This window comes from Trichomycterus rosablanca, chromosome 18 (genome assembly GCF_030014385.1).
Source record: "Trichomycterus rosablanca isolate fTriRos1 chromosome 18, fTriRos1.hap1, whole genome shotgun sequence".
Classification (NCBI taxonomy): domain Eukaryota; kingdom Metazoa; phylum Chordata; class Actinopteri; order Siluriformes; family Trichomycteridae; genus Trichomycterus; species Trichomycterus rosablanca.
Genome location: NC_086005.1, coordinates 7,174,046 through 7,312,273, shown reverse-complemented (window position 1 = coordinate 7,312,273; position 138,228 = coordinate 7,174,046). Strand labels below are relative to the sequence as shown.

At 39.5% G+C, this 138,228-nt stretch overlaps 1 protein-coding gene across 2 annotated transcripts; it reads left to right on the top strand.

The window, feature by feature from the left end:
• Nucleotides 1-33,432: 33,432 nt before the first annotated feature.
• LOC134332527 (ephrin type-A receptor 5) lies at nucleotides 33,433-105,648 on the top strand. 2 transcript variants are annotated; one of them, XM_063014209.1, is made up of 17 exons: nucleotides 33,433-33,492; nucleotides 44,468-45,131; nucleotides 65,030-65,185; nucleotides 67,453-67,788; nucleotides 81,237-81,361; nucleotides 83,269-83,428; nucleotides 83,477-83,479; nucleotides 83,849-83,951; nucleotides 88,360-88,427; nucleotides 90,119-90,244; nucleotides 90,703-90,888; nucleotides 92,907-92,968; nucleotides 94,293-94,502; nucleotides 97,259-97,408; nucleotides 102,740-102,933; nucleotides 104,389-104,544; nucleotides 105,543-105,648. In XM_063014209.1, exons 1-17 carry the CDS (start codon nucleotides 33,454-33,456, stop codon nucleotides 105,646-105,648), a joined length of 2,844 nt encoding a protein of 947 aa, XP_062870279.1. In that variant the 5' UTR covers nucleotides 33,433-33,453. The 2 variants fall into 2 exon arrangements, with proteins under 2 accessions (XP_062870279.1, XP_062870278.1); XM_063014208.1 differs by lacking the exon at nucleotides 83,477-83,479.
• The last annotated feature ends 32,580 nt before the right edge of the window (nucleotides 105,649-138,228 follow it).

Sequence of the window (138,228 nt, the reverse complement as noted above, 5' to 3'; positions counted from 1 at the left end):
CTCAGCACTTTTATCTGTGTTGATTGAATTGTTAGAGAAGAAGGTAAATTTGATTGTGGTTTGTAATCCAGACTGGCAGCCAGACTGGGCCTGAAGCGAGCTGTGAGCTGGTTGGTGTTAGTGTGTGGGAAGTATATATCCAGGGATGCTGTTCATGTTTCATGCAAATTGTAGCATCTCGGATGAGGTGACACTCATTGCAGTAAACGTGGATTAGTATTCTGAGCACTGAATGTTTGTGATGTATGTCAGGTGCAGCGCTTCTCTGATTCAGCGTTCATCTTTTGTTATTTTATAACCTGCAAGCTGCCAGGTTTACAAGAGGTTTAACAGATGCATGCCGAGCTTTGCTTTGGAGATGGAGAGTTGTGGACGGACTGCTAATGTTTGTGCTAGATTTACTATTTGTTGATCCGATAAAATAGAGGCATGGTGGCACATCTGGTTGAGTGGGTGCAGTTACATGGTTTCTGGAGACATGGATCTCTTCTGGAGGTATGATATGGATTGGTACCCTCTCCAGAGAGTATGTCTACCTTATACCCAAGGTTTTTAGATGGTGCCAGACCCACTGTGACCCCGACCAGAAAAAAAATAATTGAATCATTTAGATTAATTGTTCCCCCACCATCAGGGTAACAAATGCACCAGTTATACAAATTTCTGCACCACTCTTAAACCCGTTAGCACCGTAGGGACATGTTTTTGGTTCTGGCTTTGGTTATTGTCTGTGTGAAGTTTGGCATGTTCAGTCCAGGCCAATTACAGTTTCCTTTAAGAAAGTTTTATCCTATATCTCCCCCCAAAATGTCAGTAGGTAAAACGGCTATACTTAAGTTGCCCCTAGTGTTAATTAGTCAATGGATAAGTGGTGCCCTGAGATAGACTGTCAACATGTTTGTTGTTTATTGTGGTCTAGTACCAAAAGAATACTTAACGTGTTACCCAAATAGGCTGTATAGGGAGATGTGTCTTTCTCTGTCTTGGTATTTTTGTATTTTCTCAGTTATGTGCATCTGAGATGTGCAGTCCATAATTAATGTATGTGTTGGTGTCTATAAACCTGGGCTATAAGCTATGAACACAATGGCAACATTTGCTGAAATTCAGCTGAGTTAAAATATACATACAGGGCCCAGGAGGCGCGGCGGGATTTTCCGCTAGCACACCAGCGCAGAGATTCTGAACTCCTCGGTTCAAAACTCGGCCTTGCCACCGGTCAGCTGGGCACCATCTAGCGGGCATAATTGGCAGTGCCTGCAGCAGACACGTCTCTGCTAGGGTGGGATGACCGGATTATCTGGGTGGGGTCTTCTAACCCTGTGTAAGGATCCTGATTGGCAGATAGAGAGGCGCCTGTGCAGAGTGCATAAGTGAAAAAGGGTTCTGCTAAGGGCTGTGCAAGGGTCGGAGGAGGCGTGAGCAGCAATATACCCACCTTGACTTCCCCAGCAGCGGAAGACAAATTGACTACACTAAATTGGGTAAATGGGAGAAAATGCATAAATAAAAAAATAGAAAATATACATACAGCAGTTTCTACTATTAATTAACAGGAATAGAACATTTTGAAAGGGTTTTGTCAAGGGCTGTTTTTTATTATCTTGGCTTAACATTTGGGAAAAAAAAGCCACTGAACATCAGCATTTAAAAATGCTAGAGTACTGGCCTCTTCACGTTGTAATACACTGGCACATGGATTTTTCACATGTTTCAGAACAGCCCACAATAATTACACCAAAATCACACTCGAGTACACATGCTCTTTCCATGTCACATTTCTTTTGGGAAATTAGCGCCAGTCCCTTTTTTTTCACCTATCACATACCCTTCCTGTGCCCCACTCAAGCACCTCTCGTGAGTAATTGTGTCTTAGTGGAGTCCACTTTTTGCAAAAGAGCTTGGTGATCATATTTGCCTCAGCCGGAGCTATTTCCCCTCTAAAGCCAGCAGTGTGTGTAATAGGTGGCAGTTAGTAGTGGGAGGCCTATTTGCTTGATGGTCACGTCCAGTTTGCTCGCTGTGAAGTGTCTCTCCTCCCCTCGGCCTTCAGCTGCCGCCACAATTGGATCCCCCTGCCTAGTACTGTCAGTCAAGTGCCACGGCCAGATGGTGAGGACGGACCCGAAAGAGAGGGAGAGAGAGCAGCCAGTCTGTCCTCTGTTCAGACTTACTGACCCCTGATACCACACGTACTGCCCACACAGAGCAAACTCTCCTATACACACACAGTGATAACTGGGAGTGTTTTGATTTATTAATTCACTCATTTTCACTAATCATTTTATCCTGTTCAGCATAGTGATGGGTCTGGCACCACTCAAAAACACTGGATCCAAGGCTGGAATACAGGAGCGCCAATCCATTTCTGAGCAACCCACACTCACACGTTCACTCCCCTACCCACATATCTGCAACTTTCAATTGTTTACTTTCCCTAATTGTGTAATTCATTTACAAAAACATGGAGAGAACATTAAAACTTAACGCTCAGGTGGTGCAGCGGTAAAAACACGCTGGAACCAGAGCTGGGATCTCGAAAACATCGTATCGAATCTCAGCTCTGCCTGCCGGCTAAGTCTGAGCTGCCACATGAACAATGATTGGCCTGTTGTTCAGATATGGGCGGGACTAAGCCGGATGGGATCTCTCTCTCATGACTGGTGCAATTACGACTTCTGCTGGCTGATTGATGGCACCTGCACAGAGATGAGAAAAGAGTGCTCTCAGGGTGTGTCTCTCTGTACACAACACTGAGCTGCACTGCACTCGTCAAAGTGTAGGTGATAAGATGCATACGGCATCTTGGGTTAGCTTCGTTCTCCTCAATCAGAGCAGGGATCGGCATTGGTGGAGAGGAAGCATGACGCAATCGGGCAATTGGACACACTAAAAAGGGAAGAAAATGCATAGAGAAAATATATATTTTAAAAAAAGACAGTGATGGGAGGCAAGAGCTGAACCCACGCCAACTTATTTCCTTTGATGGATGGAGTGGGGAAAGAGGGTGGGTAACAGAATGTACCCAAAAAGTTCATCGATATGGTAGGTGTAGCAGGTGTAGCTCCTAAATAACAGGGTCAAGGATTGTAGATTCAGGATAGATGAACCTAATGGTTAAAAAATCTATTAAATACTTATTAAAATTGTTTTGACTTGCTGTCTTCTAATTGACCGGTAAGTTAGTCAGCTCAAAGTGCATTTTATCAGAGTAAAGAGGAACAGGATGAATTTATGAAGTCAATTCTTTATCATTTAATGAAGTCGTTGGATTAATTCTGACAAGTGTCGGTCAGGCTTCCTGTAAAGCAGAGTTTTTTTCAAGTGGCCCACATTTCGTCCTTGATTTTTACCATGACCCAGGCCACACAAACAGGGTTAGGGTCATGGGGGGGGAGGGTATCCCAGCTTTTCAGTGGGCGCAAGGCACACTGTAACACCCAGGATGTGGTGCCAGTCCATCGCAGGGCAGACACACATACACACCCATTCACCTATAGCACAATTCAGTGACTCAGATTAACCTGATTGCATGTTTTGGACTGTGGGAGGAAACCGGAGCTCCAGGAGGAAACCCACGCAGACATGAGAAGAACATGCAAACTCCGCACAAATAGGACCCGGACCGCCCAGCCTGGGAATCAAACCCAGGACCTTCTTGCTGTGAGGCGACCCACCGAGCCACCGTGCCGCCCGCCACACATACAATATATTGTTAATTAATAAAAATGGTAGCAATCTGGTCACACTGTGGTTTACAAGATGTAATGTAAAGCCTCCCCAAGGGGTGTTCGTGTACAAGTTCATTTTGATTTTATATGCCTGTTAAATTTTGTTTATTTAATTATTATTATGATTTCCCTCTTTGACCCTTTTTTTGGCTCACGACCCACTCAAGGGTCCAAGCATCAGGGCTTATCCAAGCTCATAACTTTTTATTGAGGAATCACACATCAAAATAGTTACATTTTAGGCATTTAGCAGATGCTTTTACCCAAAGTGACTTACATTACAGTTACAGTCTGAGCAATTGAGGGTTAAGGGCCTTGCTCAGGGGTCCAAAAGTGGCAACCTGGCAGATGTGTACCATAACCATTGCCCTAGTTACATTCCGTCGATTTGTTATTTGGTCATATGGATATTTTTATTCTGTCACTTTGCTGTCATGTGAAACGTTTGAAGTGACTGACTGTCTCCTGGAGGATGTTTACTATTTACACATCAAATCAAGTGAGAATAAAATGACTCTGACTCTTTCAGTACTTAAAAAAGTTTGCAGATTTGATTTTGATTACAGAGAGCTGTCCCTAGCTACACTTGCTACCAAGTTGAAAGCATATAAAAGTAATAAACATTGCTATAATTTTTTGCCCAACCAAATATCCCAATCACTCAAACCAAGTGTAAAAACATTTTTGTCATAACATCCTGCAGAAAATTGGTCAAACAAGCTTAAAAAAGACAAAAGGAAAGATAAAATACAGCAGGTCTGCAGGATTGTGAAGCTGTCATCCTGTCACCACTGATGGTACTTCCCCAAACCTCTTGTTTTACTGTTGAAGAATCCTATCACTTTAAACAACACAATGTTATCTTCATCTGATCCACACTGAGCTGCAGTAGATGTACAAGCTTGCACAGTAATTAGCATAAAATCAGCATTCACTGTTGTTAACTTTATTAAGACGTTTTATGCAAAGATAAAAATCAGGACCAGCTCAGCGCAAATTTCTTCCCTATTGTTTTTGGACAATCCCATTGATTTCCATCCTTTAGACCTGTAGTTATCTGCAGACTGCCATGTCTGGGTGTGAAGGCCCACATATTGTGCACTGAGGTAAAACCTACTGCTAACAAGTGACAAAATAGACATTTGCAAAAATAAGAAGGTTATTGTAAATACTTTAAAATAATCAGGATACTTTACAATATTTACATGAAAGAGGAACAGTCACATTTGGCTATTTTAATATTTAAATAGGCCAAAGCTGCTGCTCAGGCGGCGCAGTGGTAAAAACACATGCTGGAACCAGAGCTGGGGTCTCAAATACATCATATCAAGTCTCAGCTCTGTCTGCCAGCTGGGCTGAGCAGCCACATGAACAACGATTGGCCTGTTGTTCAGACAGGGGTGGGATAGTAAAAAGCCGGATAGGGACTCTCTCATAACTTCTGCAATTACGACCTCTGCTGGCTGATTGATGGCGCCTGCACAGAGATGGGAAAAGAGTGCTGTCAGGGTGTGTCTCCCAGTACACAGTGCTGATCCGCATTGCACTCGTCAAAGTGAGGTGACAAAATGCATACGACTGCTGCCCACGTGTCGGGGGGGCGTGGGTTAGCTTCACTCTCCTCAGTCGGAGCGGGGATCGGCATTGGTGGAGAGGAAGCATGATGTAATTGGGCAATTGGACGCGCTAAAAGGAAGAAAAGGGGAGAAAATGCATAAACAACATTTTTAAAAACAAAGGCCAAAGCCGTTTTATTAATGTTATTTGTCTTAAAACCTTGAGAATACAGACCAATGACATCACAGTTTTTGTATCAAACAGTAAGGACTTTTTTCCTTTACCTGCCTTTGCAGGAAGGAGGATAATGCCTTGGTGACAGCTGGTAGAGTAGGAGCAACATCTTTCTCAACAACTCTCTCTTCTTTCTACGGCACCAAAAAATTAGGTGAATGAATTGGTGCTCTATCCAAAATGTAAACCTGTCTGGCATCCAGTGTTTCCAAGTTGTGCAACACTTATTAGGATGAAGCAATTAAAAATTTATTGAGTGAATACTTTAATGAATGAACACTGTTTAACAGTCGGAACAGTAGCAGATATCTGTAGCAGAAAGTTACAGATGCAGTAAACAGTGTTAGTTCTGATTTAAGAATTACTGCTGCAGCACAGTGGTGGACTAAGTGTCTCATAACCACATGAGCCATGAGGTTCTGGGTTTTCATCCACTTTCTAAAAACATGCAGAAGGTGGACTGGCTACTTCAGTTACATTTACATTACATTTATGACATTTAGCGAATACTTTATCCAAAGCATCTTACATTTGTGACCTAAAACAATTGAGCTATTAAGGATTAAGGACCTTGGTTATGGGTCCAACAGTAGAAACTGTTGGCATTGGTGGGGTGTAAACAAGAGGTCCTGAGGACCTGGGTTTGACCTTTGCCTTTAATCCAAGGCTGTGAGGAGTGTCACATGTTTTTATTTGTCAGACAGGTAGTCCTCTGGTCTCCTTCCACTGCCTAAAATATGCAGAAGGTACTGACTGCTAAGGATTGCTCCGCTGGTGTGATTGACTATATTTACATTTACATTTTCATCATTTAGCAGATACTTTTATCCAAAGTGACTTGCATGACTGTGTCGGTATAGTCTAAGCAATTGAGGGTTAAGGGCCTTGCTCAAGGGCCCAGCAGTGGAATCCTGGCAGTGGTGGGGCTTGAACCAGCAACCTTTGGATTACTAGTCCAGTACCTTAACTGCTATGCTACAACTGAGTGTAAGTGTAAGTGTGATCCTGTGCAACTGAGTGTAAGTGTGATCCTGTGCGATGGTTTTGTGCCCTGTCCAGGGTGTATTGTTGTCTTGCGGCCAGTATTCCAGGCTTTGCCAGACACTCTGTGACCCTGACAACAATAAATCTAATAATGAATAATTATTTAAATCACATTTATGATAATTAAATGCAGAATTTTAAACATAATCTTGCTATTACCTTTAAAGTATATAGTTATAAGTCCAGCAAATCTGCTGTCCAACAAACTTTAATTAACACATTCGGGCAATTAACTTTGTGTGAGTAAACACGGTTTGTAACTTACACTTCAGTTCCATGATGGATCAATAATTCATCGACAGCGATGATTCTTTTATGAGACCCACCGCACATTATTCATGCCGCACCATGAAAAGTAGGACACATATCGGGCTAACAGAGCTAGGAATGACACACAAAATGCCTGGAAATTGAGATATTAATAGAGATATAGAGTGATGTGGAAAGGGGTAATCTGACAGACGTCTGATTTTGAATGATGACATGCAAACACTGATTTCGACCGTCTGGAGGTGTGACGATGGACCAAATTCAGGAATGCACTCCAGAGAAGTTTCAGCCTGGAAATAAAGACATTTAGCCCTAAATGTGTTCAGCCAGTGTTTTCCTGGCTGTGTTTTTTAGCTCAAGGGCAGAGCATGGTAACAGCTCGCACAATGTGCTGCGCCAAGCAAATCTTAGGAGAGTTTAGCCGAGCGAGAGAGGAAGTGAGGAAGATGCCTTCAGACTTTAACAAGTGTCAGAAACCATCTGCAGGCACGGTTCAGGGTGAGCCCATGGAAATGTGCGCCCCGGAAAGAATCCTAATTAAGAACACGGACCAAGGATGACCATGGCAGGGTCTCCAGACTTGGTGACATGGTATACGCTTTACAAAACAGACTTAATTCTATTGACATTCAGCAGGGGGTTATCGCACAGCGTGCATGTAAATGCGCCCTCGAGGCTGTGGACTGAATTCTAAACACCTAATCGCAGTAGCATTGTTTACAACCACACCGGTTCTGAAAAAGAGAAAAAAAGAAAAGTCTCTTGTCAGAGTGGGCATCTATGTGATCTTAAGGGGAAAGAGGTGAAATAATTGCCTGCCAAGTTTTGACAGTGACATAGTACAGTAGCCCACGTTGTGTATGATCAACAGCTAGCCTTGCGACAAGCCACTGATTCCAGGGGCAGGAATTAATGGAGAACTTGATCGTTTGTTCTACTGGGAAAGTCTAGGAGACACGGTCCAGTGCTCCATCTCAGTCCTGTTCTCCAGCATGGACCAGCAGAAAATAATCCAATTCAAACATAACTCCTATTTATTCCTATTTTAGACCACTGACATACATACTAGATGTTAATGCATATCAATTCAAGGGGAGGGGGAAGGCACACAGTAAAGACATTTTGTAACTTCACAATACAGGAAGACTAGGCAAAGAGAAACATTAGTGGTCATTTGTAGGCAGTTGTAGCCTAGTGGTTAAGGTACTGGACAAGTAATGACAAGGTTGCTGGTTCAAGCCTCACCACTGCCAGGCTGCCCTTAATTGCTTCGACAATACACTGTCACAGTACTGTAAGTCGCTTTGGATAAAGGCGTCTGCTAAATGCCGAAAATGTAAAATGTAAATGGTCATCTGCCACTTGTAAAACAATGACCACTGGTCCATTTAATGATGGTGGCAAAGGGTGACTGAAACAGAATCAAGGAAGCCAAAAGAACTGCCATACCAAACTGTATGACTTATGACAAGAACAAAAAAGAAATAAAGGTTTAACCACCACATTATACTTCATACTTACGGAGGCATCGATTGGATTTACAAATTTTAAAGGTTGTCCTGCCCTTATAGAACTTTATTAAACATTATTTCTGCCAACCTTTACCCAAAATCTCTCAAAAATGGTTTGTCCTTTCTGTTAAGGGCTGGCTTTGCATGATTAGCCACTAGAAACACACAGTTATCTGCTATAAATCTTCTATGGTCAGTAGAAATCATGAAAATATTATTTCTCTGAACTGATGCCTCAGTGCATTTAGCCATTAACACGATTAGAAGTGTCTTGTTTATGAAACAACGTTTTAACATTGTCATAGTGCAAAATCTGAGTGTAGCATAATGCCATGTAGAAGCACTTACTATACCCAACAGAGCGTGATGCAGTCTCAGGAAGAGCATTGAGTTACCGTCAGCGATGATGCAGGCTGATAGTAATCGTCTAATATTGGCCTGCACTCAGACAGTCTGATGGCTCCAGAGTGTGTTGATGTGATGAAGCAATAGCAAACAATTTTCCTTGCATGTTTGTAAACTAATTACAAGCTTTAAATGGATGTTCGTGCAGGACTATTGCATCCACCCAATCGACTGTGATTGTTCGTGTATGCACTAAAAGCAAGAGTTCATATGAAGCTACATGTATAATAGAGGTTCATACTGTATTTCGTTTACCACTTTTTGATGCTTTGTCATTCCTCTTTAACTCTTACTAAAGTATAGGTTGCTTTACAGGTTCAAGGTTACCTACTGAAGCACCATTTATCATGAGCTTCCGCTGCTTGGAAACTTGAGAGGTCTGGAAGTCCTTGAAAATAACACACCCTTGCTTTTTTAAGCTGATATGTGATGAGGTAAGGCTTAGCTCAAGGCCAAAAGGTAAATTCCATTCTTAGATCACAGATCAGTCTGACCAGGAAAGGAGTTCCTGAGGCCGGTAGGACAATAATAAGGGCATACTGTATATAGACAAAATGTTTGAATGGTTTACAATACTGCATCAATTCATGTTTGATTCCAAGCATGCATTTACCTCAGAATTGTGTATTAGGGTATGGTGAATATGACTGTTTTTTGGGAGGGCTGAGGAGCCAAAGTACCTGGAGAAAACCCATGCAGACAGACCAGAGGAAACATGCCATTTCACAGACAGTCACCTTAGACAAAGGTCAAACCCAGGTCCTTGAAACCATGTTGCATTGCCGCAGTGCCACCTGACTGAGCTGTTGCGTCCATAGTGAATGAAATCTCACTATTCTCTGGACATGTCTGGACATGTGGGCAATGGTAGCTCAGTAGTTACTGGTACTAGTAATCAGAAGGTTGCTGGTTCAAGCCCTGTCATTGCCAAGTGTCCACCGTTGTGCCCCTGAGCAAGGCCCTTACCCCTCAATTCCTTGCATTGAATTGAGTAACAATTGTAAGTCGCTTTGGATAAGAACATCTGCTAAATGCCTTAATGTAAATGTAAGAGCATCTTTGTTCCATGTTCAGCTGATTTGAGATGGACAGCTGTGCTGCTTAGCTTGCTGCTGCACTTCCTTAAGTGGGCTGAACCGTGTACTGTGTTGGGCTAGTGATTTTTGTGCTTGCTGCTGCGCTCCAAGTTTACCTGATTGAACTTTGATCCAGTTTCTCGTGACCTTTTCTAAGCACCTCCAATGAGATGAACTGTTTGATATGACATAGTAAAAGCGACTCAGGCAGAACTAACCACTCTTAACGTGACTTATTGTATTAAAACAACAACCAAGGAATTCAGTTAGTAAAGAGAACATATGATCAGTGATAATTAAGAAAAGTTTAGTGTTTCTGTGTCGTTCTGTTAGTACATTAAACCATGTTACGCTGTATTTTTTAACGATAAGCGTTTTAGACTCTCTTGGAAAAGCTGATTCTCACAATTTCTCAGCACCCTGAGGTATAACACAAGTTTAAAAGTGAAACAGTGAGGAAAATCCAGCTAAACACAGATGTATGTGGATGCTTTTAGAGTGGATTTGACAGTTATTTCACACACATGCATATTCGTGTTGTGGTGCAGTATGATGACGTTTTACCGCACTGCTCAAGCCAAACGCTAAGCAAAGTGGCAGTTTGTGCCAAGGTTTACGGTTTTGCTGCTTCTCATTTAATGCGCCCTTACAGTCAAGGTCACTGGAGTTTCTTTACACCAAATTCACCAAATCATGTCTTTGTACACAGGGAGGCAGTCATGCTGGAACAGAAACTGTTGGTTCAGTTTATTTTAAAGAATTGATTTTATACAAGCGTTAGCAATGGATGGGAATGAAATGCCTGTGCCCACAAACTTTTGACCATATGCTGCACATCATAGTAAAAAATCATTAGACAAGATATTATCAACGAGCTTCACTGGTCGATGAGTGATGTTACTCAGAGGTCTGACATGAGAGAGGATTCTTTGTGGTGAGTGTTGTAATACATGATTCAATGAACATTAAGGAGTCATTACACCACAACTGAGGCACGATCAGATCAAACGACGTGGATTTCCCTTTAAACGAGGTCTCCTGCAAAGTACAGTGTTATTTAATACACATCAGATCCTGATCTCTGACAAATGAAAACGAATGGCACTTCAGGGAACAAGCCTTCTGGCAAAATGTCACGTTATAATGGATGGATGGAATAATTAAGCGTTCTAAGCTCTCTTTGTATTTTTCATAGGTTCGAAATCGATCATCTTTTCACATAACAGCATAGCTTGAGAATTATAGATCGAATATAGATGTGCTATAGTGGGATGGATTGGCACCCAAAAATAGGTAAAACACATTTACAAATTCATTCACCCACCTACCTACTGGCATGCTTTGGGGGGCTGGAAGGGAACCAAAGAACTCTGAAGAACTCCACTCGAACACAGGGAAAGCTTGCCAAACAGCACCATAAGGCGAGGATCAAACTTAGATCTCCAGAACCCTGGAGCTGTGCACCCTCTACTTTACTCTTCTATTTTACTGGTATATTTTAGGAACTGCTTTTAGCACTCACTCACCCATTAATGTACCCACTCACTAAATTGCTGAGATTCCACCATGCGACACCCTCTCTTAGGTCTAGAAAGGAAGATCATAATTAATTCTTATAGTACAAATAATACTATTTTACATTTTAAAGCTACATTTACCCCCACAATCAGGACAAAGGGGATTATGAACATGTGGATGGAAATTTGTAAGAATAAGGATGTGAACCAGACAAAGCTGTTTTGGCCCAGCTCTTAAACAGATGTGACAGGCTTGTCAGAAAAGAAAGCATAATTCACCCTCCCAAATGCTGTTTGGACCTTTGAAGTTTTAATTGTCCATGCTGGAGGAAAGTGGACATAGTATAGTTCCTTTGCTGGGTCATAAAATTGCCAATTAGACATGGTACATACAGGATTCAGCTCACTCAGACCAAGCATTGAATTTTAAATATGAAAAGTATATACAGTGTCTAGAGGTTTATAAACAACAGAGAGCTGGACCCTTGATGTCAGGGTACTGTTGTCGAGCAGAATAAAACATTTAGATGAATAAAACTAGATTGCCTTTGTACTGATACATCATGCACAGCTGATATAATGAATATATTAATTACTGCATTGATTACTCATGTAGGGGGCTCACTAACCTTATGTACACTGATCAGCCATAACATTAAAACCGCCTCCTTGTTTCCACACACATTGTCCATTTTATCGGCTTCACGTACCATATAGAAGCACTTTGTAGTTCTACAATTACTGACTGTAGTCCATCTGTTTCTTTGCATGCTTTGTTAGCCTCCTTTCATGCTGTTCTTCAATGGTCAGGACCCCCACAGAGCAGGTATTATTTAGGTGGTGGATGATTCTTAGCACTGCAGTGACACTGACATGGTGGTGGTGTGTTAGTGTATGTTGTGCTGGTATGAGTGGATCAGACACAGCAGCGTTGCTGGAGTTTTAAAATACCGTGTCCACTCACTGTCCACTCTATTAGACACTCCTACCTAGTTGGTTCACCTTGTAGATGTAAAGTCAGAGACGGTCGCTCATCTATTGCTGCTGTTTGAGTTGGTCATCTTCTAGACCTTCATCAGTGGTCACAGGATGCTGCCCACGGGGTGCTGTTGGCTCGATATTTTAGGTTGGTGGACTATTCTCAGTTCAGCAGTGACAGTGAGGTGTTTAAAAACTCCAGCAGCACTGCTGTGTCTTATCCACTCATACCAGCACAACACACACTAACACACCACCACCACCATGTCAGTGTCACTGCAGTGCTGAGAATGATCCACCACCCAAATAATACCTGCTCTGTAGTGGTCCTGTGGGGGTCCTGACCATTGAAGAACAGCATGAAAGGGGGCTAACAAAGCATGCAGAGAAACAGATGGTCTACAGTCAGTAATTGTAGAACTACAAAGTGCTTCTATATGGTAAGTGAAGCTGATGGACTCACAATGGACAGTGAGTGTAGAAACAAGGAGGTGGTTTTAATGCTATGGCTGATCGGTGTGTATATATACTGTATATATACTGTATATATATATATATATATATATATATATATATATATATATATATATATATATATATATATATTTCCTCCACAGTCATCATACTTAAAACACTAAATTCGATAAATAATTGTATTTATTTTTGAAGTACATTTTTAAAAGAACCCTATTTTTTAAGTATGCAACCCCTGCCCAGACCTTGATGCCAGCCTTTTATGGCTGAAGGTTATGTTTTATTTCGGTTGATCACCCAGCTGCTTGGTTTGACTGCACCCATCAAGACAATGTGCTGGGTGAAACATGAAATTAACTCCTGCTGAAAGCCGCACCTCCGTGCCCTCTGCTCACCTCGAATGAAATGATGCTTACTGTATATTGCATCAGATTGTGCCATGCAGTGATGTTCATACAGAGAGATTCCTCACTGTGTTAATCTGACGATGACTTCCACAGAGTCTGATTTTTTTTAAATCTCAATAAATAGTATTTGATTACGTGCTTGTAAATTGATGATTTAATTAAAACATTGCTGTAATTAAGACCTCATGTTGTCTTAATGCAATCTGTTTAACCCAGCATGAGCTTAAAGCGCTGTAAGCAGGTACAGATTTAAAATGCATTTCCATGTTTAATGTGCAGATATATCATAGCAATGAATTCTGGAACAACAGACGGTGTATTAAATAGAATGTCTGTCATAAATTTTAATAAATAAAGGAAAATCCAAGAAGGACAAATTAGAATTTTGAATCATTCTAGCAAAACATGATATTACACATATAGCACATTTTGTAAAACATTGAACAAACACATCATGCATATAAAAATTGCTTACAACATTGATTACTCAATCAACCACTTTTTAGTTTTAATTGATGAACCATATAAGCAAACTGAACACATGATGGTTGGAGATTTCCATTCTGCTAACTAGCCATCATTCTGGATGGCAGAGCATCATTTACAAGAGATCTTCAAAATGTTTCCGCACTTTTATATTTTGGTTGGAAACGGTGAGGGTGGGAGGAGGAGTAATTGGTCGTGTCTGAGAAACTCAGTCGTGTCTGATTTCCACCTTTTTGAGCGCACAAAGAAGCTTTAAGGAGAAGAAGATTTTCATGTGATGATGATGTGAAAGCAGCGGTGCATCAGTGGCTAAAATTTTTGCTGATGGCATTAAAAAGTTGGTACAACATTGGAAAAAATGCATTCCAAAGGAAGGTGACTGTGTAGAAAAGTGATGTCACCGGTCGGCTGGGTGCCATCTAGGGGGCATAATTGACTGTGCCTGCAGGAGGGATGGAAAAGACTTTATATTGACAGCAGCGTGTGTCTCCTAAAATCTCAATAAATTTGGGTTTGTGGTTGGTTCAGAGCGCCTCAAAGTGGCTCGGTGGGTAGCACTGTCGCCTCACAGCAAGAAGGTCCTGAGTTTAATCCCCAGATGGGGCAGTCCGGGTCCTTTCTGTGTGGAGTTTGCATGTTCTCCCCTTGTCTGCGTTGGTTTCCTCTGGGAGCTCCGGTTTCCTCCCACAGTCCAAAAACATGCAGTCAGGTTAATTGGAGACACTGAATTGCCCTTTAGGTGTATAGGAATGTGTGTGTGTGTGTGTGTGTGCGTGTGTGTTTATGTGTCTGCCCTGAGATGGACTGGCACCCCGTCCAGGGTGTTACTGTGTGCTTTGCGTCCATTGAAAAGCTGGGATAGGCTCCAGTATCCAGCAACTCCCCCCCCCCCCCCCCCCCCCCCCCCCCCCCCCCCCCATCCCAAAACCCTGATTGGATAAGTGGTTAAGAAAGTGAGTGAGTGAGTGAGTCAGCTGGACTAACTCAAAACCAGCTATTCATAGAACAAAACAGCACTTACCACTCTTATCTGTGTGTGAATAGGATTTGTCCTTAAAGTTAGGTCTGTGGACGTCTACAACTTATGTCGTTTTTCAAGAGGCACTTTAATGAAGCACTTAATTAAGAGCAAGAGAGAGAAGGTATGCAGAGTATACAGACTGGAAACTTAAAATGTAACAGCTTATTACCATTGCAAATGAGCTCAATAGCTTTTACTGCTCAGAGAAACAGACACATTAATGCCAGCAGTATTTCGTATGTCTCAAGTATCATAGATTATCATCTAGTTTATAGCTTTATATGCAGCACGTCATATTATGCACATACTTACCTGGAACATTTTAATTTTGTTTAACAGTTTGCCAGTCAGTTATTAGTGTGGGAAGTTTTAAATTACTGTTTTTCTTTGAAATTTGAAATGCAGATATCCACACACTTACAAGTTATACACTTCAACTTTTTGCTTGAGGTATGATTTAAAAAAATGAATTATTTGGGAATATATGTACAGACACTTTCAACTTTGTTGCATTACTGTTTGAGAATTACAGCTTCAACATATGTATGGGAAGAAATTCCACAAGGTTATAAGTAAAGTCTCTAGATGCATTTTCACCTATCTCAACATGTCTTGAGTTATTTGGTTTTTTAGTTTGTTTAAGGTTGTTGTCATGTTAAAATATTCAGAATCCATTTATTGACTGATGAGATTTAATTCTCCTCTAATATATCCTGTTATATCACTTCTGCTAAGCTGATTCTGCTAATATTGTATAATGCAGCAATACTGTTTGTAAAATAAAAGGGCGGCACAGTGGCTAAGTGGGTAGCACTGTCGCCTGGGTTCGAGGTGGGGTGGTCCAGGTCCTTTCTGTGCAGAGTTTGCATGGTTTTTTTCCGGGTGCTCCGGTTTCCTCCCACAGTCCAAAAACATGCAGCTAGGCTAATTGGAGACACTGAATTGTCCTATAGGTACCTAGCCACTAGGATGCATAAACCAGTACATTGTAGTGCCAGTCCCAAGCCCCACGATCCACCGAGGAAATAGACTGTTTGTAAAATAAAAGCTCCAAAGCATGATGCTCCCACCACCATGCTTCACTGTATGTGATTTTGAGATCACATCTACAGCTACCCTTTCTTTAAATATGACAACCTACATTTCTTTTCAAAGACATTTAGATTTATTTGATTATCTTTGTGATTTGTCTACTTTCATGGGTGCAAATTATTAGAAGTACATCTCTGTGTTTCATTCATAGCAGAAGAGTTATGCGCGAGGATGCAAATCTTCTAAAGTGATGGCTGGCTTTCCTTTACCATCATTTTTGTAGAGGATGCTCTTGGTGGCACACATGTTCAGTAGCTACATGTTTGCGGTTCTGTTAATTTTTACATTTAAGTTTTGTTTAATCATTTTCCTCATACAAATGTTAGAAAGCTTCATGACTTTCACTATGTTTACATTTTTTTCCAACAAATTGCAGCTCATTTTTGTTTTAATTAAAGAAAAATGAGAAATTATACAATGTCATGTTAGGCTTCAGCAGATAAAAGTTTGTCTTGCCCTTACTGAATCAATAACATTTGATCTAAAATCACTCAGACGAAAACCTGCCTAATGACCGTCTGTCAAACTTCATTAGTTGTGTTTGGTTCTGCACTGGACATGTAGTGTAAATTGTAATTAGTTCATTAGGAACAGAGCTGAACTTACTGACCTCCTTTCAGATTAACGGAGGACTGACTGACCCCTGACATGAAGCACTTGTTTAATAGGATCAAGATGCCAGAATGGTTCTGCATACATCCTTTAAAATTCTATTATGATTCGGCTTAGTGAATCCAGAAATGATTTCCAGTATTTCTTACAGTAGGAGAACACTGACATTAATATAATGCTGAAGTCAGAGATTTTAAAAGTGCTAATTTAATATCGAGGACGAGTGTTTCTTACCTTTAGCTTAATGAATCAGACCCACTGTGGCCATAAAAATGTGGTAGTAAAACAGACAATGAATAAATGGTTTATTATCATGTTACTTTACATGATTATATAACAAATTTAATATTCATGTTTTATTAAACATATATACACCAATCAGCCATAACATTAAAACCACCTCCTTGTTTCTACACTCACTGTCCATTTTATCAGCTCCACTTACCATATAGGAGCACTTTGTAGTTCTACAATTGCTGACTCTGGTCCATCTGTTTCTCTGCATTCTTTGTTAGCCCCTTTTCACCCTGTTCTTCAATGGTCAGGACCCCACAGGACCACTACAGAGTAGGTATTATTTGGGTGGTGGATCATTCTCAGCACTGCAGTGTCACTGACATGGTGGTGGTGTGTTGTGCTGGTATAAATGGATAAGACACAGCAGCGCTGAAGGAGTTTTTAAACACCTCACTGTCACTGCTGGACTGAGAATAGTCCACCAACCAAAAATATTTAGGCAACAGCGCCCTGTGAGCAGTGTCCTGTGACCACTGATGAAGGTCTAGAAGATGACCAACTCAAACAGCAGCAATAGATGAGCGATCGTCTCTGACTTACATCTACAAGGTGAACCAACTAGGTAGGAGTGTCTAATAGAGTGGACAGTGAGTGGACACGGTATTTAAAAACTCCAGCAGCGCTGCTGTGTCTGATTCAATCATACCAGCAAAACACAAACTAACACACCACCACCATGTCAGTGTCACTGCAGTGCTGAGAATGATCCACCACCTAAATAATACCTGCTCTGTGGTGGTCCTGGGAGAGTCCTGACCATTGAAGAACAGAGTAAAAGAAGGTTAAAAAAGTATGTAGAGAAACAGATGGACTACAGTAAGTGGAGCTGATAAAATGGACAGTGAGTGTAGAAACAAGGAGGTGGTTTTAATGTTATGCCCGATCGGCGCATATAATATATATTATATACTGCTTTAGATTAGGTAAATCAGTAAGTTATGCAAAATATCTAGATGATTTAGAGTTTAAATATTAAAAGAAAAGTTTCAGTGTATTTGTTTTATATCATATTCTTATCTTAGAATATGGTTTTATTTTCAAACACCCCCCCCCCCCCCCCCCCCCACACATACACACACACACAGTGTGTAAAGAAAAAAAGAGATCAAGACTAAAAGAGTTGCATGGAAGAGTTTTAAAAAGCCTCTGTGCTTCCCTTGTCTTCATGCCCATTAAAAGAACACCATAACAATGAAGACATCAATCAGCATTATTCACCATTCCCACACTGCCAGGCTCTTTGAATAGAAGAACAAAATCCAGCCATGGCGAGTGACCAGTTAGTTCAGTTTGCTTATAATTTAAGAAAAGGAGAGTCAGGGAATAATGAAACTGTGTGGCAGACAGACAAGCAAGTTCATGCAAGTTCATGGAGCAGAAACACATACTGGACACAGTTTTTGTTTGCCCTCTTGTAGCTTTTTGTTAGAAAGACTCTGATGTTGTAGGGCCTTTTAAAAGCAAACAAGAGAGAAATAATGACCAGACAATTTACAGGATGCGGCTGAGCTTATTTCTGAAAATTGGAATATTTTTCTCACAGTGAGCCACATCCGCAGTTCTTAAACAGCCTAATTTAAATTTTTTAATGTAATTTAAGTCTGTTTATGACTATTTTATTCAGCAATGCACTACTGTGTTGTGCTGTACAGTGGGGAAGCACAAGTATTTAACCACCAGACTTTTTGTTATTTCATTTACTTTAAATTAACACACAAAACATTTGCATTTATAAATATGAACACAAAATATGTTTATAAAGAGATAATGGGGAAAAGAATGATACTGCAATTTAATAACATGGATTAGTTACATTATATCAATGCACTTTGTTGTACATGTGTTGTCTAACAAACAGTTAGCTTTTGGGGGGCATTATTAACTGGAGTCAGGGTGTGTTACTGTGTTGCACCCAGTCATTTTGGGGAAATCACTACCAGATCCACAGCGACCCTGACCAGGATACAGTGATGGTGAAACATGAAAATGAAATAAAAGTCAGTTTGTGATATATAGTAAATAACTAAAAGATTCTTAAGCAAAGTCCTTCAAACATTAAGGACTTGAATGAAAGCATTACAAACATGATTGAAGCTGAAACAGTATTTATACCCATGTACTCATACAAAATCATTTCAAGCATGGGTTTATAAAGATACTTCTAAGTTTTTTCATGAGTTTGGAATGTCCATAATCCAGTCCATCCGTTTATTATGTCAAAAGACTCTGACTGTTCGTAAACTCTGGGGATATGACTAATGCTATAAGCACTGAAAGCTCTGAAGAAATGCCCTAGATTGACTTTAAAGTGGATCGATGTCCTTTTGCACTACTTCTGAACACACTGCTACTTCTGCTATTATTATTATTATTGCTGCTACTGCTGTTAATACTGCTACTACTCTGTTACTACTAATATTATTGTTATTACTAATAGTATTACTACTGGTAGTATTAGACAGTGGTAGCCTAGTGGGTAGAGCTTTGGGCTATGAACTAAAAAGTTTAGAATTCGGATCCCAGCTCTGCCATGCAGCAAGGCCCTTAACCCTCTCTGTCCAGGGGCGCCGTACGATGGCTGACCCTGCACTCTGACCCCAGCTTCCAAAATAAGCTGGGATATGCGAAGAAAGAATTTCGTTGTACTGTACATCTATATATGTATATATGACAAATAAAGGTATTGTATTGTATTGTATTCTATTCTATTAAATGCATTGCTAAGGGGCCCAATCGTGGCAACCTGGCAGTGGTGCGGCTTAAACCAGCAACCTTCCAATCACTAGTCTACCAACACTTTCCTACTGTTGTTACTATTACTGCTGCTTTGCTATTACTAATATTTCTATTAATACTATTACTGCTATTGCTGCTACTACTACAACTGCTAGTACTACTAACTAAAAGTTGTACTACTATACTACTACCACTGAAAACTACTACTGAATAAAAATACTACTACTTCTACTACTACTACTTCTAATAATAATATTAATAATAATAATAATAATGTACTATACTTTTATTCTAAAAATGAAAGACCCATATCAATTGGACCACAAAAGCACTAAGTTTTCTTTTACAATGTTTGATGAGATTGGAGAATCTAAAGTTCTTAAGTCTTCTCTCATGGACTCCTGTCCTACTCTCATCCCCCATGTTTTAATGAGGTTAAGGTAAAGGGCTGGGATGGACATGACAAAACCTGATTCTGTGGTTATAAAATGGCAAGATTTCAAGAAACCATTCTACCACCAATCTACCTTCGGCATGTTTTGGACTGTTGCTATATGACATATACAGAGAGCAAACCATGTTCCTGTGTGGCACCCCTTCTACCACTTTTTCTGGTCATGTTTGCAGTGTGTCTGGTGCGGCTGTAATGACTGGTTATAGGGCAGGAATACATCCGGGTGCTTGTCATGATGAGGTGTGAGGTAACCAGAGGACACCAATAGGGACATAATGACATGGGAAGACCTTTTTATATCCTGTTTTAGGATTAGCGCCTTATCCAGGGTGCATTTCTGCAGTGAGCCTAGTGAGTCTTACCCACCACGACCCTGTCATACTACTACTACTCCTACTAATATTAATAATATTAATTATAATCGGTGGCACGGTGTGTCAGTGGGTAGCACTGTCGCCTTACAGCAAGAAGGTCCTGGGTTTGATCCCCAGGTGGAGAAGTCCGGGTCCTTTCTGTGTGGAGTTTGCATGTTCTCCGTGTCTGTGTGGGTTTCCTTCGGGAGCTTCGGTTTCCTCCCACAGTCCAAAGACGTGCAAGTGAGGTGAATTAAAAATACAAAATTGTCCATGACTGTGTTTGACATTAAACCTGTGAACTGATGAATCTTGTGTAAGGAGTAGGCTAACTACCGTTTCTGTCATGAATGCAACCACAGTGTGTAAAACATGACGTTAAAATCCTAATAAATAATAATAACTATGATTATAATTGTATACTCTTTAGCAGAGGATCATTTTTTAAGACCTTGTTCAGGACTCCACAGTCTCGTGTTCTCGTGCTCCGGTGGTGAAAGCGCGTGTAATTGTCAGCAATTAAAGAGCCGCATTTTCTATTGGAGCCTGTCACACGCGCACATCTTTATTTCTCACGCGCGCCGCTCAGCCCCGCCCCCTCACACAAGCACGCACGCACACATGCACGAGCGGCTGTCTGCACGCGGTACTTCAGTAGTAGACGCTGTATGTGTTGGAAGAAGCGCGCTGTTCCTATGAGACTTCAGTTCTCTGTTATAATCAGGATCAGCGTCATGTCTCCAGTACGAGCCGCGCACAGGATTTAGTACTGATCCTAAATCTCAGTGCAATCATTTCTGCACAACTTTCAGACGGGTTTGCGCATTTTTAAAGAACATTATGGTTCTGCGGTGGAGTTGTGTCTGTGTCGTTTATATTAAACTATGGTTTTTCTTCTGTACTGTGGATGTGGTGAGGACGCGGGGCGCTCCGAGCAACGAGGGTAAGACGCGTTTATGTATTTATTTTTTTAAACAATAGTCTGTAACAATGTACTACAGTATTATATTTGGCAGTCATCAAAAGCCGTTTACGGAGGAAGGTGGCTTTTCAGAACACGCGCTGTTTTTTGCGCAATTGAAGTTGGACAGAAGCGCAAAGTCTGTTTTGGCATGAACGCGTATCTCACAAAAAACTGATACCTACACCACTGTATAAAACAATGGCATATGTGTTTGTCCTTTTTTTGTTAATACCAGTTATATTTTTCTTTGCGCCAAACGAAACCCAAAACCTCTTTACTCATAGATCGGGTTTACACCTGTCAGTTCCATGTGCCTCCAGACATGGGTATGAAATATTTTCGGCATTTAGCAGACGCTTTTATCCAAAGCGACTTACAGTTATGACTGAACAGGATTTTGAGTAATTGAGGGTTAAGGACCTTGCTCAGGGGCCCAACAGTGACACTCTTATTTCCCGTTTAAAACAGAAATCAAATCTTCATTAATATCAATCATAATATACCTCTAAAATCAAGACTATGTCTGAATAGCAAATGCACCCAATGCCCATTTAAAACGGATTTAAACTCATGTTTACATCTGCAGTTCTTGTGTCATAAGAATATCTGGAGAAATGCTCCCAATACCTAGTTAAAATCCTGGCATCCCAAGCACTTTAGTATTGAGAAACACTCCACAGAAAAAAATTTCCCCAAGAGTCATTCTTTACCTCTAGAATCATAGAACCATACCTCTAGAATCAAGATCATACCTGAATACCAAATGCACCCAATGCACATTTAAAACAGATTCAAAGTTATGTTTACATTTACATTTTCAGCATTTAGCAGACGCTTTTATCCAAAGTGACTTACAGTACTGTGAGAGTACACTGTATAAGCAATTGAGGGTTATGGGCCTTGCTTAGGGACCCAACAGTGGCAACTTGGTGGTGGTGGGGCTTGAATCGGCAACCTTCTGTTTACTAGTCCAGTACCTTAACCACTGAGCTATCACTGCCCCAATGTTTACATCTGCAGTTCTTGTTCCATTAGAATCAAGGTTATTTTTGAAGAAATTCTCCTAATACCTAGTTAAAATACTGGCATCCCAAGTACTTTAGTATTAAGAAAAATTCCACGAAAAATAAAAGTCCCCCAAGAGTCATTCTTTACCTCTAGAATCATAGAACCTTACCTCTAGAATCAAAATCATATCTGAATACCAAATGCACCCAATGCACATTTAAAACAGATTTAAAGTTATGTTTACATCTCAGTTCCTGTGCCATAAGAATTAAGGTTATTTCTGAAGAAAGGCTCCTAATATGTAGTTAAAATCTTTGCAAGAGTAATTCTTAAATTTATTAAATATTTTTTAAATATTCTACTGTGGAAACTTGAACTTTTTTCATTTACCAACAGTTGCAGCTGAAGTCTGAAAAAAAGATATTTAAAAGGTTCCAAGTAGCAGCCTCGACAGTCTATGGTTTGTCCATCTCAAGTAGCCATTAAACATTCAGTGTAAATGCTACAATAGAAACAATGTTTTCTAAAAATAAAATTCCAAATAGAATTGCTTCTCTGTCTGAACCATTGAAACGTTGCATGACCTAAGTATTCATGGTATTATTAATATAATAACAGATTATCTATTAAACCACTAAAATAATATACTGGATGGTGGTTTAGAATATGTTCATGAGCTTGTATTTCTATAGAATTTTATAAAGGTTGATATTTAAGCTTTATTTATGTGATCTCTGATGGAAATCTGGGAGTTAGAAACAGGGCCAATTTCATCAGCCAAATGATAGGTCTGGACGTTTTAAACAAAACACTTCTTTTTTATTAATTTTTTAAAAATGTTATTTATTTCATTTTTTGTTGTGGAGTCTTTAGGTAGACTTGGTGGGGTGTAGAAGACTCTTAGCATTCACAATAAAGCAGTTAAACATATGTGCAAAACAGTGTAAGTGTGAAAACATTCTTTATTTCAACCCCCACATTTTAGTCCACATTGTCGACTTCTTTAAATATTAACCGACGGTCCAAACTAAGTAAGCAAATGCAACTATACTAGAAGGTTAAATCATTGTCAGTTTGGTTTATACTATTGTATAGGAATGGTATAGGAATAAGAAACTGACCTAAATCATTAATGTATTTTAGGCTGTTATCTCGACTGTGCCATGTATATGTTCTTTTGTTGTAGACACAAATTACCATAATTTCATTGTTGATTTGCATGAACTTGCAACTGAGTGTTGACTCAGTGTTGCTATTGCATGTCTGTATGACAGCAGTGGTGGTTTTAGGGTGAAACTGTTAGCTTAAACTGGCGTGGTCATTATAATGGGAAAATGAAATCATGACATCCCTTGTAATGTATGTAACTGAAATAATACTCTGTTAGTTGTTCATTTTTTATTTAAATTGAACTCTCTGTATTCTGGTTAGGGTCAGGTTGGGTCTGGGTTTACCAGGAATCACTGGGAGAAATGGAGGAATGCCTTGGACAGGGCGCCAATCCATTGCTGTGCCACATGAGCAGCTTTATTAAAATTTTTCTTGTATATAGGACATTTGTGTGCCCCTATTATATTTACTTAGTTATTGATATGAATTAAACCTTTGGTACAGATAACATATATAGCTTTAGTAACCATTTTATTCAGGTCAGGCTCACACTGGCTCTCACCCAGAAATGCTGGGCACATGGCTGGAATAGACTCCGAGGTCAAAAAGCACTGACTCGCTCCTGTTTGAGGGAAATGTAAAGCAGGAGGCAAGGATGGGATCCAGCCCCCAGGAAACATGTAGCTGTGCTGCACCCACTTCACTCTTTGTTGTACATTCTAAGGTCTGTTAAACTGTAAAGAGGATGGAAGCAATTGTTTCTATGAAGGATAATGGGTCAGATAATGGGATATACAATGAAGTGGTTAAAAGCAGAGATGTATGTGTATGTGAGGGGTGCACCTTAAACATGGGTGGGAGATCATTATAGTTTTTTTTTTATTATATTTTTAATTTTCTTATGTATTACCTAAAGACAGGACTGAAAATAATAATGGCAGATAAAGCTAGTTTAGTTAACATGGACTGTAATGAATACCAGACTACCAGACCATTGGAGCTTTGTAGTGTGCTGTCTGCCATGGGAAAGGATGCAAGAAAGTGCACCAGTGCATTGAAACAGCACTAAGTAAACAAATAAAATTGTACGTCTGGGTTTTTAACTAAAGTCTGGTAGGTTTTGTATGTGTTGTAGATTAAACCCTTCTGGTGTTTACAAAAAGAGTCAGAGAAAAACATTGGGTAACCTGGGCTTGATTTCATTATCATTTATAGCCGACTTTGCAATGACTTTCCCAGAGGAAATGAGGACTAGCTTACTAGCGAGACTACAAAGCTAGGACAAAAAATCCTGACATGTGGCTGTAAGTATGGACTCAGTGTATGCATGAAGTGGTCAATTACTGTCCACCTGGCAGACCACAGAAATATCCATCTATTTAAAATTCCTCTATAACTCTACATTCATCTACATCCTTATTTGTGAAATTATAGCTAGATTTTGCGTTTCTAACTTCTTTTTTAGCATCTTCCTTTGAGAGAAGTTACAGCCTGTGCTCCTCACATTGCTGGCAAGCTCTTTGTTCTTGGGGCAGCTGAGATTTTTTGTGTCTGCCAGTTTCTACAGACAGACGACGCTCACTGAGCATACACTTTATCTGAGTGCTTTCTCTTGCTCGCTCTCTGTTGCTCTCTTCAGTGTATTATTTTGATTTTGTGCAATTGGTGGTGCCATCAAAAGGAGTTGCATCACAGCAGATCACACAAGCTGTATATGGTTAGGGTTCTTGTACACTTGAAACAATTGGTTTATCATGTGCTGTGTTGATCTCACGATGTCTGAGTATAGCAATTCAAATAAATAAAATTAGCTTCCTAAAATAAAGTGGAATAACATAATTAACTCATGGTTTGTTCTGTGCTATGTTAAAATTATTCATTTTAATTTATTATGCTGTTTTAAACATTTAGATAACACAGTTTCACCACTGCTAGAGTGGGTGCCACAAAGACCTTGCCTCAGGTCACTGTCTGTGAGGAGATTCATATGTTCTTTCTTTTTTTTTTTCTTGTGTGTTGGATACCTTTGGGTGCTACAGTTATCTTTCACCTTTTAAAAACACAAAGAAGGTGGGTTGGCTATTTGAAATTGCCCCTAGGAGTTTATAAGCATGTGAGTGTGTTTCCCTGGGATGGCTTGGCACTCTTGGCGTCTACCATTTCCAAGTGGCGTTAAATTGATGTAAAATAAAGAAATGAATAAACTTAAAGCATCAGAGACAGTGCTTTCATTGCCATTTCTTGCTCCCAAGATGCATTGCACTTAGAATTATTTATTATTTTTGCAGACATTGACTAGACAACAGTGCACTAAAGTGTTGAAATACCCTGGTGGCACTAGTGTTGTTCTCTTCCATGCTGAACAAAGTATTTTGTCATTTGTAATCACGTTACATGTGGCTTTTTACATAAGCCTGATATATATATATATATACATATCAGTGGCGGCTGCTGGTCTTTCAAAGAGGGGAAGCTCATTGTAGGCTTACATCATAAAATTTGTCAATTTATTTATACATAAATTCTGCCCTCCGTTCCTTTTCAAGAAAATGGCCTGAACTCGAACAAGGAAATGTTGAAATAATGTTAAACTGAAACAAATACTATGAGTGTGTTTTATTTACACAATGAACAATGGGAATGGTCAAGTAATTTCACCAAGCAAATACCAAGAAATGGGTTGCAGTTTGTCTTTCGACTTCACTCGCAAAATCCGCGATTAAGTGATGGTGTAGATCTCAAAATAGCTGTCAGTCAAAACTGGATCCAGCCTTTCGACTGATCCTCCAATCATCTTGCAGAAGCTCAGCGTCCAGACCCGCCCACAGCTCCATTCACCCCCAGAGACGCTCAGCGTCCGGGGGCGGGACAAAATCGTGGCATTAATCCAATGACCGGCGAGTTGAGTTTCGAAGCAATGAAAAAAAACGTTCCATGCAGTCCCGTTGAAGTGAATAGACGCTCAGCTTCTACGGGCAAATGCATTTACGCTAAGGGAATGTATGAGAAGTTCGAGTCAGTCGATTTGTGATAAGTAGCTGATTCTGAACGAACTCGTCTTCGAGATGAACGTGTTCTAACGCATTTGTAGTCAATGAAATGTTAACACAACTGTACATATCTGACCATTTCATTTTTGACATTTTAGGGGAAGCTGAGCTTCCCTTGCAGTCTTAGAGAAATCGCCACTGATATACAGTATATATATACAGTACAGGCCAAAAGTTTGGACACACCAGTCAAAAGTTTGGACACACCTTCTCTTCAATGTTTTTTCTTGATTATTTTTATTTTCTACATTGTAGATTAATACTGAAGACATCCAAACTATGAAGAATTATGTAGTGAACCAAAAAGTGTTAAACAAACCAGAATATGTTTTATATTTTACCAACTCTACCTCTGCACAACCCAACTGATGGTCTCAAACACATTAAAAAAGCAACAAATTCCAAAAATTCACTCTAGACAAGGCGCAAACATTCATTGAAAACCATTCCAGGTGGATACCTAATAAAGCTGGTTGAGAAAATTTCAAAGAGTGTGCAAATCTGTCATTAAAGCAAAATATGGCTACTTTGAAGAATCTAAAATATAAAACATATTCTGGTTTGTTTAACACTTTTTTGTTTACTACATAATTCCATATGTGTTCCTTCATAGTTTGGATGTCTTTAGTATTAATCTACAATGTAGAAAATTAAAAAAAATTAAGAAAAACCACAGGAATGAGAAGGTGTGTCCAAACTTTTGGCCTGTACTGTATATACAGGGGTTGGACAATGAAACTGAAACACCTGGTTTTAGACCACAATAATTTATTAGTATGGTGTAGGGCCTCCTTTTGCGGCCAATACAGCGTCAATTCGTCTTGGAAATGACATATACAAGTCCTGCACAGTGGTCAGAGGGATTTTAAGCCATTCTTCTTGCAGGATAGTGGCCAGGTCACTACGTGATGCTGGTGGAGGAAAACGTTTCCTGACTCGCTTCTCCAAAACACCCCAATGCTGACATTACCCTGGATACCGTGGCTCTTGATACATCACAAAGACTTGCTGTCTTGGTCACAGATGCGCCAGCAAGACGTGCACCAACAATTTGTCCTCTTTTGAACTCTGGTATGTCACCTATAATGTTGTGTGCATTGCAATATTTTGAGCAAAACTGTGCTCTTACCCTGCTAATTGAACCTTCACACTCTGCTCTTACTGGTGCAATGTGCAATTAATGAAGATTGGCCACCAGACTGGTCCAATTTAGCCATGAAACCTCCCACACTAAAATGACAGGTGTTTCAGTTTCATTGTCCAACCCCTGTATATATATATATATATATATGTATGTATGTACTGTATGTATATATGTTTACTCATCTTTATTAGTCAATCAGTTTCCTCTCATTAAACTCATCAGTATTTACTGTTCATGTAATTGCTTTTTTATAAGGTTAATTAGAAACTTTATAACCTATATGTACCAGTGAGCCTTGCTAAACAGAATTGGGCATGTACATAGTACAGAGCTGTTCTTTAGTTAGTTTAGGGCCCATACTGACATTTCTGGGTGCTATTATTTTAGCCACAGTGAAATAACACAGAACCAAATGTACCACACTTCTCCCATGTTCAATTCAGTCATATATTGCATTGATGATGCCATTTGGACATTCACAAGTAGTACTCAAAAATTCATTTCCTTCACATTATTGTGAATTACAGCTGTACAGATACAATGTAATAGGAAATATCTTTCAGAAAAAACTATTACAGATTCTACGAAAGAAGTTAAGTTAGAATGTAATTTTATCAGCGGTGGAAAAAAAAATTACACAGCCGTTGTAGACCAGCATTCAGAAAACATGAAACTAGCCAAGAAGCCAGAAATTACCTGAAAAATCAAAACTGTAATTATTTTAAATGAAAGTTATAAGTGATTATTTAGCTTTACACAAATGCCTTTGACAAACTACTAAAATCTTGTGTGTGAGTCTAAAAATACGCAAAAATAGATAAAATTCTGTTTAAAACAGCCAAAATTAAAGAAATAGGAATACAAAGTGCATACAAAACAGCATTCATCAGTGAGAGATTCGACAAAGGTGATGGGGAAAAAGTCATTAATTTCAGTTAGCTTTAACACACACACACACACCTACACACACCTGCATCACTTTCCGCAATGCACAAATGCACAATAATCAGCTCGCCCAATTGTGTAGCACAGTGTTTTAAAACTCCCTCAATATGACAAACGTACAAAGACTTTCCTCATTTGCTTATCATGGGAAGTGTCGGGTGTTTGCGCTCGACGATTATCGATGTGTTCTGATTTGTCATACAGTCCGAGTGCTTTCATGCTGTCGTATAGAATATGCAAATAGTTCAGAGGAGTGTGTGGGGTGAGCATATGGATGGTGCATGACAGGTAGGTGGAGTGCGTGATTGATTGCAGCGACGGTGGCACAATGAAACGACGAGCAGCGTGGGGCACCAGACGCCTCCGTGCCTTCGTCAGCCCTCACAATGGCACGGCACTCGAGCAAATACAAAGGTCTCTCTGAAAATTCACAATACCTTAAGAATAAGAACGTACTGCCTGATTCTGTGAGCTCTGACCTCTGCTCCAAACCGCCTGCATTTAAATGTTCACCTTTAGCCTTAAACATTCCTTGAGCGAGTGGACTCATTCCGACACGTGCTTTTGTTTCAACCTCTTCAGCTCTTTGTCGATGCGCTTTTCTTGTTGGGGCATGATCGCTCTTTTCTCTTTGTCTCGTACATGATACCCCGTCACACAAAGCACCTGCTTATCACTCCGTTAAAAAAATCCAGGTTGGGCTTTTTTTTTTTCTGTATATTTGCCGTAGGATGGACATAATCTAGTTCAGCACTATATACTGCTTTTGTCCTAATTAGATACACAGGACTCTCCTCAGGATATACAGTACATCATCTTAAGTAGATCAATGCCAAGCGATAACTGCTATTTAAAGTGAACAAACCTAGTTAGGGATGATAATTATCACAAGGACAGTTGGACACTTTTAAATGGAGTGCTGTCTGAATATTGTGGGTCATCAGGTTTACGTGGTTTGAAAACTCTGTTTGTATGTTAGTCACTCATGCAGCAAATAGCTTAACATCTTCATTTTGTACATCTTGCTGTTGGTGAAATTGAGAAAAAATAAAAACAGCAAATAATTAAATATTAATAACAAAACATTTACCTTAACTAATTTATAAATTAATTTGACCGTTTTCATGCCATTCGCCAGACAGCCAATAGAGAAAGACTGTTATAAAAAAGCATAATAATGATTATTACATTTTTGCTATTATGCCCATTCTTGGTACACATTGCTTTTCAAACAAAAGTTAAATTCAGCAGGGATAAAACCTAAAAAAATACAGTCTTTACTTTTTATAAGCACATGAGACAGAATAACAATGTATTAATAATATATTAATTTCAAAGGTAGACTAGGAGGATCAGTAAGATAAATCTCAGATAAAGAATTAAACCGTTTTGCTTAAACCAGCTTTAATCCTTTTAGAAATGCTATTATGCAAAATATGAATAGTGAAAAATGTCTTCTAAACTTTTTAATAGCTCATTTTAAACTTTAATAATGGGGATTGTGAAGGTTCTGGGTTTCCTTTTGTTGTTCATTATAATTATCTTATATTAAGGGAGCACAATTAAGAATCTTTGCAACATAGGGTGCACTTGGGTCGGTAAAGTAGTCTCATATTTGTCAGCTGTTCTAGGATCATTTAAAGCAATCACTATGATGTTATGGTGTTCATCTGTAGCATTGTGACTTACTGTACTCAAGAGTTGGCAGCAAACATTGCATTGAAGGCCTTGTTTTCCCTCCTCTATATAACCGTATAGTGAAAGCTGATCTATCAGACAATATTACTTACTCCACTGCTCAAGGGTTCAGATTTGTGCTCTCTATGGCAAGTTATGCCTCTTTATGCTTTTTCTTAACAGTGTTTCTTAACAGTAGCTTTGTTGGAATTTTTTCACAAGTTTAATGTCAAACACAGGAAATTAAGGCTTCAGTAGCAAGTTACATAAATCAAAAGTCAAAAGTAACAGTACACACTACAGAGATTTACATTATACAGACAAGTATCTGTATAATCACAGCAACACTCAGTCAATACAAATTGTTAATTATTATTTAATTCATATTATTTAATTTAATTATTTATTATTTTTAACAAATTGTTAATTAATTATTAATAAATAAATAAAGTCAATACAAATTTACTTGGCACTATGATGTTGATTTCATGATCTGTTAAAGTACCTTAACATCTTAAATCAACAGTGGAAATGGATGTTCTGTTCAGTTGTTACTATAACTTTAAAGCTGTATTATCTGCCTTTAATTCACTCACATGATTATCAGTGCAAACAGCTGCAGCAGGAAACAAGCACTATTAAAACTTTGTAGTTATCAGGTCCTTGAATATTGCACACTGCAGAATGTTTCATATTCCTCCACATGTATTTTACGTGTCTGTGTTGAAAGTGCTGCGTTGCTTTTTGTGCTGCTGTCAGTGGGTAATATTCGCAGACGTGTTTTATGGTGCCGCCACATGATTTTACTGCACTGCACGCTGTTGCTATAAATGCTTCCGCACATTCTAAACGAGCCAGTCGTGTAACGTCTGATTAAAGTCTAATTCAGAGATGATCTGACAGACTCCAAAGGTTATCTCATTAACACTAGCCCTAGTCATTTGTAGAACAGTCCTGCCTTGGCAGCAACACTGCGGATAATTGGAATATTTTCACAGGTGATGAAACTGTTTTATGTCTACATGTAAAACCTCCAGACTGAGACATCAGAAGTGGATCCTCTACATCACAGTATTATTAAAGTTTTAATTTCTCTACATTAGTTTGAATTAAAAACTCTATATTACCTTTATTTTAAATTAAGTGTAAAGACTGAATGAATAAGTGAATAGGTGATAGACTGGTGATCTTTTCAGGGTGTACTTTAGCACTGCACACAGTGTTGTCTGATCCACCATAACCTTTTGTGTTTTGTTAGAAACCACAGTTTATAAAATAAAAAATAAAAAAATTAAATGAATTATTGAAAGAATTAACTAATATATGAATATACACAATTAAAGTCACATTTTTGACCAAATGATTTTAGAAAAACAAAAATAAACCTGCTGGGTCAAAAATATATATACAAAACTTATTATTATTCATTTGATGTTGTCATAATTTCTCTAATGATTTTTAATTTTTAATTTAATTTTATTGTCATCAACTGCTTTGTCCTGGTCATGGTCACATTGGGGTAGCTTCCACCCAGTAACACTGAATGCAAGGCAAGAAATAGCCTGGCCAGGGTGCCATTCCATTGCAGGGCTTTGACCGTCCCTGTTCCTCAAACATGTCCAATCATGTCTGTGTAGACGCGTCCCGGTTGATAGCACCACTGAGATTTGAACCCAGATCTCAGCAGTGGTGGCAAACGTAATAAACCACTGTGCTACCCGAGCACCCTAATGTATTATTTACATGTGTCCTGACTGCACCCATTACATTTAAATGTATTATCATAAAGGCCACTATGCAATATAATTAAGGAACTCCTGCTTCTGATGCTTCTGATCAAAACGTTTAGAGCTGGGGTGTCTGTTGCATGGCAGCCTCTGAACCCATAACAATGTAAAGCTTGCTTGACTGTGAACAGTGTTAAGCTTATGTAATAACTAATACTAAATGTGGAACAAAGAATTGGGGTGTTCATGTTTCTTAAAAACTTTTATTAAATGCAAAAAATTATTTCAAGATTGTTGAGGTTTTGTACAACGTGATGAATCATGTAATTTACTTAAGGATTAAGATTTGTTACTGCAGTTTTAAATGAATAACTTTTAAATCGAGTCAAAAATGTGTTTAGCCACATAATAATCACTACTTAATACACTGATGAGGCATAACATTATGACCACCTTCCTAAAATTGTTTTGGTCCCCCTTTTGCTGCCAAAACAGCCCTGACCCGTCAAGGCATGGGCACCCTGACTGATCTGCGGCTATACAGCCCCATACGCAACAAACCGTGATGCACTGTGTATTCAGACACCTTTCTATCAGAACCAGCATTAACTTCTTCAGCAATTTGAGTTTTTGGCCGCCCATGACCCTGTCGCCGGTATACCACTGTTCCTTCCTTGGACCACTTTTGATAGATACTGACCACTGCAGATTGGGAACAACCCTCAAGAGCTGCCGTTTAGGAGATGCTCTGACCCAGTCGTCTAGCCATCACAATTTGGCCCTTGTCAAACTCACTCAAATCCATACGCTTGCCCGTTTTTCCTGCTTCTAACTAACAGGTGCTGTGATAAAGAGATAATCAGTGTTATTCACTTCACATGTCAGTGGTCATAATATTATGCCTTGTTGGTGTGAATAATAATTTAAGTTGCTTTATGTATATCTTTGACTATACACAAATCCCACAGTGAACTTGGCATTACACAGTGAGCCTGTCTTACAAAAATGTATTTATTTTAAATATTTATGATAGTTTTATATTTGTTTTCAATTTCAGGTAGTTTTAGAGGTTGGATTAATGGGTGAAAAGAAGGGGCAGGGGTGATGATTTCAAAAGTTATGAAGAGATTGTGGCCTCAGGGAAACTCATGGAAAAGAAATTTTTTTTTGTTTATAATTTTATATAGTTTTATTTTATTTTAATATTTGCATTGTTGTTGTTTTATGTTACCAACCCCACATTGGTATATATAATAGTATGCCTTATTATTTAACCCTATATGATATATACCAAATGTAAAGTGAGACCTTTATGTTTTCTAGAAGTGTAGAAAATTGCGATAGAATGTCTTCAGTCATTTATTTACTCTTGTATTTTACCCTCTATTGTAAAATATTGTAATTAAACATGTATATTTAATCAGTCTGGTACAAATGAATGAAATCCTCACTGTGAATGTTCTGTATAAATGTAAAACTATTGCACACACGTACTGGTATGACCTGCCACAGCCTAATAACGTGTCTGTTTGTCCTGCCCCCCGTAGTGAACCTGCTGGACTCGCGCTCTGTAATGGGTGACCTTGGCTGGATCGCGTACCCGAAGAACGGGGTGAGTTACACCCTCTCTCACTAAACTCCACATTACTATTGCACCCAGGATAACATCTCAAGGTCTCTTAATTCCCCTGAGTGAACCAAAGACAAATTCAACATGAAAAATAATAGAACACGCTCCCTCACATCAGACACTGAGAGACAGTTATATCATTCTTAAAGGAACAAGACGCTCTTTGTTCTGTGTAAAAAGAAAAAAATGGAAATGTAATCAAAGCTTAATAATGAGACTCTGTTATAAAGAAACTTAATAGAGCTGAGATTAAAACCTGAATATTTTTTGGAATTTATTGTAGGTTTTTGAATTATTTAAAAGTGTAAACGTGTGTAATGTGGACTTAACCATGCAACCTTTATTTCCATAAATGTTTATTAACACACACTTTAAATTATTCATATCTATGTGCAACTTTTTTCTCCATGTGAAATTATTACAGTGTGCAATATTTTTTTCCCATGTGCAATTATTTGTAATTATTTGTAAATATTTTTCAGAGTTTTTCAGAGTTTTTCTGACTTTTTATTATTATTGTTATACATTGTACTTCTTACTGTCTATCTTTTGTACTGAGTGCTTTAATGTCCCTTCGCTGCTGCAACAATGTGAATTTCCCCACTGTGGGACTTATAAAGGATTATCTTATCTTATCTTATCTTTAACTGTTATAGACCACAACTGGCAAAATAACCAAATGAGCTAATGAGGAAGCTTTTAAGGAGTTAAATCAGGTGTGTTTGGTGTATACAATTTTTTTTAAATCTGCATTGGGTCTCCAGGACTGGAGTTACAAAAAAACCTAAAACAAATTGTTAGAGGGGAAAAAATACTATAAAAAATTGAAAATAGCAATAAAAAAAGAATAAATAAAACCCATTAATAACATGGGTTCTTACTACTATCACTATTATTCTGTTATTATTGTAATTGCTTTTATTATTACTATTTTATATAATGTATTATATTATTATTATGAGCATCCTAAAAATATGACAAAAATATACAAATAACCATCTGCCATGAATTATACTCTTAGACCATAGGAATATGAAGCTTGCTTGACTGTAGACAATGTCACCGATGTTATAGCAGGTTCACCCAGCAATAGTCAATTCTAATCATCAAGAGAGAACTAGAAGAACATGCAACAAAGGTCTTATTAATAAATTGTGAAACTGTCTACACCACCAAATGAATAGTGGATGGATTGCTGCATGGATTTTTTCTTTTAAGCACATGTTGTAATTATTAAGTCAAAAATAAATAAATAATTTAATTTAAAAAAGTTCCAATTATTAAGTCAAAATAAATAAATTAATAAATAAATTAAAATAAATTATATATATATATATATATTTTTTTTTTTTTTTATATTATATATTTATATTTAGAATTTATATATATATATATATATAGATGGTTTTGATAGTCTCTGGTGATCAGCAAGAAATAAATGGGCAAGCTTTAATTTAACAGTTAAACAAAGGGCATCATTTAGCAGCTATCTGATCATAATGACATCACCATTTGCCCACATCCTGGCGTGGTGGTACACTTCATTAACAAAGCATTGCATACAATTATGTATAGAGCCATCTGTTAGGTTACTGGACAGTGTGTGCGTGTGTGTGTGTGTGTGTGTGTGCATGTGTTTGTGTACGTGTTTATGTGTGTGTCCACTATGCACTATAAGCTGTTTGTTTCATGTTTACATCACGTCTCTGTTTTCTTAGATTGATCCACTTCACGCACATTGTTTATCACTCAGGCTGCTGTGCCAGTATTTGGCGAACGTTTCATTTCTGTTGTTAATGTAGCAGTAGCCGACCCCACGGGTACTCAACAGCTTTTGTCTCGTGTTCGTCATGCCTGTAGTCGCTGTTGACAGTGCGTGGTCACGACTCAATTTGGCTTCCTGTAGTCATGAGCGCCGAGACAGAGCATTGTGTTTACCTGCACCTGCCCTCTGCACCAACAATGCCACCCAACAGTAAGCTCTTAAAGCTGCCAGCACACCTGGGATGGAGACAAATATCTCCTCATTCAGATGGCACTACAAATATTCTCGCGTTATTTAGAGCATGTTGCTCGGGGGGAGCATAAATCTGTGCCAAATAAAAGCAGCTTTTGCAGCAGCTCAGAACTTTGGCGGGGATGAAGCCGTGTAGCGAGATTCCATTGTGTACTCTGTTTTAGCTAGATTTATAAATACACAAAATAATAATTAAGTAAGGATTAAAACAGTGAAAAAATATTTTTGAACTTTGACCTGTAGATAATTTAACTGACAATAGTCCACCAACCAAAAATATCCAGCCAACAGCACCCCGTGGGCAGCGTCCTGTGACCACTGATGAAGAGCTCAACGATGACCAACTCAAACAGCAGCAACAGATGAGCGATCGTCTCTGACTTTACATCTACAACGTGGACCAACTAGGTAGGACTATCTAATAGAGTGGACAGTGAGTGGACACAGTATTTAAAAACTCCAGCAGTGCTGCTGTGTCTGATCCACTCATACCAGCACAACACACGCTAACACACCACCACCATGTCATTGTCACTGCAGTGCTGAGAATGATCCACCACCTAAATAATACCTGCTCTGTGGGGGTCCTGACCATTGAAGAACAGCATGGAAAAGGGCTAACAAAGTATGTAGAGAAACAGATGGACTACAGTCAGTAATTGTAGAACTACAAAGTGCTTCTATATGGTAAGTGGAGCTGATAAAATGGACAGTGAGTGTAGAAACAAGGAGGTGGTTTTAATGTTATAGCTGATTGGTGTATATTCCAACATATACTGTATTTTGATACTTGCTTTACACTAAGTATGCTGTCCTGAAATGCATTACAAAGAGTGCAATGTCTAAAATATTAAGGATGCATAATATGGCAAAAAAATAGAATATAAGTACTTAAAATAATTTTTTAGGATACCCCAAATGGACACTGTCATTTATTATTACGTTTAGGTGTTTGTCCAAAAAGACAAAAAGAAAGCACCCTGAAGAAATCATATTTGCCCTGCAGTCAACAAATAGGAAACAAAGCACCAAAGTTTGCCAGATTTGTAATTGAGCACAGCAGGGACACAGTGGGTGTGGCTACTCTAAATGCCAATTCATATTGTCTTCATATATGAAAAGCTTTGGCTCTCTCAAGATCAAAAAGTAAATACAATTTTCCGGTGTTTTTGTAGTTTTATCTACTAACTGCTTTAAACTAGCTAGACGAGCTTTGGTGGTGAATGTTAGATGTATTTTGCTTTTCGTTGAAGCGGCTGATTACAGTGTCTGTGCATTATTTGGGTCAAACGAGCGTGTACACCAGCCACTATTCACAGACACTCTGAAGAAGAGCCGTTTTACTGCCTGCATTGGCCCTTCATGCTTTTCAAAACATTGGGCAGGATTTACAAAAGCTTTCCTAAATCCGGGCTTTGTGGCCTATAAGCACATCGGGCTCCAAAACTGCTCTTTTTTTATTTCACTTGCACTAAAGGCTAACAGCCATAAATGTGACCCTGAGTAGACAATCCATATACCCTGGTTTAGGACAAATGCGAGGTTAAATGCAGTGCCATGGTTTCATTGTTAAAGTGGAAGATCTGTTAAGATCTAAAATCTGTTCATCTTCAGAAACTGTGTAAAGCTAAGCATGGTAGCCGTGGGGTCAACGCCACTCGAAAATGCTTTTTCATTATTTTTGTTGTTCTGAGCTGGAAGAAAACTGGAATACTTGGAACAAAACTTATGCAGAGAAAAACATGACAAGCTTTTTACAGAGAGTGACTGGAGTCAAGGTTCAGTCCCAAGTGCCCAGGATCTTGGTGCTTTGAGGAACTTGCACTATAGATTATTTGTTACAAGCAAAAATAAACAAATAATAATAATAAATACTTTAATGAATTATTTACCTTTAATGTAATAATAAATGTCATGCCAGCTGACTCAGTTTCGAGTCAGGTGGAAGAAATTATGACTGTCAGAAACACACTGAATCACACTGTGAGATCAACAAAAACAATTTATTTTAATTAGAAGGTGACAATAATTGTTTCTTCCACATGATGTGACTGCATTATGGTCTGGTTGGGGCAACTGCATATTAATGTTCATGGTTTTGGAGCAAAATTACCTTACAACAACAAATAACAACAATAAAAGACAATTATAATAAAAACAATAACAAATAACTTATTTTTAATAATAATAATACAAATAATAATAATAATAATAACAAACACCAGCAATAAATAAAAAAATAAAAATAATAAAAACAACAAAAAACAGCAATATAATAATAATAATATTAATAAAAAATAAAATAATAATAATAACATACACAGCAATAAATAAAAATAATACAAATAACAAAAAAACAGCAATATAATAAAAATTAAAACAACAACAAATAGCAACAATAAATAATAATAATAATAATAATAAATGTTTTTAATGTTTTTAAATGATTTCATAACTGTATGAGATTTCCGTAATGCACTTGTGACCTCTGACGCATACACAACATCAGCACAGTTCTCCTCGGACACGTGTGTAGCCCCCTGTTAGTTTTTACTTACCAGACAGTGACTAATTTTCACAGAGCATTTAAACACAAACAGAGAAACACCAGCAATAAATAAAAAATAAAATAATTAAACAAAAAACAGCAATATAAAAATAATAATAATAATTAAAACAACAAATAGCAACAATAAATAATAAAATAATAATAATTAAAACAACAAAAAACAGCAATACAATAATAATAATAATAATAATAACAATAATAATAATAATAATAAATGTTTTTAATGTTTTTCATTGATTTCATAACTGTATGAGATTTCCGTAATGCACTTGTGACCTCTGACGCATACACAACATCAGCACAGTCCTCCTCGGACACGTGTGTAGCCCCCTGTCACTTTTTACTTACCAGACAGTGACTGATTTTCACAGAGCATTTAAACACAAACAGAGAAACACACTATGCTCTCTGTATTCCTTCACCGCCGATGTTGGTACCTCAACCAGACAGCAGACAGTGGCAAGACCAGTGGCAGACCACACGATTGGCTGTGTGTCTGTAAGGAGTGGGACGATGGCTGAACAAGGTTTCTTCATAACTGATGCAGTTGTGTCTTCTGCTGGCTGATTGATGGCACCTTCACAATGAGAAGGGGGTTAACGAAAAAAGGTGCATGACTCTCGAAACGGATCTGCATATGTACCCGACTAGTGCGGGTGAAAAGATGCGGTCGGTACTGCACACGTGTCAGAGGGGATGTGTGACTGGAAAAGTTGAGGTCTGCAGCAGTAGAGCGGAATTGGGTAACTGGAAATGTCTACATTGGGAGAAAATTGGAAAAGTGCATGAATTAAAAAAAAGACTGCTGCTTGGTGTAAGTGAGTGAGACTTGCCGCCCTCGACCACAACCAGAATGAAGCGGTTAGTTTAAATGAAGAAAGAAAAGAGCACTTGCAGGTGTGATCGCAGGAGTTCTGTTTTATTATCATTTTCAGTTCTATAGAGCACCTCCTGTTCTGAACAGCCTCAATGACAGGGGTTAGCCAGGTGTCTCAGTAATGGTCATTGGGAAATGAGAGGTAATGACTGGTTATTGATTCAGAGTCAGCAGGTTGTGTTTTGAGGCTTGAGTGCTTTCTCTTTCAGTCTCTCTCTCTTTCTCAGTCTTTCTGCTCTATAGAGAGGGAAGAAAAAGGCCGATGCCAGCAGAGTTTGAAGTGCTTGGGTAAATTTGTGCTCTAGGCACATGAGAGCTCACCCAGGGAGAGTTGATGTTTGGCAGGGCAAAAGCAGTTGCAAATAAGCGAGCTGGGTTAGCGAAGGTGAGGGACTAGAAAGAGCACCTCAGCGGGAGACTCAGAAAGAAGGTCTGGGGGTTGAGAGAAGTTAATGCGGGAGGACGGCGTCGGTTCAAAGGCATTTTTTAAATTGTGTCTGAAGTGCCGAGTGCCTCGGTGCTTCCTGACATTACTGAAGGCAGATTGGCTGTAAGTGATAGTCGTTCCCATGTGAAAGTGAGATAAGGTCCTTTCATTCATGGACACTCTCTAAATTTTTGTTCATGCTACTAAAGCTGTTTTGTATTTAAAATGTGGATGTTAAAATGACCTGTGCTTCAATTCTTTATAAATACAATGCAATGAAATGATAAAACGTCAAGTAAAAATTTAGCGGGCACCATTTGCAGTTCCTGCATCAGACAAAATTGGATACTTCTGGGTGGGAAAAGACCGGACTAAAGTCGGTGGGGTCTTCAGAAGCTGTGCAAGGACCTTGTGCAGAAGTGGAGGAACCTCATGTGCGAATCCACTGAGGCACGGGCTAAAAAGAAGGGGTTAAGAGTCACATACGCATTATAGGGGGTGTGGAGCAGGCAAATATGCCCTCCTCGAACACAAACGGGATCCCCAGCAGCAGAAGACTAATTGGTTACTCCAAATCAGGAGAAGAAGGAAGAAATGTATAAATAAATAGAAAAAAAAATGGCAAAAAATTCCACGATAAGTTGGACCTATTGCTATCCTTAGTTCCCAAATTAAGGTGCTCAGGTGGCGCAGCAGTCTATATTCTGTTATGCTATTCCCACCAACACTGAGATCCGGGAAGATCCACGAAGACATGATTGGCTATGTCTGAGGGGGCTTGCCTAAAACCTGAGAAATATAACTAGTTCATAACACTTTCATATTTATTCATTCAGAACACAATACACCTTATAACTTGGGAAGAGTGGAATAACCCCAACTTTGAGTCACAGCCTTCATGTGTTTTGGTTTGCTCTCCATTTTGCTTTTGGGTGACTTGATGCCACTTTTTTGTGCAAAGGTTCCAGTAGCCTGGTATTGTTGGGTGGTTTGTGACCATTCACCTTCATCTTGTTGACTTCTGAACCCTTCAGCTAGATGCCATCTTCAGTGTGCTATGTGCACAGTTATGTTAGCGGTTAAGGTCCTGGACTAGTAAGCAAAAGGTTGCTGGTTCAAACCCCACCACCTTTATTTTTTTAAGAATAATAAGTTTTAAAGCATCAGAATTTGTGCTCATTATGCTCGACACCAAACTCATTAAACCAGGCAGAGTCGTCCTGGAGGTAACGGGTTTGGTTAAAACACTTGTCCTTAATAACTGGGAGGCATGTTCACATACTTATGACCCTCCATATTTTAAAGAATTTAGAATTTGTTTTATATAATTGGTTTAATACATGACTTAGCATTAAGTTTAGCTGTAACTTAACTGTAACTCTTTACCTGTCCACTTTCACCAGGTCGCAGTGACTTACTTCCTTTCCCTATAGATTATGGCCAAGCTACCCGAAGCGTATAAGGAAATATGAAAGGATCTTATTCGCCATGGTTCACTGAGAATTTTATAAGCACAGAACACTCCCCTGTACCCCCCCCTCCCCCTCCCTTCTCTTCTGCTCAATGCATTAATGCAATCGGTCTGAAAGGACTCCTGTGTTTATTAGAGGAATATAATCATTTATGGCTCAGTGAGCTTCAAACCACCTAATGTGGACATTTGGCTGGCCTGAATGAAATGGAAATTTACCGTGAAACAGCGACAGAGCAGGGTGACGCTAATAGTGTTTTCTGAACCGCATTTATGCTTCACCCTGACATCGGAAATGTGGTTAAACTATAACTGGGATAATAGATGATACAGTCAAAGTATCCCTGAAAAATCGCAGGTGTAATGTGTCAGCGCTGCCTTTACGAGTCCGAAGATGGATTTTAAAGCTGAATATGTTTGTCTTATTATCTGAAGACATATTTTCCTGCATCGGGTCAGGGTGGTATAGCGTATTACAACGATCTATAGTCATTTCACAACATTGCTGCTTTGCCAGTGTGCAAGCCTCATAACTGTGCAGCATTTAAACAATGCATGCACTTACAGAAGAACTCTGTTTCTACCCCGACCATGTAGGCATCTGTATGTGCTCATATGTGCTTATTACCATATGTGCATAAAATTACTGGACAATTTATTAGGAACACCTGTACTGTTGCTCATTGATGTGATTCTCAGCCAGTCATGTGGCAGCAGCACAATGCATAAAATCATACAGACACGGGTCAAGAGCTTCAGGTAAGCTTCACTTAACAAATCAGAACACAAAACAAATAGGATCCAAATTTGATGAGTTTCAAAGCAGTTGAGTACCAAGGTATGACTGTACTGTTATTAAGTACAGTCAGGTTGATTATGACTCCTGGTAATCGTATGGATAGTGTTTTTCCAGAACATTCTGTCATCTGTTTCAGCTTTTGGGGCTTCCTCTAATTGTATCCATCCATCTTGTTGCCTGCCATCCCCTTCTTTTCTACATTCAGCTCATTATTATAATACATTTAATTTCATTTTCACATTTTACCACCGTTTATCCCAGGTCTGGTTTCTACTGTTATCACTGGGCGCACTGAGTAACACGCTTGGCCACCTTACCAAACCCACAGCCAGTCATGTCTGTATGTAGATGCCTGACCAGCCAATAGCACTGCTGGGGATTCAAATCTTGGATCCTAGCACTAGTGGGCTAGCTTACTTTACTACTGACCCACCTGAGTGCCTACTTATTATTACAATAAATTAAAAACATTAAATATATTTTATTAAATACAGTTAAAATTGTGGTAATCATCCCATCAATTGTCTCATGTGATCAGTATGAAAAGTTCAGGTCCTGCAGGGCAGTTCTTTTCATGAAGCTCTGATAACACACCACCCAGCACAGTTAGCTCAGTAAGCCTGGAGGTAATGCCACAGTCTGATGCATGTAGTCAGAAGGGCAGGAGTTACCTGCTCTCGGTCTGATACACTGTGCGGTGTGCACAGAGTAACATGCTCACTGTGATCCAGTGTTTGCTGTCTCTGCTTTGTCTGGGATAAAAATAGCTCTGTAAGATGAATGCATGGCAGCGCTACTGTTGCGCTGCTGTTGCACATGCTTCCGTTTCTTCCAGCCTGTGTCAGGTTGGTTCCTGTCCAGCTGTAATGTGATGCCTCTAAGGGGCACGCTGGTCATTGATTGTACTTTTGAGGAACACAGAGGCACGTTTGGGCCCATGAGGGCCATTTTTCGAGGTCTTGCCTGGTTAACTGCTGTGCAGTAATTTTACAGCCTGTGGGAAATAGAGGTTAGCATTGCTCTTCCAATTTCTCACCTGTCTGATCTATTGTTATGGGTGTTTCTGGTTTAAAGCACAAGACAGAACAAAAAGTCTATTTTCTTTTTAGCAGTAATACAGTGCAGCAGAAAATGATCTTCATCTGCTATAGTTTATTATACAGTATATAATATTCAGGTTGCATTTTCTGCTCATTTAGTACACGTTTTTATTCTATTTTATTATTATTTTATTATTTTATTCTATTTTTTACCCCCATCTAGTGTTTAATTGCACATTCATAACTTCTTCCGCCCATGCACAACCTAAAGCTGAATGAAGAGAGCTACAGACTGACACATGGACAGACTCTTTTCACCTTGAAGAGACAGTCCTATAAAAGTCATACTTCATATGTAGAGTCATGCACTTCTATCCAAGAATCAACCATCTCTCATGCGGACACCTTGACTTGCCTGAAGAGGTGGCAATTGCATCTGCAATGAGTAACCCCATTCAATCGTCATACCCTCAGACACAGCCAAACGCATCTGTGTGGGGGTCCAGGACCTTCTTGCTGTAAGGCAACAAGGCTACTCACTGAGCCAACATGCCGCCCTGTTGATTCGACTTCCTTAATTATTAAACATAATCAGTTTTATTTTTTAGTAATTTAATTCATTTATCCAATTTTTTAGTAATTTAATTCATTTATCCAACATATTCACTCACCCACTCACAAACCCAGTCATGGCTAGGGATAATTTAGATTACCCAGTTTACTTTCTGATTTTTTTAGGAGGTTGAAGCAAAACCTCACAGACTTGGACATGGAAAGAACATAACAAACCCTTTACAGCTAGTAATCAGAGCCAGGAATTGAATAGTCTTAACTAAAATCTTTAAACTTGGTCAGTAATAACAAAAACAACCAAAGAAATTGCAAAATAACAGCATTTAAACGTTTATTTTATGTATTTAAGTAAAACAGGTATCCACCCTTCCTAGTTACTTAATTAATCATTAAAGCTAATTTAACTGGTAATTTGGTTCAATTACACACACAGGATGACTGCCAACCCTGAAGAATCTAAACATCACTTAAATAGAATTGTTTTTATTAATGTGAAATACATTCCCAACCTAGAACCTGGGTTCGAGCTTTGCCCCTGGTTACTGTCTCATGTCCAGTGTTGCTCATGCATGTCCAGACTGTACTTTGATTCCCTTCTACCTTCCAAAACAGAAACACAGTATATTGGCTGATCAAATGACAGATAAAGGCATTATCAAGAGAGAGGAAAAATAAAATTAGTAAAATATAATAATCTGGAACAGTGGTGAATCTTCCCAAGGGTCAGCTTACTTATGTTGAAGACCTATCAAAAAAGTCACAAAATAACCCAGGTGAAGTAAGTTCTAATAAACTGCAGGTCTCACCCAACTCAGATTTAGAATTTTGTGCAGAAATGGTATCCATGGAAGAGTTGCAAGGCCAAATAAAAAAACACATTGATGACCTCCTTTTGGAATCATGGTATGTGGAGCTACCACAACATGCTTTGCTATTTCAGGGCTGGATGACTTGCCAAAACTGCCAATTCATCACTGAGCTTCGACATCCATACCAAACCCCCCTTAGAAATAGCTTTTCATGTCTGTTCAGATGCCCGGCTGGACAATAACCAGTCTTGAGTCCCAGCTGTGGTGGTCTAGCTGCGTCACCTGAGCATCCACTCAATAGTGTTGCATAAAAAAATTCAAATGTGTATGTTGATCTTATGAATGACTATATTTTTAATTTCTTTTCATTTTTAGTGGGAAGAAATTGGAGAGGTGGATGAAAACTACGCCCCTATCCACACCTACCAGGTGTGCAGAGTGATGGAGCACAACCAGAACAACTGGCTTCAGACCAACTGGATCCTAAATGAAGGTGCACAGCGAATCTTTGTGGAGCTGAAGTTCACCCTGAGGGACTGTAACAGCCTGCCTGGTGGTGTGGGCACCTGCAAAGAGACCTTTAACATGTACTACCATGAGTCCAACGATGAGGATGACAGGAACATCCGTGAGAGCCAGTACAACAAAATCGACACCATTGCAGCAGATGAGAGCTTCACAGAGCTGGATTTGGGAGACAGGGTCATGAAACTCAACACGGAAGTGCGAGATGTCGGACCTCTCACCAAGAAAGGCTTCTATTTGGCCTTCCAGGATCTGGGCGCCTGTATCGCCCTCGTATCTGTGCGGGTCTTTTACAAAAAGTGTCCCCAAGTGGTGAAGAACTTGGCAGTCTTTCCAGATACCATCACCGGGTCAGACTCCTCGCAGCTCCTAGAGGTGTCGGGGACCTGCGTGAATAACTCCACGGCCGAGGACCTTCCCAGAATGCACTGCAGTGCCGAAGGGGAGTGGCTGGTGCCCATCGGGAGGTGCATGTGCCAGGCAGGCCATGAGGAAGTTAATGGCTCCTGTCAAGGTTGGTGAACATCTTCATTATTATGCAAATGCAGGCTGGCAAACGGCACCGCATGTTCGACACCCATCCTTGAACCGAACCTATGAATGTCACGGACATTGATGAGTGTCCGCGCCCTTTGTGTGGCCGAGCAGCGCAGTGACATTCAGCTCGCAGTCTTAGCACGTTTTTAGATTTAGTCGTACGTCACGCAATTTATAGGTCACTGAAACAGAGATTTATGTAGGTCGTTTAAAAGAGTTGTTTTGTGAATATCATCAGTGGTCAAGCACAGATTAAAAACCCTGCACGGCTGACTGGCTTAAGGGAGTGATATGATGAGAATGGGAATTGGGAAGGGGGGTTGATGGGGTGACTATCTAACAGCTGGCAGAGGGCCTGATGGATTTCCTGATGAATCATTCGCTCTGCACAGCCCAGACCTCTCACTTTGTTGTAGGCTGTTTATAACCTTATAATAATTAGCCAAAACATTAGGACCACCCTAAAAATGTGCAATGTGCATAGCAATGCACTCACTCACTCACTTTCTTAACCGCTGCTGCGCTTGTCTTCCAAGTTTGATTTGATTGACAGCACTGACCGGGTCAAAGATCAATCGATTGATCAGTACATAGCGTTTATTTTTCCAAATTGGCGCTCAGTGGCACAGCCAGCAAAAGCGGCTTTGCTGTGCATTATGTGAAAGGCTTAAGCGCTGCAGTACGTGGCAGCATGCGCTCAGCCATGCTGCGAGTGAAAGCCTTCCCAGCCCTGCAGTCCCTGGTCCTCATGGGTTGTCATCATGTCACTTCATGTCATCTATGTATATATTTTTTTGTTCATTGTTTTTGGGCGGCACAGTGACTCGGTGGGTAGCACTGTCACCTCACAGCAAGAAGGTCCTGGGTTCGATTCCCAAGCGGGACAGTCCGGGTTCTTTCTGTGTGGAGTTCTTATGTTCTCCCTGTGTCTGTGTGGGTTTCCTCCAGGAGCTCCAGTTTCCTCCCACAGTCCAAAAACATGCAGTCAGGTTAATTGGAGACACTGAATTGCCCTATAGGTGAATGGGTGTGTGTATGTATGTGTGTATGTGTGTCTGCCCTGCGATTGGACTGGCGCCCTGTACAGGGTGTTACTGTGTGCCTTGCACCCATTGAAAAGCTGGTATAGGCTTCAGCAACACCACGACCCTAATTGGATAAGCGGTTAAGAAAGTAAGTGAGTTCATTGTTTTTTAAATTTTAAAGCGATGTAAATTTCCCAGATTTAATTGTATTAACTGCTTTATCCTGAGCAGTGATAGCTCAGTGATTAAGGTACTGGACTAGTAAACAGAAGGTTGCCGGTTCAAGCCCCGCCACCACCAAGTCGCCACTGTTGGGTCCCTCAATTGCTCATCGTGTTCAGATCATTGTGAAAGTCGCTTTGGATAAAAGCGTCTGCTAAATGCTGAAAATGTAACTGTAAATGATCAGGGTTGTGGTGGTTCCGGTTCCACCATGGAACACTGTGTAATCGATCACAAGGCTTTCTATGAGATCATAAAGGTTACATGTATTTATGCAACACTCCTTAAAAATGACTAGTTAACTAGTTAATAAATTCAAGCCACTGACTAGACACTTTTGCATAATTACCCAGTATAGATATTAAAGCCTTTCAGGCCAGAAAAGAAAATTAGTTGGCCTAGTTTAGGCTAAGTGATTTATTTTTAGAAGTGCTTACTGAGTTTCTGCCTGGAGCTAGAGACAGTCGAGCAAGGGCGTCTGCATTACACTGTTTGTAGATCATTACAGTTTGCCATTCAGTTCACCTGCAGGATGCAAAATGTTCACACTTCAGTTATAAAAAATATCCTTCTAAACTCAGAACGATACTGACGAGTCACTGATGGAATCATTCTCTCTCGAACATTTCCATCAGCCCGGTCTTTGCTCGTTTCGCAGCCGATGCTCTATTTGTAGAGGCATTCCCTTGAGAATCCCCATCATAGCTTGGATTTTTATAGACATTTCATCCAACTTTGTTTCCCCGTGTCTGTGTCTGGAGCCGATAAATACAGTACATCCTCGTTTCGGTTCCCATGGCAACTGGAGACTTGTGTTCAGTCTTTGACAGTCAGTGATACAAAATTTTTGACACTTTTTTCTAGCTTGAGCGAGACACAACTGCGGCTGGATGAAAGCTGAAGGGAGGGTTTAGGGTTTGCACGGCTGATGAGCGTGTTTCATCATTTCTTACACAGGAATGAGTGCACAGGAAGTGAGGCGACAGTAATTTGAGGAGCAAAGACAGTAGTAGCAGCAGGTGACGTTCCACTCTCTATAGGTTCTCAGCATTCTAGTTCTGTCTTCAGTTCCTGAGGTTTTGCTACAGCAATTTAACAGTCATTTTAAATGAAGATACATGTTAATTATTTTGTTATTCAAATGTATGCATTTTTAGCTCAAGTCCAATATTAAAATATCAGTAAAAAGCATACAGGTTAAAGTTTGACATTGGTGACCCGCAAAAAATATGGTCTGCAGAAAAAACATAATAAATAAATAAACTAATTTTAACACGCACATAAACACTAAATGAATTTGTCCACATACGCCCACATGGGGAGGCTTTACGGTACATCTTGTAAACCACAGTGGGACCAGATCAGGTCACTATTTGTGTTTCATTTTGATGCATTGTGAATTGGGTCATGGTACAATTCATGGACAAAATGTGAGTCGCTTGAAAAAAAAGTAACAAATATAAGTTATTAAGGATGCCATTTGGTTGGAAAGATGACATCTTGTGACACTGTCCTGCTGAAGGTCTGTTGTCTATATACAGGGGTTGGACAATGAAACTGAAACACCTGTCATTTTAGTGTGGGAGGTTTCATGGCTAAATTGGACCAGTCTGGTGGCCAATCTTCATTAATTGCACATTGCACCAGTAAGAGCAGAGTGTGAAGGTTCAATTAGCAGGGTAAGAGCACAGTTTTGCTCAAAATATTGCAATGCACACAACATTATGGGTGACATACCAGAGTTCAAAAGAGGACAAATTGTTGGTGCACGTCTTGCTGGCGCATCTGTGACCAAGACAGCAAGTCTTTGTGATGTATCAAGAGCCATGGTATCCAGGGTAATGTCAGCATACCACCAAGAAGGACAAACCACATCCAACAGGATTAACTGTGGACGCAAGAGGAAGCTGTCTGAAAGGGATGTTCGGGTGCTAACCCGGATTGTATCCAAAAAACATAAAACCACGGCTGCCCAAATCACGGCAGAATTAAATGTGCACCTCAACTCTCCTGTTTCCACCAGAACTGTCCGTCGGGAGCTCCACAGGGTCAATATACACGGCCGGGCTGCTATAGCCAAACCTTTGGTCACTCGTGCCAATGCCAAACGTCGGTTTCAATGGTGCAAGGAGCGCAAATCTTGGGCTGTGGACAATGTGAAACATGTATTGTTCTCTGATGAGTCCACCTTTACTGTTTTCCCCACATCCGGGAGAGTTACGGTGTGGAGAAGCCCCAAAGAAGCGTACCACCCAGACTGTTGCATGCCCAGAGTGAAGCATGGGGGTGGATCAGTGATGGTTTGGGCTGCCATATCATGGCATTCCCTTGGCCCAATACTTGTGCTAGATGGGCGCGTCACTGCCAAGGACTACCGAACCATTCTGGAGGACCATGTGCATCCAATGGTTCAAACATTGTATCCTGAAGGCGGTGCCGTGTATCAGGATGACAATGCACCAATACACACAGCAAGACTGGTGAAAGATTGGTTTGATGAACATGAAAGTGAAGTTGAACATCTCCCATGGCCTGCACAGTCACCAGATCTAAATATTATTGAGCCACTTTGGGGTGTTTTGGAGAAGCGAGTCAGGAAACGTTTTCCTCCACCAGCATCACGTAGTGACCTGGCCACTATCCTGCAAGAAGAATGGCTTAAAATCCCTCTGACCACTGTGCAGGACTTGTATATGTCATTTCCAAGACGAATTGACGCTGTATTGGCCGCAAAAGGAGGCCCTACACCATACTAATAAATTATTGTGGTCTAAAAGCAGGTGTTTCAGTTTCATTGTCCAACCCCTGTAATTTATCCACATACTTCGTACCTGTACTGTATGGTGTTAGCTACCTGTGTGGTGCAGATTGTTGGTGCAGTGGGTATTGCACACCAAAATGGATCCTAGGACCTGGGTTCGAGCTTTGCCCCTGGTTACTCATGTTCAGTCTGTACTTTGGTTTCCTTCTACCTTCCAAAAAAAGGAACACAACATACTGACTGATCTAAATTGTCTTTTAAGTGTGAGTATCTGGATGTGTATGTTGGTTTGGTCTGGTTTGGTTCCCTGTCCAGGGTGTATCAACCTTGTGCCCACTGTTGTTGGTTGGCACTGGTTTCAGAAACATGACTAGGATGAAGCTTAAAAATTAAATTTAACATTTATTGTTACTCTAACTAGTTGGTTACAAACCAGTTTTTGTTTTTTTTTTGTAGCTGATATAAAGGGATAATGTCAATCTGGTGTTCTCATTCATGAATTGTCTGTTAATTGCCACAACTTTATCTTATTCTGGGTCACAGTAGGTACAATTCACTGGGCGAAATATAGGAAACACCACAGACAGGTCGCCAGTCCATCACAGGGCAAACACACATGCGCATTTATACGTAAAGCAATTTTAGTAGCTAGTAGCAGTCTTTGGACTGTGTCCCAAAGGAGCTCCCACCTAGACACAGGGAGATCTCACCACCTGGGAATCAAACCCAGGACCTTCTTGCTGTGAGGCGACAGTGCTACCCATTGAGCCACGGTGTTGCCCAATCTGGTGTTCTGAAATCCAAAGATTAAGCTCACAATGCTCATTCCTAGCCCTGATTCAGCCCCTTCCTCAAGACACTTATAGGAGATCAGTACTGGCTGCCCAGTGAGGCGTGACATGATGGAACCAGCAATTCACTTTACCCTGGTACACATAAAGCTCCACAGCCATCTCTCTCTCTCACACACATAGCCTATATACTCCCTTTCTTGCTTACTTTTATTCTGCAGGCATTTAATCATTTATCCTCCAGCGCTACATCAGGTGCTTCTCTATCTCTTACGAGCCACGCCGGCGATCAGCCTCCCCCCCACCCTGTGTACCCGCCCGGAGCCGGAGCTATAATGATGGCTGGGACTGAGGGATAGAGACGGCGTTAAAGGGTTACACGCTCCAGCGATGGAGGAGGGCGATGTGTCTCTTGAACGATTTGGGCCCTTCCTTTTCTCTTTCTTTCCCAGCTTTGCACATATTGCTCCTTTTGTCAGGCTCACGAGTTGGCGCTGGGTGATAAGACCCTTTTCTGGGATATTTCTGGAAGAATTCATTTCCATTGAGCCGTCCTAGGGGAACGCTCGCGCTGCAAGGAATCCGCAGCTTTTTTTGTGTGGTTGCCCAGGTCACACGCAGACAAGGCAGCAATGCGTTGAGAATGCATTTCGCCCTATTGTGTGCAGGACAGCCCCCCGCTCAACAGGCACACGGCAAGACAGACAGCGCTACAACCCCGCTCCGTAATGAGACGAACGAGCAGAAGGAGTACACAAAGTGTCACTCTTTATTCAGAGGGTTGTTGTGTGCAATTACAAAATGACTGTAAACAAAGTCACAATCCACCTGAGATGCCCAGAGGAGGCATGCGCTCATCAGGGAGACAATGTGAAGATATTCGGCTTGTCGCTCGAACAAGGACAATTTAATTACACCGTGAGAGAAAATCAGGACAGTTTAAATTGTGTAGATCAACCCGAGGAATGCGGTGGCAATTCCAGTGGGAGGTGGAATGTGTAAATTAGAAATTCTGCTCATATCCTGCCCGGTCTGATTAATAAAACCTACGTCTTGTTTATTGCTGGCTGACAGCTGTGGTTCGGTAGAGGGAGCTGGGAGAAAGTGCTCAGCAGGAGTTGGTCTTCCATTTGCTGCCCAATCTTCTGTGAAAGCTTTCCACTCGATTTTAGATTCACATCCATTCAGCTACAAGAGCATTACTGATTTGGGACGATAAGGTCTGCTTGCATTCTGCATTCCGGTTTATCCCGTAGGTATTGAATAATTTTACATTCAGGGGTTTGTGCAGGTCACTAAAGTAGTTCTACACCAACCTAACATGAAATATGAAATGTAAAATGTGAAAAGCCGCTTCCCTAACTGTTGGCCTAGTTTTAAAGCATGCAGGTATCTAAAATATCATTTATGGGGGAGATTTTGTTTTTACAAATTCACTTTATCATCTTACTTGAACCTTTTATGGCATTTAGCAGACCTACTGTTGTCACAGTGTACAATGCCAGCAAGGGTGGGACTTAAACAAGCAACATTCTGATCACAAGCCCAGTACCTTAACCACTAAGCTACCACTGACTCATCTTGCCCCATGATCCTGCCAGCAATCAAGTCCTGCCAAATGAAGTGAAATCATCTCTCCACTGCTCCAGAGTCCATCTATGTGATTTACGCAGCTTTAACCAACACTTGGCAGTACGCATTATGCAGTGACGTCAGATTTAGATGTAACAGGATGCTCACATGGTGGAGCGGTGGCTCGGTGGGTAGCTCTGTCACCTCACAGCAAGAAAGTCCTGGGGTCGATTTCCAGGTCGAGCAGACCGGGTCCTTTCTCTGTGGAGTGTGCATGTTCTCCCTGCGTCAGTGTGGGTTCCCTTCAACAGTCCAAAGACATGCAGTCAGGCCAAATTACCCAGATGTGTCTGTCTGTCTGTGTTTTTACCCTGTGATGGACTGACAACCTGTTCAGAGTGTTTCATGTCCTTGGCCCCGTGAATTGTACCCTATTTATTCTGGTAAAACAGACATAATTATTGTGCTAATATTGCCTCAAGAGGCAGTTTGGAACTCTGTGCTCAGCAGTGCTGTAACCAATGACTTTTTAAAAACTGTGCCTTCAGCGGTTTGGTTTTGTCATCTTGTATCATTGTCAAGCTGAGCTGTTGTTGCTTATGAATGTTCCACTACTCATGTACTAGACTTGATGTTTTCATATGGCGGAAATACATAAAAATACTTGAAAATTTGACATCCTATCACAATGCCATGTATAAATAAGTCCAAGTAACTATTCTGGAGGAGGGGAACACCCAACTATTAATAAAAATTCATGTTTATGAGTTTATGATGACGATGGTGTACAGGTTGCTCCAAAAATCTTCCATTCCTGTTCAATAATGCTGAGACGTGGTAAATGGAGAAGACAAAATATAAAATATGTTTGCTTATGTTTGTGTTGTCTGAATGCAACAACCACTATCCCCCCCAAATATAGTGGCCAAACATTCAGACCTGTACTGTTCATCAGTTCATTTGTTCTGCACGACATGTCCAAAAGTTTCTTGGTACCTGGTCACAAGCTTTTTAGATATCCTATTTCAAAACCACAGGTTTCATTATAAAAATGTGCCAACCTTTGTGTCTCAAACAGACCCTATTTCTCTTAGAAAACCTTTCACAAAATTTTGGAATGAGTTTTTGGAGACTTGTGTCTGTTAGATTAAAAAGGGATTTCAGATTTGTTATTAGGGTTGAGTTTAGGGCTCTGTGCTGGCCACCTCAAGACCAAACCTGACAAAAGTGCCTAGACCTCACTTTGTGCAGAAAGGATTAGTCATGCTGGAACAGGAAAGGGCTTTTCCCAAACTGATTTTAGATGTAGTGGTACCTTGAAACTCGACGCACTTTGTGGATTAATATTTACCCTTAAACTCGATACTTCCCTTAAATCCAACTTGTTCAGCTTTTTTTTTTTATATTTAAATAATTTTTAATTAACAATAAACTTCCGCTTCGTTCAGCACTTGGCTTGAATGGTGCTGTAAAACGTCATCAAAGTGCGACTATGAGATGAATCTGCATTTGTGTGGAATAAGCGTCAAATCTACTCTGAAAGTGACCACATGTATCTGTGTTTAGCTAGATGTTCCTCCTGTTTCACTTTTAAACTTGTGTTACAGCTTGGGGTGCTGAGAAATTGTGAGAATCAGCTTTTCAGAGAGTCTAAAGCGCTTATAAAAGTGACTTATAAACACTAAACCTCTCTTAATTATTACGGCTCATGAGTTCTCTCCACTAATAAAATTTCTTGCTCGTTGTTTTAGTACAATAAGTCATGTTAAGTTTTGTGCACCGCCAGCGCAAAAGCAGTTTTGTCACTTCTCATGTGAATGCGCCTTTACTGAACAGAATATGATATTCCAAGTATATGCAGTTTCACAGGACCATGGAACGCATTAACAGGTTTCTCATACATACTTATGGGAAAAAATACCTTGAAACTCAACGCCTTTTCACTTCAACACCACTTCCAGAACCAATTGATGTCGAGTTTCAAGCTACCACTGTATATTGATTTTATATAACTGCTAGCAATTAGTGTGGCCATAGTGGATTTTTAAATGCTACAATTCCAGTGTCAGCATGTTTAGTACTTGGAATGTCCCAATGTTAAATATTTATTTGAGGGGAAAAAACTACTTTTAGACAAAGTCCGCACAGAAACTTTTCCTGTCTAAAGTTACCAGTTAATGAATGAGTCATCAGAACACCGAGCTCAGCAGCGAATTTACATGCACAGCTCGTACCCTTCCCGAGTTACACCGAAGCACAAGGCTCGCCGTGTGAACCGCAGAGCAAAATGTCCTGGGAAATGCATGAAATTCTATTTAGTGCTAATTTAGACATAGCAATATGACATGACTGAACAGAGAGAATGTCATGTGCGGAAAAATGAAAATGCCAGCCAGCGCACACGGACGCTGATGGGCCAGCTAAGTGCCAGACTGTCTTGGCAGGACAGCACGACAAAAAAGACAGTAATAGAGAAAGAGAGAGAGAGAGAGAGAGAGACGATAGACAGGAGATATGGGTGAAGTGCTGTACACGCCCTTGCTCAGGTTCAGTTGGGGATTCAAGTTCATCCTGAAAGTACTGGATCATCCATGATCTCCACTATTTCCATTCCTGTCACTTGCTACTGGAGGAAATGTCAAACTACATAATGCACCCTGTCCAGTCTCATGGCATAACACTCACTTATTAATTTTCACTCACTTATTTGCACAATTTAAATTTGAAGGTCTGCACACTTTAATGTGTTTTGGATAGTTTATTATTTTTTAATATTGTTTAAATATGAAATAATCCTGAGTTGTTTAAGCTGCTAAGTTTCTGTCAAGGTGACAACACGACACTTCTTTAAAGTATAATCCCCCCCCCCGCCCCGCCCCGCCCCGCCCCGCCCCGCCCCGCCCCACCACAAAAAAAAGGAAAGACACTTAGGTGGCGCAGCAATAAAAATATGCTAGCACACCAGAGCTAAAATTACGACCTATGTTGGCTGATCAGTGACACCTGCATCAGAGACGAGGAATAATGGAGATCAGTGTGTGACTCTCTTTGCGCGAGACTGAACCCCATATGAACTTACCTTGTGCAGGTGATGCAGAAGATGCAGTCAGCTACTGCACATGAGTTGCAGGGGGTACGACTAGATTGGGAAGAGAAGAGTTTAGGTTCTGAAACTTAACTAATTTTGCTAATCGAGCTTTTCTTTCAATGTGGTAAAAAAGCAGAAACATGCTTCAAATTAAGACCCATCTTTAAAACTAGTATGCTACGATGCCACCCTATTTGTCGAAAATTGCTTCGAATATTAATTTCATATTATTGGATTGAGAGCAAATAATGACCCAAACAGCTGGGTCAGTATCAGGTCAGATTTGATAAATCACAGCTATGGTACCCCTTGTTGACCCTACAAAGAGGGGCAATTGGGTACACACAGTGGTCTAAAATGCTAGCTCAGTAATAGTACCATCCTGGCAGAATGCTCAACAGACACAACTGGCTGTGCCTGAGGAAAGGGATTACATAAAGTATAAGTTTATCTTTGTATGCGATACAGCTTCCTGTGAGAATTCTTTGCTGGCTGGTGTAAAAGAAGCAGCCGGCAACTGCACAAGTCAAAGAGGGCGGGTGCTAGTCTGCAGGGTCAGCAGAGATTCTCAACCAGAGTCTTAGATGACATTTGTGACCAGTTCAGGTTCAGCTGAGCAAAGGTTGAAAACCAGTAGTTTGAGTGGTACAGACCAAAGAAGAAGCTGTTCTGTTTCCAGTGGCATTTGTTTTATTGATTTGAATATAATGAATATAAAATTCAAGAATACAGTTATTTCCATAGTATACTGTACAGAATTCCTTGACCTTGTATTACTCAGAGCTGATACTACCATCATACATAAATAAAGCATTTGCGATTGATGAATTACTCTAACCCCATTTAACTAAATTAATCAAAGTAAATCTGCAATCAAATCAACCCTGAACATGAAGAGAGCTGTAATGACATTTGAGTGATGATTGTACGTTGATGGCATATCAGTTGGCATTTTTCTGTGAAGTAAACAGAGGAAGTGTTCGCTGTACTAGTCAGCGCATGACAGTTTCACACAGGGCTGATCTAATCACGGCGTGTCTGAGTGTCGGGATGTTATGGGGTCATTTGTAAGCAGTTGACGTTGCTAAACGCTGGATGTGCTGGTGTTCACAGCCGCTCCGGAGACTGCAGTGCAGACCTGATGCTCTTAAAGAAAAACACTGGATGGGCTGGACTGATAGCAGCTTCTGGACTTTGGCCATTTAGAATAGCAGCATGGCTATCATAACAAACCACATGGTTTTACTGCCTTTATGTAAAATAATATTAGGAAAATCTTTTTAATGTGGAAACACTAGTTCATGAATATGAAGCTGTATGAGGATGTGTTTCTACCCTGTGTGTTATATAACGCAGACTGTGACTGCATACTGATTAACACTGCAGCTCAGATTCTCCAGCTTCATGCTGCCAGCAAACTCCACCAAATCTCAGTCAACAGCACTAAATACCCGGAGAGAAACAGCCTGAGTACTTCTGCAAATTAAACTGTAAGCTGAATGATCTTAGCACTGTAGCAAATAAGGGAATTGCTAGTTAGGATTTTTAATCAGCTATTCATTGGTTTGTTGAGAGACAGTTGGGGAGGGGGGACAAGTAAGCACTTCTGTTTGTGTTATTTAAAATACTTCCAGATCATACACCCTATATACAGTATGTCACAATGTCTTTGTACCTTGTACTCATAAATCTGAGCATCATATACACCGACTAGGCAGAACATTATGACCACTGATAGGTGAAGTCAATAACACTGATTATCTCTTCATTAGGGCACCTTTAAGTGGGTGGGATATATTAGGCAGCAAGTGAACATTTTATCCTCAAAGTTGATGTGTTAGAAGCAGGAGTTTGACAAGTGCCAAATTGTGATGGCTAGACGACTGGGTCAGAGCATCTCCAAAACTGCAGCTCTCCTGGGGTGTTCCCGGTCTGCAGTGGTACAGTGGTAAACCGGCGATAGGGTCATGGGTGGCTAAGGTGCATTGATGCATGTGGGAAGAGAAGGCTGGCCTGCGTGGTCCCATCCAACAGACGAGCTACTGTAGCTCAAATTGCTGAAGAAGTTAATGCTGGTTCTGAGAGAAAGGTGTCAGAATACACAGTGCATCACAATTTGTTGTGTATGGGGCAACAAAAGGGGGAGCAACACAATATTAGGAATGTGGTCATAATGTTATGCCTGATCTGTGTACAGTATATTGGTTATGACAGAACCACCCTGGGAGAGCGGTACCAATACAGTCAGCTGATACCAATACTGACCTCACGTATACTGAACTTGACTCTGTGCAAGCAAGGAACTTTTCCAGGTGAAACAGAACTGCTTTAAGAACTGTTTAAAGTGAATATCGATTCATTATACATGTAAACAGATTTGGATCGTTACATGTGTGAATCGATTTTAAACTGTCTTGTGGTGCATCGTTACATCCCTACTAAACAATCAAGGGTGCCAATAATGTTGAACACAACTGTAAAGAATGAAATAGCACCAGACAGTGTATGACCTGCTGTGTAGAGTGTATTAGCAGATTTTCAGCCCCATCATTGGTTTAATGGGATTCAGATAGCGGATTTACGAGGCCAAGTATCAGGCTCGACCCGCCCCGCTATTCAAACAATGCACCGAGGAAAAATAAATAATTCCATCTCCAACAATTGCAAAGCACAAAGACCAACACTGCAGGCTGCCAATCACCAGGCTGCATATTGTCATTTGTGTACTTTATTGTGGGCAAGTGTACAGGATGGGAGCTAAACAAAGGAAGGGAATGTTTATCTTTTTAATAGTCCAAAACAAAATTCCACCATTTTGCTTCATTTATTTTTTGTTATGCACTAGTTTTGTATTTGTTGAGGCAAGTACTGTAGACTAAATCTGGTGTGCATGCTTCCTTTTAATTGTAATTTATCTAAGACCAGTGGCATAGTGGTGGAGTGGATGTCTCAGAGCATCATAGGACCTAGCAAACTGGGTTCAGTCTTCACCTCCAGTCACTACATGGATTTGTATTTTTTTAATATTGTAAATTAAATTACTAATAAAGCTGTTGTTTATGATTGTATGTGAAAGTCTTGATTACTTAGCATCATTACAAAAAAAGTAAAAATAAAAAGTGAGTGGACACATGATCATGAGCTTGTCGTATATCCCATTTCAAAAAATGTATAATGTGCATTAATAAGGATTAGGCCCCTTACAGCTATAACAACCATGACCTTTGTAAGTTGTGACCATCAGGACAAAGGAAAATCTGTTGTCAGACACTGGTGATGGATGAGAAGGCTTGGCTTGTGTTCAGTGTTACATTTCGTCCCAAAGGTGTTCAGTGGGGTTGAGGTCAGGGCTGTGTACAGGTCATTGGGGTTCCTCAACACCAAATTTGTCATCATGAAACAGGAACATTTCTCAGACCGGTGGCAAGCCTTTTGCTTATTACATATAACTGAATGTTAATGTAACTGAATGTAAATTAATGGGTGTGGCTGACATACCTAAGATTAATAATTTTAGGTTGTGTCCATGTACTTTTGGCCATATATATTGTATGTGTGTTGCTCTATTATGGCTTGACATCCTGTCAAGAGTGTTTTTATACATTGTGTACAGTTCTCTGATGTGGTTCTTCTGTGACCCTGGCCAGCATTAAAATGAATGGATCGATGGATGAATGGATGGATGGATGGATGGATAATCCATCTGTTTCCATAATCCATAATCCATAATTTTCAATAATTGTCCTTGGGATAAATAAAGTATCTATCTACACCGATCAGACATAAAATTATGACCACCTTCCTAATATTGGGTTGGTCCCCCTTTTGCTATCAAAACAGACCTGACCTGTGGAGGCATGGAGTCTGACACCTTTTCATCAGAACCAGCATTAACTTTCTCAGCAATTTGAGCTACAGTAGCTCGTCTGTTGGATCAGACCACACGGGCCAGCCTTCGCTCCCCACGTGCATCAATGAGCCTTGGCCGCCCATGACCCTGTCAGCGGTTTACCACTGTTCCTTCCTTGAACCACTTTTGATAGATACTGACCACTGCAGACCGGGAACACCTCACAAGAACTGCAGTTTTGGAGATGCTCTGATCCAGTCGTCTAGCCATCACAATTTGGCCCTTGTTAAAATCGCTCAAATCCTTATGCTTGCCCATTTATCTTGCTTCTAACACATCAACTTTGAGAATAAAATGTTCACTTGCTGCCCAATGTATCCCACCCACTAACAGGTGCTGTGTTATTCAGTGTTATTCACCATCTAGATGAATGAATGAATGGATGGATGAATGGATAGATAAATAATTGGATGGATGTATGAATGGATGGATGGATGGATGGATGGATGAATGGATGAATGGATGAATGGATGAATGAATGGAATACATTCTGCAAGGCAGATTATTTCCTGCAGCTTTATGCTTTATAAAACCAGCTTCTGATCTAATCAGCTATCAGATAATTTCACTACAAATGTTGGTTTAACCCAGCACACTTCACTTTCTGAGCTTCATGGTCTCAGTGACTGGACATATCGGCAATCAAAGCATTCTTGAAGGTGTTTTTAGAAAACACAATGTGCTATTATTCAATATGTTTTATTATAAAGCATTCCCATTAAGGGAGTGCATATTAAACTTCTGGCCAGCCCGTTAATTGCCAGACGCACCGCTGTTAGCTGAATATTAATGAGGCATTAGCCTTTGTACTGCACATTATGAGCTCCACTTCCACCATGACATCGGAGAGACATCCTGGCACAGGTAGCAGCAGGAGGGGTGAAGGGAGTGTCCTCAACCGCCTGTCTCACTCAGCCATGACAAAAACACATCAGATTTTCACAGGACACAGCTTGGCATCAAGCCATCTGTGATTTCACGCTTTACTGTTTGTTCTGAATGTGACGGTGGGTTTAAAACACCGGAGCTGTTACAGTGCAGGGGAGTGTTTTGATGTATAAAAGGTTGTGTAAAGGATTTTTCAAGGTTGTTTGGATGTTGCGTGACGGTCAGAGCAAATTATTTGAAATGTGTTTGTGAGCGTATGTGAAGTTTGTTGTGTTGAGGTTGTATAAAACTTTAGATGGAGGATGTTTGGAATTGTGTTGTAGTTGTCGGTTGGAAACGATTGAGAAGCTGTTAGATCATGTGAAGGTTGTGTTGTGGTTGTGTGAAGGTTGTCTGGAGGTTAGTGAAGAGCAAGCTGATGGGAATGTTGTTTAGGATTGTTTAGATGGTTGTGTAGAGGATTTTCTAAGCTCATGTAAAGGTTGTGTTAAAGTTGTGTTGAAGTTGTATAAAAGTTATTTAAAGGATGTTTGGAATTATGAAGCACTTCTGTGAAAGTGTTTTAAAGTTTGTTTTAGGTTGTATAAAGGTTGTATAAAGAGTGTACAGAGTTATTGGGTGGAAATGGTTGAGTAGTAATATATACATGCATAACATTATGACATAACATTATGACCACTGACAGGTGACGTGAATAACACTGATTATCTCTTCATCACGGCACCTGTTAGAGGGTGGGATATATTAGGCAGCAAGTGAACATTTTATCCTCAAAGTTGATGTTAGAAGCAGAAAAATGGGCAAGCGTGAGGATTTGAGTGAGTTTGACAAGAACCAAACTGTGATGGCTAGACGACTGGATCAGAGCATCTCCAAAACTGCAACTCTTGTTGGGTGTTCCTGGTCTGCAGTGGTCAGATGGTAAACCGGCAGGGTCATGGGCGACCAAGGCTCATTGATGCACGTGGGGAGCGAAGGCTGGCCCATGTGGTCCGATCCAACAGACGAGCTACTGTAGCTCAAATTGCTGAAGAAGTTAATGCTGGTTCTGATAGAAAGGTTTCAGAATACACAGTGCATCACAGCTTGTTGTGTATGGGGCTGCATAGCCGCAGACCAGTCAGGGTGCCCATGCTGACCGCTGTCCACCACTGAAAGTGCCAACAATGGGCACGTGAGTATCAGAGCTGGACCACGGAGCAATGTGTTATGCATTGGGCAATGTTCTGCTGGGAAACCTTGGGTCCTGCCATCCATGTGGATGTTACTTTGACACGTACCACCTCCCTAAGCATTGTTGCAGACCATGTACACCCTTTCATGGAATTATCAATTTTGTTAATATTTTGTTTGTGATATTAACAAAATATCCTGCTCCTCTAAAATTTTATATGGCTAAAAGTATTTGGACAACCGAGATTGTTGGACCTCCAATTTCTGTGTGATCTTTTTAGCTTTAACAACAGCCACTCATCTGAGAAGACTTTTCACCAGATTTTGAAGCGCTGATGTTGGTCAAGAAAGCCATTTTTATTGACCTTTCTTTGTGCACATGGGCCACAGTAATGCTGGAACAGTAAAGGGGCCTTTTCTAAATGGTTGCTGCAAAATTGGAAGCAAATTATTGCCTTTGTATATTTGAGTTATTGCATCCGAAACATGACTCCTATCTATCTATCTATCTATCTATCTATCTATCTATCTATCTATCTATCTATCTATCTATCTATCTATCTATCTATCTATCTATCTATCTATCTATCTATCTATCTATCTATCTATCTATCTATCTATCTATCTATCTATTTAAATATAGATATAAATGTGTAGATATTTATATATCTTAGTTTTTTAGATACACCTCTGTTATGTTCTGTACGCGTAAGTAAAATACAATAGAAATAGTCATTTCACACTATTCCCTTGTGTAATCCAATCACAGGCCTGTACAAGGACCATTACTGCAGCCCATCTCCAGCCTTTTATTTAATCCAACCTCATCTTGTTTCCATTAAGATTTGCTTTTATATTATTATTCTGTCCGTCCTGTGGGATTATCTCGTCCGGAGTTTGACTGAAGCGGATTTGGCCATGTCAGGATCCATATTTGTAATCCTCAGCATCCTCAGTAAATGTATCATCTTTAAATGACAGATTTTTAAATGAAGTGTCCTGCAAAAACAGGCTGAGCTCTCTGTGATGGGAAAATAGAAGAAAAGCTCTACTGATAAAAGGGTCATTACAAGGTCAACATTAAACATAATTAGTACCACACACCATTACTAGAATGTTACTGTGGTATGAAACCTCCAAAAAATTAAAAGCAAGCATGCAAACATGCACAGTATTTTAATGCAAATTTAATGCAAAGTAGTTAAACAGATATTGTAGTTAGCTTGCTTTTGTGGTTCTGACACACTTACTATTATCACACTGTGATTACATAATTATAAATTGGAACACATAGTTCATTGTACAAATTAAAACTTTGGGATAGCCACCCCTTTTAAAACCACTTTTACTGGTGTTTGTCATTGTCCAGCTGAAAACAGCACCAACACAAAATACCATCACCGCCATGTTTAACAGTAGGTAATTTGTTAATGCCTTGCATTCATTTCTGCAAACATACTTCAGACCAAATCATTTAAGTATTTCTTTCATATCATTAAAAGCCTCAAATCACCCAACAACCCCCCTCCTCACACTCACAATATACCATTTACATTTTCAGCATTTAGCAGACACCTTTATCCAAAGCGACTTACAGTAGTGTGACGGTATACAGTCTGAGCAATTGAGGGTTAAGGGCCTTGCTTAATGGTCCAACAGCAGCAACCTGGCAGGGGTGAGGCTTGAATCAGTGACTTTTTGATTGCTAGTCCAGTACCTTAACCGCTAGGCTATAACTGCCCATTATTTTATAAAATTACAATACAAATTTTATTCTATAATTTTATTGTTGATTTTGTAAAAATAAATTTAAGTATTATGTAAATAATAATAAATATTAATGAAATAATAATAATAATAGTAATGGTAATAATAATAATAATAATAATAGTACAAATAATAATGGTAATAATAACAATAATAATAATAATATGAGTAATAATAATATATGACAGAATAAATAAACAGGACAGCAACATTTTCCAAGAACATGCTTGGATAAATTTTTTTAGCATAATTTATTCCTTTTTTTTACATAACTGTGATCTTGTTAGAGATCATGGATGAGTTTTTCACTACTATACAAATGATTTAAAGCACTGTTTCCCCATTTGTAGCTAAACTGATGGGAAACTTCATAGACCGTACTTTAATCAGTTGCTTACTATGAATAACCTGCTTGTCTACATTATTGAGAAATCACTTAAACCAGTGGAAAAGATGTTTTATATATGTGTTCACTGTAAAATGTCAGTTATTTTGATTTTCTGTGTCTTGAGAAAGTGTAAAGGGAAGCTTATATGTGCAGGAGGTGTGAACTCGAGGTTAACAGTAACTCTGTTGTTAGTGGATCGTGAGATGATTTACAACAGAGTTAGTGTGAATGGTATTTTATCAAGACTGTTAATATATAGTCTAATTACTAATTTTTATATTATTAGTATTACAATATTAATACAAACCTCTACCTTTTAAATCAGTGCTATTGAGTAAATATGGCCTTGTAGTTCTGTGTCATTCATTTATCTGTAGGCCATAAACTGGGCTCATCAGAGTGCCTTCTGCATGACAAAGATACACAGATATCTGTCATTCACAGACTCACACACTCGGGCATCCAAACTAGATTTGCACCGCTGAAGCATCCTGTCTAAGCTTGAAAAAAAATCCTATTTGGCCCTGAAGCCAGTTGGCAACACCAGCCTGGGTTATTCAAACAGTCTGAACTGCTTACTTATTTTAATAGAGCAGGGTGAAAATAGAGATTTTGTACATAAAAGCATTTTGTCTACAAACTTTTGACATAAAAAGAATGATTGTTATACTAAAAACACAAAAAAATCACTATTGTTAGATACGGTGGAGGATTTGTGATGTTTTGGGGCTGATTTTTCCTCAACTCTATGGTAAACATATTAAGGGACTTCATGAAGTTTTTTTTTTTGCATTTTCCCAATTTTCCTCCCAATCTAGTATTCAATTACCCAATTACATTATGTTTCCTCTCTACTGATGCTGATCTCCACTTCTGTCTGAGGAGAGCAAGACTGTCACACGCCCCCTCCGACACGTGTGCAGTAGCAAACTGCATCTTTTCACCTGCACGGAGCGAGGTCATATGCGGATCAGCTTTGTGTACGGAGAGCCACACCCTGATCAACACATTATTTCTCGACTCTGTGCAGGCGCCATCAATCAGCCAACAGAGGTTGTTATTGCACTCCGGCTCCCACCCTGTATGAACAACAGCCAATTGTTGTTCATGTAGCTGCCCAGCCTGCCCAATGGCAGAGCTGAGTTTCGAACCGACGAGTTAAGAAGAAGCTAAAATGAGTGTGTAAATGGATTCTGCTACAGGACATAAATATAAAACTACAGTAGATTAGATTCTGAAGACATTCGGATTCTGTGCTTGTACTGGTTGCTCTGAATTTTCCAAATTCATTATTGTAGGAGAAGCCTCAGTGCTAAATACAGGGTGTCCAAAATGTTCTTACATAAAGTTTTTTTATTCTTTATTTTCTTGGAATAAATTTACTTCAGTTAAAGGTTAAATCTCTCATATTTTCAGAGTAACTGAGCTAATTTCTCTTTAGCGAGACTGCCGCTAATGTTGCAGCTGACTCTATATAGGCCGAGGGAAGTAGTTAGTCGGGTGAATAGAGTTTTACAGTGTGGTGTTCACTTGCTGTCTGGGAGCAGGATTAAATTTACAGAGGCTCTTAATGCACACCCGGGAAGCTTTAATTAACGTCTTTGTCTGCACTTTAGACTGCACGGCCATTGATAATATGTCTCCTCTCTTTATTCAAGGCAATCCATTACCTGAATGTATTTTGCAGTGTCAGTGGGTCTGCTGTGCATAAGTATCAGCACTCAGTCATTTAAACACTCATAAATACAAGACACACAGGCTCCGGACGTCTCCCTCGTCCCGCTGAAGTTTCTAATCCTGCCGTTTTTCATTCTTGCCGAGTTCATACTGGAAGAGTTCTCTGTAAATCCTTTCAGATAATCAATTCAGTCTGTAGCGTTTTCTCTCCAGTGTTTCTGATAGAGTTTTCATAGAGAACCGGCTCGACTGAAGCAAATGTATTCCCAAATATATTAATTACTCAGCTTCACATGCACGTTAGGAAGGGAGTGAAATTGCAATTATAAATACATCAAAGATTTCATTTGAGCTGGAACTGTTGATGATGTGAAACACATGGTGGTGTATTAATGAGAAATCTGCCTTTTAAGCATCAAAGCCTCACTGATAGCAGCACCTGCTCTATTTAATGAACCGAATGAATGTTTGACTTTAATAGCCAATGTTTCTCATCACATCTGAATAAACGATACAAAGAAATTGATCAGTGGCATTCATAATGTAATCATTTCTGCCTTGTGCTCTCTCTCTTTCTCCCTGTGTGTGTGTGTGTGCACATGTTTATCTGCAGTGTGTAAGCCCGGGTTCTACAGATCAGCATTGCAGACACGATCATGCAGTAAGTGTCCTCCTCACAGCTTCACCAAAACTGAGGGTTCCACTTCATGCCAGTGTGACCAGGGCTATTACAAGAAGGACACGGACCCCACCAACATGGCCTGCACAAGTAAATACTCTCTGCTCATACACTCCTCATGATTATTACATTTCCCTCCTGATATTGTCTAATCAAATCCTAATGTTTTCTATTATAAAGAATAAATCATTCATTTAAATACCTAAAAAGAAGAAAGGAAGGTTGAGATTAGAAAATGTAGAGTTGATTGAGAAATTAAGTGGTAGGTACACGAGATCTGTCAATCTTTACATTATTGTCAGTAAGTGCAGTCAAGTGGAGTCCAACTCTTGGTAACCAAATGTGTAGAGGTTCTCCAGAACATTCCATCTTCTCTTTGGGTTCTCAGGCACCGGGCTTCTTCCACTTTTACATTTAACTCCTCGGGCGGCACGGTGGCTAAGTGGGTAGCACTGTCGCCTCACAGCAAGAAGGTCCTGGGTTCGATCCCCAGGTGGGGCGGTCCGGGTCCTTTCTGTGTGGAGTTTGCATGTTCTCCCCGTGTCTGCTTGGGTTTCCTCCGGGTGCTCCGGTTTCCTCCCACAGTCCAAAGACATGCACGTGAGGTGAATTGAAGATACTAAATTGTCCAGGACTGTGTTCGATATAACCTTGTGAACTGATGAAACTTGTGTAATGAATAACTACCGTTCCTGTCGTGAATGTAACCAAAGTGTAAAACATGACGTTAAAATCCTAATAAACAAACATTTAACTCCTCCAAACATAAATGACTTCTCTAATGAATTGGTTCTTCTTATAATGTGTCCAGAATATGAGCTTCAGTTTGGTCTTTTATTTATTTATTTGGTTACATTCATGACAGGACAGTTAGTTACAGGTTACACATGATTCATTAGTTCAAGTTCATTGTCAAACACTATCACAGCCAGTTTTGTATCTCCAATTTACTAAACGTGCATGTTTTTGGACTGTGGGAAGAAAACCGGAGCTCCCGGAGGAAACCCACACAGACACGGGGAGAACATGCAAACTCCACACAGGAAGGACCCTGACTGCTCCACCTGGGAATGAAACCCAGGACCTTTTTGCTACTCACTAAGCCAACGTGCCACTCTGTCTTTTCTTTTATTATTTAAATAATCTTATAAAACAAATGTAATATAAAAATAACTATTTAAGCACCACAAATTATTAACATTAGTACTTTGCTGCAATTACAGATTGTGGTTTATTCTTTTTGGCATGTATTTACATCTAAGTTACAGGGTCCCACTGATGGAGTGTAGTTTTTAAATCCTTCAAAAAATGTTAATATAGGAGATTAGCTATGCCATTCAGTCACTTTTACTGAATTCCTAAGTTATTTTGGCTTGATATTTGGGGTTCTTGTCTTGTTACATATCATAGCCACTCACATTCTTGTTATTTCGAGGCTAAATTACTGCACCTAATTTCTTCCAGGTCATTATAAATGTAAGATGTTAAAATATCCAGATTTAATTTATTGGCTAGTAAAATGTCATTCTTCTGTAATATGTCCAGGTAAATCGCTATGTTAATGTTTCATGTAATGTCTCAGGAACATTTGCACACAAAAAAATAATGTGCTAAAAATGCATTAAATAGCCAAAAGTATTTTGACACCTGACCATGAGTTTGCTGTGCATCACATAGAGTGACCACTATAACAACAGCCACTCTTTTTACTTGACTTTGAAGTATGTCTGCAGGAATTTGTGCCCATTCAGTCAAAAGTGCATTTGTATGTCTGGGCACTGATGTTGGTCAAGAAAACATCAATTAATGTTTCAGTTTGTTCCAGATGTGTTCAGTTTTTAAACCAAACTTTTCTTCATGTCTTGATAGTCCTTGATTTGTGCACAGGGGACCAGTCATGCTGGAACAGCAAAAGGCCTTCCCTAAACTGTTTCAAAGCATATAGTTTCCTTTATATAATTGATTTATTATACCTGTTAGCAATTGTTGTGGCTGAAACACCTGATTTAAAAAAATAGAAGGGCTGTCCCCATACTTTTGTCCATATAATGTATATAAAAAAACAAGGTGGGTTTTACCTCATTGTATATGGATTTGCCTTTGGATCAAGCTTTAAGAAATATCAGTTTTATAATTAAGCAAGTCTGCAAAATAAATAGGCACAGTTTATATACATTAGTTGTTTAATGTTTGTTGTGACAGGTTAAAGTTTATAGAGTGTTCTTACTAATTAAACCATAATCCTCATGTGAACTGTTGAAAAATTAAATTATAATGGGACTGATTTGCCCCAGTGGTACAACAGCTCAGTTGTATAAATCTGTGTATAATATTCAGATTTTGTGTTTGTCCCCCAGAGCCTCCTTCAGCCCCGCGCAGTGCCATTTCAAACGTAAATGAGACGAGTGTGTTGCTGGAATGGAGTGCTCCAGATGAGATGGGAGGCAGGAAGGACATCACCTACAGCGTGCTCTGCAGGAAACTGAGTGTCGAGTCTAAGCAGCATGAGCCGTGTGGCAGTCACGTCCGTTACTTACCCCAGCGCACAGGCCTCAGCAATACCTCGGTCATGGTACTGGACCTGCTCGCCCACACCAACTACACCTTTGAGGTGGAGGCTGTGAACGGCGTGTCTGAACTAACCAAACCGCTGCGGCAGTACGTCACACTCAACGTTACAACCAACCAAGCTGGTGAGTTCAAATACACAGGTGTTTGTTTTTCCTCTGTCGTTATTAGAGGAGGTGTCCCAATACTTTTGACCCATAGTGTTTATACTGTATAGTGTTAAATACAAGAAAATACAAGAAAATGTGGCTGTTCAGAATTAGTGTAACTGTCACCAGTACAGTGTTGGTTATGACGGTGACAGTGTTCATGTCCATGACCTTAACAACACATACAATGCCAAGATAGTTAAAACTAAGCATTGTAGACTGTGGCTTTTTATTTATGACTGCTTTAACCATACATATATCTGTCACTTGCTGTGACCACATCATTCATCGTCTGTACTGAATGATTAATTCCAGTTCCCTTTTATCTATGCACCGGGAGACCTTGTTTTTTTACATATATTTACAGCAGTTAGTCTGCACTGCCAGTCCCTGCTACACCCCAGCACACACACATACACACAGATTTGCTTAATACTGTGTGTCCATTCTGTGTTTCTGTGTTTTTTTATTATTAAATGAATATATAATTGATATTGATGTGTAATCTGTTGAACCAAACCTGACCAAAGAAGCGGTTTGTTGTGTGAAAAGCCTGCGGTGTGTGAAATGCTTCTGTAGTGAAAAATGCAGCCTTGAAATGAGGGATTTTGTTGGCTATGAGGAGACTGATGTGGAATACAGAGCACATGCTTTTCCCCGTGTTGTGGCAGTCAGGATAATCTGTTTGGGTCGATGTGGCGATTGGCACTCATGTTTCTTGTGAACTCCTGACTCTAGGCTAAGCACAGTGTTTGCTGGGCAATGTTAGAACCTTTATTTTATGAAATGTGGCATGCACTGTAATTAATGTAATAATATAATAATACTAATGTAATAATTTACTCACAAAATAAACCATAAATTAGACACTGATCAAACATGATCCAAAATCATCATGTTATCCTAGATTTATTTTAAAGTATTGTAGCGTCAGTGGGAGGAGCCGTGGTATCCAGGCTTACCGTCAGCGTGTATCCCAGTGTGGGAGACTGGGTGGCTGCGGTGAGAGCTGGATAGGTAGCTTATATGTTTGTCTGTTGTATGGATGTATGTGTGCATGAATGAGTGTACGTCCTAAACCACTGAGAGATCTGCCAAGGGCAGTTCACTCGAGGTCCCGACGCTCGCCTTCCTGCTCGCCGGCGCCACATTGGTGTCAGAAGTGGGATTGTGATGTCTGGGTGGCTTTGGTGGTTCGGTGGGCCAATATGCCCGATCTGTCTGAGTGCGCTGGCCCCGGGGTTGTTGCGAGGGCATGGAAAGCCAGGTGCAGCAGGGGTGTTGAAACAGCGGCTCGGCAGTGTAATGGGGTGAGGTCTGGACATGGAGCCACCCAGTGGTCGCTGGTGAGTAGGTCACCGGGACGGTTGACCTTTAGGGAGGGGGCTATGTAGCGTCAGTGGGAGGAGCCGTGGTATCCAGGCTTACCGTCAGCGTGTATCCCAGTGTGGGAGACTGGGTGGCTGCGGTGAGAGCTGGATAGGTAGCTTATATGTTTGTCTGTTGTATGAATGTATGTGTGTGTGAATGAGTGTACGTCCTAAACCACTGAGAGATCTGCCAAGGGCAGCTCACTCGAGGTCCCGACGCTCGCCTTTCTGCTCGCCGGCGCCACAGTATCTTTATTGATCCTAAAATGATCTGTTTCATCTGGATCTTGACCTGTCTGTCTGTCTATCCAGCCATCTGTTCACCTGTCTGTCTGTCTGTCTTTGTGTGCATCTAGCTAGCTATCTGTCCATCTGTCTGTATTTCTGTGTGCATCTATCTAGCTGTCTGTCCGTCTGTCTGTCTGTTTAGCTATTTGTCTTACCTATCTGTCTGTCTGTTTGTCCATTCGTCTATCTGTCTGTTTATCCAGCCATCTGTTCACCTGTCTGTCTGTCTGTCTGTCTGTCTTTGTGTGCATCTAGCTAGCTATCTGTCCGTCTGTCTGTCTGTTTAGCTATTTGTCTGTCTGCTTACCTATCTGTCTGTGTGTTTGTCCATTTGTCTATCTGTCTGTCTATCCAGCCATCTGTTCACCTGTCTGTCTGTCTGTCTGTCTTTGTGTGCATCTAGCTAGCTATCTGTCCATCTGTCTGTCTGTCTGTGTGCATCTATCTAGCTGTCTGTCTGTCTGTGCATCTATCTAGCTATCTGTCCGTCTGTCTGTCTGTTTAGCTATTTGTCTGTCTGCTTACCTATCTGTCTGTCTGTTTGTCCATTCGTCTCTCTGTCTGTCTGTTTATCCAGCCATCTGTTCACCTGTCTGTCTGTTTGTCTTTGTGTGCATCTATCTAGCTATCTGTCTGTATGTCTGTCTGTCTGTGTGCATCTATCTAGCTATCTGTCCGTCTGTCTGTCTGTTTAGCTATTTGTCTGTCTGCTTACCTATCTGTCTGTCTGTTTGTCCATTTGTCTATCTGTCTGTACGTCTGTCTGTCTGTCTAGCAATCTATATATCAGTCTGTCCATCTGTTTGTCTGTCCATCAACCTAGCTTTCTATTTGTTTGTCCATCTGTCTTTCTGTCTGTCTATCTGTTAATCTATCTAGCTATTTGTCCATCTGTCTGTCTGTTTAGCTGTTTGTCTATCTGTCTGTTTAGCTGTCTGTCTGTTCATTCGCCTATTTGTCTGTGCATCTATCTAGCAATATATGTCAGTGTGTCCATCCGTCTATCTGACTGTCTGTCTATCTGTCTTTCTTTCTATCTGTTCATCTGTTAATCGATCTAGCTTTCTGTCCTTCCATTTATCTAGCTATCTATCTGTCAGTCTCTGTATCCATCTATCTGTCTGTCTGCCTGCATGCCTTCCTATCTGTATGTCTGTCAAACTGTCTATCTGTCTGTCTGTCCATCTAGCTAGCTATCTGTCACTCTGTGTCCGTCTGTTTGTCTGTCTGTCTGTCCATCTATCTAGCTATCTATCTGTAAGTCTCTCTATCTGTCTGCCTGCATGCCTGCCTATCTGTCTGTCAAACTGCCAGTCTGTCTGTCTGTCTATCTAGCTATCTATCTGTCAGTGTCTGTATCCACATATCTGTCTGTCTGTCTATCTATCTGTCCATTTACCTAGCTATCTATTTGTACATCTGTCTATCTGTAAATAATTACATACATTTTCTTGCACAGCATTTTTTTTACTTTAATTATAAAGGTCATTTACACAGAAGACTTGTAACTGAAAAGACTCGGTCTATTACAGCTTTGTAAGAACTTCACTTGTAAGTGTAAAGTGCAGCGTGACCTTGATTTAATATTGTGATCATGTTATTCTGATTTACTCTGCGCTGAGTTTCATTACAGAGGAACTGTTTAACAGAACACATTTTGATTCTATCTTCTCTTCCCTGGTTACCCTTTACTGTGTGAGAACAGAACTGTTTTAGTCAGATGATTATCTAATCTCAGAGCAGCTTCATATCAAAGCTAATCATCAGAGGAAATAATCAAATCAAATGCTGCTACATTATATACCACAACAGTCCAGACTTATTTCACCACTTATTTCTCATCACTGTTTTACTATTTAAATGTTTTATTCATTTAAATGCAGGGATTTTTGTTGAATTGTTTCCTCTGGGTACTGCTGTTAAATTTTTTACTCCAATAGAAAACAGAAACAAACATGAGTAAATTCAAACAACTCATATGAAACTGTGCTTGTTTTTTATGGGATGGCCCTAATGTTGTGGCTAAACATCTAAACATGTGAGTAAACATCTGTAACTGGGAGTGCGACATCAGCAAAATGTAGAAAATTAACCCAGTTTGCAAAAACAAAATAAACTGTCAAAACCAATAACCAAAAAAAAAAAAAATGGTATCAAAACACACCAAAAATGATAGAGACACAGTGAGAACCTTCTCTCACATATGTTCTAGCTGCTCGATCCACCAGAGTGTGACAAACCAATTAAAATGGCATCATTATATATATATGGTATATAGTACACTGTTATACCTTAGTCTTATAGTATATAATACATTATTTTATAGTATATAGTGCATTATTATATAGTATATAGTGCATTATTTTATAGTATATATATAGTGTATAGTGTATATATAGTGTATAGTATATATACTGTAGTGCATTGTTATACCTCAATCTTATAGTATGTAGTACATTATAATATAGTATATATTTCATTATTATATATAGTATATAGTGCATTATTATACCCCTATCTTATAGTATATAGTGCATTATTATATATAGTATATAGTGCATTATTATACTCTTATCTTATAGCATATAGTGCATTATTTTATAGTATATAGTGCATTGTTATATCTCAATCTTATAGTATGTAGTACATTATTATATATAGTATATAGCACATTATTATACCCATATCTTATAGTATATAGTGCATTATTATATATAGTATATAGTGCATTATTATATATAGTATATAGTGCATTATTATACATAGTATATAGTGCATTATTATATATAGTATATAGTGCATTATTATACCTCAATCTTATAATATGTAGTACATTATTATATAGTATATAGTGCATTATTACATACAGTATATAGTGCATTGTTATACCTCAATTATATAGTATATAGTGCATTATTATACCTCAATCCTATAGTACTGTATATAGTGCATTATTATATTGTATATAGTTCACTATTACATATAGTACGTAGTACTTTATTATATAGTATATAGTGAATTATTATATGTGGTATATAGTACATTATTATACCTTAATCTTATAGTATATAGTGCATTTTTACATATAGTATATAGTGCATTATTATACCTCAATCGAATAGTATATAGTGCATTATTTCACCTCAGTTCTATAGTATATAGTGCGTTATTATATTCTATATAGTGCATTATTACATATAGTATATAGTACTTTATTATACCTCAATCTTACAGTATATAGTGCATTATTATATATAGTATATAATACATTATTATACCTCAGTTCTATAGTATATAGTGCATTATTATATATAGTATATAATACATTATTATACCTCAATTCTATAGTATATAGTGCATTATTATGTATGGTATATAGTACATTATTATGTACTGTAGTATATAGTACATTGTTATACCCTAATCTTATAGTATGTAGTACATTATTATATATGGTATATAGTGCATTATTATACATGGTATATAGTACATTATTATACCTCAAGCTTATTAAAGAAATGCACTGCACATAGGACATCAGTATTTCTTTAGATGTCCTATTTAAACTGAAAAGCGTTTGTTCCACATCATTTAGCTTCGATATTAGCCGGATCCCAACATCTAGTCTTTTTATTTTTCTTTTGTATATTTACTGAATTGTATTTCAGATTGGCCTCAATCTCTTCATTTATTTTTTTTAACCCCACTGAAAAAAACAGAACAGGTGCTGCCAAAGCCAAACCATTTATTTCCACTTTCCCTTCCGTGTAATCTATTACCATAAACTCTCAGTCCGTTTGCATTCAAGCTGCTGCTCCACTTTAATTCAGGGTGAAATATTTAGCATAATATTTGCACTTATTTCCCTGCTAATATGTCTCTGTCACCAAAAGCACCACCTATACACTTAAGTAGTACATAAAAAAACAATCCTGGTGCTAATCCATTTCACTGGGACAGTACAGGTATGACACTTTCCCCTGAACAGTCGCTTTTAACATCTGCCTCGCTCATTAAGGTGCTCTCAGATCAACAAAGGGATTAGGCTCTTTAAAACACGATTAATGGTGACAAGAAAAATGATTTCACAACTCCAGACGGCCTGCCACGTCGCTTCAGCTCTTCCAACGCGCCCTGTGTTCGGGAATTAACGTCACCCGTGTGCCAACCGCAGCCTCCGAGCTTTTCTGCACAGTGAGGGAGGATATAAATTCTTCTTTTTTTTTCTCTCAAGTGAAGCAGGATTTTTTTTCTAACTGGGAAAGTTTGTGTGCATTGATCAAATGCTCACTGATTTTAAGAGAACTTGATCTGGAAATAAAGTGAATAGCACGCAGGTGCAAGTGATTAGCGCTTAGTCTTTCATGTGCGCTGAAGTGTGTTCGTATTTCCCTGATGAATGTCGACAGGCGCGTAAGTGGTGGCATTTGCAGAACTATTCTGTAAGCTTTTAATATTTGCCCATTCACAGAGAGTAATTGACATATCAGTCTGCAAAGACTTGCCACACTCAATATTCTTAATTACTGCTTGTGAGCCGGTGCTGGAATGCCGTTGACAGAGCTTGCGTGCCCCATTCAGTGCAGTGCAGGGTTATCGGCAGTTTAAAGCTCTTTGCAGATGGTGATCCAATCACTAGTTTCAATATGTCATTTATTATGGTTTGTTTTACTGCAAGCTTAATAGGTTTAGTGTCCTGTAAGAGGATCAGTGTGGTGCAATACTATAAGTGATGAAATCTTTTTGTTTTATGAACTATGGTCACCTCTTTGACACATATTTACTACCTAATTTGACCTGTATTCCTAAAACAGTATATACAAGATTACAGGCAGTTGTAGCATAGTGGTTAAGGTATTGGATTAGTAATCAGGAGTTTGCCAGTTCAAGACCCATCACTACCTGGTTGCCACTGTTGGGCCTTTGAGCAAGTCCCTTCACCCTCTATTGCTTAGATTATATACTGTCACAATTGTAAGTTGCTTAGGATAAAAAAAGCATCTGCTAAATGCCAAAAATGTAAATGTACCCTTAGCCCCCAAACTATTGGGCAATCCCCCTCCCCAATATCATTTACATTTACGGCACTTAGCAGACACCTTTATCCAAAGCGACTTACAGTACTGCGACAGTGAACAGTCTAAGCAATTGAGAGTTAAGGGCCTTGCTCAAGGGCCCAACAGCAGCAACCTGGCAGTGGCGGGGCTTGAACCGGCAATCTTCTGATTACTAGTCCAGTACCTCAACCGTTAGGCTACAGCTGCCCTATACGCCAGTATACTTATGCTGAAGATTATTCAATGCAAAGAGTATTTACAGATGTGAGAGCAGGATTTAGAAAAACAGATGTGTGAGCAGGATTACAGCAAAGCGTACAACTGTGTTGATCACACAGTAATTGTCCTCAGGAAGATGGGAACAGAGATGGGGACTCGAGTCTGTGTTTCATTCATCTTTTATTAAAGATGAATGAAACGTTGATCCAACATCATTCTGATTGTGTCATTTTCTGCTCTCTAATAACGCTCTGGCTGTCTTAACACACGCAATGGGTAAATGTTACAGCCAGCTTCCGGCGTAGTGGTGAAGCGTCGCTCCCTACTCCCTACACAGTTTGAAGTTCACTTCATTTGAACATTTTCGTTACCTTTGGATTGGAATCTCACTTCACGTAGTGCACTTCACAGGAACAACTGGGTGAATGGAACGCTCCTACAGAATTGGCGGTAATGGTTAAAAGACCGCTTTCTAAACCAGTCAGACCTTCTGATTTAAATTTTTAGTAAAAAATGCTGTTATTTGCATTTATTCAGTTTGCATGACACAGATGATGTGTCAATAAAATGCTTGATCCTTGACGAAATCAAGCCTAACCTCGCACTCGAAACCCAGATAAACACAAAGCAGTTCTTATTTTGGACACATTATGAGAACCAAGTCATTGAAAAAAGAAATTCATGCTTACAAATTGAAGGAAAAAGAGAAAGAGGACGGCCAGCAACAAGGTGGATGGATACAATTAGAAGGAACAATGAATGAGCCATTAAGAATTCTGGAGATGCAGGGTATTCTGGACAACCACTGGGGTTGGAATTGACTTCATTCAATTTATTAATTTTGTATGTTTTACCTCAGGTTTATTCTTGCATTGGCTTGTCCACCCTCCCTCCATGACATAGCCAATCATGTCTGTTTATAGATGCATGAGCGGTTGATTGCACTGCTGGAGTTTCAAACCCTGGATCACAGCAGTAGTGGGTTAGTGGAATTTAATGCTGCGCCACCTGAGCGCCACTAATAATAATAATAATAATAATAAATAGAAGAATAACTGTCATGAATTCCTCCTCTTAAGGATTACATTCTCACTCTACGTTCCTGGGTGTATTATACTTAAATAAAACCAGTCATACAAAGAAAGTAAAGATCATATTTTATAATTAATAAAATTTCACATAATTGGTAGGTGTGTTTGCTGCTGTCTTTGTATGCGTCTGTCTGGAATTCTTTACTCCAGGGGTTCAGGCGGGTACTGAGGAGGTCTGTGATGCATTCCAAAGCAGTCCTAATTATGTATTAATCAGCTCAGCTTTTTAAATAAATAAACCTTAACCCTATTGTTGCTGTGTGCACTCTGCATGGCCCAAACATCTGTAATTACTGTAATTAGTGCATAATTGTGCATAATAGTGCAATTAGTGCATAAACGTGCAGAAAAAGAAGAAATACACCACATGCAAAAAATAGTCCACTGTGTATAGATCTGATCCTTTTCATTGAAGCACATGCGCCGGCAATCTACTTACCAGTAGCTCAGTATAGCATTAGAATTAAGTGAATGTGTCAGCAGTCAGATAGTTCAAAGCAAACACTAGCTATCTCAGAGTGGCTTGGCTAAATTAATGGTTTCTAAGAGTGTAATGCTTGCCACACTGAAATTCCTGGCATCCGAACCATGATCAGACTAAAAGCAATGAAACTTAAAAAAAAAACACACATGGCTGACATCTCAAGCTCCCTAGTTTGAATCTCAGCTCTGCTATTGGCCAGCTGGGTACCTACAAGGTCAATGATTGGCTAGTCAGAGGGATTGAGAGAGGGCTGGAAGGATTTCTCATAAATGGCTGATTGATGGTGCCTGCACCGTGAGACGTGGGATAATAGGGATCAGTGCGTGACTCTCCATGCTTATGAACCCTCCTCATGCTGGTAAAAAATGAGGAAGTGTGTGATCATTATGGTCCTGCTCTTTAAAAGTCTGCAGCACTAGGGGTGGAAATACAAATCGGGTAATTGGAAACGACTAGATTAGCAGGAATATGGGGGGGAGGGGGATGCATAAAATGCATAAAAAATTTATTTATATACACCAATCAGCCATAACATTAAAACCACCTCCTTGTTTCTACACTCACTATTTTATCAGCTCCACTTATTATATAGAAGAGCTTTGTAGTTCTACAATTACTGACTGTAGTCCATCTATTTCTCTACATACTTGTTTAGTCTGCTTTCGCCCTGTTCTTCAATGGTCAGGACCCCCACAGGACCACCACAGAGCAGGTATTATTTAGGTGGTGGATCATTCTCAGCACTGCAGTGACAATGACAGTGGTGGTGTGTTAGTGTGTGTTGTGCTGGTATAAGTGGATCAGACGCACCAGCGCTGCTGGAGTTTTTAAATACCGTGTCCACTCACTATCCACTCTATTAGACACTCCTACCTAGTTGGTCCACCTTGTAGATGTAAAGTCGGAGACAAACGCTCATCTATTGCTGCTGTTTGAGTTGGTCATTGAGATCATTGAGCTCTTCATCAGTAATCACAGGACGCTGCCCACGGGGTGCTGTTAGCTGGATATTTTTGGTTGGTGGACTATTCTCAGTCCAGCAGTGACAGTGAGGTGTTATCAGCGCTGCTATGTCTGAGCCACTCATACCAGCACAACACACACTAACACACTACCACCATGTCAGTGTCACTGCAGTGCTGAGAATGATCCACCACCCAAATAATACCTGCTCTGTGGTGGTCCTGTGGGGGTCCTGACCATTAAAGAACAGGGTGAAAGCAGGCTAAAAAAGTATGTAGAGAAACAGATGGACTACAGTCAGTAATTGTAGAACTACAAAGGGCTTCTACATGGTCAGTGGAGCTGATAAAATGGATAGTGAGTGTAGAAACAAGAAGGTGGTCATAATGTTATGTCTGTTCGGTGTATAGTACATTTAGTATAGGGCAGTTGTAGCCTAGCGGTTAAGGTACTGGACTAGTAATTAAAAGGTTGCTGGTTCAAGCCTCACCACTGCCAGGTTTGCCACTGTTGGGTCCTTGGGCAAGACCTTTAACCCTTAATTGCTTAGACAATATACTGTAACAGTCCAGGTCGCTTTGGATTAAAGTACGTCTGTATATAATGTAGTATATTCCTTAACGTAGCGTTTACTTTTAATGAGGGCATGACCGATGCTGAACATTCATACTCAGTATGAATAATACTCGATAAGGTCCATGTTCTTCGAGTGTTGACTCGGGTCTCTGTTGGCAGGAGACATACCTCAGTGCTGGTTTTTGGCTGGCAGGCTGCTCGGCTCTGCCAGAAGTTTTTCATCTTGCCTCTCTGCAGGACTCCTTTAGCGACACTTGTTTACAAACATGGGACCTGCTGAGTGCCAGGGCCTGGCACTGAAACCAGGTCAGACTGGTAATACTGACCTTTTCTGCTCACACTGAAATTGTCCAGCCAGCGAGCTAGCTTCTATCAAATTACATGCAAGCTTTTGACTGAACGAACTGTCTGGCTCAGAAACCAATACAGCCCGGAGTCTCCCTCTCACCAACCAGAGATAGAAAGTCGTGCCATGTTGCTCGTGCTCAGCCGGCGTTGGATTAATCGAAGCGCAAGAAGCTCTGACTGCTGGCGCGTAATCTATCTTACTGAAAATAGGTACGTTAGCACGTCTAGGTGTGGAGGCAGTTACATTCCTCGCTGTTTGGTGTTAGCAGCTCAGTCGCTGGCAAACGCACAAAGTTAACGCGTTCACGCGCTGAGGAATGGCAACACTTCCTTTTCTGAGACGTTTATCAGAGCGCAATCACACTTATTTTGCTATGGATGTGTTCCATCTGTTAATAAACCAGCAATGAGTTTCACCTTACTACAACTGCACAGTTTTGCACTACATGCACACATTTGTTGAGAACGAAATGTTTCCAGTGGAAACCAAAATCATCAACTTATTGAGGCCTGAATTTAAAAAATAATAATAAATCACAGCTTGATCCAGTTTGCAATTTGAGTTCATTTTATCACGGCAACTCATCATGTGACCTATGTGAGTAGTGTATGTAGCCTCTACATGCTTGTACGCACTTTGGCGTCCTGAGAGATCTCCTCCCAGACCTGGATCCGGGAATTCGTGAGCTCCTGGACAGTCTGGTGCCCTAGTTAGTGGCATCAGATGCACTGATAAATAACGGCCCAGAGGTTCTTGATTAGATTCAGGACTGGGGAACATGAGGGCCAGTCAATGGCATCAATGCCTTTGGCATCCAGAAACTTTGGCATCTGGCCACAACAAGCTGGGTATTGTCCTGCACCAGGAGGAACCCAGAGCCTACAGCACCAGCATTAGGACTCACAATGACTCTTAACAATTGCAAGGTTAACAAGCACTGGCGGAAACACATTAATTAAAAAATAAGAAGAGGTGTCCCAACACTTTTGTCCTTTCAGTGTATCTTGGTACATACAGAACTTTGTGGGTATACTGGTACTAACTGTAGCCTATTTTGATTGATTTATTAGATGGGGTATCCCAGCGCACTGCTCCAGTACAACACAGACTGTCATGTTATTATGCGAGACCAGTGGAGATCAGTAGGGGGCTCGGATCATGGGATCATGCCCATCTGCCCTGCCACTAATGGAGGCTTATTTAAATAGTCTCTGGGTCTTATCAGTGGTAATGCATTGCACCTGGGAAAGCTCTTTAAATATGGTGTTTTTTTTTTTTTGTCTGTGCCTTAGTAGGACAGTGGTAGCCTAGTGGGTAGAGCTGTGGGTTACCAGTTGAAAGGTTGAGGGGTAGAATCCCAGTTCTGCCAAGCTGTTGTGGGTATATAGTTACTGACTGTAGCCTATTTTGATTGATTTGTTAAAAGAGGTATTTCAACACACTGTTCCAGTAAAACACAGAGTGCCATGTTATTATGCCATAGAGATCAGTAGGGGGCTCTGATCACGGGATCATGCCCATCTGCCCTGCTGCTAATGGAGGCTTTTTTAATATAGTCTCCTGCACCTGAAAATTTTTTTTTAAATATGGTGTATTGTGTCTGTGCCTTAGTAGGACAGTGGTAGCCTAGTGGGTAGAGCTGTGGGTTACCAGTTGAAAGGTTGAAGGGTAGAATCCCAGCTCTGCCAAGCTGTTACACAGTTACAGTTACAAAATAGGCTACAGTTACTGACTGTAGCCTATTTTGATTAATTTGTTGGAAGGGGTATCTGTAAAACACAGACTGGCATGTTATTATGACCATCATGTCCACCACCCAGATCGTCCAGTATGATCCCCGACTCTGCTGCTTACGTTTTCTGCCATTCTGTCATCACAAATCGGGATTAAAATCCCCCGGCCAGCCGTAAGGCTCGTTGCAAATCAATAACTCAAAGGAGCAGCGTCTCCTGCTCGACTGAATGTCAGCCATTTAACAGGCTGCCAGGGTGCTTAAGTATCCCAGCCACTTCCACAAAGCAGCTCTCTGCCTGCAGCCTGCAGATCGAGTTGCCAAGTATTTTGTTTCAGGCTTTTAAGATAGGAATGATTATAGTTTTGTCTGGCCAAAAGCAGGGATATGGTTACTCTTTGTTTGGAACAGGGGGACTACTTTCCTCTGCTTCCCTATCATCGAACCCTATTGAGCTTTAAATCCAGCGCTTGTGCAGCCGGGCTTCTGTATCCTGAGGGATTATTGTTTAGACGTGTTTAAATACTCGTTATCTCACGGTTACAGTCTGACACTTTTGCTCATGAATACATATCCTGGTCATATTTCTGCAGTTGGCTTGTTAGTGGAGAACCAGAACAGAATGAAGTTGTCTCATCTAAGAAATATTTCTGAAGTATAAATTCTTCTTGGTCTTTTTGATTGAAATTTAAGTTAAATTGTCATTGTAGAGTAAAAATCTATAACGAGTCAACCTGCCGTGGAGATCAGAAGGGGGCTCGGATCACAGAATCATGCCCATCTGTACTGCCGCTAATGGAGGTTTAAATAAATAGTCTCTGTATCTTATCAGTGGTAATGCACTGCACCTTGGAAAGCTTTTTATATACAAGTTGTCTTTGGGCTTTTGCTTGCTTGCTCATAGGCTTTGCCTTGTATAGGTAGAGGTGTGTGTTACAAGTTAAAAGGTAGAGGGGTAGAATCCCAGCTCTGCCTAGCCATATTACTTGTATTAATTGCCCCCTGGAGTATATTGAGTTCTTTTTTCCACAAAAACATGACTTATTGCACACTAGTGGACCGAGTAACTACGTAGTGCTGCAGTAACATCTTATTGTTACACATCTTAACTCCCTATGGGGTGAGCACATGGCATTTCTCTAACGTGGGGCAAACATCAAGTATACACGTTTTGAACACCCCCAATGGTAATCAGGCACTTATTTTGGATGAGAATGCCTTTGGCAAATTGAAATTAAATAATAAAAAATCTATCTCTATCTCTGTTTCACTAAAACGTTTAATTTTCTTTGCAGCTCCATCACCGATCACTTTGGTAAAAAGAGGAAAGACGGCAAAGAACAGCATCTCTATATCGTGGCAGGAACCAGACCGGCCTAACGGCATCATCCTGGAGTATGAGATCAAGTATTTTGAGAAGGTGATCACAGGAGCACATTGCACATTGACATCTTATACATGTTTGGTGTTCACCGAGTCTTAGAAACTACCCGATTGTATTTCACTTTCTCTACTGCTGCTTACCTCCACTGCTGACCGAGGACACTCCTAACTAACACCCACCCCCCTCTGACACGTGTGCAGTAGCCGACTGTATCTTTTCACCTTGCGAGTTCATATGGGGCTCAGTCTCCCGCATGGAGAGTCATGCACTGATTTTCATAGCAGAGCTGAGATTCGAACTCACAAGTTTCATCTTTGGTGTGCTAGCGTAGGCCACCTGAGCGCCTAGATGGTATTTAGAGGGGTTAGAGTAATGTCTTTGGTATTATCTTCATACTAATCAAAAGGACACTGTACATACGCTTGCCTGGCACTTTATGTGCAACCATCTGGTACTTACATTTATAAATGTATGTACCAACCATACAGGTGAACGTTGTTACCTTTGTTACCCCTGTACCCCATTCATGGACCAAAAGGGATTCTCACACGTCCCCTAATGACTAGATGTTACTCGGGTGGTGGACCATTTGCAGCACTGCAATCACACTAATATAATAATAACTCAGTAATGTGGGTTCTACTTGTATAAGTGTATCAGGTGTAGCAGTGTTGTTGGGATTTATAAACACTTAAATGTCGATGCTGGGAGGAGAATAGTGCTCTTGCCAAAAGTACAGTATAAAGCAAACAGTGTTCTGTGATCAGAATGTTTCTGCTAATAGAAAAAAAGATTAAAATACATTGTGCATAAAATCAAAATAGCTCTAGTCTTTAGGGCAGTGGTCCCCAACCACCGGGCCGTGGACCGATACCGGGCCATGAGTCATTGATTACCAGGCCAATCAGAAAGAATAAATAATTAGAGATCGCTACAAGAGCATTTAAATTTCCTATACTCTTCGGGTGTTATTGTCCCCAATCACCACTAGGTGGGAGCAGCGTCTCATTGCAGCGAAAAAAACTCAGGATTCACACTGATTTTTCATTCTATTGTTATTCTATTTTAAATCCCCCCACCCCACCGGTCCGTGAAATTATATCTTATATGAAACTGGTCTGCTGCTTTAGGGGTTTGTGGTCCTTATAAAGAGACCATTATGTTTAAACCCTATTTAAGATCCTGATAGCATTGTTGCACCTAAAATCGTACTACATACATAACAGAGCAACACACACTACCATGTCATTACCTTGTAAGTGTCATTACAGTGCTGAGAAGGGCTCATCACCACAACATGTGGTCAGTAAGACCAGACATCAGGTCTGGTACTTCTGATAAAGATCAAATGACCGACAGTGATCATCAGATGTAAAATGTATCAGTGTAAGATAACAGTGCACTTTGTTTCTTATATCTTTTACACATGTAATAAAACATTTCCAAACTAGCTACAAATAAATTACTAACGTTTAAATAAAAAGCAGCTTCAGTATTTTCATTTTATCTGGGTTTATATGGTCGGGGTTGCTGAAGTGGTGACACGTCTCCCTTTAGCAACAAAGCTCACAAAAAGGCTGAAACCAAAGCTGCCATTGATGCACGGCTCAGATTCCTGCTCACACCGGGGCAATCACGCTGAAAAGTGGTTCAGCCTCTTGCATGACCTCAGCTCAGTGGTCTAGTCTGGGAAACACTGATATGAGGCACTTTAAAACAGAAAAAGTGTCCCCATCCCCTAATGGATCGAGTCTTTACCACACAGCTCTACCATCACGCATCATGAAAGTGATCCTCACCTCTGGCCCCACACAAACGTACAAAAACACACTGGCTCAGAGGACTTAAGAATTTTTGTTGCTTTCTCTTTCTTGTTTTTATTCACACTAACATTTTCTCTTGTATTAATCTCAGTTTCTCCGTGATTGTCTTGCGCTCTGTAGGATCAGGAGAGCAGCTACACTATTATCAAGTCGAAGGAGACAGAGGTTGTGGTGGATGGTCTGAAACCGTCCTCAGTGTACATCTTTCAGATCAGAGCTCGCACCTCTGCAGGCTACGGTGGCTTCAGTCGACGCTTCGAGTTTGAAACCAGCCCCTACTGTGAGTCCAACAAATAAATATATAAAAACCATCTGCTACATTATACAGCTAGTGTATTATATGAGTAAATGTTTGTTTAATTCATTGATCTTGATCTTGCAAGATCTCATTCTGTGTTTACACCCTACTGGCTTTATTAATTCTGAGACCCGCCTGAACCTAATGAGTGTAACTTTAATTTTGACCTAGTTTAAAAAAAGGCAATAGCAATATCCAAAGTATAACACAACACGTTTACATTTAATAGATCTCAGGGTTCGGGTTTATGATAAGGCCAAAATGAGCTCTATGGCCAACCAGACAAAGACAAACATGACTGCACCCCAACCCCAATATAAAGGATAAAAATAAAAAATGTGATTGTAGTTAAAGCCATGTGTAGTACTTATTTATTTGTTTATTCCTTGGCTTTTTTTCTAGTGTCTGCATCTAGAGATCAGGGCCGGGTTCCTGTCATTGCCGTAGCTGTTACACTGGGCATCATCTTGCTGGCACTGGTCACTGGCTTCCTGCTTAGCGGCAGGTAAGTAAATTAATGACTCTGCCCTCAGTATTAATGTGATGTGATGTAACACATCATACCATATCAACACTGTATATCAACTGCACTGTCTTTTACAGTTGGTTAAACTAAATTGTTTCTCCATTGCTCTATTAGCTGAAACATTAAATATCCACTGTTATTTATCATCTAAATGTATTAAAATACTCAGAACTTCATAAAAAATGGTAAAAACCAATGAGATCTGATGGGAGATGGGTTGAAACTGCAGAAAGACCAGTCTAGCACCTGTACTCTCTTACTATGAAGCAGTGCTATTGTAACTTTATGTGGCTTGTCTTGCTGAAACAAACAAGAACGTCTTTAAAAAGTGACATCGTCAGGTGCCCAGGTGGCACAGCGGGATATTCCGATAGCACACCAATGCCAAGATTCTGAACTCCTCGGTTCGAAACTCGCCGTTGCCACCGGTCGGGTGGGGGTCATCTGGTGGGCATAATTGGGAGTGTCAGCAGCAGATACTAATTGGCCACTGTATCTGCAGGGTGGGGGTTGGACTATGTGTGGGGTGAGATCTTCGTACGCTGGGTAAGGACCCTGATTGGCAGAAGAGATGCCTGTGCAGAATGCAGGGGCGAGAAGAGGAGGGCTGTACACGTGTCGGAAGAGGCGTGTACAGCGACGTGCTCTCCTCGGATGCAATCGGGTATCCCTCATCAGCGGAAGACAAATTGAGTATGCTAAAATGGGAGAAAAATGAGGAGAAAATGCATTAAAAAAGCGACATCATCTAGATGACCCATCTTTGCTGACTGTTTGTGTTGGAATGCAATGCTAGCTTTATTCCAGATGCAGCTATATATTAGCTGTAAAGTATACCCTAATAGAATTACCAGCATGTCTACATCTGTCTACATGGCTACATCTCAGCGTAAGTTCATTAGATCCAGTTCAGTGCTGAGAAATACTGTCTCTATGTCCCTCTGGCATCAAATTCGTTCCCACGTTGGCGTTGTAACAATAGCTGAGCAGGAAGAGAAGCTAGTGACAATATCCTGTTTCATACATACTGATCCATTTGCATCTCCGCACACAATGTGTTTAGAGAAAGAAAGAAAAGAAAAGAAAGAACACACAGTGATGCAATCATTCTCAGACTATAAGTAATAAGTAATAAGCTGATGAGAAAAATGATTTAATATTTAGAAGATGTACTTTGGTAGATACCTCTATAAAAAGAAAAAACACATGAATGTCTGTAAGTACACGGTGTATGAGGAGCAGGGTGATGACAGGTCTGCAATAGAGTTTGGAATATAACACGTTGTAGAATAGACCATGACAAGAACATTATCAGTCTGAAGGATTCGCCCTACGCTGCCAGACCTGAAAATTAAGACCTGGTTGAAAGGCAACTTGTCTTACTTGCCACCTTGCTCCCTTTTTTTGTACCCATGCGCCCTTGACCTGCCCTGAGGCCTTTAATTTGATTCTGTCAACTCCTCTGGCAAGATTTACACCAGCCGCAGGGAGTGGACCATGAAAACACAAGGTGGGAGAGGGTGAAATTTCTAACCAGCCTTCAAATGGCCACTCGGGAGCCGGCCCCGATTGTTTAAGCAGGTGCCACGGAGCACCTCAAGGACGACCCGCTTTAAAGCAATTACCTCTGAAGTAGTACTGTCGTATCATTTTCACCCCAGCCTTGACACCCCTTTGACCTTTAATATCTGAGGTATAGCTGGAAGGCCCGTGCTGGTGCAGGAAGCTATCAGATTTGTTAATAGCCTTTTTTGTCCTCATGAATGAACTACAAGGCTGCAGAAAGACGTGCTGGGTGTGAGCAGCTAGAGAACCTGTCAGGATTCGTGGCCCACTGTTCAGTCAAGGAACTCTCAATTTCTGCATGCTGTTCCTGTGTGCTGAGGAGATCCCTTTTACAAAAAATCAGGTCTGTTTGTCCAGGCACTTAGTGAGATGTTACATGGATGCCCAACTTGTACTCAAGTACCCAGTTTAGACCAGGGGCTTCATTTGTAAAGCTTTTGCCTAATTAGATTTGAAAAATGTTATAGATTGTTTACTAGAACTAATGTAGAACTAATGGAGAAATCAGCATTAGTTATGAGAGAGTCCCTATTAGGCTTAATATCCCACCCCTTTCTGAACAACAGGCCAATCATTGCTCATGTGGCCACTCAGCCCAGTCGACAGGCAGAGCTGAGACTCGATACGATGTATTCAAAATCCCAGCTCTGGTGTACCAGCGTGTGTGGCTATTTTTTTATTTATTAGCCACTCGTGCATGTGTATGTATATTTTTGGTGGCAGTTAGCATCCTTTCCACGACCATTAAGCTCTTTACCGATGTTGCTTGACCTACAGTTTAAAAAGAAATGTACAAACTAGTTCAGATTTTTTCATCACTAAATGAGGTGTCTATATAATTTTGGCTATTAATTCTTTATGAAGTTAGTCAGTCGTTCACAGTGCTGTAGTGCGCTATAACACCTGTATGTTATAGCATTGAATAAGTGCTGTTTGCAGTCCACATAGACGTGTGTTGTGCCACACACACACACACACACACACACACACACACACACAAACTGTCTAGCCAGAGAACAGACTTCGTGATTTCATGCAGATTCAATTAGCAGCTCTGCATTCAGACCAGACAGGATGCCGGGCGCTGGCACAGTGAGCAGGAAGGCGAGAGAAATTGTAAGATTTTAGGAACTGAGCTTGTTAGCAGAACCCATGTGTATCGTGTCTACCAACACTTATGTGTATGTGGAGTATGTGAACATCCCCCTGAAATATTGAGTTCAGGTGTTTCAGACACAATTCTTGCTAATAGGTGTAAAAAATTATTGACAGAAAAATTGTGAAAGGCCTTTTCTGCTCCAGTTTGAATGTGACCCTGTGCACAACGTGAGGTTAATAAAGACATGCTTTAATGAGTTTGGTGTAAAGGCGACATGCTTGCATAAAGCCCTGACCTCAAGAAAACTGAACATTAATTGTGGGCCAGACCTTTTTGTCCAGCATCAATGCTTGACCTCACAGATGCTCTTACCTCATGGGCACGGATTCCTACAGATACGCTTTAAAATATTGTGGAAAGCCTTCCCAAACAGAGTAGGCTGTGACATTGGCTAAGTGGGGGGCCAACACTGATCTTATTTTAGGAAAAAAACCAGCATGTTTTGTTTTTACATTTTATCACATAATACATGCTAAAGGCTACAAGTGGTAGTTTGGAGTTTTAATAGGTACATTTTTATAGATTCATTAATTTACACTAACTACTTCATCAGAATAACAGTGGGTCAGGTACCACCTGGAAAATGTTAAATGTTAAAATGCAGTACATAAGGTGAACTTCACAGTCTGTAAGTGAAGATAAGGACTGAAACCAATCTTCCCACCTTCCTACAATTATCAACCCATAAATCATAATACTACAACTACAAATGCATCAAAACTATTGAAACTTAAATGATATTTGTTCATGATTCATTTCGTCATTTATTTAAAATACTTCCTGGTGAGGGTTGTGTTGGAAACCACTGGCAGAAACACTGAGTACAAAGCTGAAACACAATCCAATGCAAGGCAACACCCACTCACACATTTACTCATTTACACCCGGGGGAAATACAGAGTAGTGAACCTATGCTATCAACTACTAACTTTTTGGTAGGTGAAAACAAACAGGAATACCTGGAGGAGTTATGCAGACATGGGACGAACATACCAAAGTGTAAGAGTAGCATAAACCAAAGATGGCAGCATCCTAAATTAAAATCTAATATTTCTGGATCAAAATATGCCATTTAAACTCCTTTACAGTGAATTGGGGCGGCACGGTGGCTCAGTGGGTAGCACTGTTGCCTTACAGCAAGAAGGTCCTGGGTTCGATCCCAGGGTAGGGCAGTCCGGGCCCTTTCTGTGTGGAGTCTGCATGTTCTCCCTGTGTCCGCATGGGTTTCCTCTGGGAGCTCTGGTTTCCTCCCACAGTCTAAAGACATGCAGGTGAGGTGAATTGAAGATACTAAATTGTCCAAGACTGTGTTTGATATAACCTTGTGAACTGATGAGCCTTGTGTAATGAGTAACTACCGTTCCTGTCATGAATGTAACCAAAGTGTGAAACCTGACAAATCCTAATAAATAAACAAACAATACAGTGAATCGAGGCCTTTGTTTACAGCAGCAAACACAATAAACTCATTGTATTGTTCTGATCATAAGAGGTTGAGACTTTCTGAGAGTGTTTCATTGTTAATTTAAAGAGTGTCATATTTTCATCGTCATCACAGTACAGATTGTATTATTGTTAGTATTGATTTCAGTCACTGAGTATTTTCATTACTACATTCACTGTGAATATGACCACAACTGTGCGTAATGTCCTTGTGTGCAGACGCTGTGGCTACAGTAAAGCTAAACAAGATCCAGACGAAGAAAAGATGCACTTCCACAATGGCCACAGTGAGTCACCTCCAAAATCCTATATTCAGGTTCACAAAGAGTTCAGCAGCACAGCCCTGTCCACTCCACTCCATTCAGTCCAGTCAGCAGCACACACTGAAACAATGACAGCTCTCCTGAACCAGTGTCTCCCTTACCAAAACCACATATATGCACAAAACCAGTAAATTATTAACAAATGTTCCCACTTTATTCCTCTCTGAAAGATTTAAGATTTAAACTTTAACATTGTGTTCAGATTTTAATCACTTCAGATGTGAAATACTCAAATGTGTTTACGTTAATTAGTCGTAGTTTTATACAGATATGCTGAGCATAAAAATTAGCTGTAGTGCTGCACTGTATTAAGATCTGGTAAACCGAATAGTTATGCTAATGATCAACTATAACAAGCAAAGAAGTCATTTTTTGAGCCAGACAGTCAAAATGTCATTAAATTTTTTTTATTACAACTGACCCACCCTCAATGTGCATGTGCCGGGTCTGTTCATAAGAGTGCTGCGGTTCTCACTCAAATGGAAAAACTAATATATCGTCGCTGTCCAATGAAAAACACGTATCTCCAAAAACTTTTTCCCCTGACAGTAACAATGCAAACAAACCACAGATAGTGCAATTTAGATACAATTCAGCACAAAAATAAAAATATATCTTTATCAGGTTGTCAGGCAGTCAGTTTCATAATATGTAAAATGGACTTATGTGTATTGTAGGCAGCAAACAGGGATTTGTGAATTCCAAAGAGCACGTCCAACTTTCTGCACAGTCTGTTGTGTGTTCTTTTATATACTTCCAGTATGAATGCATGTTTTAGCACGAGCAGATTTAATATTACTATACTAGACTATACCTGATCAAAATCAGCACATTTAATCTAGCAGCCAACGGAGATACTCGTTAAACTCATTTTCATTGGGCATTTTGATATTAGCTGCTATGGACAGACAGAGATTTATACCCACAGTCAACACATGAAAAAAACTGAAAATCGCTAAAAGTGGAGATACGTGTTTTTCATCAGACAGCGCTGATATATTTTGCATTTCTTTTTTTAGTGTGACGCTTTAAAATCACAAACAGTGTGTCAGTATGGAGTCTGCATACTCTGTACATGCTGATCTTTGTGTGATATTTATTTTTTTACCAAAATGATATGAATATTTTGCATTATGTCCTAGTATAAGGGTAAAAATCTGCTTATGATTTTATAATAGCTACAATAGTTGTCACAAGTTGTCAGGAAGAGCTTTAAAGTACTGGTAACATCTTGTGCCAGCACGAGTGTCCAGCTTGTGGAAGGTGAATTGGCTACTTTAAAAAGTTTCCTGGTATAATTAAGTAAATAAATGGTGGAGAGCTTGATGGACTCAGAGGCTGGCTGTGTGTGCAAGGTTAAACGGTGGTGACTATATATAGAGTCAATCAATGAATCAAAGACTCAATCAGTAAATCAACTAATGGTTCTGTAAATATGCTCTCAATTTCAAGCAGCTCATGCTCTCAATTTTTTAAGGATACATATTTTTTGTTACTTTATATAAAATGCCCCATGTTGAGCGGTAGATCCCCACTCTTTATCCCTCACTCTAAATGTTGTCTTACATACCCGAACCTGTTCACAATGCTGCAAAGTGGTGGGAATGTAACAGCACTCATTTTCCCTCTTTATTTTTCCTTCACTTTCCTTTCAGTTAAATTCCCAGGTGTTCGTACATATATTGATCCTCATACCTATGAAGATCCCAACCAAGCCATCCACGAGTTTGCCAAGGAGATTGATGTGTCTTGCATTACAATCGAGCGGGTGATAGGAGCCGGTGAGTAAGTGCCGCACACAAAAAAACTTCTTGCCTCGAGATGAGAATTTCAATTACATTTCAGATGGAGTGTTGGAGTGTTGTGTACCTGCCTGAGAAACATAAGCCTGTTCTGAGATTTCTCATCATTTTTTGGATACCATAAAGAAAACGACACCTTCACTTTATTGTCTCGTAAAGTCAAGGATATGCATTCGTTTGATCTAGAGCTCCAGCTAACGCATGCTATAAAATGTTATGTGTGTCTCGCTATGGTGAATTGTCAACACGGGAAAGTCTAAAATGGTGTAGCGTGGGAATACTGATGGTTGTATAGCTTGTCACGTTTTGTTTACATGGCACAAGTCAAAATTTTACATACATTTATAAAGACGCATGTCTTCTACCTTAGTGTTCCAATCAATTGAATCAAGTGTCACGATTCAGGGATTGACTGAAGCTCTGTATCTGTATTGCAGGTGAGTTTGGAGAGGTGTGCAGTGGTCCGCTAAGGCTGCAGGGGAAAAGAGAGATCATGGTGGCCATTAAGACACTGAAAGCAGGCTACACAGAAAAACAGAGGAGAGACTTTCTGGCTGAAGCAAGCATCATGGGCCAGTTTGATCACCCCAACATCATTCACCTGGAGGGCGTGGTCACTAAGAGTAAGTGCATACGCTGTACATTTTTCTGGGTGCATTCCAATCACCCCGGTTGTTCCTCGAAAAGTGGAGTACACAGGAAATTCAAAATTGTAAGTAAGATTCTAAACCGTAGGGGGTGAAAGCGTTCAAACCACACAGAAGTTTACAGTAAAGTTTTCCCATCAATCATTGCGTGTCTTGCAGGTTAAGACAGCCAGCGCATTATCTTACAGCAGCAAATGGTACAAGCAGGACTATGTCAGACTAATGTTTCATTAATCTTTGCTGAAAACTACCAACAATGTAAAAGGAACCAGGGAACATACAGAAAGGCTGCACAGTCTGTCTGAAAAAATTATGTTCATTAACTTTTAATTTCAATGTAAAAACAACACAAACCGTTTATTTACATATTTCCTACACCAGCGGTCCCCAACCACCACGGACCGAGTTTCATGTAAGATATAATTTCACGGACCAGCAGGAAAGGGAGAATTTAAAATAAATTTATTCGACAAGCATAATATTTATTTATTAGGATTTTAACATCATGTTTTACACACTTTGGTTACATTCATGTCAGGACAGGTAATTACTGGTCACAGATTCAGTAGTTCCTAAGTTTAGTGTCAAACACAGTCATGGACAATTTCGCATCTCCAGTTCACCTCACTTGCACGTCTTTGGACTTTGGACTCATTGTAGCTAGCTTGTGGGCTTTTTTTAGGTACATGTCAAACGTGTCAAGAGGAACAGACGGATGTCAATAAAAGAGAATCCCGTTCTTTCAAAGTGTAATTGTCAACACTCACTTTCTTAACCACTTATCCAATCAAGGTCGGGGGGGGGGTGCTGTAGCCTATCCCAGCTTTTCAATGGGTGCAAGGCACACAGTAACACCCTGGACTGGGCGCCAGTCCATCGCAGGGCAGACACATACACACACACACACACACACACACACACACACACACACATACACAAACACCCATTCACCTATAGGGCAATTCAGTGTCTCCAATTAACCTGACTGCATGTTTTTGGACTGTGGGAGGAAACCGGAGCTCCTGGCGGAAACCCACGCAGACACGGGGAAAACATGCAAACTCCACACAGAAAGGACTCGGACCGCCCCACTTGGGGATCGAACCCAGGACCTTCTTGCTGTGAGGCGACAGCGCTACCCACTGAGCCACTTTTCTTTTTTTGCTCATTTTAGCTAGCTTGTCGGCTTTTTTTGGTATCATGTGACTGAAATAGGTACATGTCAAATGCGTGAAGAGGAACAGACAGATGTCATTAAAAGAGAATCCGATTCTTGCAGAGTGTAATTGTTAATAAAACAATAAATGAATTATTTATTCTTTCTGTGTGGCCTGGTAATAAATGACCTGGTGGTTGGGGACCACTGCCTTATACACAGTATGATACATGGCTGTAGTTCATCAGTTTGCTAGATTTTTAAGAAAGCATAGAACGGGTCAAAGATTGCTGTCAGCGTGACATTCTGTCATTTACATGATGACATTGCAGGGCATTTCTAATGAAGTAATTAAAGTTCCTTTAGCCGATATCACATGATTAGTATATAGAGAATACAAGGACACCGCAGAATGGAATCCAGCTTTTGTATAAGGTTACATTTTCATTCACTAGGACATTTTCAGCATTTTTAGAATTCATCATGGCACATGATTAATGTGATAGAAAAAAAGCCAGTTCGAGCCAATCACAGCACAGCAGTATGGGTGTGGAAAGATGACAACAGGAAGTCACTACCTGCCCCCAAATCTGTAATACAGGGACGTTTAATTAGTTCTCACTGTGGTTATCGTAATTAAAAAGAATCCAAACCACAGGAGCTCTATTAACAGAACACTCGTGTTTGAAAGTTTAATAAAAGTGTAAAGTTTCATTTTATGGTTCAGATTTATGCAGGTGATGAATATTTCACTTTTTTATAACCATCTAAGTAGGTGAGTTTCTTGGTCATGATGGTGGAAGTAATCATTGTGTTTTATTGTCTCTGCTTCCTTCAGGCAAGCCAGTGATGATTTTAACTGAGTACATGGAGAACGGATCCCTTGATACGTTTTTAAAGGTTCGTCTTTATTCTTCCATGAAGATTATCCATCCATCTGTCTGTCTGTTAATTTTTTCACCTGTCTGTCTCTACATTTACATTTTAGGAATTTAGCAGACACTCCTATCCAGAGCGACTTACAGAAGTGCTTCCATAGTAGACATTTCCTACTCTAGATAAAGTAAACAAAAGTCCAAGAATGCAAATCTGCTAAAACCCTGTTAGAACAAAGGTTTTTTTTAAAGAAACCAATAAGAATGTTAGTAAGTACATGTTTTTAATCGTCTTTTGAAGACAGTGAGAGACAGAGGAAGTTTGTTCCATCACTTAGGTGCTAGTACAAAAAAGAGCCTTGATGGGCTGCTCAGATGGCGCAACGGTAAAACACGCTAGCACAACAGAGCTGACATTTCGAACTCGTCGGTTAGAAACTCAGCTGTTGTTCATACAGGGTGGGGAGCCGGATAGGAACTCTCTCATAACTGATGCAATTACGACCTCTGATGGCACCTGCACAGAGTCGAGGAATAATGCGTTGATCTGGGTGTGGCTGTCCGTACACAAAGCTGATCCGCAAATGAACTCGCCTTGTGCAGGTGAAAAGATGCAGTAGGCTATTGCACACGTGTCGGAGGGGGCATGTGTCAGTGTTGCTCTCCTCAATTAGAAGTGAAGATCAGCATCAGCAGAGAGGAAGCGTAATGCAATTGGGTAATTGGATAGGACTAGATTGGGAGAAAAAATGCAAAAAAATGCAAAAACAAAAGAGAAGAGCCTCGATGCCGGTCTTCACCCGAGTTCTGGGTGAAGGATCAAGGTGAGCACACTAGTGGCTTGGAGGTTGCATGGTACAGAGCGGGGTGTGAGAAGTTTATTAAGGTAGTCTGAAGCTGGTCCATTTTTGGCTTTGTAGGCGAGCATTAGCGTTTTAAACTGAAAGCGGGCAGCTACAGGAAGCCATTGGAGAGAATGCAGACTCTCTGTCTAGCTGTCTATCTATCTAGCTGCCTGTCTGTCTGTCTGCCTGATTATTTGTCTCTCAATTCATCTACATGTCTGTTTGTCTGTGTGTCTGTCCCTCTGTCTGTAGTAGGATGGATGGATACATTAATTCAATAAACTTTTTAACCTGTAAGTTGCTGCAACATCTGCAACAACAACTAAGTATTAATAATATTAGTAATAAATAATAATATTAATCTGAAGTAGTGTCCATATTCTTTTGATCATATAGTTAGATTCTGGAACATTATAACATCATCATTGTTTTGTCTGGCGTTTGAGCATCATGTTTTGTGACCGCATTCTAACATGTCAAATGTTCTCGTCTCTCAACCTGCAGAAGAATGATGGGCAGTTTACAGTTATCCAGCTGGTTGGCATGCTGCGCGGCATCGCCTCGGGCATGCGCTACCTCTCGGACATGGGCTACGTCCATCGCGACCTGGCCGCCCGCAACATCTTGGTCAACAGCAACCTGGTGTGTAAGGTGTCTGACTTTGGCCTGTCTCGAGTGCTGGAGGATGACCCAGAGGCGGCCTACACCACCCGGGTACGAGCTGGCTTGCATTAGCATGCTAACCCACTGACCTTCTCACGATTAACTAGAGCTTCACATCCATCTGTGTCAGATCAGAGAAGCTTTAGCACACTGCTGTTCAATAACGCTCTGTTCTTAACTGACTCGGTGCCAGCGCTGGATCGGGTGCATATTCCAGCCCACACTTCCATTTATTTTTTTAATTTTATTTATTGCATGTAGCATGACTTCTCATTGGCCGAGGATGGCCCCAGGCTAGCACAGGCTAGAAAACCATCACACAAGGAAAATTAATTCTTAGCATTTGCTGCTAAATCATTAACAGTTGCATAATAAGCAGTTTTGATTGAGAGAGATCAAACAATGCTATAGCGACCGCCCCTGATTATATAAGTTCACAATTCCAGGCAGCAGCACTTTGCATTGCAACCTCACATCTTGTTGGGGGTCGAATAGCTATTTGTAAGTAGTATCAATATAACATAAAAGTACTAATATGAAGCTTCTTTGACAAATCCTTTTTGCTGCAGTATCTGTAATGCTAAGATGAATCACTGCCACAATCCCATCAAACTGACATCAAGAAAAGTACAGAGGAACCTCAATTTAACGGACTAAAAAGCAAGGTTTTTTTCCAGGGGGTGTGAAAATATACGAAAACACAGCACTAAGGTCCACAAAAGTGCAAAACATGAACATATGATCAACAGAACATGAACAACATGAATAGATATGTAAATATGTAATGTAAACCCTGTAAATAAATATCAAAATTGGTGTACTGTACTACTGGGGGGAAATTTTATTTACCTTGTGTGGTGGAGGACTTTTTTTTTTTTTGCTGGGACTGCTGGTGGCTACTGAAGCTGTCCTTGTGCATAACCGAACACTAAAACTTGAAAAATAAGCATAAAACACAGAGAAAAAGGTGAGAATAAAGTGAGCCTCCCGACAAAACATGTCAACAGAGAGACGTGCGCCGGCTAGCAATTACTGAACTACTGGTTTTGGTACGCTTCTCACTGAAATTTTAAACAATCTGACTGGACATTTGGTTTTCCAGATTTTGGCTGCGTCCGAAATCGCATACTTAAAAAGTATGTACTAAATTCAAGGCAGTACGCAAGTGTGCAGTATGCACACAGCAGCGGACGTACTACGTCCGCCATCTTACCAACGTCACGTGATGCAGACGTCTTATCACCTCAGTTATAACAATTTTTAAATCAGACAAAATTAATTCTGTCGACTCACCGCTTTCCGCCATTGTTCTTCTTTCGCTTCGAACGCCTTTGCAGCTCCAGTTGAATTATGGGATAGATTATCGGACCCCAAGTGTGCTGTGTTTGCATACTCAAAAATGGATGCCCATGTAGTAGGTCATCCGGGTACTTTTTGCGTACTGTTTAGTGAATACTATGTATTCGGACATACTAACCACTCTCACGTACTGTTCAGTATGGAAGTATGCGATTTCGAACACAACCTTTGTTCATTAAATCCTAAATCCATTAAATGGAGGTCCGTTAAATCGAGGTTCTACTGTACTTGGTAAAGCATAATATTACATTTAATGTTTGAAGTTTGTTTCTCTTTAGGTCTTTGTGCATGAGCATAAAGTTTGTGACTGCTCAGACTAAAGGCTATAATGCAGAACAAAAATAGAGTTTTTTTAATATATATATAAAACTGTATTTTCTGAAGGAAATAACCCAATGCACACCAGTATGCTAACACGTTGTAGCCTAGTGGTTAAGGTACTGGACTAGTAATCAGAAGGTTGCCGGTTCAAACCTCACCTCTGCCAGGTTGCAGCTGTTGGGCCCTTAGGCAAGGCCCTTAACCCTCAATTGCTTAGATTGTATACTGTCACAACTGTAAGTCGCTTTGGATGAAAGCGTCTGCTAAATGCCGAAAATGTAAATGTAAACACGTTTTCATTTATGGCACTCATTAGTCTATAACATTAAGTGGCACTCTAGTGGTGGGAGTTCGTCATTTTAATAAAGATTAACTGAATAAACTAAATGGTGAAATGCCATGTCTGTAAAAATACTACAGTACAGTAACCAATTAAATCACTGTTTACTTAATTGTAAATACCTAAGACATAATGTCATTTGTAATATTTACTCATTTAATATGTATATTATGCATATCTCTTAATAGACTCTCTGTTTTTTGCTGGTGTGTCAGATTGGTACTTAGAATCATCAGAATATACAGCATGAAAATGAACTCAAGCTTACTGTCTCAGCGCATTGCTATAAACCGCTGTGTAATAATAATATTTAGTGTATGTTTTCATTTGCTAAGTGGTGCTCAGGTCTGGAGCAGAGTCGAATCTCCAGACTGAATTAGTTATTAATAAACACAGAGTTGAATGATGTAGCTTTGAAAGGGAGATAATTAGTAGCTCAGCATCAGCTGCTGTAATTGGTGTTGGTTAATTATTATTTCCTTTCACATCATTTCCACCTTGGCATGTCACTGTGGAGAGTGTGTATGCGTAGCTGTGTGTAAAAGCGTGTTTCTGTGCACGTTGTCAAAGAAGCAGCAGATTGAGATGTTCTTGACTAAGAGGTCACGAGAAGCGCTGCCAGAATGGCAGGCGTCCACGCACCACATTCTTCCTGTCACCATGTTTACTCTCAACCTCTCAACACTATCTCCAGCTGTAAACAGGCAGTGATAAGTGCTCATAAACATAAATATGTTTTGACAAGGAATGTTTCTGATTTAATTCCATCTGACGTTTTGACACTCAGGGAGGAAAGATTCCAATCAGGTGGACGGCACCAGAGGCGATCTCTTACAGAAAGTTCACCTCAGCCAGCGACATGTGGAGCTACGGAATTGTCATGTGGGAGGTGATGTCATACGGTGAAAGACCGTACTGGGAGATGAGCAATCAAGATGTAAGTTTGGCTCTGAGCTGTTCTAGAAATTGAATTATAATAAATGATTTTAGTGCCGTGTTAAAATACTGTAGCTGCTAGAAAAAACCCTTTGTGGATAAATGTGGTCTGATATTTTTCCAAGATTCTGTATAACCTGATAGCAAAGAAACTAGTTTTGGTTTAACAAACAAGTCTTACTAAAACACATCGTTGTTTGTTTGTCTTACTAAACACAGGTAATCATTTAAAGTCCTGGATAGAAAAACACATGTGAGAGCTTGTATTTAATAACTAGTACATTTACATTTACATTTTCAGCATTTAGCAGACGTTCTTATCCAGAGCGAGTTACAAAAGTGCTCCCATAGTAGACATTACCTTACTCTAGTTTAAGTAGACAACAGTCTAATAATACAACCTGTAGGTTAGACAATAGTACAACCTACATCATTAGCAATATTTCATGTCTCTGTTAATTAAACTTGCTTAATTGTGAGGATATTTTTATCCATTCTAGGACTTCTTTCATCAACAGCTCTCTTTAGGTCAAGTTCTGACCCTATAATGTACCTCTTACCATGATGCTCCCTGCACCATGCTTCACATGTTCAGCTTAATGTACACGCTTTGGCCATATAGTGTGTAATTTATTTGTGTGTTATAAGTTCAGTAATCCAGGCTATACCAACAGATTTGCAAGCTATAGGTGTGTTTGAAAACCTACTGAGCTACCTTGCTGTCTTACTGCCTACATAAGTAGAGAGGATTCTAATAAGTCATTGACTTATAAGGCAGGTTATTCAAACGGACTACATAGACAGCGATTACATCAGTTTTTCGCTTACTAAGCTAACACAGTTAGCACCATGCCATTTAAACCAATGGGATGAGGTGGCACAACACACTAGCATGTCAGCTAACATCTCCCTTTGTGTACCGAAAACGATTAAATTGTCACTGACAAGCCCAAACTTGCAAATAAATACACTTGTACACGTTTAAACAAATTAAAAATCAATGATAATGTATGTGCATTTGATAATAACTGTTCTTTCACCCGCATCATCCATAATTGTTATTTTTTTGTAAGAAAAGTTGTGCAGCACTGAATGCTGGGATTGCTTTCACCACTAAGGCAGCATCGGATGCTCCCTTGTTCTCCACTCAAAATACTGTTGAAATTTTAAGGTGCCTTATCAGGGAGGATTTTAAGGCATCTAGGATTTCGAACAGCCTTATACTTCTCGTGAGTGCGCCTAGGATGACGTTAAATGCTGTCTATGTAGAGAGCTCACTAGGTTTTCGAACACACCCCATATTTCTTGCTACTGTGTAATCATTTTCAAAATAAAAAGCAGTGAATATTAATGGGTAATTACATTTCAAATATCAAATTGTCCATTCATCATAGCCAGAAATTTTAAACAGTGTTTCTAATGCAATTTTTAGTTGTTATAAAAATCCAATAAAAGTTGAGTCTTTTTATTCAGTGTGTACATTTGTTCCACCCACTGTTAATAAATGGTTCCTAAGCTATAATTTAGGAACTGTTCGGGTGAAATTAGGCCACATTCTACATTAAAAATCAAAATTTGAGACTAAAGTATTACCACTCTTATAGCTGTACTTGTATTATATGTTCTTCTAATATATGTCATATATTAATTATTCATTCACAGTCCAGGTTAGAAAAAGTCTGGAGGTAAACACTACATGGCCAAAAGTATAAAGTATTTGGATACCTGACCATGAGCTTGTTAAACATCCCATTTTAAATACAAATGGTATTAAAATAGAGTGACCTATGTGATCTTTTCACCTATATCAACAGTCACTGTTCTGTGGGAATTTTTGCCCTTTCAGTCAAAAGAGCATTTGCACATCTGATTTTGACTGTCAAAAAACCTCAACTGATGTTCCAGTTAATTCCAAAGCTTTTCAGTGGGGCTGAGATCAGGGTATACTAATACTGGAAGAGAAAATGGTCTTCACTAAACTGTTGCTTCAAAGTTGGAAGCATGTAATTTACTTTATATAATTGATTTATTACACCTGTTGCAAGTGTAGTGGACGAAACGTGAATTCAGAAATTAAAAGTGGTGTCCCGATAATTGTTCTAAAAGTCTTAATTTGTATAAAGTAAGTGTTTAGTGTAGTAGAGTTTCTTAATTGATGTTCCAGTTCATTCCAAAGCTGTTCAATTGGGCTGAAATCAGGGTATACTAATGCTGGAGGAGGAAAGGGTCTTCCCTAAACTGTTGCATATAATTTTCTTTAAATAACTGATTTATTACAGCTGTTAGTAATTGTTGTGGCTAAAACACATGAATTAAAAAATTAGAAGTGGTGTCCCAATACTTTTGTCTACATAGTGTAATTTGCTCTCCTCAAAAAGATGAAGATGAGGATAAATGCCTTTATTTGTCATATATAGAGCGTAGAGTCAGCCATCGTACGGCGTCCCTGGAGCAAAGAGAGTTAAGGGCCTTGCTCAAGGGCCCTACAGTGGCTGCATGGCAGAGCTGGGATTCAAACTCTCAACCTTTCAGTTGAAAGCCCAAAGCCCTACCCACTAGGCTACCACTGTCCGATATGTTAAGATATGTTAATTATATGAAAGTACAGCGATTATTCTACTTGCTATTTATAATTTTGTGAGGAAACAGTTTCATATTGTGTCTCTTTATCTTTTATTTAATTTATCATCAGGCTTTTTATTATTCATTTTCTTGAATCTAATGCTATTTGGATGTTCAGGGCATGAGCCAGTGTTGGCAGTATCATGCCGGTGTTTGTGTGAGCGAGCAGCATTAAAAACCAGGACAGGCTGCTGCTTTCTGTCCCTGAAGGAGGTTCAATCTCCAGTCATGTTTTTGTCAAGCCGAACTAACCTTTTTTTTCCTCCTCCTAGCCTGTCAGTGATGGCTTCATTCGCACCTCAGATCCTCTTCTCCCCTCCATCATTAATCTGTTTCACACGCTTGGGATAGAGAAAGTTATTTGATGTTTTATTTAATGCCTTCATGAGAGCTGCCTCAGATCTCTCTCGCTCAGCTCCACTCCACTTGATCTCTCTCACTCTCAACCTCTTCTCTTCACTCGTGGTTTCTCTCTCTCTCTGACTGCCTCTCGCGTTCTCTTGCTTTTACTTCTTTCTCTCTGTGAGACACTGCTGTTTTGGGTTGCATTCTGAGCTGCTCTTGTGTTGGGTTTCTCTTTGACTCCATGGTACTGAGCTACACAAAGGTGTCAGGATTTTCCTCAAGGCAGCAGTCGTACTTCCTTCCAGAACATGCCAGTAGGCCCCTTAATTCTGGTGTAATGCAGTAGTAACAGCGACTGGGATTGCAGAAATCTAGGTTGTGATTTATACATTTGCCAGTTGATTTATTTCACTTGCAGTGTTACATTAATTACTCATAAGAATGTAGTCTGATCTTGATTCTATTCATAACATTAGTCTTATATATAACAGTTGTAGCCTAGCGGTTAAGGTACTGGACTAGTAATCAGGCGGTCACTGGTTCAAGCCCCACATCTGCCAGGTTGCCACTGTTGGGCCCATGGTCCTTAACTCTAAGTTGTTTAGACTTGTACTGTCACAGTGCTGTAAGTCGCTTTGGATAAAAGCGTCTGCTAAATGCTGAAAATGTCAGTGTAAGATGAAAGATTTAAAGATATCATTTGAACCATCCTACAGTCAAAACAATATACACTGATCAGCCATAACATTAAAACCACCTCCTTGTTTCTACACTCACTGTCTATTTTATCAGCTCCACTTATTATATAGAAGCACTTTGTAGTTCTACAATTACTGACTGTAGTCTATCTGTTTCTTCACATACTTTTTTAGACTGCTTTCACCCTGTTCTTTAATGGTCAGGACCCACACTGGACCACTACAGAGTAGGTATTATTTAGGTGGTGGGTCATTCTCAGCACTGCAGTGACAATGACATGGTGGTGGTGTGTTAGTGTGTGTTGTGCTGGTATGAGTGGATCAGACAGCAGCGCTGCTGGAGTTTTTAAATACTGTGTCCACTCACTGTCCACTCTATTAGACACTCCTACCTAGTTGAGACCTTGCTTAAGTCTGTGTGTATTAATCTGCTGTAAAAACAGAATGAGAATAGAACTTGTAAAAGGATCCTACTATGAATAAATAAAACATGTTTGAAACTATGTTTGAAATTGTACTGCACCTGATACCAAAACTGCAGCATGGTGGAGGAAGCTTCATGGTTTGGGGCTAATTTACTTTCTTATGAACTGGACAGTCATTTTGGGAACAATACATTTTTATCAGATGAATGTCTGGGTAGCTGGATCATAAAATTTAACAGTAGCTGGATGATGTAACAAGACAATGAATCCAAACCTGATAGAGATGCTAAGTCATGACATGAAGATAATGAAAAAATCCTGTACAAGCCTAATTAAAAGCTACAAGAACATTGTGGCAGCTAATAAAAGGTTTACCAGTTAAATTTGCATCTAATAAATTCAGTTGAAAATATGAAACTTTTTGGTATTGTTAACCACTGTGGTGGAAAGACCCTTAATGAAATACCTCAGAGACTGGATTAAGAGTACATAGAACATAGGAACCCATCTAGAACTGGGTCTTGGAGGTAATATAATGCAATTGATGCACTTCTTGTCACATACGCCACTTTTCAGTAACATTCCATTGTTGCAGTATTCTTGGAACATTGGAATATTACTACTGGCAGTCATGCCCTAAGCATTTTTACACATTCCAAGTATCAATAATACTTCTAGTGTACATTAAAATTTTTCTTCCACACTATTTTAGCCAGAACATGTTTGTCTGTTGTTATTACCTGTTTAAAAATCATCTCAAAACTACAGGATTTTATATTTACTTGGTCACTTTGTGCCCGGAACAGCTTTCACTCTTACAGGAAGGCTTTCCACACAGTTTGATGTGTGCGTTTGAAAATTTGTGCCAACTTAGTCAAAAGAGCCTTTGTGAAGTCAGGCACTGAGGGTGGACAAAAAGCCTGGCATGCATCCACCATTTCAATTCATTCCAAAGGTGTTTAATTGTGTTGGGGTCAGGGCTCTGTACAGGCTCCTGGAGTTCCTCCACACTAAACTAGTCAAAACATGTCTTTATAGACCTTTTATTGTCCACAGGGGCACAGAGACGTCCCCAAACAGTCGGCACGTGGTTGAAAGTATATCATTTATGTTACACAATTGCAATAAGTATGTATATATATATATATATATATATATATATATATATATATATATATTACATGTTCATGAAAATATGGAAAATCAGAGTATTGAGTTTAATGTATATAATGTGTGTGTTAGGTGATAAAAGCTGTAGACGAGGGCTACAGACTACCAGGCCCGATGGACTGCCCCGCTGCTCTCTACCATCTGATGATGGACTGCTGGCAGAAGGAAAGAAACAGTCGACCCAAGTTTGAAGAAATAGTAAATCTACTGGACAAGCTGATCCGTAACCCAAGCAGCCTGAAGAGCCTCGTCAACTCCTCCAACAGGTACAAGAGCTTCCCTGATTGCTGCTTCTTTTCTCAACCAAACTTTTATAGTTAGAGTCCAGGAAATTGTACCCTATGTAGGGGAAATCATTCGGGATTTGGCGTGCACCTAGTGACTGTAGCAACAAAACAGAAAGAAGTGGGGGAAATGACATATGATTGGATTCTGCTTGCCCTGCATTCCAGTTTCAAATATGTTTTAATAAATTGGAGAGGGGAAGCACTGTGGCTCGGTTGGTAGCACTGTACCAAGAAGGTCCTGGGTTCAATTCCCAGGTGGAGTGGTCTGGGTCCTTTATGTGTGGTTTGCATGTTCTCCCCATGTCAATTTTAAATATGTTTGTAATGAATTGGAGAGGGGCGGTACTGTGCCTGGGTGGGTAGCACTGTAACAAGAAGGTCCTGGGTTCGATTCCCAGGTGGAGTGGTCTGGGTCCTTTCTGTGTGGAGTTTGCATGTTCTCCCCGTGTCCACATGGGTTTCATCTGGGAGCTCCGGTTTCCTCCCACAGTCCAAAAGCATGTTAGTTAGGTGAATTGGAGATACAAAATTGCCCCGTGTGTGTGTGTGTGTGTTTGCCCTGTGATGGACTGGGGACCTGTCTAAGGTGTTACCTAACTTTCACCTGTTAACTGGACCCACTGTGACCCTGAATAGGATAAAGCGGTGGTAAAACAGACAGTGAATAAAAGAAAGAATGTACCTAATCACATTTTACTCACTTTTTTCACATCTGTATCGTCTGAATCCCTGGTTAATTTGTTTTCTAGGTTTAAGTCCAGCTCGTTTGAAAGTAGAGCTAATTGTGGTATTTTATCATCCCAGTCCGGGAGGATGAAAGCTGTGGCATGACTGCAAAATGCTGATAATGCAGCGTTAACAGGCCTCGTTACATGGCTGACACAGAAAATCAAGATTTAATGACACTCGAAACAAATAAGCTCTGCTACTTGATGATTTAATGCCGAGTTAAGTGAAAGTGACAGCATACAAATGACTTCCAATTAAGCTGATTACATGCTATCAAATATATTTTCTGCATTGTGAAGCGCTCTGTATTTTTTACATGCTGGAATCTATTATCTATAATTGCGTTATGGAATTATGTTGCGTTTAGTAAGAAATTGATTTTGAGTAAAGGAATTTGTTTTGTGGGTGATACATGTTGTAGAAGCTTTCTGCAGCTCTGCTCCTTTGCTGTATTAATGTGGACCTGTAGTTACTGACACATTTCTGAATCGAGAGCTAGTTGCACAAGAAAAGAGCTCATGAGACAATAAATATAAAACTGACCATATTACACCCGACTGTAGGTGTTTATCTGTTTATGATATTTAGACTCACTGTGCTGCACAAAAGATCCACTTAGTCCTGTCTCCGATCAGCCTCCGTGCAGCACTCAGATGTTAGATTTACGCATTCATTTGTTTAACGCTCCATTTGTCTTTCCCACAGGGTGTCCAATTTATTAGTGGAGCATGGCAGCGCGGAGCTCTGTGCGTTCAGCTCTGTGGGGGAATGGTTAGATGCCATAAAAATGGGTCGATACACCGAGCTTTTCATGGAAAGTGGATACACTTCACAGGATGTAGTCACTCAGATGACCTTGGAGTAAGTCGTCCCCCGTCCCCCCCCCATGTAATTTCCTGCCAGTTGGGTATTGTTTGACATGCATTAACTGACAATGTAATTCCATTAAAAATGCAGAAGCATTAATTGTGTTAAAACTTTGTTTTGATTAGTTTTGGTGTCTTGTTTCTGTTCTTTTGTTGCATCTGCAGTTAAACGTAGTGACGTAGTGGTAGCTTTCAGATAGGGTAATAACCATTATGATAGATAATAAAAAAATAAAAATAAAATAAAAAATGATTCTGCACTAATGCAATATTTCATGTCATAGTGTATAATACCATAGTGTGCTCTGTTATAAGTGATTTGGTATTTCCAGACTGTATCACTATTCCCCAATATAAGTAATCTTAAAACTGTGAATTAATAAAATAATAAAATAAAAATATTAATAAGTCCACTGTGGCCTCACAGCAAGAAGGTCCTGGGTTCGATCCCCAGGTGGGTGTCCGGGTACTTTCTGTGTGGAGTTTGCATGTTCTCCTCGTGTCCACATGGGTTTCCTCCCAAGTCCAAAGACATGCAAGTGAGGTGAATTGGAGATACTAAATTGTCCAAGACTGTGTTCAATATAACATACTGATGAACCTTGTGTAACCAGTAACTACCATTCCTGTTTGCATGTTCTCCCCATTTCTGTGTGGGTTTCCTCTGGGAGCTTCGGTTTCCTTTGACATTGAAACTTGAACTTATAAATCTTGTGTAACCAGTAACCACCTGTCCTGTCATGAATGTAACCAAAGTGTGTAAAAGATGACGTTAAAATCCCAATAAATAAGTAAAATAAGTATGTGAACAACTGTTTATTATTTATAATAGTGGTAATATAGACATTTATGTTATTATCTTGTTCATTTAGAGGATGCTGAGTATAGATTCTATTTGTTCTTATTCTCTGTCATCAGTTCTGAAATAAACAATATTATTTGCTGTGTTCACAACCGTGAAGATTAGTAATTCTGTTCCTGTGTGTTTTCCAGAGATCTGAAGCAGGTCGGAGTCATTCTGGCTGGGCACCAGAAGAAGATCCTCAACAGTATCCAGGAGATGCGAGTACAGGTGATGAATTCCACCATTCCTGTCTGAGGCGACTCTTGGAACCTGCCTACACTAGTAGCCTAGCACTTTTCTACTGAGGACTCTTATTTATTAAACTTATAAACTCTAAAGGGAAATAACTTGATCTTCCTGAGGAACAAAATGGAGATAGCTGGACTCCTCCGCCTTCTGTGTTATGTCGTATTGGGGAAAAAAAGAAAAAAAAAAAGTGTGGCACATCTCCAGGTAAGACCACTGACTGTCTGGCAGGAGTCTCTGGGCTGAATGTATAGCACTTTTTCAAAACCTCATGCAACAATAAGAATACCTCCAGGAATTCCCAAAACTTGCAGTCTACCTACGTCTACGGACACGTCATTCCACACATCACACGAGCAGAGATCATGCAGTCAGTACAACTAGAACCATGTCAGCTGATGAAGGAAAAAGCGGATGTGTATTACAAAGCAATATTAGAGCTTAAGCTTGATGTTTGTTTCATTTTTTTAAAGAGAGAGAGAAAAGAAACTGATATGTTTGTACAGTTTTTATTTGCACAGCATACTGTACATAAAGTATGTCTCTAAAAAAATATGACTTCAAAAACAGTTTCAATTTAGTTCCAGCTATTGGTTGTTGTGTAAATAACGTGTAGTTAGATCAAGAAATCCATCCATGGCCGTGTGGGGTTTAAATACTTTAGCAGGAAATCGCTAGTAAAAATTGAGCTTACCATTTACCGTACGTCTGTGTCAAGGATACGTATTGTGCTCTTCAGACGCTTAACGGTAGTAGCACTCAGTATGTGAATTTTACTAGTGATTTGTGTTGTTTCTATTTATTTCATTCTATCTGAAACTTTAGCTAGTGTGTGCTTTCTCTACTGTGCATCAAAGACTCGATGGACAGAAATGTTGCAGTTTGTTACAAAAAAGAACAGCACATTATTTTTACCATTTTTAAACTCAGTATTCTGTCAATTCAACTGAACAACATGATTTCATGATTTAATGTATGGATTGGATTTCTAATCATCATTATTATTTAAAATATGTCTTTAAAATACCCAAATAAACAGCTTAATATTATTGGGAATATATAAGTAATTACATTTTTTCATTTTTATAAATAGGTTACTTTGTACTAAATCTTTATTTTTACCTTGTTTTGTTCATTTGGCCATAATTCACTTCTTCTTTGTTTCTTTGTGCATAGAATTCACAACACATTCAGCAACGATAATGTGTTTTACTCTGCACAAAGCATATATAGGTAACAACAAACTGGCACATACTGTATGTGTGTATGTAATCAGATGAAATCCAGGAAGCACCTAAAACAGATCTGGCATTACAGGTATCTGAGATCTGCTGAGGTATTAGAATCTGCTGGAACATGGGTCACAGTGTCAACAGTCAAGATATCACTTTGAGTTTATGTCCCTTAAAAATGTCCCTTACCAGTTGGATGTAAACCTACTTGCTTCCGCACTTTGCAGCACTAGAATGTGATGAACTGGCTTGTTGGTGGCATTCTATGATAGTGCTACTGAGGTCTTTAGTAAGACCTGTTCCCCTGCCAACACTTATCTATGGAGACTACATTACTACATGCTTGATTCTTTGTAACTGTTACAAGAGGGTGGCTGGAATAGCCCATAATACTCATAACTCACTAATGACAATAGGCATCCACATGCTTTCGGACATACTATGATGTCTTTGAATATCTAGGTTAAAGTAATAGTGTCTGTCCATAATTTAAGATCAGTTTTCCCCAGAAAGAATCATCAAACCAAAGCATCACGCCACAATCACAGGCAGGTTTAAGCACAAGTTTAGTTCAGCTTGTATTATAAACAGTACAGACTCAGTAAGCACAAGGACTCTTATTTGTTTAATCTTCCATTAGCATTCAGTGCTTCCATTTATTTACTCATATGAACTGTTTACTAGTACAAATGAAGGACGCGTCGAGGAGTGTATCACTTAAAGCAAATGCTAAAGGAAAAATTTCTGTTGAATGAAAATTACAAAGCAAACTACTCTAATGTGCATCTCATACAATGCTGTATACAATTTGTTTTTCTGTACACATGGAGCTTAACTGAACTCAGTAGCCATTGATTAACCTTTAGTTAAGTAAGCTCATTCCTTGTTCCAGCATGTACAGGAAAATTCCTGGGCACAAAGCAGGGTCTATGAACATATAGACCAGCTCCACAAGCCAGCACAGAACCCTGACCGCAACCCCAATAAACAGCTTTGGGATGAACTGGAACATCAATTAAAGCTTTATTAAGCTTAATTGATCATCATTAATGTCCATCTATACAAATGCTTCTTTCACTGAATGGGCACAAATTCCCACAGACATACTTGACATACACAAACAAAGTATTGTTAGAAGACTTTACAGAAGAGTGGCTGAAAAGATGACAAATAGGTGATAGAGGTCAATATGGGTAATTTCATTTGTTTTTGAAATGAGATGTCTATCAAGCTCTTGTTCAGGTGTCCAAATACTTTTGGTCATATAGTGTAGTAACAATAACATTAGTGTTTTACCTGTTAGTGTGGTTTGGGATAGAGCCTGTGGTGTTTCCACAAAGCTCGTATCTACTTTAGACACGTGCAGGATAGAAAAAATGATGCTTCCAGTCCAGATTGCTAATAAGTCAGATATTAATTTTTTAGTGTTTCAAATTATTGCTCTGCATTTAAATGTACTTAATGTTTTTGTTAAGAATGCCCTGGGAGTCATTAAAAACCCTGACATACGCAAAATTTTATTGAATTCACTTATGCAGTGATAATTCCACTGCACAAGGATTTAAAGTGCTGTGCTCTATAGGCATAAACATTTTGCACTAGTTTAACTACTGTCTCAGATTAAAAAGAGACTGCACATTTGTTTTTAAACTTAATAACCAGGATCTATATATTCATACAGTATAGGTTACTGAGGCACAAACAGCACAGAGCAGAAATACTATATCATATAAACATATAAAGTAAAACTTACTTAGAATAGCTGTAATTCTAATCATTTATTTAAATCGGTTGAAATACAGGCTCAAGCAAACAACAAAATGTGTACACCTGTTTTATTTTCATTATGAACACTGGCATGTAAGAGAAAAGCAGATTTATAGATGGAACAAAAATAATATCTCATGCATTATAAAATCAGATAAACAAGTCACAACAATTGTAGGAGCATCAATTGTTTAAAGAAAAAAGCTAAAAGCACAGAAAAATGTTGTGTTGCTATTGTAATAATTTGTTTACTCTCTTTGTGTGTTTTGTTTGTGTAAATGTCTTTTGTAGTGTAATATATAAATTTTATATTTTTTTCTAATAAATACAAATCAAAATCTGATCAACATTTGTCTGTTTTTGTATTTAATATTTATATAAGTTATAATTTACAAGTTTAATCATTTTTGCACATATTCCCAAAAAATGCTGGGTTGTTTTTTCTACCCAAACGCTGGGTTGAGGCAGTTGGGTTATTTTGCTGGGTTATTTCTCACTCAAATAACCCAATTGTTGGATTATTTTCTCAACCTAACACTTGGGTTACCATGTCCTGTTGCCCTAAAGAATATAAATGTACATTCGTAACGGCCTGTGTTACCAGATTTGGCGGATTTTATATGAAACTGGCTGTGAAATTGGCAGGTTTCAAGATATAACGACATTGCAAATAAAAATATTTCAAATGTCACAAAATTTATAATTACTGATCTGTGAGATATCAGCAGTTAATTAGTATAATGTTTTTCATGAGTATGTTTGGGTGATTTTCCAAGCATTTTGGCGGATTCTGAAATACGTTTTAACTCTGTAGCAATCTGGCAACCCTGGTAACGGCCAGAAACAGCAGTTTGGAGATTTGCTTTAGCAGCATGTTTGAGGTAAGTGTTTCCAGTTTATTTTAATACTTCAAATGCTCATAAAGTAGATGTTTGAAATATTACTAACCCTATGTTTAGTTTCCTAAGTTTCCTATGTTTCTATTCAAGTAATGAGTACAAGTCCCCGGGAGATACTAAAGTTGCTAACATTAGCGATAGATAACATATCAGTGCAAAAATGAATGGAACTTGTAGCCTGCTGCCTGCCTGCCTACTGGTTAGCTAACCTAAGATAAAAAAAGGCTCATTAAGTTATTTTAATTGGATAGTATGTGGTCAATATAACAAAAGCTAACTAAGCTGTAAACACGATTTTAGAAGCTAGTTAACGGTAGTCTTGTTAGCTACAGCGGAGATAAGAATTTACCTCAGTGAAACGTTTGTGAACATGAGCAAAGAGTTATATATGTTAAACCCTAATATTACTAACGTTAATTATTATTTGTTTCCAATGTTTCTAGCCATGCTTATTATCTCTTATAAATATAAATATAAGAAACTCAGTGTTTTTTTTTTATTATTTGCATTTTCCATGCTGTCCCAACTTTTTCTGATTTGGGGTTGTACAATATTAATATACAAGAACAAAAAGCAGATGGAGACAGTTTTTCATTTCTGCTGTTTTGACATGTTGTTTGTGACACGTTGACAACATTGTAAAAATGAAGCTGCTGATCACATTAAATATATCATTTTGGTTTATCAGTTAAATCTTCCCACCAGATATACACATGCTTTTCATTTTCAGAACTTAAAGATGTGATGATCAATATTTCATTGTTCTTACTATTGCAAATAAGATTGAATTATCTGAAGAACGCAATTAACTTAAATCATTTGAAACAATTTGATCAAAGCAGGAGTATCAACACAGGCTGGTTTCATCACATTTCTCAAACCACTTATGTTATAGACATGTCCCTAAAACTCTTTACACCATAATAAGCTTTACTGTTCACTAAATTAGACACAATAGAATTCATCCATGGGCAGCATGGTGGCAAAGTGGGTAGCACTGTCACCTCACAGCAAGAAGGTCCTGGGTCCGGGTCCTTTCTGTGCGGAGTTCGCATGTTCTCCCCGTGTCTGCGTGGGTTTTCTTCCGGGAGCTCCGGCTTCCTCCCACAGTCCAAAAACATGCAGTCAGGTTAATTGGAGACACTGAATTGCCCTATAGGTGAATGGGTGTGTGTATGTGTGCTTGTGTGTGTCTGCCCTGCGATGGACTGGCACCCCATCCAGGGTGTTACTGTGTGCCTTGTGCCCATTGAAAAGCGCAACCCTAATTGGATAAGCGGATAAGAGAGTGAGTGATTTTTCATTTCATGTATTAATATTTTCCATTTTTATCACCTACACAATAGGAAATATTTTAAAGTGCTAATACATCACATAAAACCTAAAAATTAGAATTTGCTGATGATTAATATCATCTAAATTCCAATGTGTTTACTAGCATTTATAATTATTTAGTTCTTTATGTAAAAATTACTTCATATCACATTTAAAACTGACAAATACTGATTTAGTTCTGTAATCGTTAGTTTGACTGAAAAATCTAATCTAAAGACTGGCCTGCAATCTAACTGTACTGTTAGCTGTGTGCTACAAACATTTTAAACAACAGCCAACTTGTTTTTATCAGTGACTAATACCTGCTAGGTTAACTACCTGCCAAAATATTAGCTGTCTGCTAATATTATGTACATAGAATTGCAGTTATTGTATTTTATTTTCTATACATTACTGAGAATATGACATGTAAATTGAGACTGTAAAACTAAAATACCATAATTTAACCAGTATAAGCCCGTTTATATACATCCAGTGGCTAATTTAGCTACCAGTTTAAGTAGTGTAAGAATTATTCTACATAAAATAATGCTCATTATAATATTTAACCCATGCTTTGGTACTTCACTAATCTGACATCATGTGCCCTTTGGGATTTTTCCCCACTGTGACACTCCTACCTAGTTGGTTCACCTTGTAGATGTAAAGTCAGAGACGATCGCTCATCTATTGCTGCTGTTTGAGTTGGTCATCTTCTAGACCTTCATCAGTGGTCACAGGGCGCTGCCCACAGGGTGCTGTTGGCTGGATATATTTTTGGTTGGTGGACTATTCTTAGTCTAGCAGTGACAGTGAGGTGTTTAAAAACTCCATCAGCATTGCTGTGTCTTATCCACTCATACCAGCACAACACACACTAACACACCACCACCATGTCAGTGTCACTGCAGTGCTGAGAATGATCCACCACCCAAATAATAGCTACTCTGTAGTGGTCCGGACCATTGAAGAACAGGGTGAAAGCAGGCTTCAAAAGTAAGTAGAGAAACAAATGGACTACAGTCAGTAATTGTAAAACTACAAAGTGCTTCTATATGGCAAGTGAAGCTGATAAAATGGACAGTTCTTGTAGTTCTTGTATTTATTTTACAGCATTTAAAAGTACTCTTATATTTTACATAGATTATTATTGGTTTGAAATTACATGTTTAAGGGAGCTATAACAGAAACTGTCACAACACCAAGCAAACATTTTAACTGCAATTTATTATGAAAACAAAATTTAATCTGACCACTGACCCTCTTCCCCCAAACACACACACTCACTCATACACACACAGACACACAAATCTACTATATATGTTAATGTCATAGCCATCCAATTCACACTAGTATGCTTGTTTGTTATGGTACAAAATTTGATTTTAACCCTTGCAGTCTCTGGGGAAATCGCACCTCTAAACATTGCTTCGGGTGTTAATTATCAATTCATGTTTTTTTAACCTCTGAGGCGATTTATATATAGAAACAGCCTTAAATTCCATATCAGCAATAAAAAGGCTACATCTGTAGGCATGTGGCTTCAGGCTGTAGAAACGGTGGTTGGAGGTGCGAGTCCCACGACAGCGCCCTGCACTCCTAATGCAATTTTCTTGTCTGAAGGTGTCACTGGACTCCTGGTCCCGTGAGTCATTTACAAATCATTTCTCTTTTAATCATTATGAATGACCTTCATCAGAGTCGTCTAATACAGCCAAAGTGGGGGTTGATCTTCCATACTACTGTAATATAAACCACTCTGGTTATATTACATATGTCTTGGCTCATTTTCAAGTTCTCTTCTTAGCTATTTTTGAAATCATGTAATTAGTTCCATTGCAATATCTTGTTATGCTGTACTATTCATAACTTCCATTTAAAATGAAAATTTCTTTTCAGAGTTTTTCATCAGTATAGCTTTCTTTTAATAGATTTTTTGGTTGTTTCTAATATCTGGTCAAATACTTTTTTTGTACTTTTTTAAAATTCTTTTTCTCTTACAGTTCTGGTCAAATGGCACCTTTTTTCTGCATCCAATATAAAATAAAAAAAATGTTGATCTATTTACACTCATCTGTTTGATACTGCTGGGTTCTATTCCCAGGTGGGGCGGTCCGGGTCCTTTCTGTGCGGAGTTTGCATGTTCTCCCCATGTCTGCGTGGGTTTCTTCCGGGAGCTCCGGTTTCCTCCCATAGTCCAAAAACATGCAGTCAAGGTTAATTGGAGACACTGAATTGCCCTATAGGTGAATGTGTGTGTGTGTGTGTGTGTGTATGTGTGTCTGCCCTGCGATGGACTGGCACCCCGTCCAGGGTGTTACTGTGTGCCTTGCGCCCATTGAAAAGCTGGGATAGGCTCCAGCAAACCCCAACACGACCCTAATTGGATAAGCGGTTAAGAAAATAAGTGAGTGAGTGAGTGTTTGACACTGAGCCTTACAGGATAAAATATTAACAATTTAAAAACTAAATTTGTGGAAATAGTCTAAAAGCTTAAAACTTGCCATGACACAACTATTGGACATCTTGTATCAATGAAATTAGTAGAAAAATAGAAACTAGACTTTAGACTGTTTGGTTACAAAATTATACTTACCTGTGATTAATTACCAGTACTCACATCACTCAAACTGTCTCGTCCCCTCAGTAAAGACAAGTGTGCAGTCTAAAATGCTCAAATTATCACCAAACATACAAATTCAGAAGAGTGCAAGGCCATCACCAGTCATCCACATTTTCACAGTCTGCAGTGTTATTGCACACTGTACACCTGACAGGATGTGGTATTTTCACCTCTTCTGTTTGTAATGATGATGCAGTGATACAGACTCAGCCAAATCCCAAATAGTTTCCTAGTCTCCACATCTGTGCACCACATATGGTACAACACAATGATTTCAACAACCTAACCTGAGCACTGTGTGACCAGTATGAATTTGTATAAAACAATTTGGTTTGTACATTTAATTTCTATTTCAGTTTGTGAATATTTACTAGTCAGAATTTAACCTGAACCAACATTAGCCAGCATTCTAGACTCAGAGAAGTCTGTGTAATACCAGAGCTTTAAATGCACCATTATGTTTCAAACCTTCTGCAAGAAAATTTCTGAGGAAAATAGTCCAAAAACACCTCGGCATCTTTAACATGCAGGGAGAGGATGCTCTCCTATTAACCATACTCCCTCGACTGCCTTGTTATTAATAAAGCTTGGACATTTAATTACATTTCATTTTTGAGAGTTAGGTTCATTCTCTGCTTGAACTGAGAGCTTGTGTGTCAGTGTTTTTAATACCTACACTGTTTAGATTTAGATGCCATTCTTGTGTGGATAAAATTCACATCATGTTTACGGGATTGCTGATTAAATAGCGGGTGCTTCCCTGAGCAAATGCTCTTTAAACCCTGCATATGTGTAAGGCACAAAGCTGTGTCAATACCAGTAAAAGTTGGCATAGCATTTACACAAGTTTTAAGTGTAAAAGTGCCTTATGATTTAGGGATACATATGAAGGTGCCAATATATTGTTGTTTCTATATCAAAGTTCAAAATAAATGCTACATCTTTATGTATTATATTACACTTAGATTTTCCCTTCAGCAATATTTTCCCCCTAGTAACATAACTACTGTAACCTAAAGTAATTTGATCTTTGCAGTCTCCCCTGTTTCAGCACTGTTCCAGCATGATACATCTTCATCGCTTCCAACCAATTATCTCTGAGCCCCTTTGTCTGCTGCATGCTAATGTGTCTGAATAGATAGCAGCTCTCCAGAGCCACGTGGCTAGTGCAATTATCTGCTCCTTTGCTCTCGGGCATCTGTTTTATTTCTCCATCGTTTTCAACCCTACATCACTGTATTGATCTCAGACGCTGTATGTGATCTCAATAACGCTGCCTCGTGTCTCCAATTTGTACACCTCTCCATCTGTTATCATCCAAAACAAGCCTGAAGATTCTCAGATGGCCACATATTTGGACTGTAGGTCACTGTGTTTGTTGCTTAAAGAAAACTCCTTCAAGGTCTCAAGTGTTTTAGAGCTGCACTATTCCCCTTTGTTGGGTTGAGCTCACTAAATCGCTATTGTCAGCACAGGAGCTGACAGGGTTATTAGGCCCGTTTTCCTGGAGGTCGTCCAAGGTGAGTTAAAATAGTAGTTAACCCGTGACCTCCCCAAGCAAAGGCATATTAATATTGGCCAGCACGGGTAAGACTGCCCATTATTTCTTGCTAATGAGCACTGTCAGTGCTCTGTACTATAAGCTAGTGTTTTTGAATCACTCTTAAAATGGATTCATCTGATCTACAGCTGCTGAGCGTTGAACTGAAGTGTGTGCACATATATATACAATAGACAACTTAATCTAGTTAAAAATACAACACACTGTTCTGTCCTTTGAAACCATTCCCCCGTTCAAGGCCAAAAGCTTCAAGCTTGTATTAAATGTCATTGTCCACTGACATACGACTTGTCTCGAAGGATAACCAATCTATTTTTGCCCTACAGTTAATGGCTCAAAGCTGATGTATGTATGTACATTTCTATGTCATTTTGTTTTTCATAATTAACCTAATGTTAGAACATAAATAATAATACCATATACTGTACTCCACAATATATACAATCAATATTCCATTATCTACAAACATCGAAACTGACATCTAGTTTATTCATTTTTTTAAGAAAAATAAATCAGCTAATTATATATTTAGCTAAAGAAATACATTATTTATACATTATTCAGTGATAAAATGTTTTGTATAAAAGTATTGTAAGCTAAATAACTTCCAAGTTTGGACATTTAGTTATTTTTATGCTATATTCTATTTATATATACTGACTGTAGTCCATCTATATTTCCACATATCTTTTTAGCCTGCTTTCACCCTGTTCTTCAGTGGTCAGGACCACCACAGAGCAGGTATTATTTAGGTGGTGGATCATTCTCAGCACTGCAGTGACACTGACATGGTGGTGGTGTGTTAGTGTGTCCACTCACTGTCCACTCTATTAGACACTCCTACCTAGTTGGTTCACCTTGTAGATGTAAAGTCAGAGACGGTCGCTCATCTATCGCTGCTGTTTGAGTTGGTCATCTTCTAGACCTTCATCAGTGGTCACAGGACGCTGCCCATGGGGCGCTGTTGGCTGGATATTTTTGGTTGGTGGACTATTCTCAGTCCAGAAGTGACTTTGTGTGCCTTTCCACTCATCCCAGAACAACACACACTAACACACCACCACCATGCCTGCTCTGTGGTGGTCCTGACCATTGAAGAACAGCATGAAAGGAGGCTAACAAAGCATGCAGTGGTTTTAATGTTGCGGTGGTTTTACGGTGGTTTTAATGTTATGGCTGATCGGTGTATGTATTAATGCTATTTTCAGATTTTACTTTACTTTAATTATTTTATTTTTTTTTAATATATTTTAGTTTTAAATTCAACAGGTCAGCTTTTTTGTGTTTATGTTTTGTATGTGGGCTTGGACCACTGGTCCCCCACTTTATTACCTTTATGTGCTTCGTTTGTATGTTTATTAGGATTTTAACATCATATTTTACACTTTGGTTACATTCATGACAGGAACAGTAGTTACTCATTACACAAGATTTATCAGTTCACAAGGTTATATCAAACACAGTCATGAACAATTTGGTGTCTCAAATTCACCTCACTTGCATGTCTTTGGACTGTGGGAGGAAACCGGAGCACCCGGAGGAAACCCACGCAGACACGGGGACTTTATGTGCTTCTTGTTGTTTGTATAATTTGGCTTTCCACTTTCCTTATATGGTCAGTGTTTCCTGTTCTTGTTTCCCTGTTACTATGGCAATTAATTAGTCCCACGTGGTGCTTGTTGCCAAGTCTATTTAAATCCTCAGTGGTTTATTTAGTGTATAAGAGTAGTATGTGTGAGAAACTGCTGCAGGTCAAAATCAATGAGTTTCGGAGATTAATGCTTTAACTTTTATAGTAATTAGTGGTTGAGATACGTTAACATTTAGATGCTATATTGAATTTTGTTCTTTAAAAGAAGGGTAACACTTAAGTATATGCTGAAACAAACAAAAAGCAGATAAAGTATTAAAGCATTTGTGAGAGCGTAACAAGCTGTAGTCCCAATGCACTGTTATAAAACAGTAATTTAGTCAACCATTTATTAACAGAATGTGCTAGTGCAAAGTCATAGGAGTATTTAAATAAGACGCAGATCTGGACAAAAATACAAGCCCATCTACAACACCTCATACATTCAGCTTATCACAACAGGACACAGAAAAAAACCTATCTACAGCTTAATTGATTAATTATATCCAAGGCAATAAAGCAAGAAAACCATAATAAACCCATTATTTAAAGAGTCTGTGAAATCTTACTTAGCAAAGACGGTCTTTCAAAGTATTTTGAAAGTATTTTGATCCGATGAGACCTGAATTCTAAGCAACTTAGATTCTAAACACTATGTATGGCGTATACGAAAGCACATGAGCCATATACTACATTATACTTTAAAGCATGGTGGTGGTTGTTATGGCAGGGCTCCTAGCAGTGGTAGTTGGCAGTGTTAAGGTTAATATGGAAGTAAATGGTGCACACTACAGAGAAATGTTCATTATTTTATATTGTACATTTTATATATTATTAAATGTTCATTATTTTTGTAAAATAATATATATATTTTTTTCTGTTTAGTGCAATAATTACATATGCTGCTGTTTTTGCTAATGTCTTGTCTTTTGCCTATGCCCTGTTATGTTTAATTGTGTTGAATAATGTCTGTCTTCCCTTGTGTAATTTGTAAAGTACTGTGACTCTGCAATTTCCTTCGGGATCAATAAGGTGTTTTCTTATCTTATCTTATCTTATCTTATCTTATCTTATCTTATCTTATCTTATCTTATCTTATCTTATCTTATCTTATCTTATCTTATCTTATCTTATCTTATTTCTGCTTCAAAATTAAAGCTCTGAAACGCTTAAACTGGGAAGGACATTTAAGCACTCTGATCTAAACCACACAGCGAAGAAACACTGGAGTGGCCCAGTCAGTTATTATTATACACAAAGATCTGCCACAAATGCCATAAAATTGCTTGGACAGCTTTTGAATCATTTTGTATAAAGGAACAGACCAAAATTGGTCAGTCATATTTTGGTTCATCATGAAAAATAGCAAAAGTTTTTCAAACAGGAACTAATTAATGGGGATGAATACAAATAAATTAACATTTATTTATTTTAGGCAGATGCACCACTTTTAAGTGTTTTTGTCCGGATTGATTTAAATTCCCATATTTGTAATCATTATTGTAAACTTAAGGGGTGAAATCCTCTTCAGAGCATTGTACATGTATAAAAGATGCATTTCTGAGCTTTGTTGTTTTGTCCGGGTTTTTTTTCTGTTTTTGTGCCCAGTGTGACATTCATTCATGTTTAGACTTTGGGGTTTATTGGTTATGTCTGCCAGTGCTATAGTCCCTGTTAGAGAAAAGGAAAATCTGCATTATTTTTTACAGACTGTTCTTGGACCACACTGCTTCTGGTGCCCAGGTTATACAGTAAGTATATATTGGCTCATCAGACATGTTCCTTGGAGTCGTGAGAGTGCTTCGGTGAGGGTGTGAGTTCACAAATGATCCCCCTCATTATGCTGATGAGCAGAGGGACTGTTCAGAGCCTGGCTGCTGGCGGCCACTTTATCATCTGTCCTCTCCCTCCAGATGGGAGCGCTTTCCACAGCAATCAGGGACGGATGAGATGTGATTTTCACCCATGATGAATCACAGTTATGTTTTAATTTGGGATGAAAAGACGAGCTGCTGTTTTGCACATTTTTGTAATTAACGATTTTTTAGTTGGGTTTCACTTGCCTGTCATTAACTGACAGTTTATTGATGTACAGTATATAGGAATTAGAGGTCATTGGTCATCTTATGTGAACAGAGATTACACTGTATACTATTAATCATATAATGATTTGTCACTTGCACTGTAATTTAGACCATGTCTGTGCTTGAAAACAGCCTTACATCCCTAATTCATATTTAAAATACACTACTTGATCAAAAATATTTGGACATCAAAACAACACACCCTTGTTAAACATCACATATAAAACCCTGCAGTACAAATAGTCTCCACTCTTCAAAGGTGTTTCAGCCACATCCATTGGCCCCATGTATATTAATATAACAATGTAAAAATAGGAAGCGCTTGGGTGGCGCAGCACTAAAATACATTAACCCACTATCCTGAATCCCAGTAGTGCTATGTCTGGACGGGCGTCTACATTCAGACATGTTTGGCTATGATGGATTGGCATTCTGTCTGGGTGTGTTTTGGCATTGTGCCCAGTGTAATGATGTGATTGCACTTTATGTACAGGTGTTCTTTTAACTAAGACTTTTGCTTGTGCAGATGCCAAGCAGATGCCTAACACACTGTTTATAACTGTATCACTATGTACTGTATCTAATAGATAGATAGATAGATAGATAGATAGATAGATAGATAGATAGATAGATAGATAGATAGATAGATAGATAGATAGATAGATAGATAGATAGATAGATACTTGTGTAATATAATGCATTCATCCCAATAATAAAAATAATATTCAGTAAAGCTTCTTTCACAAGCAGTAAAACAATTAGACAGTGAAACATTCTGTATTTTGAATTTCTCATGACTTTAAGCCTGCAACCTGTCAACTTTAATTCATGAATATTTAAATGAGGCATTTACAGGAGTTATTTATACTTGGTGGCAAATCCTTTTCAGTCAATAACTCCCTGAAGCCTCTGACCCATACATTTGATTAGACACTGGCTATTTCTCATGGTACATTTTTTGCCAGGCTTGTTATTCAGTCATAAAGGTTGTGGTCTAAAATGGCCCATTCTGCATACATCTCTAACTAAACCCCAGCCAAAAGCAGCATGTACAGTATGTAGTGTATAAAGACCATGATTAGGAGGGTTTTTTATTGCAGACATTACAGACTGAACTGTTGATGTCCACTCACCCTGAAATATTTCTGCTGATATTTTAGATTAGCTTACAGCTGCACTTATTCATGCCATTAAATCACATCACAGTTAAGCTGATTTTAAGAAATAATTCTGCAAATTGTGTGTTTGGGGGGAAGATCTGCTGATTCTGACTGTACACCAGCACAGGATGATATTCTACTTGAGCTGCCTTTTCCAGTGTGCATTTTTCAGTGGGTTATGGCCACCTAAGTCTTATTGGTGCACATTGGGAGCAAAAGCTAGCCCATCTCCCACACAAAACCTACTGTAGCACAAATAGCTCAGACTAGCTATGACAGATAGATGTCAGAATGCACAGTGTATTTCAGTTTGCTGAATATAAGACAGAGTAAACTGACATTTAGTCCATTCCCTCCTTTCTTTATTGCATTGTCAACCTCCACCTCATGCATGACATTCATGCTGTCCTTGGAGGACCGCAGACTAGCATTTGCCTCTGCAAATAGCAAATGCTCTGTACATAGAGCAGTAAGACACAAAGTGACATACTATACTGAAGTATTTATCTGTCCCAACATTACACCCTTGTTTAACATCACCTATAAAATCATGCAGTAAAAATATGTTGTTGATTCTTCTTTGCTGCTTTAACAGCCTCCACTCTTTAAAGGTCTTTTAGCGATGTCCCCTGGCCCCATGTTTTAATATATGGTATATTAATATACCAAAATATAAAAGTGCAGAAGACAATAGGACTCACTATTCCAGTGGCAATAGATTCCTTGTCCAGCCTTTCATCGCTCAGACATAGCCAGTTTGGTCTGTAGAGTCAGACCAGGTTAGTGGGCTAGCATAATAAACTACAGTGCCATCTAGGCACCTAGTCCTTTTTAGGAATAAAAATGTACGTTTGAACTGTAAACTTGATATGTCAGTCCAAACAGGAATATTAAACTACTATTAAACATTAAAATAACAAACGAAAGAGATTTTGTGTCAGTATGGAGTCAGACTGAATGTTAAACTATGCACTTGTGGATCTCTGTGTAATGTTATGTTTTTACAGAAGATATTTGGATTTTGCATCATGTCCCAATATAAAGGTAGAACTCTGCATAACTGTATAACTATCATAATATTATTAGAAAAAGCTTTAAAATACTGTTTGCATCTCTGTTAATTATGATTAGCATGTTTAGTCAGCTTGTAATGAACTGTTGACTATCGTTTAACTATTGACTATCATTTAGAATCTACATTCTGAATGCTGAAATGGTTCTGCTAATGGTGTTTATGTTCATCTTAATTCTATACAATACTGCCATGTTAAGTATGTTGTGATGTTTTTATTATTATGTAAATATTTGTTAATGGGATGCTAAAGGCATCCCTACTGAAAACACACTTAGAAATATTATTTAGGCCCCTCAGGTGGCGCAGCGGTAAAACACGCTAGCACACCAGAGCTGACATTTCGAACTTGTCGGTTTGAAACTCAGCTCTGCCATCTGGTTGGGCTGGGCGCCTACATGAACAACAATTGGCTCTTTGCTCATACAGGGTGGGAAGTCAGATAGGGACCTAATAACAATTACGACCTCTGCCGGCTGATTAATGGCGTCTGCACAGAGTCAAGGAATAATGCGTTGATCAGGGGGTGGCTCTTCGTACACAAAGCTGATACGCATATGAAAAGATGCAGTCGGCTACTGCACACATGTCGGAGGGGGTGCGTGTTAGTCTCGTTTTCCTCAATCAGAAGTGGAGATCAGCATCAGTAGAGAGGAAGCGTAATGCAATCGGGTAATTGGATACGACTAGATTGGGAGGAAAATTGGGGGGAAAAAATCTTAAAAAGAAATATTATTTATTTGATACTGAAATACTTATGTTAGTTACAAACTTCTTATAATTATAATAGTAATTAATTATTATTATTATTATTATTCTGTAATGATCAGAGTAACTTTAGTCTTAATGTGTTAAGTCATTGTAAAGGATATCTTGATGTAGGATGTGATGTAGAAAAAAGAAAATGCTGACCTCATGGCAGTGCCAGTGTTTTCTGATGATAGATAATAGTCATTAGAGGCTCCGCTGTAGAACAGGGCAAATACAAAGTGTGATGAAGGACTAACCTTACTGTTCGGGCCAGTGGTATTCTCCGAGTACATTTCTCACTGTCACTTCAAGGTGAATTAGGCAAAAGTTCACACAAAGTGATGATGAACAATCATGGAGAGTCTTTTTATTAAAAATGTCATTGTGTACCATTCATCTGGGTTCATCCTGACACTGCAGCAGCTCTGTGTGTGTTTAGACTGAAACAAACAGGATTTATTTGGCACCTTATAAATGGTCTTCTACATTTTTATGCTAATCTCTGTAGGGTGGGCAAAATCTCTGTAGGGTGGGGTTAATTAATGTTTTAGAACAAGCTCATGCCCAGATGTATACATAATTTTATTGTATTATATTGTAGCTAATCAATAGTGCATAAGACACTGCAGCAGGTCTATGTGTTTACACTGAAACCAAAAGGATTTAACTGTAATTTTATTTAATCCTAATTCGATTTGGCACCTTATTAATGGTCTTCTTTATTTTTGTGGTAATCTCAATAAGCGGCCAATTTAATGTATGTTTTAGAACAGGCTATTTAACAAGCTCATGGCCAGGTGTCTATGTAATTTAGTGTATTATATTGTAGCTAGTCAATAGTGCATAAAACACTGTAGCTCTACTACTCTGTGAGTCACAAAAATAGTCTGCTGTACTTTTGCCCATAACTTTGACAAATATGTATCAATTTTTAAGATTCTTTGACTGTTGCATTAAAATGAAGTTACTACACTGATCAGCCATAACATTAAAACCACCTTCTTGTTTCTACACTCACTGTCCATTTTATCAGCTCCATTTACCATATAGGAGCACTTTGTAGTTCTACAATTACTGAATGTAGTCCATCTGTTTCTTTACATGCTTTGTTAGCCCCCTTTTCATGCTGTCCTTTAATGGTCAGGACTCTCCCAGGACCACTAGAGAGCAGGTATTATTTGGGTGGTGGGTCATTCTCAGCACTGCAGTGACAATGACATGGTGGTGGTGTGTTAGTGTGTCTTGTGCTGGTATGAGTGGATCAGACACAGCAGCGCTGATGGAGTTATTAAACACCTCACTGTCACTGCTGGACTGAGAATAGTCCACCAACCAAAAATATCCAGCCAACAGCGCCCGTTTGTAGCATCCTGTGACCACTGATGAAGATGACCAACTCAAACAACAGCAACAGATGAGCGATCGTCTCTGACTTTATATCTACAAGGTGGACCAACTAGGTAGGAGTGTCTAATAAAGTGGACAGTGAGTGGACACAGTATTTAAAAACTCCAGCAGTGCTGCTGTGTCTGATCTGCTTATACCAGCAAAACACACACTAACACACCACCACCATGTCAGTGTCACTGCAGTGCTGAGAATGATCCACCACCTAAATAATACCTGCTATGTGGTGGTCCTGTGGGGGTCCTGACCATTGAAGAACAGCATCAAAGGGGGCTAACAAAGCATGCAGAGAAACAGATGGACTACAGTCAGTAATTGTAGAACTACAAAGTGCTTTTATATGGTAAGTGGAGCTGATAAAATGGACAGTGAGTGTAAAAACAAGGAGGTGATTTTAATGTTATGGCTGATGATTGAAATAATAACACAATGTCACAATGATATTTACATATTAATGATACATGACCGCTCAACAATCAAATGTTAATGTTAATTTATTACAATTCAACAATTTTGCAATTGCAAGTTATAAACAATGTTTAAAATGTCCCTTTTTTATCATGGACACAGGCACAAACCCATGAATGCCACTAAATGTAAAAGAATTTTAACAACACATCAAATTGATCAACATTTGCCAAAGTTCAGGGCAGAGGTTGCTTTCTTGACCGTGTATGTGTTACACCTATAGCAAATTGATCTACATTCCAAATAACTGTCCTTTATGCCATCTCATCAGATTGTGGTTGCAGAGGGTAGATTATGCAAACTTAGATAGACACTGCTGAATTTATTCCCTGCGGTTATTTAACTGCAGTAGGATTAAGTGTATTCACTTTATAAACAAGTTGTCTTAAACAATAGCTTCTGCAATTCTCTAAAGTGTACTCTAACTAGTTTGAACTTTGAACCCTAAAAGCTTATTGGATCATTTATTGTTCCACTGTGGCACAGACGTGCCCCTCGTTAACGTGATGTTCCTGTTACACGGTGATACACGGTGAAATTGGAGCACGGCTGCAGTCAAACACAAAGCACCTGCAAAAGAGATTCTATTATCTAGGTCTTGCTTCTGGCACTTCATAAAACATGGATGAGTTTTCATCCATAAAAGACCCGATTCCCTTTGATTTACAGTATGTGTGAAATAGGTTGTAAAAAGGTGAAAAGTCTACAGAATGCATATTTAATGTTCATAGCACAAAACAAAGCATCTCTAAAGGAGGAGCAATAGCGACAGCGCCATGTTAATCCACACAGAGCTCAAATACCACACACCTTCCCATGTTTTAAAATGAAAAATCTTCTGTTTGCCTTTTGGTGGCATTTAAAAAAAGATGGAAGCTTTTTGAGCACAGTTAGCTTCTGACAAATATTCATCAATGTTTTATGCTAGGTATTTAAAAAAAACCATCTTGGAACAGGAAGCTAATTCCAGCAAACAGCTTTATCACCTCACTGACAGAACAGCTTCCTCCTGCAGCAGCTCTCTGCCAACAGCAGTGTAAGGACTCACACACAAAAGTGAACTCGAGTGTGCCATTTCATTTTGTTTATTCTTTTCAGCTCATTGTTTCTGTTCTGTGCATGCGTGTATGTATGTATGCAAAATGTCTAGATTAAATGCAGATTTGTTTTAGCTTTGTGGGTTATATTATTTTCTGTTTGACTTTTTGTAAGAAGTGGGGTATCTCATGGACCTGGCTTGTCACTCACTCACTGACAGTGATACAAAAAATATTCAGACTCCTTGGCCTTTACTGCATTGTGGATTTTTAAATATTAATTTATAATAACCTGAAATCTCTAAAATTATCCATCCGCATTGTATTCGGGTGCATGGTGGACTGAGTAGCTGGCAGAGTTGCATCCAAACAATCATTTGTTTTGAACTCATTTGGTTCATAGCACTGGGTCTGTCTGAAAACCTAGTGATCTCTTTACATAGATGCACTTTACATCATCCTATGTGCTCCCGAGAAGAAGGCTGTTTAATCAAGGTGCCTTAATTCTGAGTGATAATCTAACTAAATGACAAAGGAGCATCCAATGCTTCCTTAACAGTGAAGGCAATCCCAATTTTTTAAATAAAAGATATGGTGGATGGTGTGAAGAAACGAACAGAGTTATTTTCAAGTAAATTTTTAATGTAAGTAAATTATTATTGACTTTTAATTTGTGTAAACTTGCACAAGTGTATTTATTTGTAAATTCGGGCTAGTCAGCGAATTTAACCATTTTTGGTACACGGAGGGAGACGTTATTTGACATGCTAGCATATTGTGTCACCCCATCCCATTGGTTTGAATGGCATGAGGCTAAGCTAGCTTAGTTAGTAAAAACTGATGGAATCGCTGTAGTAGTGCGTTCGAATAACCTGCCTTATAAGTCAATGACTTATTAGAATCCTCTCTACTTAGGCAGCTGCTTATGTAGGCAGTAAGACAGCAAGGCAGCTCACTAGGTTTTCGAACACACCCAAAATGTACAAATGTAATTTATTTTCAAATCCGGACTTGTCGGTGACAATTTAATCATTTTCGGTACATAGAGATGTTGGCTGGCATTCTAGCGGGTTGTGCCGCCTCAGCCCATTGATTTAAATGGCCTGAGGCTAACTGCGTTAGCTTAATAAGCGAAAATTACAGTTATGTAATTGCCGTAATCGCTGTCAAGTATAGCATCTAAATGATGTCACAGATTGCTTCTTTTAAGTGCATCTGACATTCAATTTACATTGGATGTACAGTCAGTCATCACATAGTATTTTCCAAATGACCCGTTCTGTTACTGTGCAGCCCTTTATATTACTAAAAATAAAATAAATAGCTGAATGAGATCCATCCGTTGTTAAATAGTGCATCCCCGCATGGTACTGAGCAATAAACAGAACATGAAGGAAACACTTTCCTCTGAGTTTTGTGAGCAGCTAGAAAGGTCATGTAACAGCATGCTGTAGAAGAGAAAGACCTGATACTGTGTTGAGTGAAGCAGGGGTCTGACTGTCTGCAGGGGGTCTATAGGAGGGTCACACCTCAGCTCTCAAAAAAAGAGAGAGTAAGTGAGAGGCAGAGAGAAAGTCTGCAGGACCGGCTGACAAAAGCACAGATTCCTGAAGAGAATTCAGCATTAGATGACAGGATCATGACAGCTCTATTATCAATCTGTGCCAAACCACCCAAACCTCACCACCTCAGCTGCCTCACACACACTCCTACACACACTTATTCACACACACATCCCTGAATATCACTGCCTTACACATGCCAGCTTCAGCCTACTGACGAACATAAAATATTAAAATCTGTTTCTAACTTTTCTAATGTAGCCGCTTCTTCCCTGATGAAAGAGTTTCATATTTGTGAATTCCAGCTATGCATAATTAGTGAGTGAATGTTTTTTGGGGGGTTCTACATTTGGCAGCACACTTTTTAATGAGTTCCGCTGAAAAGTAAGTGTGAACTCTGGATGCACTCTTTCTATCCTCAACTTCTGGTGTTATACACTGTATTAAATATATATTTATATATTTGCTTTCATAAAAAAGAAACAGGGCCAAACTCAAGATGTCAAAACCTTTAGTCCACTATTATTAGTCAGTCTATTTAATAAATACACTCCCACAACCTTGACCACTCACTTCCTCACTTCCTGTGCCACTATTTGTTACATTGCTACATTGAATTCTTAAGGAAAGGGGGCAGGAGTGTAACTTGCAAATTTGGCCCAGTGGGTAGCACTGTCACCTCACAGCAAGAAGGTCCTGGGTTCGATCCCCAGATGGAGCGGTCTGGGTCCTTTCTGTGTGGAGTTTGCATGTTCTCCTCATGTCTGTGTGACATGTAAGTGAGGTGAATTGAAGATACGAAATTGGCATGGTGGCTCAGTGAGTTGCCTGGCAGCAAGAAGGTCCTGGGTTCGATCCCCAGGTGGAGTGGTCTTGGTCCTTTCTTTGTGGAGTCTGCATGTTCTCTCCGTGTCTGCATGTTCCTCCCACAGTCAAAAGACATACAAGTGAGGTGAACTGGAGATACGAAATTGTCCATGATGTGTAAAACATTAAAATCCTAATTAACAAACAAACATCTTTAGAAAAACAAAACTAGAGAGTAGGAAATTTACTTAGTCTCTTGTACAAGTTACATTCACTAGCACTACATATTTAGGCACGACTGGTAAACCTGGCAGAATTTTAGTATAAAAGAGTCAGTGCAGATCCGGAAACCGACTTCAGCTGAACTCTGGGACTTTTAGACATGTGCCCTTTTAAGAGGCAATCATGTAACCATAATGGAGCTATTTCTAAAAGGCCCTGAGCTTGAATTTCTTTAAAGATGGAACCAATAGAGCTGTCAAATTGGGCAGCTGGAGAATATTCTAAAAGTCTCTACCGCAGACAGAATCATACCCTATCTGCTTTAAAAAATCATCTCCCTGACCACCTGCCCTTTCATTCAGGCATATGGATGGGAGTCATAGCTAATAACTGCAACCGCTGCACAAAGACCGCACCATCTGCCGCCGCGTGGGGATCAAACAAAGTCCTGAGGGCCGAGACGAAGCAGATAGTGTAGCAGCTCCACACCTGAGACCTGGATAAAGTGTCCTTCTCTGGACACACGCTTCCTGTGTGCACAAAATGTATTCCTGTTTAGGCTATAATATGCATGCAAATTTCATACTGCTTTCAATAAAAAGTTAATTTTGTCTCAAAGCAGCCATGGAGAAATGTGCCTTTTAAAGCAATATAAGACATTTTACTGACACAAATATTACATAACTTAGCTAAGCAGAGATGGAGAAAATGTTCTCTAGCACACAGGTTAAGCACCTTGTGCAACCTAATACAGCAAGGTTTGGTTATTTTACTTTAAATAACTGCTGGTACAGTTCTTAATGTTCTTGGTTTTTATTATTTTGCAGACTGTTTAATCACTCGAACCTAGTCCAATACAACCAGTTGTAATGTAAAAAAGTGCATAGTAAACTGGATAAAATGGATATACTACAATTTAAATTTTAGAAGCTTCATTAAAAACAGAAGACCAAATCACATTTGATGTCCTATAATTTCAGGCAAAAAAATAATAATTAATAACTCTATGGCACAGGCAACCGTGCCATATAACCATTAGCATATAATACAACTAGTACATAAAAATCTAGTCAAAAAGAATTTGGCTATATTGAGTTGCTTTGAGACAAGAAGGTCCTGGGTTCGATCCCCAGGCAGGGCGGTCCGGGTCCTTTCTGTGCAGAGTTTGCATGTTCTCCCCGTGTCTGTGTGGGTTTCCTCCGGGAGCTCCGATAGTAAAAAATTGGATAAGCGGTTAAGAAAGTGACTGAGTGAGTGAGTGAGCTGCTTTGAGATGTCCAGACATTAACATGCAGTGGACAGCTCTTCCCCAGTCAAAGCTTCTTTCTGCATGCTAGTTATACATCCATGATATACTTCTTTAGATATTTCCATCTGAATAATAATTTCCACCTAAACTGAACAATAAGCAGAATTTTACCTGGTGTTTTACCTGCCCAGTGTTACATAATATTACATCAGCGTTATCCATAACACACATATGACTGAACATTCTGTAGACCCTTTTTTGCTGAAACATTAAGGTGAAAATGGCAGAGAGAACCACGTGTGAAAAATCACCCTTCATTCCACCACCTTTCAGCAGCTGCCCTCTTATCTGTTGGACTATATTTGGACTTATGCACACAGTAACTGACTTTCCACTACCGTGACCTGCAAACACGTCTGGCAGATGGATTTCACCAGTGTGTGCTAACACTCTCACACTCCTGCCCTCTCTCGCTGCTGGTTTCCCTATTGGGCTTATCATGTAGCTCTCCACTTTTCTGAGCTGTCATTACTTTATGGAGAGTACGGGGAGAATCTTTTACCCCTCATTTCCTCTGTAACAGTAATTCCCAACCAGAGGGTCGCAGCCGGTGGGTCTCCACAATGAAGTTAAATTAAAGAAATGCTGAGAAAATAATATGTTTAGATAATAATAAACCAACATGTATAAACTCACTGTTACTCTACTGTCAATTTTGGAACCTTCTGATACTTCTGATCTGCTTACATGCAGTGGCAGTGAGCATTTAGCAAGTCAACATATTTCAATGAATCTTCCTCCACTTGGAATAGGAGCAAATTTAATTCCAAACGATTTGATATCATGGTGACATGTCGTTAAGGTAAAAGCTATTTAATCACTTTAGTCTGTTGTGCTGTTTCTTATGACACAGTTCTTAAGACTTTTAAAACGTTCACTTTCCTAGTGTTCTTCTGGAGGATTTACTTGCCACCACTGCTTATCTAAACCTGGATTTCTACAAAGCTGACTTGTGACAATGACGGTCATTAAAGTACTATTTAAATAAATCAAATTGAACACGACACTTTTACAATGGCTGTGTAAAATAAAGCTGTTAAAATAACCACATAACTCTGGCCACTGGGGTTACAGTAAATCCTCAGTACAGAAATGAGATTTAGTTATGTGAGGTGCAGCATGACACAGACAGAGAAACCATGATTCAATAAAAGCCCTGGATCTATCCTTTGTCAGTTTAACAGAGCATATCCTGGGGATTTGTTATGATATTTATTCACCCTGTTGATAGAGTTGATAGAAGAAGGAATATATACATGTTCAAGCACATACATCATTAATCATCTGATGTTAAAATGAATTTATGCTCCTGACAGGAATAAGACAGTATGTATGAGCGGTCCTTATTTGCATAGATTTGATAAAAGAAAACTGTCTGGTCTGGTCTAAAACAATGGTAATAAGATACTGCTGTATGTCCTACAGCAGGAGACAGTACTGCAGCATGACATCTAAATCCACCACACATCAGCTAAGTCATTTGCATCTTGAGTGCTGCCAATAGTCATCATGGCATGGTGTCACCTCATGAATACAGAAGATCTGTGGGGAAAAATCAAAGCCAGGGAGTTAGGATTTCAGGCGTTTTACCTTTTGGTTTAACACTGTAATCATTAAATAGTGTATAATTAGAATTAGCGTCTGGGTGGTGCTGCTGTCTGTTACATTAGGCCACCCACTATCATCCAGCCGGGCATCTACACAAAGCCTCTTTGGAGAAATGCATCTAAAAATGATGTATATGTCTTGTAGGAGTGAAGAACAGTGGGGTTTGCATAGTTGATGATCAAGGTGAAATTCCAATCAGTACAGTGGTACCTTGTAACTCAACATTGACTAAACTCAAAGTCTTTGAAATTCAACGCCCTTCGTTGAAAACTTTGTACCCTTAAACTCAACATTTCCCTTAAACTCAACGTGTCCAGTTTGTTTTTTTGAAATGTATTTATTTAATTTCAAATTAACAATGAACAGTTGCTTTGTTCAGCGCTCAGCTTGAGGGATGCAGTAAAACGTCATCAAAGTGCGAATATGAGACAAATCTCCATTTGTGTGGAATAACTGTAAAATTCACTCTGAAAGCTCCACATGTATCTGTGTTTATCTGGATTTTTCTCCTGTTTCACTTTTAAACTTTTGTTACAGCTTGGGGTTTTAAAAAATTTTAAAAATCAGTTTTTTATTTCAGTGTTTTTTTATTATATTTGTGTTATTTTCAGTGTATAAGTGTCAAAAACAACCCCATTATTTTACATTAGCCTGAAATATATGTAAGTCCACAAGACCATGGAACATATTAGCAGGTTTCCCTTACATCCTTATGAGAAAAAAATACCTTGAAACTCACCTTTTAAACTCAACGTCAGTCCCAGAACCAATGGACAATACGTTTCAAGGTACCACTGTATATTGTTTAGCATATCATGTTCTGGTTCCAAGGGTACTCTGACCATGAAAGTTTTGGGAGACAGTGGTGTAGGTGACTGGACTTGATAATTACAAATATTTTGTACCTCAAAGTACTAAATCTGCCAAAAAACTTTCATTGTTTCAGGCTTGCTTTTGTAATTTTAAACTGGATCTACAGACCTTTTAACTTAAATATGCAATTATATACTAATAATTGCCCCGTTATTGCATATTTGCCAGCTGAATGATTTAAGCTTATTAAACAAATATGATACTATAAGAACACAATACATACTGTTACCAATGCTAAATATTTTATAATTTCATGAAATAGTTAACAGCAGAGATAAAAAGAAAGCTGTACAATTGCATGAATCAAACAGAGAGAATCATATAGGATCAATAACGAAGGGCACAGTGGCTCGGTGGGTAGTGCTGTCACATTACAGCAAGAAGGTTTGATTCACAGGTGGAGCAGTCTGGGTCCTCTCTGTGTGGAGTTTGTATGCTCTCTCTGTGTCTGTGTGGGTTTCCCCCAGGAGCTCCAGTTTCCTTCCACAATCCAAAGACTTGCAGTCAGGTAAACTGTAGCTACTAACATTGCCCTAAGTGTGTGTGTGTCTGTGTGTGTTTGCCCTGTGATGGACTGTCGACCTGGTAAAACAGACTATGAATGAATAAACTTGCTTGCATGAGCCGTTGATTGGTGTGATCTTAAATATTTTATCTGGTCCCCCCTTCAACAGGTGCTTGTGCTTCACAGACTGAACCAATGATTTAAGGCATGCACCATGTAACCCCAAAAAGCTAACACAGCGCTATGGCTTACTGGCTGAGTAGTTAGTGTTGCAAATTTCTTGCACTACTATCCTCCCCAACCTTATTACAACGGCTTAGAGGTCAACCATGCTAAATGAAAACTGAAATTGGTATCAGTCTCAAAAAGGCTGTTCAGTCCACCTCTAATATTGCATAGTTTATGTTTGCTAGTCAGCAGGTGGATTAAAGACTGAGTTGGATTAAACTGCACGCTTTTATATTCAACAGTATGTCAAAAGTTTTTTATTATTATTATTATTTTGTTTGTGCATTTTCTTTTTTTCTCCCGACTTTAGTGTATTCAATTACCCGGAGGTATTATGCATCCTCTCTACTGATGTTGACCTCCACCCTGGCTGAGGAGAGCCAAAGCTGACACACACACCCCTCCGACACGTGTGCAGTAGCCGACTGCATCTTTTCACCTGCACAAGGCGAGTTGATATACAGATCAGCTTTGTGTACGAAGAGCCACACGCATTATTCCTCGACTCCTCGTGCAGATGCCATCAACCGGCCAGAAGAGTAATGTAATTGCATCAGTTATGTTCATACATTTATAATTTATTATATAGTCAGCTGATTCTGCAGATTCTTTATATATTGTGATACACACTATATGGCCTAATTATCGGATTTATGTTTCAGGTGCTAACAGGTGATCAGTTCTAGAAATCAATTGTAGTAGAAATCAGTTATATGCTTCCAACTTTGTGGCAAGAGTTTGAGGAGCTATTTTGTATGAACAACAGGCAATCGTTGCTCTACGAATTCGAAATGTCAGCTCTGGTGTGCTAGAGTGTTTTACCACTGCTCCTGGGTTCGATCCCCAGGTGGGGCGGTCCGGGTCCTTTCTGTGTGGAGTTTGCATGTTCTCCCCCGTGTCAGCGTGGGTTTCCTCTGGGAGCTCCGGTTTCCTCCCACAGTCCAAAGAAGTGCAAGTGAAGTGAATTGAAGATTCTAAATTGTCCATGACAATATAACCTTGTGAACTGATGAATCTTGTGTAATGAGTAACTACTGTTCCTGTCATGAATGTCACCAAAAAGTGTAAAACATGATGTCAAAATCCTAATAAATAATAATTTTACCACTGCACCACCTGAGCACCCCTATGTCAAATAAGTTTGACAAGTGAATTTCTGACACATCGAGTTATTTAATTAACAACTCAGAAAATGAAATCATGGACTTGCATTAGCATTTATGTGATATGTTGAGCAAGGGTAATCCAGACTTAGGACATACTGTGCTGTAACCTTTGTAAAGAAAATTACAAAACGTGTAGCTACATGCTGTGCAATGTGCCAACAATTAGCATAATTAGCTAGCACGATGCAGAAGAATATCCAGGTATTTTATTTGCAAATTGGTTTACATAACTTTAACAATAAAATGTTAAACTACTTAAAACATGGAAAATATTTTCTAAACATCAGTGGCTGATCAACAACGTTTTGTAAAAATCATCCATGGGAAGGGTGTTTGTCATGGGCTGTAATTTTAGTGTGAATTGAAGCTGGCACTAATCAGCAGAAATGACACCACAATGGATAAGTTGCATATGGGCTCAAAATAGGTACAGTGATTGAGCTTAATTACCGCACTAGGCTACTGTACAAAATTGCAGACTGTTGTTCTTAAATGGCGCATAATAATATGAACTATATAGGAATATAGGAAAGCAGCTGTGCAATTAGGCAGTCCTTTCAAATATCGCTTTGTAATAAAGCAATTCAAAACCTTAATTATGTAAAGAAGCTGCTCAGCCAAAACGTAACATGACCTTTATTGTACAATATTTTTTGCTTAAGGTAAAGATGAGCAGAATAAGGATTTCAGGCATCACTGGTTAAGAACTTTATTTAATGTACCGACGTTCATTTCCTGAGAGCTGCGGTACTGCTAACATTTTCATTTATGATCTTACTACATATGTAGACATTTGAAAAACAGGATGTAACTAAATTGTTGAAACAATTAGATCAAAGCAATCACATCAAACACTTGACGAAACAGTGCCTGAAAAACACCAGCCGGAATGAAAGATTTGAAGCCCTAAAAAGAAACAAAGGGTTTTTCAGCTGATTGATTCTGAACCCGCTGCGAGTTCTTGACATTTAAAAGGTCATGTTTCTGCTCTGCGTGGAAACTCATAATTACATGTTTGCCAAAACAGCCTAAGTATCCTGCAGAAATAGTTTCACTTTAGATTTAAGTGTTTAGCTTAATGATTGGGTTGTACACTAAATGGTTAAAAGTATGTGAACCCTTGACCATGAGTTTTTGGACATCCTATTTTAAAATACATGCGTGTTAATATAGAGTTGCCCCCTCTTGACAGCTTCACTCAAATATAGGGCTTGTTCCAGGAGTTCCCAGAAAGACAAAGTATGCTGGAATCATACACCAGCAGAAAACTGGACCGAACCAAGTTAAGAGGATCATCATCAATCATCTGTGCCTCCATGCCCCCTTTGCTGGCCATATTTGGCAAGGCATGAGTTCTGCCGCCAGTACCCTCAAAGGGTGGGCTTGTTACACTTAACAATATTTGTTCACATTCAGGTCTCTGACACTTGATAAACTTTGCTTTGCTTTTTGACGCTGAGATCCAGGGTTCAAATCTCAAGGGTGCTATCGGCCAGTCTGGCGTCAGCACAAACATGATTGGCTAATGTCGGGGGAGGGTTGTGTCAGGAAGAGCATCCGACATAAACACTGTGAAAAGTCTGGTATATGGACCAGATACACTAAGGTGACCACTACAGAGTAGGTATTACTTGGGTTGGTGCTGGTATGAGTGGATCCGACACAGCAGCGCAGCTGGAGTTTTTAAATACTGTGTCCACTTACTGTCCACTCTATTAGACACTCCTACCTGGTTGGTCCACCTTGTAGATCGCTCATCTATTGCTGCTGTTTGAGTTGGCTGTTGACCTTCATCAGTGTCACAGGACAAGCAGGCTCAAAAAGTATGTAGAGAAACAGATGGACTACAGTCAGTAATTGAAGAACTACAAAGTGCTCCTATATGGTAAGTGGAGCTGATAAAATGGACAGTGAGTGTAGAAACAAGGAGGTGGTTTTAATGTTATGGCTTATCAGTATATATATGCAGTGTATCACAAAAGTGAGTACACCCCTCACATTTCTGCAAATATTTTATTATATCTTTTCATGGGACAACACTATAGAAATAAAACTTGGATATAACTTAGAGTAGTCAGTGTACAACTTGTATAGCAGTGTAGATTTACTGTCTTCTGAAAATAACTCAACACACAGCCATTAATGTCTAAATGGCTGGCAACATAAGTGAGTACACCCCACAGTGAACATGTCCAAATTGTGCCCAAAGTGTCAATATTTTGTGTGACCACCATTATTATCCAGCACTGCCTTAACCCTCCTGGGTATGGAATTCACCAGAGCTGCACAGGTTGCTACTGGAATCCTCTTCGACTCCTCCATGATGACATCACGGAGCTGGTGGATGTTAGACACCTTGAACTCCTCCACCTTCCACTTGAGGATGCGCCACAGGTGCTCAGTTGGGTTTAGTCCATCACCTTTACCTTCAGCTTCCTCAGCAAGGCAGTTGTCATCTTGGAGGTTGTGTTTGGGGTCGTTATCCTGTTGGAAAACTGCCATGAGGCCGAGTTTACGAAGGGAGGGGATCATGCTCTGTTTCAGAATGTCACAGTACATGTTGAAATTCATGTTTCCCTCAATGAACTGCAGCTCCCCAGTGCCAGCAACACTCATGCAGCCCAAGACCATGATGCTACCACCACCATGCTTGACTGTAGGCAAGATACAGTTGTCTTGGTACTTCTCACCAGGGCGCCGCCACACATGCTGGACACCATCTGAGCCAAACAAGTTTATCTTGGTCTCGTCAGACCACAGGGCATTCCAGTAATCCATGTTCTTGGACTGCTTGTTTTCAGCAAACTGTTTGCTGCCTTTCTTGTGCGTCAGCTTCCTTCTGGGATGACGACCATGCAGACCGAGTTGATGCAGTGTGCGGCGTATGGTCTGAGCACTGACAGGCTGACCTCCCACGTCTTCAACCTCTGCAGCAATGCTGGCAGCACTCATGTGTCTATTTTTTAAAGCCAACCTCTGGATATGACGCCGAACACGTGGACTCAACTTCTTTGGTCGACCCTGGCGAAGCCTGTTCCGAGTGGAACCTGTCCTGGAAAACCGCTGTATGACCTTGGCCACCATGCTGTAGCTCAGTTTCAGGGTGTTAGCAATCTTCTTATAGCCCAGGCCATCTTTGTGGAGAGAAACAATTCTATTTCTCACATCCTCAGAGAGTTCTTTGCCATGAGGTGCCATGTTGAATATCCAGTGGCCAGTATGAGAGAATTGTACCCAAAACACCAAATTTAACAGCCCTGCTCCCCATTTACACCTGGGACCTTGACACATGACACCAGGGAGGGACAACGACACATTTGGGCACAATTTGGACATGTTCACTGTGGGGTGTACTCACTTATGTTGCCAGCTATTTAGACATTAATGGCTGTGTGTTGAGTTATTTTCAGAAGACAGTAAATCTACACTGCTATACAAGCTGTACACTGACTACTCTAAGTTATATCCAAGTTTCATGTCTATAGTGTTGTCCCATGAAAAGATATAATGAAATATTTGCAGAAATGTGAGGGGTGTACTCACTTTTGTGATACACTGTATATTGCCCTTTAACCTGCCACATTCTTTTTAAATCTATTAGACACATAATAAATGACATGGCTCCTCTTAACGAAGACGAACTCTTCTCTAATTACATCCTCATGCCCATCACAATGGCAAGACTGCTGTCATTAATCATATCTCTATCATAAGAGCACACACATCCTGCACTAGAGGATATAAGGTGAATATTTTGGATGGTATTTTAATCTTTCTAATGCTTTGCCAGAAAGCTTTCTGCTGTAGCACCGTGGTGGTCTCTATGCTCCGATCATATGCACCAGCTTCAGATATCTCCATTAAATACAAAAACCTGTGCACGGGAACCCAACACTCCCAGTCGTTCTGTCTGGAGCAAGGAGTGCTGGATCAATAGTGCTGAGAGCATGGTGTAACTTATCCCATTTAATTACACATCCATTGCACTGGCATAAACAAACATAATAGTACCCGACTAAAGTGTCCTGCTCTGAGGATATTCTCTGTCACCACATACATGTAGTCTCTCTGAGGATCCAGATATCTACTCATCTTACTCATCTTCTTGTCACCGATCTCAGCTAATGGCTCCCCCTACTGGATGAACCAGTCATTGCTGTTGCTGAATTTTCTGTTTTCAAATGATTTTAGTTCCAGTTTTCAGTGCCAATACCCAACAAGAAGAATATAACATACTTGTTAAAGCAATACGATCAAATACAATGCTATACATCAGGACTCATTTCTACCACTCCTGACAGTCACATTATAGGTACGTTTCCAAAATCATGTGAACCTGAAGCTGTTAGAGGGGTTGAAGTTGGGTGCTAAATTGGTTAGACTGGTTTTAGAGTTGTAATACAGTGATCATTTTAAAAAGTTGGGATCTTTACGTATTGATAAATCAGTATTGTGGCACTCGGATAGAACAGCAGTGAATTACGCTAGCCCATTACTGCTAGGATCCAGGGTTCAAATCCAGTCATGCTGTCGGCCGGTCAGCTACATACAGACATTGGCTATGTCTTGGGGGAAGGGGTCATGTGATGGATTGGCGTCTTGTCCATGTGAAGGATTGGCGTCCTGTCCGGGGTGTGTTGCATTGTACCCAGTGATTCTAGGGAAACCAGACCAGGGTAAACTGATGGTAAAACATGAAAACAAAATGAAATCAGTAATGTATTTGATCTGACTTTATTTTTTTTTTACATATTTTTAGAATTTTATAGCTGTTTTTTCTCTCTTAATTGACACATTACCTGAGCATTTGTCACATGCTTGTTTTCACCGTGTATCCTAGTTTTGAAACCTCGGCCATCACATGTTTACTGGTTACCTGGTTCATATATGTTTACTATCCTTTCTTAACTAGTGTGTGAATTTCAGTCAGTGTTCATAGGTGCAGGAAAGAGAAGACTGGGTAAAGAGTAGGAAAAAAGGATTAAACTCTGCGAATGGGTTTATGAAATGTAGCAGTTTTGCACACACTTCACCACGGAGACCCAGTCTGACTTTCAGCTATGCCACCGTCCTGGCTGGACACTAAACAATGTCTGTGGGCGAGAAGGCAGAAAGATGCATAATTTCCCTGCCACTGCAACACCAACTCCTGCTGTCTGGTCAAGGTGCCAGCACGAGCATGTGGGGGAATGTTTAAGAAAGAGAAAAATTTGCTGTTGGATGGGGAGAAAAAGCAGCTGGCTGCTTCACACGTGCCAGAGGAGGCATGTGGTCTAATGCCGCTCTCCTCAGCCAGTGTGGTGCC

Bases quoted from the DNA above. Each gene is read 5' to 3' on its own strand.
- LOC134332527 (XM_063014209.1), top strand. From the start codon at position 33,454: ATGGGTGACCTTGGCTGGATCGCGTACCCGAAGAACGGG. The intron at 65,186-67,452 runs GTAAATACTCTC...TTTGTCCCCCAG, and splicing joins CACCAACATGGCCTGCACAA to AGCCTCCTTCAGCCCCGCGC. The intron at 102,934-104,388 runs GTACAAGAGCTT...TCTTTCCCACAG, and splicing joins CTCGTCAACTCCTCCAACAG to GGTGTCCAATTTATTAGTGG.